At 44.6% G+C, this 144179-nt stretch overlaps 1 protein-coding gene and 3 long non-coding RNA genes across 6 annotated transcripts; 3 read left to right on the forward strand and 1 right to left on the reverse strand.

The window, feature by feature from the left end:
* Positions 1-24984: 24984 nt before the first annotated feature.
* On the reverse strand, positions 24985-87697 carry LOC146351093 (uncharacterized). The gene is made up of 7 exons (XR_014789512.1): positions 87522-87697; positions 86801-86962; positions 85246-85454; positions 79209-79238; positions 76756-76811; positions 27021-27099; positions 24985-25974 (listed from the first exon to the last, which is right to left on the reverse strand). It is a non-coding gene; the product is annotated as an uncharacterized LOC146351093 (long non-coding RNA).
* LOC146351094 (uncharacterized) lies at positions 44997-46688 on the forward strand. Its single transcript, XR_014789513.1, has 3 exons — positions 44997-45115; positions 45399-46129; positions 46182-46688. It is a non-coding gene; the product is annotated as an uncharacterized LOC146351094 (long non-coding RNA).
* Positions 47443-117691, forward strand: TLX1 (T cell leukemia homeobox 1). 3 transcript variants are annotated; one of them, XM_084846494.1, is made up of 3 exons: positions 47443-47880; positions 101234-101471; positions 116239-117668. In XM_084846494.1, the coding sequence occupies exons 1-3, from the start codon at positions 47543-47545 to the stop codon at positions 116455-116457; spliced, it is 795 nt and encodes a 264-aa protein (XP_084702620.1). In that variant the 5' UTR covers positions 47443-47542; the 3' UTR covers positions 116458-117668. The 3 variants fall into 3 exon arrangements, with proteins under 3 accessions (XP_084702620.1, XP_084702618.1, XP_084702619.1); XM_084846492.1 differs by lacking the exon at positions 47443-47880 and adding an exon at positions 94705-95481 and having other exon boundaries at positions 116239-117691; XM_084846493.1 differs by lacking the exon at positions 47443-47880 and adding an exon at positions 94705-95481 and having other exon boundaries at positions 101270-101471; positions 116239-117685.
* LOC146351096 (uncharacterized) lies at positions 86217-88577 on the forward strand. Its single transcript, XR_014789511.1, has 6 exons — positions 86217-86263; positions 86710-86806; positions 87228-87267; positions 87442-87657; positions 88135-88205; positions 88346-88577. It is a non-coding gene; the product is annotated as an uncharacterized LOC146351096 (long non-coding RNA).
* Positions 117692-144179: the final 26488 nt, after the last annotated feature.

A 144179-nucleotide genomic window follows, 5' to 3' on the forward strand; every position in this document is an offset into this window, starting at 1 on the left:
GAAATGATTTCTCATCTCTTGATTCTCAGTCCAGGTCATATTATCATAACAATATGCTAATGATGCCATAGAGATATATTTCAGCCAAACAACACAGGAGAAATTCACTACTTTTTCCCATCCATCAATTAAGTTCAATCTCTGATTAATAGCTGAACTTTTCTTCTTAAGTACTCTGCAACTCATCAAACACCTGTTTTTCCACTCTTGCACTAGTATGCTAACTCCTCCATCCTCCAAAGCCAAGGGCTGCTGTGGAATGTTGAGGCCAGGCATGCTCCATCTCAAAGTGCCAAATGCGGACTGTTTGGACATGCTCCAGTGTATTTTGGAGCAGATTGTTGCCAACACATTTGCTGATTAATTTCTGCTCTCCTCTCAATCTTGGGTAGGCTTCATCTATCTTAGAAATGTTCAATTGGTTATCTGCAGCAGAAGTAACGTCATTTTTCTTGTATCCTCTTTCCCCCACCCCCACCCCTTACAGTACCAGGGGGTATTTCTTTATTGTGGTGGATAAGTTTATTAGAGAGGAAGATGCTACCTAAGCCAATAATAAAGTGAATAGAAGAAGCTCACATGGGCTCCGTCATTAAAGGACGGAGATGCAGTAAAGGATGGAGATGCCAGGAAATCTTACAACTTCCAGACTACTTCATGCATCTGACAAAGGAGGCTCTTGCCTATGAAAGCGTATTATGTAATATATTTGTTAGTCTTTAAAGTGTTTTTTTGGTGAAAACGAATCAAAGTTCAGATATGTATGGTTGAAATGGGATTATCAACTTTATTCTCATATTCGAAGGCATTAACTCACTCAAGCATCATCTGTCAATGATAAAAAAAAAAGAGTTACCACTATTTACCAGCAAAATAGCTTTGGGGTACAATCCTATCAATTGCACCCTTGGTGACTGGAAGCCCTTGGTGATTGGAGGTGTCCGATCATCCAGTGCAGAGCGAGAGGGGTGGTCGAGGCGATCTTCACCTCTGTCCTTCTGCCCTGCAGATTTCACTAGGTGGGCTTTTTAGCCTGTCAAGCAAAGGTGCTTCAGAGGGGGAGGGAAGGAGGCTGGAAGAAGCTCAGGATAAGTCGTGTGCTAGCTTCTCCAGTCTCCTTCTCTCCCCGCCTACTGGAATGCCCCTTTCACCCCTCTCGGAGGTTCAGTTTCCAACCTTGGAGAGACAGCCAGCTTGGTTCTATCCACACCAGCTGTAAAGGGGCAAGGGCGGGGCTTGGATCTCTGACTTCCCCTTGTGAAGTAGGAGTGCTGTCTCCAGGGCCAGCCCTACCATGAGGCAGAGTGAGGCAATCACTTCAGGCAGCAGGTTTGGGGTGTCCTAAACGGGAAGCAAATTGTTATTTACTTAGTTATTATTGTATTTCTCCTGCCAGGGATGGGGAGAGGTGTTTATGGGATTTTCCGCCTCTTGTTCCAAAATAACTTGACTGGCTTTCGATACTATGCATCTTGATTTGGGATGGGGGAGGGCACAATTTGCTGCTCTGCTTCAGGCTGCAAAATGTATTGGAACAGCCCTGGCTGTCTCCAACCTCAGAAGGATATAACGAGCAATCCTATGGTCCCTGGGATGCTTTCTGAGGGGCCATAGGATTGCTCTCTTACGGTATCTTGCTACTGTTATTATTGCAGTACCTTCAGATCATTAATCTCATCATTTGCATGTACAAGCTGTAGTTTGTTGTCTTGGTTGTTTGTACCTCCCTGGGGACTGAACATATAGCTCAGTGGTAGAGCACATGCTTTGAATGCAGAAGATCCCAGTTTCAATCCCTGGCATCTCCAGTTAAAGAAAGGGTCAGGTAGCAGATGACACGAAAGTCCCTTGCCTGAGAGCCCAGATTGCTGCTGCTAGTCTATGTAAACAATACTGGGCTAGATGGACTGATAGCCTGTCCTGGTGTAAGGCAGCATTCTATATTCATTTATTTCACAAATTGCGAAGTTTCCAATGGAGCACTTAAAGCAAAAACACTCAAGAAGGAGACACAATAAAACCAACTCTTGTTTGAAGATTTGTTGTGGAATGTGTGATATCTGTTTTGCATTTTGCTGATCTGAACAGAATGTGGGAGCTCATGTTAAAAACTTAGAAGGCCCATCTTAAAATGTTTTTTCTGTATCTGCACTCATTGAGATCACTTCATTTTTCTCCTGTGGGCAGTCCTTGTAATGTAGAATAATGCCTGGCATGGGATACTTTGATCTGTCATGGCAACAATCTACACATACTCCTTACTGTGCATTTGTATCTCATGGCCATGGCGTGTTTTCCATCATCTTCTTGGGTCCTCCCCAGTTTTAAAAAAAGAAATATTGCTCATGAGGATTGTACAACTGCATGTCATAATCATGTGTGCATTATAGTGTAGCTAAATTCCTACCCATAGTGAAGATAGTATAGGTAAGATGTGCATTTCTTGTATCTTCAGTTGACACTCACAAAAACTTAGTATAAACCTGGTAAACGTACGTGACATGAGATTCACCCAAATGATAGTATTCGAATGGGTGTTAGCTTAAATTTTATGATCATTTCTGTTTAGCTGTTCATTTTACAGCCCATGAAAAGATCAAAGTTTTTACAGCATACAAAATCAGAGGGCACCGTTTCACCTGTTGATTTTCTGCCTTACCCAAATTTCAGTCTTGTCCATCACGAAATATGAACTTTACTGTGAAGATTCTTTTAGCTTTAAACACCTTTTCAGGAGGTCCTGACAGCCCCTGCGTATGTCAGCTTGGCTGCAGGACAAATGGACCCAAGGTGTATGACTCAAGGTAATCTCACTAAAAAAGGTAAAGGTGTCCCCAACCAGTCGTGTCCAACTCTAGGGTGCGGTGCTCATCCCCGTTTCTAAGCCGAAGAGCCAGCGCTGTCCGAAGACGCTTCCGTGGTCATGTGGCCGGCATGACTGAACACCGAGGTGCACAGAACACTGTTACCTTTCCCGCAGAGGCGGTACCTATTTATCTACTTGCAATTTCTTGCTTTCGAACTGCTAGGTTGGCAGAAACTGGGACTGAAGACGGGAGCTCACTCCGTCACGCAGCACTCGGGTCTCGAACTGCTGACCTGCCGACCTTCCAGTCTGCAGTTCAGCATCTTAACCACTAAGCCACCGCAGCCCCCCAATCTCACTAAGGAGGGGGGAAATGCTTGGTAAACAGAACTATGGGAAGAAGGGGGAGAAAAGGCTACATTCTGAGGTCAGGGGTTAATGCTGATAGAGCTACTAGTACAAGCAGCAAAGAAAACAAGGATTTCACCTGCTGATAAACGAAGCCACCAGGGAGCTGATCACAGCAAGGCAGGGGAAAGGGAGTCCCAGGAAGAGAGAGTGGCTAAGCAAACACACTGATCTGTCCAGCCTGGACCATTCCTCTGATGTCTGAATGAAGGCTGTGTTGGGTAGGTTTACAAAGATGGGAGGGGGCAGTGTATCACTAAAGCCAGCTCCGGTTGCTTGCCATTGGTTCTTGACAGAGGCTCTGGGCCTTTAAAATGGCTTCATAGCAAAGCAGGAACTCAACAGATGCAGCTATAACTACATCACCCTACTTGGCATATCTGCACCTGCTGAATTTCTGCCTGTCATGCAGCTGTTACAGTTCTAGAGCCTCTGTGGGGTGAAGGTGAGGAAAGTAGCAACCCTAATGCTGTTGAGGTACAAAAGTGAAAGCAAAGATGTTTGGGGTTTTAAGCTGTTTGCTGAAGTAGGTTTTAACTGGTGGTGGTTGTTTATTTCTTCTTTTTTATTGATGTCCTTTTAAATTATTTTCTTTTATGTTTTAATTATATTTTTGATTTATTTTATATTTTAATGTTATTAGCCACCTTTAGTGGAAGGGCAGAATATATGAACTTAATACATTTATAAATAAAACTAACAGCTATGGTTTATCTGAGTCTTGCTACTCTTTGTTTCAAAGTAGAAACTGAATGTGCAAGCAATGGAAGCTGGATTCTGAAGAGCTGACAGTCTGAAGAAGTGACAAGAGACTTTCCTTGTGTGACATTGCATAACTGAGAGAAGAACTCACACACCTCCATCATTCCCCTGCTTCTGTTAATTCTTCCAATATATGCCTCTAATAGAAGTTCAGATGTGCCATTGTTGTGCTGGTCCCACAGCATATATAAATTCTTATCGTTTCATGTTCCTGACTTCTATGGGCAGTCAGAAGTTGCAAGAGCAATGCTGCCTGCATTTAGGTTCCTTTAGATGAGAGAAAACTGGAAATACGTGGAGTTTTTATAATATCTGCTTTATTTACAGGTATACAAGTAGAGCATAGAGTAGAGGGAAACACTGTTGGGTATCTCTTTCAAATACAGAGATTTTGAATTTATCTCCTGACCATCATGTCCTATTGAGGAAATATTAATACCATTATTGACTATTAACCAATGATTTGCCTAACAAAGGAAATGGCTGGTCAGGTGCCATAATTTTTTATAAGTCTGAACTCTGTCAACATCAAGCCAAACAGGCTTTGTGCAATGAAACAGAGGTGATAATTCCAGTAGCCTTTTTGATATGGCAACAGATAGCAGCTGAAAACATCCTCGCATCTCTGTTTGCTGCGTAGGTGGAACAAGATCTTGGTACAACCTTGCACTTATTTTAGAATCTGCAACCACTTGCACACACACATTTGTTGCTTAGTATCACTAAGTAACCATTCACTATGAATCAGAACATGCCTCCCTTGTTAGAAGAATGTGGCTGCAACATAATATAGGAAAAGTCAGAGCATGTCAGCACCAAGCAGGTAGGAAATGGGCAAACAATGGAAGAGATCCAAGTTTCCCAACTGCCATGGATGCTAACATTAAAGTCTTCTGCCTAGAAAGGGCTGAGCGGAAGCCTCAAAATGTAACAACCTGCCAATTGTAAACCTGGTGAAGCATGGGGACAGGGTGCAATCTTGAAAGGACCTTAAAGGCTTTGCAATGGAATTAAAAGTGATTTCTGAGTACAGGAGTCAGAGATTCGACAGGCACCACTTAATACATTCCAAGGCATTAACTAACCAAACCAGTACCAGTCCCCCCCCCCACCCATCATCTGCATCTAGTTTGTATTAGCATGCCCCACTGCTGCTGGAGCAGCTCACCCCAAACTAACTACAGGTGTGTACTCTACAAGGACAGGAGAAGGGGTTAACTTGTTTTGCTATTCACAGGAGTGGCAGGGTCCCTTAATGGGCTTGGAAGGAGATGAGCTGGATAAACAAAGCAAACAGGGAATTAAGGGGATGAGTAACTGCCCTGCTGTCTACAGCTCCTAATCCCTCCTGGGTTGGCCATGGGAGCCTGAGGTTACAGGATTAGTAACATTTAGAGTCAGAAAAGAAATCCACAGACTCTGGGCCTGAGTTCTATAGAGGGTGCCACCACCTCTTACTGTGGCAAGCTCTGTTCCGCATTCTCTGGGGTCACAGGATCATAGAATCATAGGGTTGGAAGGGGCCTACAAGACCATCGAGTCCAACCCCCATCTCAGTGCAGGAGGCCTGATTCCCAGGCAGTCTCCTTGTGTTCTGAAATGTTGCTTTGTGTCCTTGTTCTCATGCACATAGGAACATGATGTGTACACATGTGTAATGGTCAAAGTGGGACTAAGGGGACCTTTGCCAGAGGTGAGGTGCACACACAGTAGATTTATGCACTATGTTCTCTCATCGAAGTGGGGAAGAGCTGCTTCTAAAAAGGAGACGTTAGCTCACGTACTCATTAAAGTGAAAAACATAATATGTATACAAGACAATGATACAATGGTACATGATAACACCAAGATAAAGACCAGCAGCAAAGGATAGAACAAAGCAATCCTTACTAAAATCAAAGTTAAATCAACAGCGAAGGTAAAAGAGTGTAACGATCTAAAAATCCCTTCCAGTAGGTACAAGGGTCAGGAATGCTGGCAGCTGTAGTCTAAAACATCTGGAAGGCATCATGTTGGGGAAGGCTGTTTTATAGCAATGGAACCTGATAGACCAATTGGACTGCAAGGGAGACTAAAGAAGAGAGAGAGAGAGAGCATTTGTTGACTTCTCTGTCTGCAAAGGATAGGTATCGGTGAGCTGGTTTACTTAACTACCAAAACACGTGAAAAGCACAAAAAGAGCTAGGAAGTTACCTCTGGGACATGCTATGAAACAAGGTGATATATTTGAAAAGTTATTTTTGGTCACAGTCTTCAGTACTGTAAATCTGGCCACTAGCCTAACCTGCACTATGTTTGCTCAGACTCTGTAGTTTACTGGTGTTTCTCCTGCCCCCATAATTTTCTTTCATGCTTCTATAAAAAAAAGGTGTTTTCATTCCTTGCTCAGTCAGCTTTGCCATTAATGTCCCTTCTAAACATTCCAAGTGATTTTTCTCTCTCATCCAAATAGAGACGGTTTATTTAATTTAATCATCATCATGAGGAGGAGGAGGCAGAGGCAGAAACATAGCTTAGTGGTAGAGCTAGTGGAGGCTGGTGTCTCCGATGTCAGTGGGGCAGTAAATTCACTCTGGGTATCAGTCAAACCAGTCAGAACTCTAAAGGAGCTATCCAAGGTACTTTGCACCATGACTGGTTCTGACTGAAGCCTGGAGCAGATGCACTGCCCCACTGGCATTGGAACCACCAGCCTCCACTGGGTAGATCACACACTTTGCATGCAGGAGATCTCAAGTTCGATCCATTTCCAGTTAAAGGGGGTCAGGTAGAAGGTGACGTGAAAGTCTTCTCTACCCGAGACCCTGAAGAGCTGCTGCCTGTGATAAATGGCTAGATGGACAAATAGTCTGACTTGAGATAAGGTACCTTCTGTTCCCGAAAATTCATTGTTATTATTTTCATTCTGAATCAGTTACATAAAACATTCCTAATCTGCTTTTCCTGTGCTCCAAATAATGTCTGTTACAATCAAAGTAATGATATCAATAAAATAAACCATATTAAATCAATGCAATCAGATAATTCAATAGCCACCAAACACTTTTCAAAGTAGGTCGGTTTTACACAGTGAACCTCACCAGAGAGGTCATTTCACAGCATTGGGAGAGTCACAATAAAACCCATGCTTTTTGCAGCTGATTTTTAAAATGTTTTGCAGCAAAGACACTTTCAGTAGTAGTTTGTGGGTGCTAGGCACAAATGTAAATAGCATGAAGATTCATATAGGAAGAGGCAGATTCTAATGATGCATAGGTCTCAGACAGTGAAAAGCTTTAAGGCAGGCAAGGTGAGTGGATATGACCGGTGGGGCAGATACAGCCTGCGGGAGTTCCCCATCAAGCCTGCCAACTTCTTTCCCAGGCCCCTCTCCCCAGGCAGAGAAAAGGTCTTATCTCCGCATATCTATCTATCTATCTATCTATCTATCTATCTATTCATTTCATTTCATTTCATTTCATTTCTATACCACCCAATAGCCAAAGCTCTCTGGGCAGTTCACAAAAATTAAAACCAAACAGCACACAATAAAACAATATAAAACATATAGAACATTAAAACCACAGTATAACAATGCAACCAGAATAAAACCTAGCAGCAGTGCAGGGATTTAAAATACAGATTTAAAACAGCAAAGCTAAGTCTAGAAAGCTAAAATGCTAAAATGCCTGGGAAAATAAAAAGGTCTTCACCTGGCGCTGGAAAGAATAGTGTAGGTGCCAGGCGAACCTCACTGGGAGCTCATTCCACAGCTGGGGTGCCACAGCAGAAAAAGCCATCCTTCCAGTAGCCACCTGCCTCACTTCCTTTGGCAGGGGCTCATGGAGAAGGGCCACTGAGAATGATCTTAAGGTCTGGGCAGGCACATACGGGAGGAGGGAATCCTTCAGATAACCTGGCCCCAAGCTGTTAAGGGCTTTGAATGTTAATACCAGCACTTTGAATTGGGCCCGGAAATGGACTGGCAAGCCAGTGCAGCTGAAAAAGTACTGGCATAATATGAGCTCGCTGGCCAGTCCCTGTTAATAATCTTGCTGCCCTATTTTGGACCAGCTGAAGTTTCCGGACCGTTTTCAAAGGCAGCCCCACATATAATGCATTGCACTAATCCAGATGAGAAGTTATCAGAGCATGGATAACTGTAGCTAGGCTATCTCTGTCCAGATAAGGGCGTAGTTGGTATACCAGCCTAAGCTGATAAAAAGTGGTCCGTGCCACTGAGTTCACCTGTGCCTCAAGTGACAGTTCTGGATCCAAGAGCACCCCCAAACTATGAACGTGATCCTATAGGGGGAGTGCAACCCCCTCCAGAACAGGTTGAATATCACCTAGCTGGGCAGACGAACCACCCACTAACAGTACCTCCGTCTTGTCTGGATTGAGTTTCAGATTATTGGCCCTCATCCAGTCCATTACCATGGCCAGGCACTAATTCAGAACAGCCACTGCCTCACCTGGGTTGGATGAGAAAGAGAGGTAGAGCTGGGTGTCATCCGCATATTGATGGCACCTCAGCCCACACCTCCAGATAACCTCTCCCAGAGGTTTCACGTAGATGTGAAACAGCATGGGGGATAAAATAGAGCCCTGTGGAACCCCATGGCACAATTGCCATGGCACAGAGCAATAATCCCCCAGCACCACTTTCTAGAATTGGCCATCCAAGTAGGAGCGGAACCACTGCAGTGCAGTGCCTCCAACTCCCAACACAGACAACCTATCCAGAAGGATACCATGGTCGATGGTATCGAAAGCCGCTGAGAGGTCCAGGAGAATCAACAGGGTCACACTCCCCCTGTCCCTCTCCCAGCAGAGATCATCCCACAGGGCGACCAAGGCAGTTTCCATTAGAAAACCATGCCTGAAGCCCGATTGAAATGGATTTAGATAATCCGTTTCATTCAACAGTGCCTGGAGCTGTCCTACAACCACCCACTCAAGCACCTTGCCCAGGAAGGGGATGTTGGCCATTGGCCTATAATTGTTAACATCCTCCAGGTCCAGGTTAGGCTTTTTCAGGAGTCGTCTGATTACCGCCTCTTTTAAAGTGGCAGGCACCACTCCCTCTCTCAAGGAGGAATTTACAACCTCCTGGACCCAGCCAGACATCCCCTCCTTGTTTGATTTAATAAGCCATGAAGGGCAAGGGTCAAGCACACAAGTGGTCGATCGGACTTGGCCAAGCACCTTGTCCGCATCCTCAGGCCTCAGTAACTGAAACTCATCCAATAAAACTGGACCGGATGGTGCTCTGAATGCCTCTACCAATGGAACTGCATTAATCGTGGTGTCCAATTCAAGATGAATCTGAGAGACTTTATCTCCAAAGTGCCTGGCAACCTCATCAGAGTGTGCCACTGAGGGTTCCACTGTCTCTCTCCCTGGCCGAGAATGTAACAGGCCATGAACCACTTGGAAAATCTCCACTGGACGACACTGAGAAGATGCAATGCTGGTGGAAAAGAACTGTCTCTTTGCCACCTGCACTGCCACAGAGTAGGCTCGATAGTGAGCTCTTACCTGTGTTCGGTCAGACTCAGCACGAGTTTTCCTCCACCTGCATTCTAGCCGTCTCCCCTCTTGCTTCATTGCCCTCAGCTCAGGTGTATACCAAGGATGTTGACTGGGGATAAAGATCAGGACCCCCATGTTTCTTAACTGATTCACACCCGTCAGTTGAGGAGCAGAGTGGACCTGATTTTCATCCCCATCCTGGTGCTTTGAGCAGGGAGGTTTAATGCCCCCTTCCTCATCTGATCTGCATGGAAGTGGGGGGACTGGGAAGAATGTGTGTGTACATATGTGTATGGCAGGGGTGAAGAACCTAAGGCCCAGGGGCTAAATCCAGCCCTCCAGGGGTCACAATCCAACCCCTTCCCCTGGTCCCATCTGCTTTCCCCCAACCATTGAATGTTTGGTGGTTTCCCAGGGTTTTTTTTTCCCATTCTAAAAGGTTGAAACTATTGCTGTGCACAAATAGTCTTTCAAAATTCTCCACCCTCTTTGAGAGCAGAGAAACTGGGGTGACAATTTCACATAATTTCTCCAGGGGGAGGAGAAATTCTCCAACAGTTTTTCTTACAGGTAGGGCTGCCATTTGTAGCACAAGGTTGTAGCACAACTTCTTTCTGTTTTCCTAAGGGTTTCCTTTCTCTTTCTGCACTGCCACTACAAGTGGCAACAGCATCTATTGGGTCAGTTCACATGATCAAACAACCCTCCATGGCTTATTTAAGCCACAGTGGACTGTGACCTGTGTGGGTTGCCATTTTTAATATTCAAGCCATGGCTTGTCACGTTGTCTGAACCTGGAGGGGGTGGGTTGTGCGAGGGTTAAACAACTCTTGCATAACCCTAAAGCAGCCCATGGGTTATGTGAGGGTTGTTTAACCCTCGCACAACCCACCCCTGCAGAGTTTGGACAACACGATAAGCCACGGCCACAACGTGAATATTCAAGTCACGTAGCATGTGTCAGCATGCACTGCAACCCACTGTGGCTTATTTCAGCAATGGTGATCATCTGAACCAGGTCACTGTGTTGGCAGTCTGTCCTGCATTTTCCATCTTTCATAGTACCCCATATCTAGCCTCATTCCAGGTCTTGGTGGTGGTGGTGGTGGTTGGGGTGGGAGTGGGGGTAAAGACAAGGCAGCCACCACTCAAAAATGGTGAAGAAAATTTGGAGAAAATGCTACAAAGTGGCCTTTTATTTCTGGGGGCAGGGGTGAAAAAATAATAACCTCAGAACTTTACCTAGAAAAATGTCTTCTGAATTTTTTTTGGCTCAGCTCTACTTGTCTTTCTTCAGGGTTCAGTACCTTCCTGAAGATCTTTTAAATAATACATTTCTGAGAGGTGATTGTGAATATATGTGTTCCCCCTTTCCTTGCTCACCTGTGTGGGGTGCTCTATCTGTGCATCCCCAGTTCTTGGAGTGGAGTTTGGTGCTGGGTACTCCACAGAGTTTGTGTCTGGAGTCCCAAGGCGAGGTACCTCTTAGGGTTCTAGGCTGAGAAGTGTTGGCGATGTGCTCAAGTTCTCATGTGCGTTGTGAAGCCTGGCTGTTTTCTGCAATGTTGTCCCTGTGTGTAAAGTGCCCTTATCCATACATTTACATTACCTAAGCTCCTGCCTCTGAGTTCTAAATTGGTACAATATGAGGCCAGAGAGATATGGTCCCATGTTTCACACCCTATCATACGACTTGTGGTCTTCCTATGTGGCAGTGTGATGTGACTGGTCACTGAGTTAAACCAGATCCTGTGCTCTGTCCTGGCAATATGGGTGGGACAGTTGTTGATGTATAGGTGGCTGTTTTTGATCCCTACCTGTTTTTGAAGTTCATGAGAGGGAAATTACGCGTTTTAAGTTTCATGTCAATGGGGCATGGCTATGGATTTGAGGGGTCTAAGATTTGGTGTAAGTGTGTTCCTCCTCTATGTCACCCAAATCTTGCCCGCATCTCTGTTCCATTTTGGGTGCTCCAATGGAGTATCTTTGCTGGTGGGATTGCTCTGCCAGCAGACTGTTCTGCTGGCACATTAGGGGAGGTGGTGGTTCTGCTGGCATAGCTGTCATGCAAGCAGGCAGCTTATTTGGTATTGTGCTTGTGTAGTGAATCTTCCACTAAATCCTAAAGCTCCTTAGCCGGCAAACTCTGGTATAGGATTGCACCTTTAATCACATGCGTGTTAGATCAAAATCTTGGGATTCCCCCCCTCCCCATTTTAACGTTTATGAAGGCCAAATGAGAACAAATGTTCTCATTAAAGATTCACCCCAAAGGTCTAAACAACTCCATAGAGATGAAAGAGTAATAAAATGAATTAACAGCAGCTGCTACTGATCAAATACAACATCTCAAAGCAGAGGATCATAAACTAAAACATTTATCAAGGAACATACATTTGTATGTTTCATTTATTTCCTATTGTGAATAAAATAACAACAATATTAACAACAAGAACAATAAAATTGTAAAAGTGATTGCTGGAGTCCGAGAGAATCTCTTTAACCTGGAAACTTAACTGCTGTTCTTCTATTACAGGAGCCACAACATGCTCCAGCTGTTCCTTGCATACACAATGTGGAGCTTGCAAACAGTTCAGTGGCCCTTCAAATCCTAGGAAGCCATGGCTTTTAGATGGCTCTGTATGGAGATTGATTTCTATTTGCTGCTTCCCTTTGACTCCAGAAATGCAGGATCTCAATGCTCTGGGAACTCAGGCACTTTGCTGACACTGGGGTGCCTCTGAGGAATGGAGAGGGCTTGGGATATGACTTGGTTTCACTTGGTATATGGCCATGTCTCCCTCTCCCACTCACATACAGCCTCTTTTTCTAATAGGGAGGGAGTTGGTATTTAATTCCTTCCCCCCTCTTCTTGTTTCCTGTTGTTCAAATAAACTCTTCTTTTCACCCTAGTGAATGAGATGTCTCTACTTTCCAAGTTATTTCTCATGGCAACAAGTCTCCTCTGGCCCTTATTCCATGGAACAGCTTTCCCTGGTGAATCCCTTGCTGTTCTTTCCTGTGGCATCAAGGCCATAGACAACCCCATCATGATTTACCTTGAACAACCTCATAGGCCAAAGGCCAAACGTTCAGCTGCTGCCAAACATAATTTCAATTCTACACCAGTTACATATTGAAGATATATTTTAGTGAGCAGCACTGTTAGGAGATAAATGATTACTGTCTCCATTTTACCAACAGGGAACTGAAGCAGTCATCTGCCCTAGGTTGTCCAGTAGTATGTTCCTGTTGGAACTTTGGTAATGAACTGAGAACTCCAGTACTCAAGGCCTCCCACCCCCACCCCCCATTAATCCTTTATTAAACATTTTCATTATAAACAAACTTAGTGGAAATCCCAGCCCTCCACCTGTCTGTGAAAAACAAAACAAACAAACAGTAACAGGCGGAGAAGAGAGGAAAAGCACCTGACCCCAAAACCAATGATACTTCTTCATTAGTCTGAAAAGAGGCCAAGAAAGAGCCAGTGGGGTGTAGTGGATAGAGAATGGCATTTGAATTGGGGAGATCTAGGCTCAAACCTCTGTCACTCATGATGTTCACAGGGTGGCATTGTTGAGTCACTGGGCTGGTTTGCATGATCAAACAGCCCACTGTGGCTTATTTAAGCCATGGTGGGTTGTGATGCATGCCAGTGGCCATTTTGAATATTCAAGCTGCAACTGCGGCTTGTGATGTCAAATGAACCCAGGGTCTGTGGGTTATGGAAGGGTTAAACAACTCTCACATAACCCTAAAACAGGCCATGGGTTCTGCGAGGGTTGTTTAACCCTTGCATAACCCATGGTCCCTGGGTTCAGATGACATGACAAGCCACAGGCAGGACTTGAATATTCAGGATGGTTCCATGGGCACCACAGCTTGTCATGGCTTAGATAAGCTATGACAAGCTGTAGTTACTATCTTTCAGCCTAACCTAATTCACATAGTTGTGAAGATAAAATGGGATAACCCAACCAGCCTGAACTCCTTAGACAGCAATTGGGATTCATTGGTGATTAGATAAAACAAAAATGCTTAGTCAGGTTTCTTTAGTGCCTCTTATCATCTGTAGATGACCTGCTCTTCCATCAGTTCTCCTGTACTTGCCCTTACACTTCGACTATATGCAGAGAACCACATTGCTTTCCATACTTACAGATTCAACAACTTTCATTATTAGAAGTGATTGCCAGGGTATGTATCATTTAGGTCACCAGCATGTTGAATGGCCTGATGAATACTAAACACAGGACCTGTAGAGGTTACCTTTCAGCAATTGCTTCTATTAAAGGCATGAGAGGATTAAATTCTATCTGCAAGGGAGTGACGAAGATGGATGGGTCCATGAGATGAGCACCTGTATATAGAATGTTACAAGAGCTGTTCACACACACAAACATATACACTCACACACATGGGTGGCCATGTGTCCTCTTTTACAGAGGACAGTCATCTATTTGAAAGGCTGCCAGAGGATTGTCTTCTGTTTTGAAGGGCTGTCTAGCCCACGTCCAGTATAAAGATAAAGGACCATCAGAAAGAAGTGCTTATCAATGGTTAGCACCCAGACAGCAGACTGAGCAGGTAGGCACATAGGTCATCTGGCCACAGTCTTCTGCACTATGAAGTACTGAATTTCTATTTAAATAAGAATGATTACTACTATATTTGCATCTATAAATATAAGTTAACACATGCACATTTTATGCAAATCAGTGTCCTCTTTTGTCCTCTTTTTTGGTGATGCATTTCCTCTTTTTTGGCAATTCACAAGTGGCCAACCTAACACACACACACACACACACACACACACTCCATCTCCTGCCTGCAAGCCCTGAGGGTCAAACTAGATGTGCAGTGCCATTGCATGCCTGTTAAACATTTATTTGCCCCATTGAGGGACAACTCCCCCACCCAGGGTTTCCTCTTTACAAAAAATTGAGCATCTGGGAAGGGGGAGTAGGACACACCTCCCTCCCCTGCCTTACCTCCCCGCACTCCATCCCTGTTAAGCAGTTTATCTCCAGCCTGGCTCTGATACTGGAAGTGGTCTGGAAAGGGAGAAAATGGCTTATAAAGCTCCAGAGTGTAGCCAGATAAGCTCAGGGTGGAGTGGGTTTTACTTCTCTCCCCCACTGCATTTTGCATAGAGTAAGCCCCTCACCCCACTTTATATGTGAATGGTGCAAACAGCTCCAGATATCTGATTTGACCATGACATGCATATGGTTTTCTTGGGGGTAACATGCAGATCTTGAATGCTGATTTAAACTTTAGGCATTCAGCTATTAGGTTAATAAGCTTGGCCATAAGAATCAGAATGTAATAGGTTCATTTGTTTAATTTTTGGGAATGTATTTAACAAATTTATATCCACCTTTCCTAGCAGCTCAAAACAGCTAATTTAATACCCTCTCTCTGCTGAATCACTTGGCCTATCACCTTTTGGATTCAGTGAGGTAATAAGGGCTCAGCAGTTCACCTGCAATCTGTGAATGTGATGGCGGAAAGAGTCCAGAATCTATCTTTCCAGTCTTTGCTTTCAACTCTTTCTGAGCAAGACCAGATCAGAGCAGTGGAGGCTGGTGGCCCCAATATCAGTGGGGCTGTGAATCCTCTCCGGGTTTCAGTCAGAACCAGTCAGAACTCTAAAGGAGCTATCCAAGGTGCACCTTGGATAGCTCCTTTAGAGTTCTGACTGATTCTGACTGAAACCTGGAGCAGATTCTCCACTCCACTTATTTCAGAGGCGCCAGCCTCTGCTGGATCAGAGCTTATAATTGTACAGCAAGCTTCTCTGTGCAGGGGGAGCAGAGTTGTGTGCATCAGCTGCAGCCTTGTGGCAATAAGTCTTCCTTGCTTGTAAAATAGCTCATGTTAATCACAGCCTCCAATTTATTGTCTCCTTTGTCTTGTACATAAATAATTCATGGCATTAGGGAGAATAAGTCTGAGCAAAATGAACAAATGAGAAGTTCCATTCCGCCTACACTATTCTACTCTGCGTGCAGGTTCCGGGGCTTCCCTTCTCAAGATATTTTCTACAGTAGTAGTGAGGGGCTGTTAACACAACACACTAACTCACACTCAGTGCTTGAGTGTGGGTTGTTGTTGAACCATGGGTTGTTTATTGAACCATGGGTTGTTTATTGAACTGTGGATTGGCATGTTGTCTGAACCCAGGACGTTTTCCACAGTGTGGCTTGTTAACTATGCAGGGTGGCTTATTTTTCTTGAACAAGCCATAGTTTGTTGTTGGGTTGTTCAGGGTGGTTAACAAGCCACACTGCATAGTTAATAAGCCACCCTGAGGAAAATGTCCTGAGTTCAGACAACATGCTAACCCACGGTTCAACAAACAATCGATAGTTCAGCAACAACCTACACTCAACCACTGAGTCTGGGTTAGTGTGTTGTGTGAACAGTCCCTTTGGAAGCCTGGTCAGAGAGGCAGTGCTTTCTTTAAAGTGCAACCAGACATAAAATGTGCAGTTCTAGAAAAAAAAGTGAAAAATGTAAGTCAAGCAAAAGCTGTATTATGTTAGCTGATGTGAAGACTGACTGATAACAATATGAAAAACAAGTAATCCAAGTTCCTCTAGAACCCCAAACCCAAATCAAGCATGCCCATTTCTCCAGCTCCTGCCAAAGATATTTCCTGCAGACTCCATTATTACTTTCCACAGGTATTCACCAATGTTTCAGAGATAAAGGACATCACTCCTAAAACATGGGGATGCCTTTTCTGGCAAGTCACATGAAGTTGTCAATGTTATGAGAAGGGTTTTGATGCCAGAAAATATCCAGCATAGCATTCTTAACAGGAACCTTATTGAGACAAAGTTATATAGTCTCCAATTTAAAAAGCCTTCCTGAAGAAGTTGAACATTTCTGCCAAATACAAATACAATGGTTAGGAACAAAATTAATGAGCTTTGAGAAGAGATAAATCTTTTATCTAGATTTATCATTCTAATGAAAAGTCAGCCACATATACTGATCTTGGCACTTGGGAATATGAGTTCTCAGCGCTTCCAACATCCCCCTTCACTCTGGAGGAAAACATGGTCTCCATCTCCTTATATATGACAAGTCAAAATTCAACCATGTGCTACCCCCCCACACACACACACACACTGCTTTTTTCCTTCCCGCTGACACAGCTCTCCAATCATCAGTGCATCTCCCTCAGGCAATATCGGTAGATATCCCCAAAGCTCCCAGAAAAGTATTGTAGAAGATTTTCTATGTCTTTTAAGACAAGTGAAAGGGGTCATTGACTTCAGGATGAAATGTTTTTAGCTGTTTGCTCCAATTGCCTGACTTCTCCAGTTTAGTTGCTTGTAGCCTATTAGAAGCAGAAAGAGAAAAGTTAAATCAGCAGTGTGCAAAGCGTTCCACATGTGTATTGTGCTACTACTTCCTTCTCATTGTGGTGCATGTGAAAGAAGGATTATGCTTTCTTTAAGAGTTGGCTTTGGTTGTTCAAGGATCTGATGCAGTTTGTATAGTATTAAGTAGGGTGTGAGCTGAGGCCTGCTTTACTGTGTTGTGCATCTGTTTTCCCCCTCTCACTTCAAATAAAGTTCTGTTCGAGTTCATTAAGCCTCTTGTGTAAAGGTTGAATCTAACACACTTTTGCATTAGTGCTGTCAAATTCCTAGTTATTCTGGGGATTTTATTCCACTTTACATAAGCTTCAAAGATAGCAGTCCTATGGAACCCTAGACAGTGTCTTTATTCCTTAAAAACATAATTCCGGATGTCTCTGTGACATAGGGTGGCCAGATGGATAAGAAACAGGGCTCCCGTAGTGTTGTTGGCTGTATAGAAGAGAGAATATCAGCACGTATAGACTGGCCTGGATCTTCAGTGCCACTGGCTCAAGCAGACAGATTGCACAGTGAACAGAAACAAATGCCCTGTCCTCTTCCTGGGGTGTGAGTCATTGAAAGTATCTAATATCAAAATGAAGACTTCATCTTAGCTGATCCTTCTCATGTACCGGCTGCTTAATTTTCAGAGACACCCCCAGAAAAAGGATGGCCATTTGTTCATATCCAGTGGCGTTCTGTGCCTGTGGTGAGTACTTTTTTGAATGCTGTTTATTATACAGTTCAAGTCTGCTCAGCACTTGATAGGCTGAATATGTCAGTTGACTTGATTGAAAAGCATTGTGCTTTTCAGTCAGTGAAATCAATGGAACTAAAATGTGACTAATTTAGTTTGGATCCAACCCAATGTGTCTAAGATAAAATGAAAAATCCATCTATGGGTGTGTGGTTTTTTAAAGAAAGCATTGGATGACTCATTCACACATGCAAGCCAATGCTTGAGGATGCAGTCAAAAGTAACAGTGTGCATGCACAACTTGCCCCATCACAGAAACAGATGCCAGATAGGAGAGGAATCAGCAGTTCAAGATGGGTGATTTATGTATAACTTCAAAACAGGTCAGTAGCAGGTAGAATAGCCAGGTGCCTCTTATTTTTTTAAGAGTTTTCCTTTATTCCAGTGCATCCCAGCCTTGTTCAGCCCTTATTTCAGAACAGCTAGTTCATTGTTAATATTGTTGCATATAGTTTCTCTTTCACACTCTACCTCTTCTATTAATTCTCTTCAGTCTTGGGCTAGCTTAGCCTTCCCCAACCTGGTGCCCTCCAGATGTGTTGGACTACAATTCCCAGCATCCCTGGGATGCTGGAAGTTGTAGTACAACATATCTGGAGGGCACCAGGTTGGGGAAGGCTGTGCCAGTTGATTGAGCATAAATGTTGCTGAAGTGGGGGAGGGGGGCAGGGGCTCGGCTGTGGTGGGCTCCAGTGTCAGAAGGGTGATTAGAAAGAGACTGCATGAGGATGTTGCCAAGCTCTGGGCTCTTAGCCCCATCTGCCCAGTTTACCTGTGCAGCTGCGCACTTCTGGACAGGCTCTGTCTGCATGTTGTCTTCAGGAACGTGTCCATCATGGCAGTGCTTCCCCCACCCTCCCACACAAGAGTTGTTTCCCTTTGAGCCCCAATTAAGCCGAGACTCACACCAAAACAAACATGTTCCAGGCCTCTGAGGTGCATGTCAGGCTCAGACTGCTTGGTGCCTTGGCCAGTCTGGCCTCAGGGGGTGATAAAAGAGTTTAAGAAGCTCCTGACAAAGGAAGTCGGGGCTGCAAGCATGTCACAAAGTTGCTTTTGATGATTGATCACAAGGGAACAAGAAACATAAACTCACTGAGAAAGCTGGGACTTTTTCCAGGCCCATTTTCCTTTTGGTGAAAGTAAGGGTGAATGAAAATGGCCTTCCATAATTCTCCATCCTATCCATGGTTGCTTTTCTAAGAAATTTTGGCCCAGCTCTATCAAAACCCAGCTTTGCCATGACATGCCCGGGAACATGGCTGACACAAAAACCTAATGTATTTTCTGCAAACTGAGGATAATGCAAAGGCTGAATGTCTGAGGATCACAAAGGACTTCCTCTTCACTCTGATATATCAAAAGCAGATTATTAACCATGAACAATGGAACACAGAATAAATATGTATGAGACCATCCTGTTGTGGACAAACTTTGGTGGGTGGAGAACTTCTTCTTCTGGCACTTGTAGCCCTTCCTTGTTGATATGCTACCTCAGGAATGGGAAAACCCAGGCCCCCAAAATCTAGCTCTCTGGGGCTTCACACCCTTCCTTTGCCCCCCTTTCCCCCCATCAGTCGTTTGGTGGTTTTCTGGCTTTTGTGCAGTTTTCCCCCATGCTATAAGGTTGAAATGCCTTTCCTAAGGCTTAGTTGCTGGCAGTAAGAGCTTTTAAGCTAAAATATCCTAGTATTTTTGTTTTATAGCCCCATCCCTTTTGCCTTTGGTCCTGTCCCTATGCCTTTATCCCTGCCAACCACTGGAAAGCGCCCACCACCCAAGCTTGCTTACTTCTGCAGCAACAGACTTCCATCCAATAAACATTGCCATCTATAGACAGTAGTTCCTCTTTAGGACTGTAGCCTTTGCAGTTCTCTCAAGTAATAACTAAATTGGGCTTCGCATATCCCACATCTATAATTTGACTAGGTACCCATAGTCCTTCTGCCAAAAGGCAAGGACATTTTTATTCAGGCTGCTGATCTTTGGCATATAAACTCTGGTCTGTTGGTGAAGGAGATTTTTGTTTGGTTGGGTGCTATTCATTTCTTTTATTGTTGTGTTTTTAATTATGTTTTTAATGTATTTATTTTTATGTTATGTTTTAATTAAGATTTTGTTTTTAAACGGTATTTTATTGTTAGCCACCTTGAGTGCCATTTTTTGGCAGAAATGCAGGATAATTAATTAATTAAATCTATTAGCTAGAAAACATATTTGATTTAATAGTTTGTTTCCACTTTCTATCCTGCATTGAGAATGTTCGCACATGTGCATACATTTTCATTATAGGATTGCCAATTGGGTTTTTTTGTTTATATTTTAAATCGTTTTAATGTCTCATTTCTTAATGCAGGAGGAAAACAATACTTCAAAACATTGTTGTGCACAAAAATCCCTTGGCAAGTTCACCCTGTTGCTTGCTCCCTCTCCTGGACTTTTGAAGAATGTGCTATACACAGGGCAACTGCTATCACCTTGGGCAACGTAGTGGGAAGAATAGGGCTTAGCCGTCCAGAGGGAGCACGTGAGCAAAAGGTGCTCCTCCAAGAAGCAGCCACCATCTTTGCCTCCTCGCTCACCCTCCATCACAGGGTGATGTGGCGGACTGGACTATTTGGACCCAGTTCCCACTGCCACGCTATTGAGGGAGAGCGACGCAGGTAAGTGAGTGAGGGGATGAGGTGGCTGTGCCTTTGGTGGCCAACTCTCTATGCTGCCCTGTCCAGAGAGAGGAGACAAACAAGCAGGCAGAAGTGTCTGCTCAGCACCTCTGGACAATAGCATGGGCCCAGTCCTCTCTGCCAAGGTGCCCAGAGAGGGTGAGCAAGGGAAGGCAGTAGGAACGTGATGGACTTCTTTGGCTCGAAAATCCCTACTCACTCCACAAAGAGGCAGAACTCAGGGGGAGGTTCCAAGGGGGTTCCTGGCTGGGGTGGGGGCTCACCCCACCTTGCCCTTTTCCAGCATATGTTGCAGCTCAGGGCAGAATGGAGGAGAGATTGCTGTTAACTGTTTGATCATCTATTCTCACCAATGGGCTATTTTTCATCCAGATCAAACTGAGAGTATTAAGTACTCCTTTTTAAATACTTGTTTAACCTCAAGTGTAGTTAGGCCCTCAAGTAAAGATGATTAGGAATAGGCTGCTCTGAATCTTCCTTCTTAGGGACATGCTTCTGCTCATTGTGCTATTACTTTATAGCTCACCTTCAGCTCGTCTCTAAAAATGGTCTGTCATTTAAGCCCAAAACATCCAGAAGACATCAAGTTGGGAAAGGCTGATGTCTAGCAGGCATTTTGACCTATAGATATTTTGGCCTACAATTCCTCTCACTCCTCACCACTGTCCGTGTTGGCTAGCACTGATGGGAGTTGTAAAGCAAATCATCTGGAGGTCCGCAAGTTGCCCACCCCTGATGTATAGAACTGTATGGTAACTATGATTTGAAGTTCTGCAGCACAGCAACTTGATTTTGCTTAGTTGTGATGAGACACCTGTAGCAAAATGAACAGCAAACTACATAATTGAGACACACATAGCCAAAAGCATCTGAAGTAATTCAGTTCCAGATTAAATAGTGCATGACACAAAAACTTGGTTCCTTCTTTATTTATTTCCATGGATAAAAGCTCATCTGCAGTATAATTTAATCTAACAATCCTCTAGTCTACTTACTGGTTTTGAGTCTAATGCTATCCATAATGTGAGAAATTCTGTTTGCAGTATATGTGTTTTGGGAGAGGGGGGGAAATTTCAACTTTCCCTTGAGATAGAAATAGCTGACCATTTATTGACAAGATCTCAGTTTCATCCCAATGAGCAAATGTTGTGACTCAAATACCAAATTCTCAAAACCCAAGATGTTAATGGTTTGAAAATGTGACAGAATTTGTGAAATTTTTGTTTCCATGTGTAAAAATTTTCTGTCCTGCAGAACAGGATGTTCAATGCATGTGTGCTGCTGTCTCATTTCAGAAAGCATTATTTTACTTGTTTGTTGGTGGCGGCTGTTTGGAGATCTGTCCTGCAGATGAGCATATTCTTTGTGTGTTTCCTGATTTTTGACACTGACAGTATGGCTGGAGGAGATATCACCAAAATGACACTTCTTTCTCTTTTTCCTACTGCCTCCTCTCTTCTGTTCCCCAGAGGTCAATGCCTGCAAATCAGCCCATTCCAGTTCTGTCATCCCAGGACTTAAAGTAACTCATATTGGTCTAACATCTGCTGCTCCTTTTATATATATTCCTGGATCTGTTTGAGCAGCTTCTCCCACTTGGCTTGGCTTTCAGGTCATAGTTCTATCAAAGGGCCCTATGATGTACTCAGAGAGCCCTGGGGATGTGAAGTAGACACCTGGTACATCAGTTGCTACCGAGGACCTGGGGCAAGAGGAGCGGATGAGACCGTCCTTTGCTGTGTGTGCACGTTCTTTGTCCATGGATGAGTGGACAGACATAGGACTCCTTGGCAATTAGTAGATTAGTATCATGTCCCAATCTGCCCCAGTACACACACACACACACACACACACACACTGACACACTATATCAAATAGGTTATTGACTAGGATCCTAAAATAATGGATCTTTTATCATTTCCTTCAATTTATGATTTGACAGGGAAGCTATGGTGCTAGGCTCTTGTCTGCAGGGAAAATGTAAGGTATAGCTAGCTTGTCCAGTATGGGAAGATGGCCAACATTCATTTTTTGCCTCTGTAGTCATCTGCTTGTGGATTACTTAGCCTGGTGAGATGGAGCCCAAGCTGCTCTTTTCAGAATGTAGGCAATTTCTTTTCCATCCTGCATTCCAGCTGTTACACTTAGTACAGGATTTAATCCTTAGCTCCCTTCCCATTGCATCCCTTTGTCCTGTCTTCCTAGCCTTCTTGCCAACTGCCATGAAAATGGCCTGGATCCAAGGTAAAGGATTTGTTGGAAAGGCTCAAAAGCCCAAATTCTGCCTTATATCAATGCATCTTCATCTGTAAAATGGAGCTATTGACATTGACTTAACATGTTATGAATTCTGTTCCATCATACTGATAACTGCTATACATCACCAAAGGCAAGGGTAGGTAACCTGGTGCCTTCCAGATGTTTTAGACTAGAATACCCATCAGCCCCAACCAGCATGGCCAATGGTCAGGGATTATGGGAGCTGTAGTCTGAAACATCTGGAGGGCAGTAGTTTGCCAACCCCGATCTGGGATATTGTTAGTATCTTGTAGCATCAAGGTTCAAAATCTGATAGTGACAAACACTGCATCTTTTCCCACCCGAGTCCAAAATTGATTCTCTTTCACATTTGCAGTCTCCTCCCTCCTCCTCCTTGCATACTTTGCTTGTCTGAGCTGTTTCTCTTCATGAACCAGGGAATGGATAATCAGCGTCCTTTGCTGACTCAAAACTTCCTAATGAATCTTAATCTTCGCCTAGTTTAAATGAGCTCCCATTTATCCCCTTAATATCACATAACACTGCACAGATACTTCTCGCTTTAAACCAGAGAGATGGGTGAGAATTTTGTTGGGTTCATTTATTTAAAATAAGAACTTAACAAAATTCACAAACAGAAATTTTGCTTGTGAAGCCAAAACAAACAGGCCCGGGGCTTTGAGTGTGTAGCTCTTAAAAGTATGGGTTTGAATCCCTGTGTATTCAACCATGGTAGTAGCACTGAATTAGGGTGGCCACCTCTTTTTGTCTGCCAGGTTCTTCAGATAGGTGAGAATTTTGTTTGGTTGTTTTTTTTTATAAGGACTTGCAAATATTCACACATTTCTTCATAAATGGGATGGAATAAACTTGAGATTTTACAAGTTTGAATGTGGGAGAAAGTGAAAGTGATAGATTTTGTCCATTTTTTACTTTAAACTGGCCTAGTCCCCAAAGGATTATGTGTATGTGTGTTTGATCCCAAGGTTTTAAGGACATAAGAAGAGCCATGCTGCATCAGACCAAAGTCCTATCTAGTCCAGCATTCTGTTCACACACTGACCAACGAGCTGCCTATGGGGTAGGGATGTACGAAAGTCACTTACCTTTTGAGAAATTTGATTCGTGGTGGGGGGGAGGCACCCCGTCCCTCCCCCCCCAAATTCTGGCCGGGGGGGGGAGGCGCCCCATCCCTCCCACCACAAATCCTGGCCGGCTGGGACTGCAAATGGCGGTGGCCGTAGCTGCCGCCATTTGCGTCCCTGCAGTCAGCCGTGATAGGCGTAAATGTTTACGTAGCCTATCACGGCTGAGTGAAAAAACTAAACAAAACCGTGCTTACGCAAATGGCGGTGCCCATGGGCGCTGCCATTTGCGTTCCTTATTTTGGCACGTCTAGTCTACGTAAACATTTACGTAGACTACGGCGAAAATAAGGGGAACGCAAATAGCGTGGGTTTTTTGGTACGCGCGGTTTTTTTGTGTTTTTTTAACTCAGCCGTGATAGGCTACGTAAACATTTACGTAGCCTATCACAGTGTTTTTTTAAAATCTAGCCGTGATAGGCTACATAAATCTTTACGTAGCCTATCACGTTTTTGTTTTTGTTTTTGTTTTTTTAACCCTGGAAATGGTGGCGGCAGCAGCCGGTCGGAAGACCGGCTGCCGCAGCCACCGCTGCCGAACTGCCGCCGAACCGCTGCCGGAGCCGCCGCCGCCAGGGAGATTCGCCCAAGGTAAGTCCCATCCTGGGGGGAGGGCAGATCATTTTGCCACCGATTTCGGGGGGCCGAATGTGCTGGTATTCGGCCTCCCCGAGATTTGTGGCGAAATTCTCTGACATCCCTACTATGGGGAGCCCACAAGTAGGACATGAGTGCAACAGCACCCCCCCCCACTCGTGTTCCCCAGCAACTCTGATACTGGAAGTAGCCTATAGCCATCATGACTAGTAGCCATTGATAGCCTTATCCTCCATGAATTTGTTTAATCTCCTTTTAAAACTATCCAAGTTGGTGGTCGTAACTACATCTTGTGGTAGTGAATTCCATAGTTTAATTATGTGGTGCATAAAGAAGTCCTTCCTTTTATCTCTCCTGAATCTCCCACCAGTGAGCTTCACGCGATGACCCTGGGTTCTCATATTTTGGGAGGGGGTAAAAAACTTCTCCCTGATCACTTTCTCCATATCAAGCATAATTTTGTACACATGTATCATATCTCCCCATGCTTGGCTTTTTACTAAGCTAAACAGTCCCAGACATTGCAACCTTTCCTCATAGGCCAGTTGCTCCAGCTCCTTGATCATTTTGGTTGAATATGGGTAGCCAGACTGGCATATATATACATTTCTGTCCTATCCTGGACTCCTAAGAGTCTGTAAGTTTAAGAGAGAAAAAAATCCTGAGCACACACAACCCTGCAAAGATTTTTAATGTATATGGGTCACAGCGTAAGACATGTTAATCAACTGCAACAAAAAGGTGGGATTAAGTGAGAAAACAGAAGTCCATCCTGCACCCAATAAAAGGAGGAATGAAAAATTAAATAGAGCACAATTTTATATGAATAATGTATTGATATACACAACCTAATATCAACATTATATTTGGTCATTGTATCACAGCTATTCATTCCTCAGGGCTTCATTGAAAGAAACGCATCTCAATAGAGAAGTATTTCATTTACTTCAGCAGTTTTCAGACATTCTTTTACTTGCACAACTTGAAAATTGCTGGGGGTCTCAGCTGACCATTTAATAAATGTTTGAAATTCTACAAATCAAAGTACATACAGAACTATATTTTTCTTCAGCCCCAGCAGCATAGTCCAAACCAGCACAATATTATAAACATCATGGGCCCTAGGCCAGGGCCTTGTTAGGTTATTGGATAATCTGGTCAAAATGACCTATGTATTCGTCACCAGAAAAACTACATCAAGTGCATGGCCAACAGCAGTATTCTCAACTGTCCCACACCCTTTCTGTAGACCTCCAGAATGGAGCTCAGACACCACAAATGGACTATGTACCACAGTCTGAGGACCCATGATTTATTGTTAATGGATTGTCTCGCTGTGTACACAGAAATGTTTAGTGTTAGTCTGCATGGGCTCCACATTGGTCTTTTGCCCTTGATTTCTCTTTTGTCGTCATCATGTTTTTATTTATTTAAAGTATTTCTATCCTTTGTCTTAAATCATATGACCATAGCTAAGGAATCAGTGAAAAATTGTAATGATATGGGGCCACCTGAGTATCTCTCCAAAAGATCAGATCTAGCAGGACTTCCAACTCATGAGCCTGATCCTACAAGGGAAGTGCCCAGGGTGAATCTCAGTTCCATCATCAATCAACAGTACCTCAGCCTTATCTGGACTGAACTTCAGTTAATTGGCCCTTACCTGGAATAGATGGAAAAGAGAAAAAGGGTGCTTTCAGACAGAACGCTCCTAGTGCTACTAGTTAGAAGGCATTGTGCAGCAATTCCATTTTTTTCCTCTGTAACAGATTTTACATGTTAAGAAAAATGTCATACGAAGCAGTGGGAAAACATGTGAGAGCTATGAGTGGAAGATGTCATCACCTGGATCCCCTGTAAAATTCCATGTGGGACTCAGTAGTATAAAAGCCAAGGAGCTCAACAGTAGTCTTCTAATATCACCTTCAGAAACTGGGCAGCCAAACAGGAACTGAACCACTGGAGCATAGTACCTTTCAACCAGCCAGCCGAGAAGGATGCCATGGTTAATGGTACTGAAAGCTGCTGAGAGGTCCAGGAGAACCAACAATGGGACATCCCCCTATTGTTGTCTAGAAAAGGCCATCCATGAGAACAATCAAGGCTGTATCTGTCCCAAACCTAGGCTGGAAACCAGAGTGAAATGGGTTTAGATAGTCAGGGTCACTGAGGAATGCCTGAAGCTGTCTGAGCATCACCCACTTGCACACCTTGCCCTCAAAGGGAATAATGGCCACTGGTAAATCATTAAGATCCTCTTGGTCAAGTGAGAGTTTCTCCAGGAGTGGTCTCACAACTGCCTCCTTCAAGGCCACCCCATTAATTGCATCCACAACTCTGGTGGTCATTCTTTCCCAGCAAGATATCATCTATCATGATATGCAGGAGTTGAGCATGAAAGCTACTTCATACCAGACTCTTCTATGTACCCTATCCATGTCCTCAGCCTGAAACATATTTATGTATTACATGTTTAATGTGGGTGGTGAATTTTATAAAGATAAATCATTGTCATAAATGATCTAAATTATTTGTAAATACATATTGCTTGTATGATTTCCATAATGCTTTTTAAAAAAAATTCCCCACCTACCCACTTTCAAAGGGTTAGGATTACTTTTTTTTTAACTTTATACATTTAGACAAAATAGTGCCACGATAAATGCTTGCAGTCTAGAAGAAAAGATGCCATGATTCTACAACACTCACCTTGAAGCTTAGACATTTGCAGCTTCTCACATTTGGACTGTCTCTGCATTGTTCACTTATGCAGATCCAATGGGACAAGCTGTGTGAAAAAAAAATGGTTGTAGTATACTCTTCAGTTGGAAATAGGGTGCAATGAAAAGGAGGCAATCATCAAGAGGAAAAGACTCAGTATTCACATATATATATATACTGTGGCCGCATGGTGAAATCATGACACAGAGAAGTAGCTCCCACACCATTGCATGTATGTGTGAATGGAGCTTTTTTCACGCTAGAACGTGATGGTGGAATGTGGACGAATGCTGGGAGGAGGCTTTTATGATATATCTCTTTACGAAGGCAGCAGTTTTGGTACATCAGAGGGCAATACAAAAACAGCCCCTTAGACAAGGTGCAGCCTAAACCTGTGGGAGGGACTCGGGCCATGAGTCACAGAGGGAGCAATCCTATGGCCACTAGACAGAGACTAGATGCCCATAGGATATGGTGTTTTCTGGGAACTGACCTCCAAGGTCGGTTCCTCCCGCGCTCCAAGGTCAGTTCCCGGAGAACCAACCTTTCCCAACTTCTGCGCTGCCTCCGAGGCAGCGCAGAACAGCCCCATCCTCCATGCTCACAAGAGGAGCATGGAGCGGTCAGAAAGGGATGTGGCTGGGGGTGTTCCAGGCCAGGGAGGGCGGAAATGCCTGTACGACACATCCAATGTGTCATACAGCAGCCTCCTTCCCTGCTCAGCCCTCCCGCCTCTAGATAGCCGCAATTGGATGTTTAGCCAAAAAAGCAGGGCAGGAGAAGCACGGAGGGAATGAGTACTTCTCCTGCCCTGCTTTGGATAGGCAGTTGCCTCCGAGTTCAGAGGCAGCCACCTATCTAGTTAGGATTGCGCCCTTAACCTGAACTTGAAGGGTTAACATGTACCTCAGTCAGGTGGGAGGGAATCTCTGGGAGACTGTATTGCCTTTTCCTTGTCTCCTCCCCCTACTCTCCTATTCTTCTTCCTACTTCCTCCTGCAAGGGTGCTGACCATGAGCTGACCTCAGCCAACTTACCTTGAGATGTAAGTTTGTTATATCTCAAGTAAAGTCTGTTCTTAACCCACCACTCACTTGTGTTTTGTTTACATCTGTGGCTACTGACGGCAGACTTCAAAACTCACAATAGTCAATGTCTGATACCCCTGACTTTTGTTTCTTAAGTTTTTTTTTTTTAATTACATGTTCTTTTTCATTGTCATACGAAGCAGTGGGAAAACATGGGAGGGCTATGAGTGGAAGATGTCATCACCTGTGGGACATCCAGAATACTCAGTTAAATACTAAGTATTTAACTAAGTATTTAAAATTCCATGTGGGACTCAGTAGTATAAAAGCCAAGGAGCTCAATAGTAGTCTTCTAACATCACCTTCAGAAACCGGCCAGCCAAAAAGCATTTTGGGAGGCTAGCATGCTGCAAATCCAAGTACCACCCTCCAGTGCCATCTTTATTTGGATTCAAAAGGGTGGGTTTGTGTTTTGGAACTCAGACAGCCCACCTCTGCCTTGTACTTAGGTTCTTGGGCTGGTTACTTTTCTTTTAGTCTCCCCAGTTTGCCTTCTGGGAAATGAGTGTTTTGTGATCAGCCATGCCCACCATGACTATGGACGGAGGTCCGTAACATTGTTCAGGAGGCAGCAACTCAATCCATCCCAAAGAAAAAGAAAGGCAAGAAAGCCAAGTGGCTGTCTGATGAGGCTTTACAAGTAGCTGAAGAAAGAAGGGAAGCAAAGAGCAAGGGAGAAAGGGGAAGATATATCCAACTGAATGCAGAGTTCCAGAGAATAGCAAGGAGAGACAAGAACGCCTTCTTAAATGAACAATGCAAAGAAATTGAGGAAAACAACAGAATGGGAAAGACTAGAGATCTCTTCAAGAAAATTGGAGATCTCAAGGGAACGTTTTGTGCAAAGACGGGCATGATAAAGGACAAAGAAGGCAGGGACCTAACAGAAGCAGATGAGATTAAGAAGAAGTGGAAAGAATACACAGAAGAACTATACAGGAAAGATCTTAATGTCCCTGATAGCCATGATAGTGCGGTCACGGAACTTGAGCCGGACATCCTAGAGAGTGAAGTCAAGTGGGCCTTAGGAAGCATTAGTAACAACAAAGCTTGTGGAGACGACAGCATTCCAGCTGAGCTATTTAAAATCCTAAAAGATGATGCTGTTAAAGTGCTGCACTCAATATGCCAACAAATCTGGAACACTCAACAGTGGCCACAAGACTGGAAAAGGTCAGTTTACATTCCAATTCCAAAGAAGGGCAACGCCAAAGAGTGTTCAAGCTACCGCACAATTGCGCTCATTTCACATGCCAGCAAGGTGATGCTCCAAATCCTACAAGCTAGGCTTCAGCAGTATGCGAACCGAGAACTACTGGAAGTACAAGCCGGGTTTCGAAGAGGCAGAGGAATTAGAGATCAAATCGCCAACATTCGCTGGATCATGGAGAAAGCAAGAGAATTCCAGAAAAACATCTATTTCTGCTTCATTGACTACGCTAAAGCCTTTGATTGTGTGGATCACAACAAACTGTGGCAAATTCTTAAAGAGATGGGAGTACCAGACCACCTTACCTGTCTCCTGAGAAACCTGTACGAGGGTCAAGAAGCAACAGTAAGAACCAGACATGGAACAACCGAGTGGTTCAAAATTGGGAAAGGAGTATGACAAGGTTGCATATTGTCACCCTGCTTATTTAACTTATATGCAGAGTACATCATGAGAAACGCCGGGTTGGATGAATCACAGGTCAGAATTAAGATTGCCGGGAGAATTATCAACAACCTCAGATATGCAGATGATACCACCCTAATGGCAGAAAGTGAAGAGGATCTCAAGAGCCTCTTGTTGAGGGTGAAAGAGGAGAGTGCAAAAGCTGGTTTGAAACTCAACATTCAAAAAACAAAGATCATGGCATCTGGCCCCATCACTTCCTGGCATATAGAAGGAGAAGAAATGGAAGCTGTGACAGATTTTATTTTCTTGGGCTCCAAGATCACCGCAGACGGTGACTGTAGCCATGAAATTAAAAGACGCTTGCTTTGCTCCTTGGGAGGAAAGCTATGGCAAACCTAGACAGCATAGTAAGAAGCAGAGACATCACCTTGCCGACAAAGGTCCATCTAATCAAAGCTATGGTTTTCCCAGTAGTAATGTATGGCTGTGAGAGCTGGACTATAAGGAAGGCTGAGCGCCGAAGAATTGATGCTTTTGAACTGTGGTGCTGGAGAAGACTCTTACGAGTTCCCTGGACTGCAAGGAGGTCACATCAGTCCATCCTAAAGGAAATCAAGCCTGAGTGCTCATTGGAAGGACAGATACTGAAGCTGAAGCTCCAATATTTTGGCCACCTAATGCGAAGAGAAAACTCTCTGGAAAAGACCCTGATGCTGGGAAAGACTGAAGGCAAAAGGAGAAGGGGACAACAGAGGATGAGATGGCTAGATAGCATCACTGATGCAATGAATATGAACTTGAGCACACTCCGGGAGAGAGCGCAGGACAGGAAGGCCTGGCGTGCTATGGTCCATGGGGTCACGAAGAGTCGGACACGACTGAACAACAACAACAACAATGCTCATCATGGCAGTCGTTTTATGAATGGGCAAACCACACCCTATGGTAGGCATTTTGTGAGAGTGTCCATGACACTCTGACAATATACCACATGTGCCCACCAACTCAGAAAGATTGGAGACCCCTGGTCTGATCACTGCCCTGTTGTGACAGACTTGAGCAGTGCTGTGGTTCATCATAATAAACCAGGTGCAGATATTAGCATAGCAATCAGTATTCAACAGCATTCCTTGTTGGACTCAAGGCAGTAGCTACAGCATGATATTTTATTGGTCAACCATCTGTGAGAGAGCTAAGACCAGTGGTGTAGTGGTAGGGATGTACGAATCCCTTACCTTGCCATCCACGGTGGGTCCGCTGGGGGGGGGAGGCTATCCATTCCTCCCCCCGGAATCCTTGCTGGCCGGCTCCGCTCCGCAGCAATTCCGCAGAGCCGCCGGCCGGCTCCGAAGCCCCAGCGATACGGCCACCATGGCCGTATCGCTGGCTGGACTGATGAACTGCAGGCGCAAATGGCAACCAGTGTAGTGGATGCCATTTGCGTCCCTGCTCTTTGTTGTGATAGGCTACGTAAATCTTTATGTAGCCTATTGCATGAAGGAACACTGACGCAAATACGCCATTTGCGTCCCTGTTCCTTCACGTGATAGGCTACAAGAAGGGATCTGTCCATGAGGGCTGAGTTGAGAGGGTGAAGCTTCCATAGAGTATCATATTTTGAAAACTTAAAAAGTTTGTGTGTGAGTGAGTGAGTCAGTGGGTGAAAAAGATTTTAACACCCCTGCATTTTTTTCTCAGACATCCACTTGAAATACCACTGCCTTACTCTCAGCTGCACTGTTTTTGGATCCCAGTTGAAGGCTGTATATCTTACAAGGTTGTATAATCTTAGAAGCAGGCGTGGCTGTGAGTTGCTGTGGCTGTGACTGTGACTGTCACGAAGGGACCCCGCACTTCTGAATTTGTCACTACACTGCTGGCTAAGACCTTTACATTTACTAGAGTTTTTGTGAGGCTCAAGTCTTTGTTCTGTTTGTCTCTATGAACTTTGGGTAGAAAATAGTTTACTCAGTTCCATTCAACAGGGTAAACTCTAAGAAATGGCACCTTTTTTTCTCCAAAGGGAAATGGAAAGGGTGGAGGGTGTTATGGTGACACAGGTTGTCAACATGCATCATCAACAATTGTCTCCAACAATAACACTGGCCAACCAGTCTGTCATTCAACCATCCAGGGAATAACTCCTTCACTAGAACTTCATACTCTTTTGTGCAAGGGCCATCTAAAGTTAGAGAAGACACATATTTCCGGGTTAGCTATATTGTTCTCTGGGAAAGTTCTTAGCTCCTGGATGTCTGAACAAACAATGAGTGCAGTGTGTGTGTTTTCTGAGCCCAGCCTACAACTTTCTTACTTTAATATTAATGTGCTGTTTCAAGCAAAATTGGGTTATTAACCTTCCTTCTCCTCTACAAAATGTAAACTTGTCTTTTCCTCTTTTAAATTTGAAATCTAAGGGAAAAGAAACATTTGTAGAAATTTTCATCGCTGAATGAGAATTCTGCATTAACTGTCTGCAAAAACTGTCCTGGTGTATGCCAAAAAATATGTTACACTGATTATAAATTGAGGTAAAGTTATTGTGGAAAGCATGGAATTATCTTACCTCAGACAATTATTAACATATTTTAAACTTGGTTTTAAAAATTGAACTATAAACATGAAAAAAACAAGATAGATGTTCAAATTTGTGACCTGTAGAGAGCAATCCTATGCATGTTTAGACAGAAAAAAAGTCCTACAATTCCCAGCATGCCCCAGCCAGCCACACTACCGGGGGCATGCCAGGAATTGTAGGACTTTTTTCTGTCTAAACATGCATAGGATTGCGCCCTTAGTGTGCTGTATGGGTTATCCAAAGGTGGCCTTCCACCAGAGGAACCCATACTGCTGGTGAACTGAATTTGCAGCCCCCTGCACACCCCAAATATGCAGGGGACCCTCCAGAGTAGATTTGGGAGTCATGGAAGGGCTGCACGGGAGAGGAAGTTGAGGGAAACCCCCATTGTGTGTCTGCTCACATAATGCTGGATTTAGTCTTACAGATATTTTATAATATATTGCCAGGGCTGGCTGAAGACATTTTGCTGCTTGAGGTGAAGGGCAAGATGGTCCCATCTCCCATTTCATGTACAGAAGCTGACCAGACTGACAGCTGAACCTTACATCAGCACTGACAATGGGCCAGTATCTTCCACTGCACCTGAGTACAGCAGGCTAGCTTAGGGGGAGCAGGGCAGAGGAAGCCATGTGGCACCCACAGCTCTGTCCTCCCAGCATCTTACTGCTGCTCTCTGTCCTCCAGCATCTGCCACCTGAGGTGGCTGCCTCACTTTGCCTAATGATAGGGCTGGCCCTGTATTTTGTGTTCACAAATATATAAAAAAATTCCTTGACTCACTCCATTATGAAGATACAAAAATGGTTAAGGTGTTACTGAAAGAGACAGAAAGCTGAAATGTGGTGCATTCAAATGTAGTCCAGGACACCCAAAATACAGGAAAAGACACTGAAAACAGAATGCTGTTTACTTTTAATGGTTAATGCATGTGATGTGGCTATTCCCTCATAATAATGGCCAACTGTCCAACAGAGGGCAAGGTAAACCACAGATGTGATAGAACAGAGGGTTATGGGAGTTTCTCCTTCACACAATTTAGCAGTCTTCACATTGAGGTGAGGGGATTTCCAGTGCAGCTGGGAAGGCAGATATAGCAGACTACAAGCTATATTTAACCTTTAATCATCTTACTTGCTTTGATGCATAATTCCAAACTTACACTGGGTTGGATCCAGACTTAGTCATGCTTAGAATAGACGCACTGGAATCAACGAGACAAGTTAGTGATGACTAGCTTAAGTCCCATTGTTTTCAACACGGACTCCTTTAAGAATGACTAAGTCTGGATCCAACCCAATATTTATCAAGGGAAGTAAGGGATCAATCCTATGACCTCCTAGACAGAGTCTAGGAGGCCATAGGATATTTTGGATTCCTGGATCCAAGCTCCCCTCCCCCTCCCAGCTGGCATGGAGAGAATCACACTGGCTGCCTCTCTGAGCTTGCAAAAACAACCTTGGAGAGGAGGGAAAGGGGGTGTGCTGGTGGGCAGGGAGGGGAGGGAACTGGGGAGGCTGATGTATCCTGAGGCCTCCCCAGCCTCCTGCCCTCCCATGCCAACATGCCCAAACTAGATGGGCGAAAAAGCCCGTATAGCCAAAATACAGAGCAGGAGGAGCGCAGAGGCGATCTTTTCAGTAACACCTTAACCATTTTTATATCTTCATAATGGAGGGAGTCAAGGAGAATTTTTATGCTCCTCCTGCTCTGCATTAGATGGCCGTAAGCCTCCCAGTTCAGAGGCTTACAGCCATCCCAATAGGACTGTGCCCTTAGATGACTAAAGGCGCAATCCTATGCAGATAGGTGGCTGCCTCCGAACTCAGAAGAAACTGCCTATCCAATGCAGGGAAGGAGAAGCACGGAGGGGATCATTCTCTCTGCGCGTCTCCTGCTCTGCATTTTTGGCTAGACAGCCGATTGCAGCTGTCTAGCTGTGGGAGGGCTGAGCAGGGGAGAAGGCGGCCATATGATACATTGCATGTGTCATACAGGCATTTCCAACCTCCCCGCCCCAGAAGGCCCTCCAGGAGCACCCCATTTTGGCCACTCCGCACTCCTCTTGTGAGCGCAGAGCACGGGGCTTTTCTGAGCTACCTGTGAGGCAGCACAGAAGTGGGGGAAGGTCGGTTCTCCGGGAAATGACCTTGGAGTGTGGGCTCCGAGGTCCGTTTCCGGAAAGCCAGATATCCTATGTCCATCTAGCTGCTGACTAGTGGCCATAGGATTACTCCCTCAATATATTTTGCATTCTGCAAGGATAGATACACAGACACATAATATGTAAAATTATAACCAAAGTACCATTTGAGGAACAGCACAGACTAATTTAGGGGTGAATTGTGATATGCCTTGAAGCCATGGACAGAAGACTCATCTCTTTACCAGTGTAGGTATTTTCCAGGGATGGGCAACTTGTGGCCTTCCAGATGTTTTAGGACTGCATCTCCCATCATCCCTCACCACTGACTATGATGGCTAAGGTTGATGGGAGTTGCAATCCAACAAATCTGGAGGGCCACAAGTTGCCAGGCCCTGCTTTCAGGTGTATGAAATGTTAAGAAGATATACAGTATCTAGGGTGATTTTAGAGAACTGTTAGCCTGTTAATAAGATACACTTTTGACATGTTAAAGAAAATAAAGATACATGGCTCTGAGTGCAATTTTGTGTTTGATATTTCCAAGTCTTGTCAACAAGCATTTGAGTTTCTCATCAGCAGGAACACATGTATATATGCAAGACACCAAATGTAGCCTGAATATTAATTTCATATTACAATTGGGAAGACTGAAGTATAGAGTAAGGAAATGAAATTTGTTACATTTTCACACATGGTGAGTACTACAGCTAAGACCTGAACTCAGACCCCAGCGATACTGCAGACCCACTGCCTTAACCCTAACTCCCCCTTTCCTCTGAGACTTACAGAGGTTTTCAACTCAAATTGTTTTCAGATCAATAGAGTCATTAGGCTGCTCAACGGTCCCATCTTCTGTGTGAAGTAACTACGAGTCTTCTGCTTCAGATCTTTGCCAAATCAAATCACACCAATATGGGATCATTTAACATGTGTCAAACTTGCAGCAGAAACTCATCCAAAGAGGCTTATTGGACCTTTCTAGCACTGCTCTAAGAGCATAGGGCTGTTTTTAGAGGCAGCTGCTGCTTAACAGAGGATCAGGTGTCGGCTGGTTGCCCTGAATGTGAAGTGATTTAGGCAGAGAAGAAAATTGTTTCCATTATAGCAAAATGTTGAAATGGACATGGATGAGCAGGAGACCCTGGGACCAAAGTAAATCAACAGATGACCTTCCACCTTTGAGGTCAAAGATCAAATACAAACTATGGCTGACATGAGTTCAGAAGACCCCAAATGACATCACTATATACTTGCTGGAATGTATTTTCTGTGTCCCTGCATGTGTAATCTATTTGGATGCAATGTGGCTCTCTGGGCCCAGAAAACAGAGACTGTCATTTGCATAACTGGCAGATGCAATGTTGTTCAAGCCATCTGCAAAAACCAGCAGTCTTTATATTCTGTGGTACTGAATACCACTCTCCAAAAGGATCAGCTAAAACGCTAAGGCTGCGATCCTTATTAGGGAGTCACACTGAACGTTGTGGCACTTACTTCTGAGTAGATGTGCATAGGATTGCATTGTAGGACTGCAGTCCTGTGCACCTATCTGGGAGTAAGTCACACTGAACCCAGTGGGACTTAATTCTGAGTAAATATGGATATGATCAGACTGCAGGTCTTCAATAAACTTCATTGAACATCCTCTAGTAATGGGGAAAATGGGAAAAACATAGATCCAGTACAAATGCTTAACAGAGGGGTAGGGCCATCATTTATATCTTTATACATAAATAACAAAGTACCCTAAAGTAAGCTAGGTGCTGTACAATTACTCCTACCCACAAGCATACAATTTTCCTTGCACAGTTTTTTGCTTCTGCCCTGAAAGGCGGCCAATAACTTAAAAAAATAAAAAATAAATGTTGGACCTTGAGCTTAATAGTCCCATGCAGGGGGCAGGGCTTAGATGGCCATATTTATATTACTTCAGTTGTAAAGCACATGTTTACTTGGGAATAAACACCATTTTGTCGTAGAAAAGGATATTATATTTTAAAAGTAAAAATAATGAAATGAATACCTATAAACATGTGTGTACCTGGTCAGCAACCCTCTGACTAGAAAATGTTTTTAAAAATAATAAGTAAGGATGCTGCAGTGAGCAGCGTCATCCCCAGCATGCCCAGCCTGGTGCAGAAGTTTGGCTGTTCACCACTTCCCCCATCACCCATCACTCTCTGGATGGTCTTGGAAGGTTGGGCTGGGCTATGGGGCCCTTGACATCACCCCTGAGGTCCAACTCCAGCTGCATCACTGGTCACATATATAAGAAAGGAGCAACATCCCCAGATTTTCTGTCTGTAAGCTGATTGTTGGCATTCATCCTCTGTTTGCAAACAGAAGCATAATCATGTTCCTAGTCTAAGAATGTGTGTGCCTGCACAGGCCCGCACCAGCATCTAGTACAGTTAGGTACACTGAAATCAATGGGCTTCAGCACCACTAACTGTGCTAGATTGTGGACATACCCTTCGATACAGTAAGATGAGGTTCAGTGGTTGCTCACTTCAGTGTTTCTCCTTGTTTCTTCAAGTGATATGATTTGTTGTGCTATCCTCAGCTCCTTGCAGTGAAGGTTTATACAAGGACGCTGGACTGCAAAGGACTGGTTTTCTTGCTCTTTCCTGATGGGTCATCCATTGCACTAGCCTAGCCCTCCATGTGTCTCACTCAAGACCTGCAGGCTATCCACATGGCTGGGGCTTGGACATTGCTGATCTGGACTCTGAGCAGATCTAAAGCCTTATCTGGGTAACAGGTTCTCAACTGTGCTTTGTTCACATGTTCTATGATTACCTTTTGCAACCTACCTATTTGGGCCTTCTCCTTCTCCCTTGTGTCTTTGAGCCTTGCTGCTTCCCTCTAGCATCTGCACTCTCTTTGGGACATACTTCCTGACTGCATTCTGTTTGCAAAGGTGTGGTGAAGATAATCTGGTTTGTCCTTGCCTAGGATTCCTGCTTCTTTCCCCGCTGAAGCTGTGCTACTGTAACCCTGGGCCAACAATCCCACAAAGGTTCTGCTCATTTAGGCCTGATCAGGGAAGAAGTTAATCTCTGTGCGATTCTAATCTGACAAGGCTGATACAGAACCTGTGGATTTCTAGACCGGGAGGATGTGCTGCTTTTCAGTCTGGGCTCCTTTTGGGATACATCAGTGATGTGTCGCTGTGTGCTTGAAAGCCTTAGAAATAAGAGGCATCAAGATGTGTTGCTTAGCCAAATATGCTGGCGACCTTAATGTCTCAGGTCACTTGCGTGCATACAGCAACACACACTCTCATCTGGACACTGGATCCTCCTGCACTGAGTCCAACAACTGTTTCTCAGATAGTAACAACAGCACGTACAAAAGCCATATTTGCCAGGTTCGCTCTTCTTAACACCGCAATCCACCTTTCCCCCAAACAGTTTCTTTACCCATCACCCAAATTTAAAATGACTGCCTTTCTGGGGACCATCTGGGATGGCTGATTTCTGTAGGAGAAGGGACCCCAAAAAGCCAGTCTCCGCTTTGTATGTTTTGATGGTGAACTGGTATCTCTTTTGGCAAGTGTGGTGCCAGTGGGTGAAGAGGCCTTAACTGCATGCAGCTGAACTATGTACCAGAAGTGTATTCTTCTTACAGAATTGCCGTGATATGAAGTTCTTCTCACAGAATCAGTGGAGGCTGGTGGCTCTGGTATCAGTGGGGCGGCTAATCCACTCCAGGTTTCAGTCAGCACCCTACAGGAGCTTTGCCCCTTGCACAGTTCCTTTAGAGTTCTGACTGATTTTGACTGAAACTCGGAGCAGATTCCCCATCCCACTGACACCAGAGCCACCAGCATCCTCTGCATAGAATCCATGCTGAAGATGGAACATTCTGGACAATGACACTTCCCTCTCAGTAGCCTTGGGTGGTTGGCCTGGACTTGCTTACAGACATGCCCCATCCCAACCTAAAACAGATACTCATTAGCAACAACAGCCCACATAACAAGGATACAAACATGGGGACCAGACTCTGCAACAAACCCAGATGCCAGCTCTGTCCTCACATCTACTCTGGCAACGCCATCACAGCACCTAATAATGTCATTCACAACGTCAGGGGTTCATTCACGTGCTCATTTTCCAATGCGGTATATGCCATCCTCTGTCAGAAATGCCTCTCTGCATTCTACATAGGGCAAACAGGCCAGTCCCTAAGGGAAAGAGTAAATGGGCACAAATCTGACATCAGAAATGGCGATATTCGGAAACCAGTGAAGGAACACTTCAGCCTCCCAGGACCGACTCTGCCACTGACTGTAAAGTGGCCATGATGGAGCAAAGAAACTTCTCAGGAAGATTAGAGTGAGAGAGGGCTGAGTTAGTATTCATCAACAGGCTCAATTCTATCACCAGAGGCTTGAATCAGGCTAAATTAGCACACTATATGTGTTAACTAGCTTACCTAGTGTTGGGATGTTTGTGTTAGCAGCAGCAACTGTACCAAGAATGGCCACTGTTAATAATATGATTGTCACTCTTAGTACTTTCTGCTTAGTATTTAACTTAGTATTTAATTTCCTTCTGACCTCATTAATTTTACCCCTCCCCCCAAACTGTAAGCATCCATCCATCCATCCATCCATCCATCCATCTATCTATCTATCATCATCACTCTCAATAACATTTCATGCATTGGATGAAGTGGACTATGGTCCATGAAAGCTTACGCCATAATAAATGTGTTAGTCTTTAAGGTGCTACACGACTCTTTGCCATTTTTATGATTCATTGCCATGGTATTGCAGATGGTCAGAAGAAGTGGGTACATAGAGCCATGATCCCCACTTTTGAGGTCAACATACATGATCAGTATATAAAAGAAATTATTTTTCTTCCCACTTAACCTGCTCTGTTGTTTTTCAAAGCTGAAGACTACAGTGCCTCCTGTACCTCTTCTTAGCTTGGGCGATTTTGAAGCCATAGAAATCTGCGGATGTTTTAATGGGCAGCTCCCTTTCCCTCTCTAGGTATTTAACAGGCACCATGAAATCTCCAGCCTATCTCATCCTGCAAAACCTCAGCATCTCATTGAGCTGTTATTAATAGGGAGTTTGTCTGGTGTCAGAACACAGACATAAAGCACATTAACATTATCACATAATCTTATTTAGTAAACACTTGGTGCTGCTTCGCCTTTGGTAATTGCATTTGGTAGATGCAATATTTATGAAAGGGGAAACGGAAATGTCACCACTCATCTCCATGGAGCAGTAAAAGTCCAGGAATAAAATTGCATTAAATAGGGATTTATACAAGCCTAGGATATGATGACACCACGGCTGCAGCAGCTACGGCTTGGTGGTTGCATTCCAGCAGAGCATGTCTTGGAATGACTTCTTGAACACAAGCACCAATTTCCTGAAGTTTAGAGAATCCACAATATGAAGCCCCAGCTACTACAGCAAAGCACTTTAATCCTCCATGTTGTTGTTTTTTAAAAAATCTACCCATTTTTCTCTGGTGTCTACATTCATTTAATGTATTATTATTACTTGCATATGCCCTGCCCCCTGGGTTCAGGAAGGGGCACAGACCTAGGAGGAGAGCCTGGATACTATTATATTTAATAATAATGGTGGTGCTCCTTTCCAAGACTTATTCATGGAAAGTGCATTCAGAAGTAAATGCAAATGTTTATCCACCCACCAGTTGGATTCTCAATAAGAGTTTGAATTGAATCTGTCGGATCTGATGTAGGATACATCCATTCACTGAGGTAGGACACATCCATTCAAGCATTGAAAGGAAGACTTGCAAGTATTCTTGAGGTGACTGACTGCGACACCCAATTAATAAAATCCTACATATGAACTGAAGGAGTTCTTAGCAACTCTTGTAAAAGGGCTCAGAGAAAGCGCTGTTCAAAATCTTACAAATGGTCATTGGCAATACTAGAATCTACTCCTGTACTACAAGTCCTCATCCAGTTGTCATAGCTCACCCATGTTCTGCTGACATATGAGACTTTTGCTGACTAATGGTTGCCAATGACTGCACAGAAGGGTTTGAGATCTGTCTATGCATGTGTTTAGATGCTCTTCCCATTACCTCTGGTCTCCAGAAGTTTAATCTTGGATTTAAGTTCACCCCTTCAGTGTGCTCTCATTGTTTTGTATGCTAATTAACCTCCATAAAAATTAAAAGATTCACCAGTGAGAGTTTATCATCCAGCTGTAAGCTTGCAATAATTAAAACGATAGGCTTTGATTTCTTTGGTAATTAGGAAAATGCTACCTTGACAGTAGAAGAAGTAACACCAACCTCTCCCCATCTGTGGCTTCTCCACCCCCCCCCCCCCCGCCCCGCAATACATTTACTCAGCCTTGCCTTTGATCTCCTTGGTTGCTGTTGGGAGCAAAGTTCCGTTGGCAAAACAAGGGTTTGCCTGATTTGGGAAACAAACAGAGGGGGTCGTCTGTCTCCTCCGCGGATCCCCAGGGGCTGGTGTTAAAACAAATAATACAAAAGAAGGCAGCTACAAAGTCAAGAGAAAGACCTGCTAGAGGACGGGGAGCAGGAGCGATCTCCTGAAATCCAGGGCCCTGAAAGGTGTTCAATTTCAGTTCAGCCCAAGTCCTGTAGAGAGAGCTTTAAACAAAGCCGTAGGGGCCAGCAGTCTAAGTAGAGTTGCAACTATGCCAGTGCCTTGGCTTTCGCGGAAGGCAGATATACAGGGAATCCGCTCTTCATACAGTGAAGTCACACACAGTATCGCTTCTAATCGTTTGTGGAATTCTGTCTCCACCGAAATACGGATGGTCCCATCAATTCAGGCCTTGAGTTGGTCTAAAGACACCCCCCCCCCCGCCCCAACCTATACTTCTTTGTCTACTCAGAAGTCCCATTGCTTCTGATGGAGCACACGTCTGGGTTAGTGTGTACAACATTGCACCCTAAGGCTGCAATCCTACACACACTTACTTGGGAAAAAGCGCCATTAAAAAGAAGGAGACTTACATCTGAGAAGATCTGTATAGAGTTGCACTGTGCCACTTTATAGCAAGATAAACAGAGGGGTTCTGCTGTTTTAAATTGGTGTTACATTAGCTGGATATAGTTTTAACTACTTTTAAGGTTATTATGCTAATTTTTAAAATTAATTTTATTGTTGCCAGGCTCTCGAGTTTTCTATGGTGTCTTATGGTATTTTGATTTGATTTTTAGCTATGTTCATGATGTATTGTGTTGGCTATTGTGGAAACCGCCTTGTGAGGGCCGGGCCCTAAAAGGCGGCCTAGAAATCAATTCAGTGACCATGAATAATTGCTGCAGCCCAAACTGCTTGATAAAAGGGCACCTTTCCTTTATATTAGCACGAAGTGAAAAGGTGTCAATACACTGCTGATTGTAGTGCTTACTTTCTGCTAGTGGGGTAGTTGTTTAAAAATCCTAACAAAGATAAGCCTACCGTTCCAATCATATTTTCAGTTTGCAACTATTACAATGGGGATTTCTCCCTCTTGCGGAGCTTCTTTTGCATGGAATCCCAGCTCATTCTTCCTCTGCTTAATGTGGCATTTTTCTCAGATTTTGTCTGTTGGGGGTGGGAGAGAAATAACAGACAGCTGAAACTTGTTCGATAACAGAATTCAGCATTGTAGAGCAAACAGTTATGAGTGTCCAGATAATGGGTTAGATCCAGACTTAGACGTATTGAAATCAATGGGACTTGGGTATATCTAACTTAAGTCTCACTGAATTCAATGGGCGCACTCTAAGTATGATTTAGGGTAATATCCAATGTTCGTCCTACATGGAGTAGACCCACTTAAATGAATGGGACAAGTTAGTCGTGACTAATAAAGTTCCCATTCATTTCAGTGGTTTACTGTACGTTGGACTAGCATTGGATATCACCCTTAAGTCTGGATCCAACCCAAGGCAGCCTCGGGAGGTTGGCAGTTTGAGCGGAGGAAGGGGCGAAGAAGGGATCATTAATCCTTGCCCGTCCTCGTCAAAACCGCCGCCCTCCGTTATTAGATGCAGCCCGATCCTATACATGTTCACCTGGGCTTCATTGGGCCTGGCTCCTCTGTCAGTGTGCGCATCTAAGCTTCAACCTCGGTTTTGTCTTGCCAAAATTCCGTCAGTCTGGATTCTTGACTTTTGAGGCGCGGTGAATTCCCGAATATCTCGTTGCTAATGCGGGACATAAATCGGAAGAGAGCGACTTTAAAAGAGAATGAATGGGTGTGTCGCTTATAAACGTATTCCATTCCAGTTTTTATAAAGGTGTTCCATTCCAGTCACCCACACCGGAAAGTCAAAAAACCCATCCAGGAGTCACCGTTGCAGAACGCCTCAAGGCGCATACTGGCTGTAATGCGCTGGGAAGAAGAGAGGAGGCATATACGTTTTCTCTTGCATAAAATGAAATGGATGAGAGATTTTTTTCCTTCTTTCTCTCCCACCCTCTAAATCTTTGTTTTGCTGTACTCTTCAAATACAGGATTGGTATATGTGCGAGGGCCAGTAAACGAAACTTTACGTTTCAAGTAGTAAAAGGTGTCCCAAGTGAAAGCATTTGGCAGGCAGTCTCCCCTTCCCCCAAGGACGCCGCGGTGGGTTAATCAGGGGGTCTTGTCCTGGTTTTGCAAGGGAGGGTTTTAATAAAAGGGGTCGAAGATTGGCTGGAATGTACGCGAAGGAAGGAAGCCGTTTCCCTTCTGCTTTCGATCTCCCATTAACAACATTCAGCCTCTCCACACATTCCTCGAGGGTCTTCATATTTCCTCCCTTCACAAAGGAGGGCGGGTTTTTCTCTCTCGAGAGGGCCCGAGGCCCCTTCCACCTCCGAGGGCAGGAGTGGCCGCGACTCCCTCCTCTTGCGTCGTCCTGAGATTACGTACCAGTATGGTAATAATAACGCTTTACGCATTGTGTTCTTTTTAGGTCTGTCCTTGCTTGATTTTTTTTTCTTTTTTAGTTAAAAAATATGAAGTATAAATTCGCCAAAGAGCTATTTGAAAACACGTGGATGATTTCTGACTGCAGTTTCTTTTTCAGGGGAAACGTCGGTGTCCGTGTTTTCCCGGGGAATTGAAATTGGCGTGTGTATGTGCGGGTGACTTTTCAGGGTGAGGGCTGAGAGGGGAACCCTTCAGTACTTAGGACAACTCTGTTACTGGACTTCTTGGAAACTGGTTTTGCACCGTCCTCAGTTCTCCTGCGTCCAGTTGTTCTAATGGAGGCGAGGATGATTCCCTTCCAGAAATGTCACTAGGGCGGGTACAATTCAAATAAAAACGATAATGCCGAAAATATAAAAGGAATAAAACCACATTAAAACCACTATTCATAATTTAAAAGGCCAAATTAAAGAGATGTGACTTAAGTCCTTTCCGAAAAGCCAAGAGAGTGGTAGACTTATTAGCTGAGTCACGTGATCAAGGAAAAGGCGACGTCTGGTTCAGACACCCCTTGGTCCTCCTCTGGGACAAAAAAGTTGGTTGGTTTATTACATCTATATCCCTCCTTTCTATTACAACAGTGTTAAAGGCGGCCAGCGGCAATAAAACACAAGATAACGTACAGAATTATAATCAAAGCATAAATGCAAATCCTTTAAAAAGCATCAGTGTAATTAAGAATTAAAAAGTTCTCCTCGGGCATCCGGCAGGCGGCCGCATGCGCAGGATTACCTGTAGGTTATCTGAGGATCTAATATTTACAGGCCGAGTACTTCCTCGAAGATGAAGCTCTAGTTTGCACATCGTTGGGTGACATAATCATCACCATTTTCTCTCAAAAATCCCTGCAAAATTACATAATAGTTGTGTGTGTGTAGTAATATGTCAGTTTCCTTTCACTTTTCCCACCAATAACTACACTAATGATGGAGAGGTGCCGTTCTTCTCCAGAAAATTCAGGGTGTATAGACCACCCCCACCCAAGGGTGTTTTGGGAATGTCCTGCTCACTGGCAAATCCGGGTCTGAATTGCTGCCATGTGAAAAGCTCTTCCTAGTGAGGCCCTGCAAAAACTGTTTAGTATCTCCCCGCTTATACTGGGCCTGAATAGGAAGAGAAGGGGAGGTCTGGGCATGTCGTGAAGAAAGACTCAAGCAGGTCTGGAATTTTGAACGCTTTAGGGTGCAATCCTATGCATGTTTAAATTAGAAAGAAGTCCTACAAGAATGCTGGGGTTTGTAGGACGTATTTCTGTCTAGACATGCATAGGATTGCGCCCTTCGCTGCTTCCCTCTCCCATCCCCAATTTAGCTGAGGCGTCCAACCTGGAAGTTTTCCGACGTCTCGATGAGCACTTCACGGGCCCTTCCCGACATTCCAGTTTCCTTTTAGCTGCAAATTCCTGCGGGGATGTGCTAATCTAGGAAAGGAGACACTCTGCTGCCTTTCCCTTCAAATTTAGCCTAAACATCGCAACTGTTGTTGGGGGATGCGCATCTCCGGGGCGGAGGTGTGTATGGATCCTCCTTCTCTCCCCCCCCCCACCGCCTTTCTGTAATAGGTTAGTTAGAAATTCGCTAAAAGTACATGGCAGAAGATCCTGCCAGGATCGAGTCCGCCGTAAAGGTCTCTGCCTCTGACAGAACAACCTTAGGCATGTCCATTCAGAAGTAAGGCCCTTTGAGGTCAACGGGACTTACTCCCCGGTAAGTGTGCCTAGAAGAGCAGTCGGGGGGGTGGGGGCGGTTAAGAGAAAGAAGTGTCCCTTATTCAGTTGGCGATGGAAAACGAGAGACTGGTTTTCAATAAAAGCACCCGGGCAGTTCTATATTCTGAGAGGGAGGAGAGAAATTAGACTTCCACATTTCAGATACGGTCTCCTAACACTTTGCTCTTGCTCCCACTGGTCCCGAGAAGAAAACGTGGTTTCTCTGTTTTGGGAGGTGGCAGCGATTCTTTGTATTTCATCTGGTTTCCATTCGGCTCCAGCTGCGGCCTCTTTGCGGGAAAGCGGTTGGCTGACGACAGCGATCGACTTCTCGGAGCCGCTTTTGGGGCTGCAGTAATAGACACGCTGACTCTGAAGTAAACCGCATCCAATTCAGCCTGGGCTTGGCTTCTGCTCTGGTCTGGGCGAACATCCTTCGGATCGCCTGAGTGGCCTGTTGTCATCGCCGTCGAGTCGGGCTGACCAGCTGGATCTCGCCTGCTGCTGCTGCTTCAAACCCAGTGGGCGCGGAGGATCCCCTTTCCGAGAGCGCCGGAAGAAAGAAATCGCCAAGCGAGCGTGTTACTCCTCTAAACTGACCGAAGGCTCTTCGCCCTCTCGCTAAAACGAGGGGTGGAAAGTTGTGTGTGTGTTAATGTAGCAATGGGAAGTCTTGAAATAGTTAATTATTCTGACATGACTTTCTGTCTAAAACAAAGCATCCAAAAGGGAGGAAGGGGAGACCTGGCTCATTTTTCTGTTCCTTTGTATAGCCCGCAAAAACCAAATCGTGCTTTGAAACAGTGGCGTTGATTCTGGTGCTCGGGTTCTTGAACCAATCTTCTCGGGTTAAAGTTTTTTTGTGGGGGATAAACACGCAGCTTTTATTTTCCACTGTTGTATTTGGAAGTTGAGAAACAAAAAGTCTCAAAACCTATTGTAGCAAAAACAAAGAGCCTGTAGCGACTTAAATACTAATAGTGCAATTCTGTGCATGTCGACTCAGAAGCGAGTAGTCCCGGGGAAATGTGTATAGGATTACAGCCTAACTGATTATGGCTAAGGCTGTAATCCTATACTCAGTTACCGGGGAGAAAGCGCCCTTGAGCTCAGTGGGGCTTACTCCTGAGTAGACATGTAGAGGATTGCACTGTGAAAGTTCTCAAAATGCCACGCAGCCTAGAATCTCCCAAACCTATCTGAAATGAAACATTCGCTTCCCTCCTATGGCCGACCTGTTCATATCACATGCCCAAGAGGCCTAATTCTTTTACTTGGAGTTAGTTGAGAAAAAAACAGCTACACTGTTGTTCTGTAATCATCATTAAACTTGAAATCCTATGGAGCCTTACATAGAAGTAAGCCTCCATGAAGTCACCAGGATTTGCTTCTGAATAAACATTCATAGGATTGGGTTGTGCATGAAATTAGGATGTCCTCTTGTCCATTAGCATGCACAGAAAGATGCAAGAACAAGATAGTAACTCTTTGCACCTGCGATCATATGCACACTTTCTTGGGAGTAAGTCTTATTGAACTCAATAAAATCTGAACATAGGCTTAATATCTCCACCAGTGGTTTTTTGTTGTTGTTTTTAAGTACATGATCTATACAAAGGCTTGCTATACAAAGGCTAGCTTGGAAATAATTTCCAAGTAACAAGGCTGAGATCCTAAACACACCCACAAGAGAAAAGTCGCATTGACCTCAGTGGGGCTTACTTACAAGCGAGCGAACATGGGAGTTAACGTGGGCTGCAGGTGTGATCACGAGGCCATCTTTTTTGACCTTTGACTTCGATGACACGAACGCCGTGATCAACTGAACGCACTTAGGCTGCAATGCAATCCCTAGTCAGTTACCTGGGAGTAACTCAATGGGCTTACTTCTGAGGAGACAGGTATCGGATCACACTGTTACGTGGAGGTAGGCCCTGTTGATTTCCAGGGAACTTCCAAACAGGATTTGCAGCCTCAGATTGGTTTCACTCCTGGTATCGCGCGATGACTTGCGGGCCCAGCTGCGGATTAGATTGTCCCCATGAAACAGAGCTCTGTCATCAGTTACACGCGCAAGTGTCTTAGCAAGACGAATTTCCTGCGGGCCTGGTCCCATCCATCTCCCTGGTTCTTAATGATGATAATAATAATGAGGATACTGTACCCATTCCTCATAGCAATATTTAAAAGAGGACATCTCCGCGGGAATATTAATATTCTGATTTTCCTTTAAAATGTTCCTGCGAACCAGCAAGTCAAAGAGCGTAAGGAGGGGGGCGGGGAGAGAGAGAGAGAGAGAGAAGTCGGCGACTGTCTCTGCTCAGCTTCTCAGCAGCAGCAGCGATGACGAATGGACGGGCCGCGTCTTCAATCAGCGAGGGCCGTCGGTCCTTGTTCAAATAGGAAACGGCCGAGATGGTGATAAATGAGTTCATATTTCCCTTCCTCCACCGTGCCCGCAACGCGAAAGGGCGGCGGGAGCCGAGCCCGGCTGCCGGGGCTTTCATCTCGTCTCCGGCTCGTTTTGGGACAGCGAGCCGCGCTTTTACGCTGCGACAGCGACCGCTCGGCTGCAGTCCATCTCGGTCAGCGTTCCACAAGACGATCGGATAAAACCTGGTCTGGCGGCGGCCGTTTCTCTGCAATATGTTGGTCCCGGAGCGTCCAAGGGCGGCGGCCCTTCCTTAGCCATGTTTACTCGGCAGGAAGTCCCACCGATTTCCATAGAATTTACTCCCAAACTAATTGCAGAGTAAACTTCGGGTAGGTGGCTATTTCTCACCGCCGAGGCAGGGGCGGACACTTTATTTATTGCGTTTCTATCCCACCTTTTTTCCTCTTGCAAGGAACCCAAGGCTGCTCACGTGGTCCTCGTTCTCTCCATTTTATCCTCACAACAACCCTGTGAGGTAGGTTAGGCTGAGAGCCAGTGACTGGCCCAAAGTTACCCAGTGAATGTCATGGCCAAGAGGGGACCAGAACCCAGATCTCCTAAGTCCCCACCCAGCACTCTAACCACTACACCACACTGGGATCTTGCAGTGCCCATCTACAGGACACCTACTGCCAGTTAAGTGTGCATAGAGGATTGAGCGAGATCAGTCCAGTTCCCCTTCCCCCCTGCCTTGCTGAGTTTAGAGCAATGGGACACAAACAGCAGGGGGCTGCATCATGGGACCCTCAGCTGTAGGTTACGCAACCGCATCCACTTTTAAACGATAGGTCGGTCTCCACCTGAGTTAAGGTTAGAACCAAGGTTAGCGAACCTGCTTTGTCATACTCTACGATAAAAAGAAGTGTGGGTACACATCCATTCTCTCTCTTACACATCTGCCTTTAGAGAGCTGGGCAGACTTCAGGCTTAAGGGGTCTCTTTTGTTTTTTGTTATTTATTTAAAATATTTATGTACTGCTCCACATCAAAAGATTTCAGAGCAGTGAACAACGAAGATAAAAGAATAAAAGGTCATGTTAAAACAATTACAACATTTTAAAGGAAACAAATTCTGAATTTCATAAACCACGGCTGGTCACTCAAGGAAGGCCTCTCGAAATAACAATGTATTCAGGAAGCACAGAAAGCAACGCTGTTGTGTTGGTGCCTGCCTGACCTTGGAAGGCAGAGAATTCCACAGGAAGGGGGCCACCACACTGAAGGCTTTTTTCCTGGTGGACTCCAGCCAGGCCATGGGTCCATGTGGAACCACCAGGGACATGCCTTCTGATGACCTCAGTGACCGGGCAGGTTGGTAAAGAAGAAGGCACTCTCTCAGACTTATTAGAACCTGGAAGTTTACTATCTGGAACCAGAGGGAAAATGGTGGATCTGGGGGCAGATCTAATTATCTAGTCAGCCATAGCCTGGGATGACCTACTACCAGTACAAATTAAACTTTGTATTAGAGAATGTTTGAAGTTAAAACAGTTAAGATATAAGCCAGCCTTCCCCAACCTGGCTGTGGATTCTGGGGGTTGTAGTCCAACACTCCTGGAAGGCACCAGGTTGGGGAAGGCTGACATAAGCAGTCAAGCACCCTTCATCCTTCCTGGGAAATGTGGTGGCATGCATAAGCAGTTTTGGTAGGCAACAATAACATCTAGCAGAGCGTATACTAGCTGATTTACTGCAAATCACCCAGAGATCTACGAGGAGATCCCATCTAGCTTCTGCCCAGGGTAGGTTTAAAACGAGGAGTCTAATCAGCACGAATTATAGCAATTATTAGCCTCAAACCAAGGAGTGGGGTTTATTCCAGGCATTCATACAGAGTACAAGGATGTGATCTTCAGTAAGAAATGCAAAACAACTACAGTCATATTTGTTCCTGGGGCAACTTTTGTTGGAGCTAGAAACATGCCAGCTTTTTATTTTCATAAAACTAAAGGGCTTCTTCCTATTGGAAAAAGTCTCTAACTCTAATTTTTTTGTTCTATAGTCTCTTTTAGACTAATGTATGTGTGCTGAAGTGAAAAGCAAAACCCCACAAGTTTTTCAGAACAGACCACTTTACAGCTGAAGTCACTGGGAAAAGAACACCTTCATTAGGCGAAGAATTAGCAGCTGTTCATGTGGCCTGACAATAAGGTCTGTGTACCTATTGATGTCAGTGTAAACTATGTCCATGTTCATGTTCATAGGATCATAGCAAGAAAATGTACAAGAAGCAAGATGAATCCCCCATCCTCTATTCCCACCCTTTAGCAAAGCAAATGTTAGCAGCAACCTGAGCATTAAAGTGGTGATCATCTCTGCAAAACTTCCCTGGACATCTTAGGCTGGTTTCACACATTGTGGAGCAATAAACCCAGCTTTGCTATTAACAGTGCTATCCTGTTCAACAGGGAACTCCAGTCAATCCCATCTCTCTGAGAACTTTTCTACACGAGGCTGTTAATCCACTGTATCTACTTCCAGTTTTGTCATGGAATTGAGATCAGAGCAATACACAAAGGGAATTTCCTTTCCTGCTTTTCCACTATATAAGTTCTGGGTGGCACTGTGGTATAGTGGGAAAGTGCAATTGCACAAGTGGAAAATTGTTCCCTTTTGCTTTCACAAATACCTCATTTCCCCTGCCTCAAAAAACTCACTGAAAGTGCTATGTAAAAACAGAAGTGAAACTGGAGAAGATGATATTGTCTAAAGAACCTGTAAATAACCATAAGTAGGGAATTACAAGCACACAATAAATAGCTCATGCAGAAAAGCTCTGAGAAATGTATCTGCATGATGTGCATGGTTTCAAATACCTGTTCATCATATTCACAGTTTAGATTTTTAGGAATGTGGAACAGAGACACTATTGACCTGCAGTAGTCTGGTTGTTCTTATATGTAAGAAAAAGTAATTAACTGTACAAAGCCATCTTTATTCTAAAGAAAATTAGGTAAGTAGTGCAAAATATTGAAATCAAAGAAAAGCAGCTGTTCCTGTTAGTTGCCTCCTACATAGTTGATATGTCTAAAACATCTGCATCTCCTGCTTGTCAAAGAAGCAGAACTTTATTGGAAATGCAGCCCTCAGCACCACAATGGGAACTGCTAGGTACCTGTTGCTGCAGCACTGGGCTCTTATTTTGATTCTGGAGGGGCGTTGCATCTAGTACTGGGCTCCTGAAATCCTGAAAGCATGTCTTGTTTTAGGTACCCTGTACAATAGGCCAAATCCTGATTTTAGCATGGCTGGAACTGGTCTGACTTGATCCATGCAGTTGCCTGAGTTCAGATCTCAAAATCAATTCACATGTCTTTGGGTGGCCATATGTGGAGTAGTTGGGGTTTCTTTGAAAGGGTATTGAAGTGTGATGGCTTTGCGGTGCTCCAAAATGAGGTCATAAAGCTGACTTGTAAGGAGGTCTGGTTTGTTCCCTACACTTCCACTATCCAGAACATGAAGCAGGAACAAGGAGTGGTCGGTGGGAGATTGTGTGTCAGGTGGGGATTGGCATTTGGGAAGTAAAAATGAGGTTAGGATGTGCTGAGATTAGCATCAGAGACCCTTCAGAGCACAGAAGTGAGAACAGCGACAGGGTAAGCCAACAAAAATTCCAGTCCAGAGGCAGAATGCTGATAGAGAGGGAGAAGGTGCAGGAGTGTGAAGAGCAACAGTGGCTGGATGCAGGCATAAGACTCCGAGAGGCATTCAGACAAAGCATAAGCAGGATTCAAGAACTAGGCAAAGAAATCTGTTGCTCAGGTGAGGGGCTGCATGTTATCGTGGAAGTACTTCCCATCTGGAGTCCACAACGGGCAATTGCTCATCTTGAAGTGTCATGGCTTCACTGTATGTCCAGAGGAGGAAAAACCCAAATTATATTCCCTTTTAAAAAGGTTGTCTGGAGGAGCCTTGTAAATCAACCCACAGCTTTCCTACTAAAAAGATTGTGTAAATTAGCGCTCTTTCTCTGGCAAAGCTGTGCAATTGTAAGCAGAGTTTGGGCCTGAATTGTAGGGCCATCGTCATCATCTTCCTTTGTCACACACTAGGAGGGGGAGAGAAGAGATGCAGAGCAGCTCCAATCTACCCTAGATTTGGGGGAACAAATAGCAAAGTCCGTGTTGACACAGGACCAAGGGGGAAGGCATGGTGTAATTTAATCAGGAACTTAATATCAGGAGTCAAAGTCATCAATCTCTGTTTCTCTGAAACAGCGTGAATGAGGCAAATAAAAGTTCAGCACCTGATGCAGGCCGGCAGCTGAAAGCTGGTTGAACCCCCCCACATACACCCTCTTTCTTCTCTTTCTGTGTCATTCTCCTCGGTGCCTCCATTCATCACACTGTCACTGTCCGTTTGGGCTTCCCCTTGTGCCTAAGTTGTCTTGGAGCTGATGGCACAAATTTAATTTGTTACAGGCAAAGGAGGGGCCAGCCCAGGCTTGCCTGGGGCACCATTGCTGGAAGCAGTGTCAAGCAGACATATTGTTCCTTAATGGGGACTGGCTGGTGCCGGGGAGAGGTGGCACAGGAACCAAGCTGATTAAATTAAATGGAGTGGCTCTTTTTTTTTTTCCACACTGGAAGTAGGTGGCTTAGGCCAAAAGACAATAACTTTGGCAGCAGGTGCTCTTTGGAAGTGGAGAAGCTATTAATATTTATTAGAAGGTTCCACAGCTAGAGCTTTGACGTCACACTAGCGCTGCGATTGCGAGCAGCCGCCCTGCTCTTTGGGTACAAGTGGAGCTCTGCAAACATCGCTAACAGTGCAATCCTATGCATGCCTACTCAGAAGTAAGCCCCACTGTATCCCATAGGACTTATACTCAGTGAACAGGAGTATGTAAGACTGCAGCCTTCAGTGTTTCCCTTGCAGTTTTAGCTCATGGCTCTGTGTCCTTGTTGGCCTTGAACATTCCCCTTGTTACTAGATATTATGCAATACACTAGTCATCTGACCACTGGCAATTTGACCTTTGCTTCCATCGAAAGTAGCTACTTGGCAAAAGGAATGCTTTTTTAAAGGGCTTGATGGTGCCTGAATAAAATACACAGGGACAGCAAACATCAGTGAAATGGAAACTGGCACCAACCTATAAAAATGGATCAAGCAAGGGTAGGGAGCAGATTCACCCACTTACTGTTTTCTCCCATAGAAGTGAATGGCTGTTGCTCATGTCTATGGAGGGAGTAGTAAAATGCTGCATTTAGAAACACTGTTGTGGTGCGGGCAAAATCCGCCATCTATCTTTCACACAGAGTGGATCTGCAGCTTTTACTGACAATGATGCCACAGGTGGGTGCAAAGTGTCTCTGTGTACACACACTCCATCTGTCATGATACTGGACATTTCGTTAAGTTAATTTGTACAAACCCTATACCTTCATTTTTAAAACCACCAACTGGAACCATGCAAGAGTTGGTCAGGTTCATGACAGCAGGATGTCAATGAGGCCCCTTTGGAAATAGGCCTTCAGAAAACTGAAGGCAGATTCTCGAAGGCTCCCAAATATTCCCCAATCCAGACATTGACCAGGGTAGGGTATGTCTAGCTTTAACTTTAGTTGCATAATTGGGGGGGGGTGTCCCACAAAATCTGCAATGATTACACTGACTTCAGTGGGGCATCCTCTGTAGAATAGTTTGAGGATTACAACACAAGGCATCTTAACTCTTTCTACCTCTCTGGGCCTCCCCCGCTTCATTCATGCTGTGTATTTAAAAAAACTACAGTAACGTATTTCCCCCAATTTTTTCACATACAGAGTATAATTCTAAAGAAAAAGGTCATCTGTATAAAGATAGGAAGAAGAGGAATGTTTCAAAAATACATGACCAAGATATTATGAAGCAATTATATCTTTCCAGAATGGAAATTGATGCTAGTCAGAGGGCTCAATTTTTCCTAGCACATGAAATGTGGAAACCATATCTTTATGAAGTGATCTGAGCATGATATGAAATGTGCATTTGTTGCATGAGCTTGCCTATAAGTGCAAGTCTCCATAGTTTTTGATACCACTTAAAGGTGGTTGGTAATTTTGGGCTTTGCCATTTTCTGGAGATGTCCATTCTAGCAGTCAGAAGAGCATAAATATAAAAGCCATGCAAAGAACTCTTGTTATTGCCCTAGATTCTTAGTTGCACACATTTTGGTTTGGAAATAATGTGAGAATGGTGGCCAGTTTGGATAGAATGTTATTCCAGTACTTTCTTATTTGAGTGCGCATATGTTGCCGGAACACAGGCTTTCTCTCCTCTCTAGTGTGGTCATACATGGTACACACTTGCAAGACTGAGAGATGGCTAAATTTTCTCTTTAAAAACAAGCAAACACACACAATTCGTAGCCCTCATGAGTGCAGATTTTTGTTTAATGAACGTTGAGAGAATGCAACCCCTGTGTCAGTTGACAATGGGAACTCTGTGTCAGTTCAATGCAGTCAGCTAGAGCTGGGTAAACCCTTGAAAAAAAACAGCATTTCTCTGCCTTGAAATATATAAGGGTGAAGAACATAGCACTGTGATCCACACTGAAATGAATTTGTAGGCCAAATTAACTATGAGGTGAAGAGCACTATAGATAGGGATGTCAGAGAATTCCGCCACAGATCTCGATGAGGCTGAATGCCAGTGCATTCGGCCCCGCGAAATCTGTGATGGAATGAAGCCCCCCCCATCCGCACCCCAAGAAATGGGCCCGGAACGGAGCACCTACCTGGTGCCATCCACACTGACTTGTGAATGGTGGCCACGTCTGCGGCCGCCATTCGCTTCCTCCATATAGCCGTGATAGGCTACGTAAATACTTACATAGCCTATCACGGCTTAACTAAGGGAAAGCAAATGGTGGTGGCTATGGCAGCCACCATTTGTGTTCCCTTTTTTTTTGGCCGTTTTAGCCTACGTAAATATTTACATAACCTATCATGGCAAAAAAAAATGGAACGCAAATGGCGGCCACCGTAGCCGCCGCCATTTGCGTCCGCTGTTTTTTTATCTTTTTTTGCCGTAATAGGCTACGTTAATATTTACGTAGTCTATCATGGCAAAATACAGGGACGCAAATGGCGGCAGCTCCGGCAGCCACCATTTGCGTCTCTACAGGTTGTCCAGAGGCCGGATGTCTGGCTGCGGGTGGCCCTGGCCGATGGCTCTGCGGAATCTCCGCAGAGCAGAGCCGGCAGGAAAGAATTTCGGTGGGATGGACGAAGCGCCTCCCCCCCACTGTGGATGTCACCCTTTGAAAAGGTAAGAGACTTTCGTATATCCCTAGGCATGAATAGGGATGTTGGAGAATTCTGCCACGGACTCCAGTGAGGCCGGATTCTTTAGAATCCAGCCCCCTGGAATCTGTGGGGGAATGGCCTCCCCCCTGCCACCCCCTGCAATCCCCCCCCCCGGAATGGACCTACCTGGTGGTGGATGTGGCGGTGGTGGCGGTGGTGGCGGTGGCGGCTCCAGCTCGTCTTCTGGCTGCTGCTGGGATGCTGCAGCTGCAAATGGTGGCCGTCATAGCGGCCGCCATTTGCGTGCCTGCATTAGGCTGTGATAGGCTACATAAATACTTATGTAGCCTATCACGGCAAAGAGCAGGGGTGCAAATGGTGGCTGCTACGCCATTTGCACCCCTGCTCTTTGCCATAATAGGCTACATAAGTATTTACATAGCCTATCACAGCAAAAGGCAGGGACACAAATGGTGTAGCGGCTGCCATTTGCGTCCCTGCCTTTTGCCGTGATAGGCTACGTAAATACTTACATAGCCTATCACGGCTTAATGTAAGGCTGCAAATGGCAGCCACTATGATGGCCGCCATTTGCAGCCGCAGCAGCCTAGCTGCGGCTGGAAGTCCGGCTGTGGCCAGCACTGGCTGGCGGCTCCGCGGCCTTGCTGCGGAGCAGAGCCAGCTGGGGAGGATTCCGGAGGGAGGGACAGATCGCCTCCCCCCCACTGCCGAAGCCCCGGACTGGAACCAGGTAAGGGATTCGTACATCCCTAACTATAGAACCAACCTCAAGGAAAAGTGGGTCCCACACCAAGGTAAAACATTACCTAGGAGCTCTCCGATATATAGATTGTGCTAATGCTGCTCAACTTGCTGGATTTGTTTAAAGTTCTCTTCTTTTCAGAATACAGAATGTTGGCCAATAGGATCTTAGCTGAGGGAGATAAAAAATGCTGAGACTTGCATTTGTAGCAGTCCTATTAAGGAGGTTTGCAACACTTTGCAGGCTGTGGGATGGATGGAAAAAGCCAGTAGAGGCTGGTGGCTCCAATGTCAGTGGGGCAGAGGATCCCCTCTGGGTTTCAGTCATCTTGGATTGATCCTTCTGACTGGTTCTTACTGCAACCCAGAGTACATTTCTATTTAAACTATAATTTTTATTTCTAAATTTGCATCTCCTAGCATATGCAGATTTTATGCAGATGGGCATCCTCTTTTTTAGCGATGCATGTCCTGTTTTTGGTGATTGACAGCCCTAGCAGGGATGGCGAACCTCCAGCCTAAGACTGCATATAGCCTGCAGCAGGGGAAGGAGGGGGTGGTGCATGTGGTCCACCAGTTTCTCCGCAGCCCCCAGCTTCTATCATCCCTTGACATGAAAATCTCTCGGCAGCAGCTGCTTAGAGATAACCAATGGAGGCTGGTGGCCCCAATGTCAGTGTGGCTGTGACTCTACTTTGGGTTTCAGTCAGAACCAGTCAGAACTCTAAAGGAGCTGTCTGAGGTGCTGAACCTACTTTGGGGATTGGGTTCAGTACCTTGGATAGCTCCTTTGGAGTTCTTACTGGTTCTGACTGAAACCCAGAGCAGATTCACCTCCTCACTTGCTCAAGGCCTGTGAAGCTTGGCCTCCTCTCTCTGTGTGTGCATCTGCAGAGGACAGGAGAAAACAGGTCTATGGAGATGTATAGCTAGCTCCAAATTGGATGAGAAGACCCGGATTATTTTAGTTCTGTTCCAATGAGGTCAAGGCAGCATACATGGTTCTGCTTCCCCTTTCTCCTCACAACAAACCTTCAGGTAGGTCAGGCTGAGAATGACTAGCCCTAAGGCCACCCAGGGAGTGTCCTGGCTGAACAGGGATGATTAAAACCTGTGTCTCTCCATGCCTTAGCAAACACTCTAACCCAGCCATCTCCAATGTGGTGCCTCTCCTTAATGACCATGGTGACTGGGGATGATGAGATTTGCTGTCCAACAGATTTGGAGGGCACCAGGTTGGGGAAGGATGCTCTAACCACCAGATCATGCTGGCTTGCTATTCCCTATTCATCTTACCTGGTGAACCCAGCCTTCAGAATTGTCATCAAGAATCCACCACAGTGAATTCTGTGTTTTTGATATGTGGAACTAATTTTTCAGTTTGAGACTTATATAGCAATTGGATGGCAGAGAAACATATTTCAACTTTAGAATGATATCTGACTAGACCAAATCCAGGTGACTTTGCTCACAATTCTCAGTAAAGTTTTATTTTTTAGTTTAAAATCTGTCAATCTATCTTCAGATTACTGCCACCTTGTCAAGTTTTGTTTCAATTCTGAAATCAAAGATTGACTCTAGGGATCTCACAAGCATCCAGCTGGGGGCTCGAGTTTGATGGGTTCCCACCAGCTCATCCCCTTGGACTGGAGTCCGCAGACCCCCCACTTGCCCAACTTGGTGCACACACCAAGTTGGTCAAGTGCTGCGGTCCCCACTGCTCTGCCGAGCCACCACGTTGCACAGAATGGTGGCTCGGTCTTTTCTGTAAATCACCATTTCATGTAAATGGGAGCTGTAAAGAGGTGCATTTACACAAAACTAGACCATTTACACCTGCAATTTGTGTAAATGAACCTATTTATGGCCACCATTTCTGTAAAATGGCAGTTTACAGAAAAGACCAAGCCACCATTCTGGGTAGAACGGTGGCTCAGGGTAGCAGTGGGTTGCCACACCTGTGGACCACCAGGCAGCTTGCTGCTCATGGCAAACAGGGTTAGCAAGCTGGTTGGGGTCTGGCACTTGGCATGCGGTGCAGGCAAGGGTGAATTAGTCCATCCCTAGTTGATCCCCATCCATGGCTCTAAGCAATCCCAAAGGAGACAAGATTTCATCCTTATTAAAATGTAAACTTGTGGGTGGCTCCTCCTTTTTGGGGGTGCCTTCCTCAAGAAAAAATGGGGATAAAGCAGCATCTTTGCAAGAATGAGGGGAATGTGTCAGCTGGAGAACAGGGCCCACCCCACCCCTCAGCTATGCATTTCCCCAGCCCATCTCTTGGTCAAAGAGGAATGGTACCAAGAGTCACCTGGACTATTATTTTTTATGACAACTAGTCCTATGAAAAATTATTTCAGATAAGGATTGCATCAGACCAAGCTTAACACAACAATCAGACTCCTTCCCTGCAAAGTCCTGATCATTTAGCAGTCTGCATAACTGCTTAACAATTTGTAACTATAACAAGGGAAAAAATGGGGTTTTGTCAAATTCTTAAAATCTTGCAGTTTTCTCCCCTCCCTTGTGCATGGGGCTCTTTATACTCATTAAAGGTACAAGAGTGCTAAGTCATTATTGTAATAAGGATATATGCTGAATAAAAAGAGCCATGCCTCAGGCCCCATAAATTACAACTGTCAGGGAGAGCATTCAAGGGATCCACAGAGCTGGGAATAATTATTTACAGCATGCTTTGCAGAGCAATTAAAAATTCCCCAATTGGTGTTAATTGCTTTTAATGTGCAGAAAGTGCTGTCTGGATTTCAAGTGAGTGTTTAGCAGAAATGTTTCTCTTTAAAGATTTCCTTAACTTTTTTTTCTAAGAAAATGTTTACTTTATTCCCCCCTTCCTACAATTTCTGCCCCTGTTCTGTAAGTCAGGATTGTGTTAAACATGATGTCACTGGTGAAACCAAGTCCTATGAGGAATGGTTGAAAGAGATGGGTATGTTTAGCCTGGAGAAGAGAAGATTAAGAGGAAACATGATAACAGTGTTCAAATATCTGCCATGCAGAACATTGAGTCAAGTTGATCTCTGTTGCTTCAAGAGACAAGACTAGAACCAATGGCCGGGAAGATTTAGGCTAAACATTAGGAGAAACGTTCTAACAGTGAGGGCTGTTCATGTTCAGTAGTGGAGCAGGCTGTCTCAGGAGATGACAGGTTCTCCTTCACTGGCCATCTGTCAGGGTGATTGTATCTAGATAGCAAAGCCTGCATTGAGAGGGGGTTGGACTAGATGATCTCTGAGATCACTTCAATGTCTATAGTTCAATAATTCTAAAATAATACTGCTGCTCTGAGTGCACATTCAAATGGAATATCTAGATCTATCTTACAAATATACAAGATATGCAAAGCATATAACTTTAATATACATAATTCCTAAAAAACTTCACATTCATATGGAAATCACGACAATATTCACAACAAAGAAAAAATACAAAAGGTTGAATGGCATCCTGAAAGTTATTATTCAAATGGATTTTCACATTCAAATGTGTGCTTTGCTATTAAAAGTAAGACAATCTACAAACTCAATTGGTGTTACAAAGAATAGGAATATAGAACAGTAGTGCTGGAAGAGAGACCCTGTTGCTCTATGGAGATGGAGGCTCCATTTCACACAGCTTGTGGAAGATAAGTGTTAATTTGATACCTCCTCCCCTGCCACTTCACAACCTAGAGTGGAAGTGTATTTCACATAAATTTGAAATTTGGCAGTGTATTACCATTTGAAAGCAAAAGTTGTGATCAGATCAGCTTTCAACAAGGGAAGAAAAAAGGTCCCGCCCTGTCCAAAATTTGAAATAAGCAAAATGGCAAACTGTTGCTGCTTTTGAAGAACTCAGTAAGGCAATGGAAGACCTTGCAGCAAAAATAAGTGGCTTCTATTTTTCAGAGTCTTCTTTATGTTTTCCAGATAATACTTACTGATGAGCAATCTCCCTTTGTTTTGATTTGGAATCGGATCAGTATTTACAAAGTTTCTTATTCAGAAAGTCATCTTTCTATAAGTTCTCTCCCAGCTCATAATGTTGGCATGTGTATATGTGTGTTGATAGTGCTGTGTGCATGCACACTATTGTATTGCCCTCTGGGAATTATAGTTTGATTTTACCTGCGCCTTCACACCAGCCATGGCAGACAACTGCTTGGAAAGTCAGTCCCACTTCCCCAGACAAACACACCCAGGAACAAGAGAGGGTATTAGATCTTGATGGGGTGCAACAATGATGTCTAACATTTCCAAGAAACCATCAAGAAACTGACCCAAGTGAAGACGATATCCACCAAAGGCTGATAAACTGGATGGTGTGGTCATGTAGTTCACAGCAATCAATGAGAGTTTCATCAAGAGTAAGGAGTTAATATTAGAGAACTTCTGTACATGCAGCTGGCTGTGTACATCATGCCACTTTATAGCAATTAGCAAGTGTTGCATCGAGAGTTAAGAAGTGACATTAAATATCTTCTGTGTATGTGCCTACAAAAGCAGCTGACTTTGAGTGGCTGGCTTCCTGACTGTGCATGTGCAGCATCTCATTTAATATTCTGAGTTAGATAAGAACTTTTATAGGAAATGGCACTCAATTTGTAATATAGCCAAGCATTAGAATCTGTGCAGATTCATATATTAAACCAGGTAATAGTGAACTTTGGGAATGTCACTAGGAACAGCAGCCTTCTCCAAACTGGTACCTTCCTGATGTGTTGGACTACAACTCTTATCTGCCCCAGCTAGCATGGTCAATGGCCAGGAATGGTAGGAGCTGTAATCCAAAACATCTGGAAGGCACTAGTTTAGGGAAGGCTGCAGGGGAGAGTGATGATACAGGAGGAGGAGCCTGAAGGAGAATCCATGTGTTTTCTTGAGCTGCTGTGCCAGAATTCAGGAAGTACTTGGTACCCTTTGGCTTGATGATGGTGAGGGAAATGGATTTGGCTGCTACAGTGGATGAGGGTGAGGGTTTGTATCTGAAAGGGAATGGCAAAGATAATGGCAATGCCACAGATGGCAACATAGGGGAGGTTGATGGTCTGGGTCAGAGTGGTAGAGGCTCAGCAATTGAGCTTGGTAAGGGTTCCACAGTGGCAACAAGTCCTCCATCACCTCTCATGAGACGGGCAAGCTTCTCACTCATTTCCTGTGAAAGATCATCAGTTCTCTCAACTACCTCCTCTGGGCCCAAGAGAATATTTTTTCTGGGTACTGCTCTGTATAGCTGATTACGTTTCCTTCTGCTGCATGTCATGACCCCCAGCCCTCAGACCTTCCAGTGTGCAGCAGAAGGTTCTGATGAGGTTGAGGCACAGGCTGCTTTCTTGGGGGTAAGTGCTTTGGGGGTAAGTACCTTATTCAGGGCCCTCCCAGCCAGAGGACTCAGCCCTGCCGTCATCCACAGAGGATGAGTCCCTGGCAGAACCTCCATCTCCTCAGCCTTGCAGAAGTCTCAGGCTACAAAATCAGGTGAGGGCATGTTAACAGTACAGCCAGTTCTTCCAGGAGGGGCAGAGCTGACTACACTATAGGTCTCCCGAGCCGAGCCTACATAAGGCTTTGGCTGGTTTTAGCTCCCTCCTGGGACAACATCCTCTTATTGTTCCTATTAGGAGAGGGTACCAGCCAGCAGGACCTGGAGCTATCCAAGGTCCTATTTTCTTCTGCCTTGACCTTTTGTCTATTGTGCCTTCATCTGTGTACTTTGACTGGACTGTATCAGCTTAAGCTGACCTTGCCTACTGGCCCTTTTTACTAGGGCTGTACATGGATCCCCCCTCTTCATGTCAGATGCCAATTTGGACCTTCCAAAGTAGACCTACTTCTCTTCAGACCGCTTCAGACCCCATCTGCTTTGCTTCGGATCTGAAGGGAGATTCGGATAGCCAAATCATTCTGATATGACATTTTCCCATTGACTTGCATTGGAAAATAGAAACAGCCATAACTTTCTGAATTTTTGTGATAAATATATAGAATTTGGGGAACTCTTGGCCCCCATGGAGGGGATCCCATCTGCCAAATTTCAGACAGTTTTGCCCAATAGGTTTTGTGCTAAGCACAGGTGACATTTGATTTTTTCAACAAAAACTCACAAAGCAAAGAGCTATAACTTTTCACTGTTTCCACAGAAGTGCATGAAATCTGGGCATCTAGCAGCCCCCATGGAGTTGACTGAACCTGCCAAACATCAGGTGGTTTGGCCTAGTTGTTTTTGTGCTAGGCTCAGATAAAATGCGCTGTTCTCAGAAACTCAAATCAAAGGGCATAAAGGGACAATCAGAGAAGTTAGGTGTTTAAGCGGTGATTAGGAGGAGGTCACTGTCCCTAATCTCTGCTGTAGGCTTTTCTGAAGTGCAAACCCCTCTTCCCTAGTCCTACTTTCCTATTCAGCTTCCATTGACTTGAAGAAAGAACAATGGATAGTTGGTTAGATAGCCTGTGACAGGTGTTTCCCAAGTCTGCTACTCCAGGTGCTTTCTTGCCCCTGAATCTGGTCCTGCCCATGTTATCAAGGAAGAACGAGGAAAAAAATACAGCTACAAAACCAAATTAAGAACTTAAATTAAAGAGAGATTAACTTAAAGCATTTTTTTAAAAAAATTAAAGTTTAAAAGCTTTAAAGAAATTAACTTTCATGTCAGGAAATCAAATTGAAATATGGAAAGAGAAATATACACAATTAAAAATAAAACTGAAAAAATGAATATGAAATGGTTCATTTGAAACATACAAATTGAAACTTACATTAATCATTGCTCAAGAGATTGTATTTAATAAAGGCAAGGTGTGGAAGATTGTGTCTTGATGGAAAGATCAAACAATGGCTACATCCAACCCCTCCCCAGCGCTCCTCCCCCCAATACAACAGTTAGATAAGCAAGGAAATTTTTTCAGAGAACCAAACTGGAAAAAAAAAATTAAAAAAGAAAAATGTCCCCCTGCCCCACTACTCTCAAATAAAGGTTGCACCAGATCCTCACATTTGCCCCCCCCACACACACACACACATCACATACATGCATTAAAAATGTTTTAAAAGTACAGATAAATGGGGAAGGGTATTTGTCCCAAATCAGCAAAAGATGCAAAGAACGCAAATTATTTCCCCTACACCCAGAGGAGACCATGGCACCTTCTGCACGAAAAGAAAAGAAAAGAAAAAGCAGGGGGGAGAATAAAAAAAAATAAACCACAGAGAAATGTGGTGCAGGTCTAGAAATCAAAGCCTGGTTCAGATGTTCTAAAGGTCTCCATGCAGAGCATCCCTGATAGGAGATATCAATGGCTAATAGGTGCTACTTCTTAGCAGCCATTTGCAGGAGCAGCCAGCCTGTTGTGTTTCCTCTCATGCTCAGTGTTTCACCAGGTAGCAATTCTGTCAATGTGGTTGTGGCTGGCCACCAGCCATTGCTTCCTCCATGCAGTTGCCTCCATATGGATTCCATGTGGAGGATAATAAAATAATAAAATAATATATGGAGGATAATAAAATATCTGAATCAGCCCCAAATATTAGTAATGTAAGTGATGAGGAAAAAAATAAATCAAATTATATTCATGCATGTGTGAACCAGCACAATCATTTGCTGAACTGCTTCAGCTGAAAAGTTGGTGCTTGTAGTTTAAGATCTGTGTGATGGCTGTCACACACAAATAAGTCAATATTCATTACTTCAATTGTTGTAAAATGTATGTGTGAATTCGCCCTAATTCAGCCCAAGGCACACTTCCTCATTTCTTTCTAAAGAAAGAGTTCTCCTCAGTGGTTTTCACATTACCCTTTGTTCTTTGGAATCTCATTGTCACCGTTTGTTTCTCCTGTCAATATTTGCATGCTGTATGGGATGATGGGAAGAAATTGTACATATTCAGACCTCCAAACTAAATCCACATGTACTTCTTCCCCAAAACACAATTCTCCTCCAAACTTCTTTATCAGATTAGGAACAATTCAGTATTGGTATTAACAGAAATCCCTACACTCTGTTGTGCCCAAACCTGAGGATTACTTCCTTATAAATAGGAATTTAGAGGGGAAAACTTCCCATCTGCTAGGAAATCTATGAAGCACCACCTTAGGCTGATATGCCAGCTCTTGTGCTTCCTGGACAGAGATAGGCTGGCCATAGTTGTCCTTCCCTTGAGAAAGACCAGATTGGATTGCTGCAATGTGTTGTACATGGGGCTAGTCTTTGAAGTCTATTCAGAAGCATTAGTTGATACCAATATGGAAGCAAGATTACTGACTGTAACTAGCCATATGTAACATATCTTACCACTGTTAAAAACACACACAACTCCACTGGCATCCTTTGTGTTTCCAAGCACAGTTCAAAGATACCTGATACCTCCTACTAAGGAGAGCCAGTATGGTGTAGCAGTTAGAGTGCTGGACTGGGACTCGGGAGATCTGAGTTCTGGACTGCACTCAGCCATGAAGCTCACTGGGTGACTTTGGGCCAGTCACTGACTCTCAGCCTAACCTACCTCACAGGGTTGTTGTGAGGATAAAATGGAGAGGAGGAGGACCATGTGACCCTCCTTAGGTTCCTTGCAAGAGGGAAAAAGGTGGGGGATATCTATGTATCTATCTATCTATCTATCTATCTATCTATCTATCTATCTATCTATCTAAACAAATAATAATGTGAAGGGAGGAAGGGGGTTGCCCTAACTCCCAGCAGTGTAGGCAGGGACAAAAAGTTGCTCAGGCTGAATACCAAACCAGCAAGGTAGGTTGCCACCGCCCCTTACATTCAACACAGCCTGAACCAGGGGACTCTCAGACCTTACAGGACACCCCTAAGGCTTAGGAAATAGGGGGCTAGAAAAAGTGCAGAAAAGGCAACTAAAATGATCAAGAGGCTGGAGCATCTCCCCTATGGGAGAAGGTTACAACAGCTGGGATTGTTTAGCTTGGAAAAAAGGAGGGTAAGGGGAGACACCCCTTCATGGATCACTGCCTTGCTGTGGCGAAGGGGCTTGCGTAACTCAGTGAAATCATAAGCTATGCCATGCAGGGCCACCCAAGACGGACAGGTCATGGCGGAGAGTTCTGACAAAATGTGGTCCACTGGAGAAGGAAATGGCAACCCACTCCAGTATTCTTCCCAAGAAAACCCCATGGAACGTATCACAAGGCTAAAAGATATGACGCCAGAAGATGAGCCCCTCAGGTCGGAAGGTGTCCGATATACTACTGGGGAAGAGCAGAGGGTATTTCCAAGTAGCACCAGAAAGAGTGAAGCGGCTGGGCCAAAGCCGAAAGGACACTCAGCTGTGGATGTGTCTGGTGGTGAAAAGAAAGTCCGAAGCTGTAAAGAACAATATTGTTTAGGAACCTGGAATGTAAGATCAATGAATCAAGGTAAGCTGGAGGTGGTCAAACATGAGATGGCAAGATTGAACATCGACATCTTGGGAATCAGCGAACTAAAATGGACAAGCATGGGCGAATTTAATTCAGGTGACCATCATATCTACTACTGTGGGCAAGAATCCCTTAGAAGAAATGGAGTAGCACTCATAGTCAACAAAAGGGTGGGAAAAGCAGTACTGGGGTACAATCTCAAACACGATAGAATGATCTCAGTATGAATCCAAGGCAAACCATTCCACATCACAGTAATTCAAGTCTATGCCCCAACCACTGAGGCCGAAGAAGCTGAGGTTGATCGATTCTATGAAGACCTACAACACCTTCTAGAACTAACAACTAACACCAAAAAAAGATGTCCTCTTCATCATAGGGGATTGGAATGCTAAAGTAGGAAGTCAAGAAATCACCGGGATAACAAGCAAGCATGGCCTTGGTGTACAAAATGAAGCAGGACAAAGGCTAATAGAGTTTTTGCCAAAAGCACATGCTGATCATAGCAAACACTCTTTTCCAACAGCACAAGAGGCGACTCTACACATGGACATCACCAGATGGTCAATATCGAAATCAGATTGATGATGTCCTTTGCAGCCAAAGATGGAGAAGCTCTATACAGTCAGTCAAAACAAGACCTGGAGCAGACTGTGGCTCAGATCATGAGCTGCTTCTTGCAAAATTTCAGCTTAAATTGAAGAACGTAGGGAAGACCACTAAACCATTCAGGTATGACCTAAATCATATCCCTTATGAATATACAGTGGAGGTGAGGAATAGATTTCAGGGATTAGACCTGATAGACAGAGTGCCTGAGGAACTATGGATGGAGGTCCGTAATATTGTTCAGGAGGCAGCAACTCAATCCATCCCAAAGAAAAAGAAATGCAAGAAAGCAAAGTGGCTGTCTGATGAGGCTTTACAAGTAGCTGAGGAAAGAAGGGAAGCAAAAAGCAAGGGAGAAAGGGGAAGATATACCCAACTGAAAGCAGAGTTCCAGAGAATAGCAAGGAGAGACAAGAAGGCCTTCTTAAATGAACAATGCAAAGAAATTGAGGAAAACAACAGAATGGGAAAGACTAGAGATCTCTTCAAGAAAATTGGAGATCTCAAGGGAACGTTTTGTGCAAAGACAGGCATGATAAAGGACAAAGAAGGCAGGGACCTAACAGAAGCAGATGAGATTAAGAAGAAGCGGAAAGAATACACAGAAGAACTATACAGGAAAACTCTGAATGTCCCTGATAGCCATGATAGTGCGGTCACTGAACTTGAGCCGGACATCCTCGAGAGTGAAGTCAAGTTGGCCTTAGGAAGCATTACTAACAACAAAGCTAGTGGAGATGACAGTATTCCAGCTGAGCTATTTAAGATCCTAAAAGATGATACTGTTAAAGTGCTGCACTCAATATGCCAACACATTTGGAACACTCAACAATGGCCACAAGACTGGAAAAGGTCAGTTTACATTCCAATTCCAAACAAGGGCAACGCCAAAGAGTGTTCAAACTACCGTACAATTGCACTCATTTCACATGCCAGCAAGGTGATGCTCCAAATCCTACAAGCTAGGCTTCAGCAGTATGTGAACCGAGAACTACTGGAAGTACAAGCTGGGATTCAAAGAGGCAGAGGAACTAGAGATCAAATTGCCAACGTTTGCTGGATCATGGAGAAAGCAAGAGAATTCCAGAAAAATGTCTATTTCTGCTTCATTGACTATGCTAAAGCCTTTGATTGTGTGGATCACAACAAACTGTGACAAATTCTTAAAGCGATGGGAGTACCAGACCACCTTACCTGTCTCCTGAGAAACCTGTACGAGGGTCAAGAAGCAACAGTAAGAACTGGACATGGAACAACTGATTGGTTCCAAATTGGGAAAGGAGTATGACAAGGTTGCATATTGTCACCCTGCTTATTTAACTTATATGCAGAGTACATCATGAGAAATGCTGAGTTGGATGAATCACAGGTCAGAATTAAGATGCCTGGGAGAATTATCAACAACCTCAGATATGCAGACAATACCACCCTAATGGCAGAAAGCGAAGAGGATCTAAGAGCCTCTTGTTGAAGGTGAAAGTGGAGAGTGCAAAAACTGGTTTGAAACTCAACATTAACAAAACTAAGATCATGGCATCTGGCCCCATCACTTTCGGGCATATAGAAGGGGAAGAAATGGAAGCAGTGACAGATTTTATTTTCTTGGGCTCCAAGATCACCGCAGATGGTGACTGTAGCCATGAAATTAAAAGATGCTTGCTCCTTGGGAGGAAAGCTATGGCAAACCTAGACAGCATAGAAAAAAGCAGAGATATCACTTTGCCAAAAAAATTTGTCTAATCAAAGCTATGGTTTTCCCAGTAGCAACGTATGGCTGTGAGAGCTGGTCTATAAGGAAGGCTGAGCACCGAAGAATCAATGCTTTCGAACTGTGGTGCTGGAGAAGACTCTTACAAGTCCCCTGGACTGCAAGGAGGTCACATCAGTCCATCCTAATGGAAATCAACCCTGAGTGCTCATTGGAAGGACAAATACTGAAGCTGAAGCTCAAATATTTTGGCCACCTAATGCGAAGAGAAAACTCCCCGGAAAAGACCCTGATGCTGGGAAAGATTGAAGGCAAAAGGAGAAGGGGATGGCAGAGGATGAGATGGCCAGATAGCATCACCGATGCAATGAATATGGACTTGAGCACACTCCGGGAGAGAGTGCAGGATAGGAAGGCCTGGCGTGCTATGGTCCATGGGGTCACAAAGAGTCGGACACGACTGAACGACTGAACAACAAGGGGAGACAGGATAGAGGTGTACGAAATTATGCATGGTGTGGAGAATGTGGAGAGAGAGACATTTTTCTCCCTATGTCAAAATACTAGAACCCAGTCATCCTATGAAACTGATTGGTGGGAGATTCAGGACAGATAAAAGGAAGTACGTCTTCACACAGCACATAGTGAAATTTGCTGTCATGAGACGTAGTGATGGCCACCAATTTGGATGGCTTTAAAAGGGGGGTTAGACAAATTCCTGGAGGAGTAGGCTATAAATGGCTACAAGTCCTGATGGTTATGTGCTACCTCCAGTATCAGAGGTAGTAAGCCTCTGCACCAGTTGCTGGGGAACGTGGGTGGCAGGATGCTGTTGCAGTCATGTCTTGCCTGTGGATTTCCCATGGGCAGCTGGTTGGCCACTGTGTCAACAGAATGCTGGACTAGATGTATCCTTGGTCTGATCCAGCATGGATCTTCTTATGTTCTTATGTTCTTTAGAATTTTGGCTGGTTCTGACCAAAACCCAGAATGGATTTACAGTCCCACCAAAATTGGAGCCACCAGCCTCCACTGCTGAAATGACTTGGTAAAAAGGTGTCTTCTGTTGGAGAAAAGAGTATGGAAGCTTTTTTTGTTAACTCACAATACTGTAAGGCAGAGCAGAAATGTTATTGATAACATAACCTGGTCAGAACCCCTGCTGATTTTAATTTTAATGTTTAGGCATTTTAGGGGAACAGAAAAAGAAAGCATTATAGGACAATGTTAAACATTAGAACTGAAGAAAATGCAGCAGAAATTACAAATTTGGCATAATTTCAAAAAGCAACTTTGAATTTGTATATTTTAAAAAATGTATTTGAAATTCATCTTTGGGGCAAACTTCTATGAAAGTAGAACTTCAGAGTCTGATTTTTAAGAAATAATAATACACTAGCTTGCCAAATGTGATACTTTAATACCGTATTGTTTTTAAACTGCCAAAACCCAATGAAGAAAAATGTGCTTGCATTTTAGAAAGACACCTCTCGTTTAGTGCTAATACAATGAGTCAAGAATGTAAAGCTCCCTGCCATAGCTGGGTACGTTTACATAAATTTGCATGTGGTGATGAAATCCGGAGTCATGGTTTAATGTTGTTAATCCAATAACATTGCTAGTGTGATATGGTGGTTACAGAGCTAGACCAGGGAGACCAAAATCTCTGTCTTTCTAGGCAGCTGGCTTGTCAATCCTGAGCCAATCACTCTCTTTCAGGCTAACCTACCTCACGGGGTTGTTGTGAGGAAAAATGGAAGGAAGCTTCATGCTCTTCTGAGCTCCTTGGACAGGATTAGATATAAATGTCATAAATATTTACAGCAGGGATTTGGGTGGTCCTATGTCCTCTTTTAAAAAGGACAGTCCTATATTTGAAGGGCTCTGTTTGGAGAGATCTCCTGTCCAAGACTAGTATAAAGTCAAAGAACCATCAGAAAGAAGAGCTGGGCCCATCAACAGCAGACTGAGCAAGGCGCACAGGTCATGTCTTCCATGCTGTGGTGAGATTTGCTGCATTTCTATTCAAACTAGAGTTATTGTTTCTGAATATGCATCTATACCTATATATTAGCATATGCAAATTCTATGCAGATATGTATCCTCTTTTTTTTTAGTGATGAATGTCCTATTTTGGGGTATTCACAGGTGGCCACCCTAGCAGGGATGAAGAAACCTCCAGCCTGTCTGCATATGGTCTGCAGCAGGGGAGGGGGGAGCATATGGCCCAACAATTTCTCCTCAGACCCCGCCTTCTATCAACCCCACACATGAAAACCCCTCATCAGCAGCTGATTAGACATAACCCTCCCCAATGACACAACCCCCCCTCATAAAATCACCCCTCCCCACTCCAATCAGGGTTTTTAAAAGCCTCCACTGATGCCAGTGGAGGCTTTTAAGAAGCCTAATGACAACAGGAGGCATTTTGGGGAGGGAGAATTTGGTGTGTGTGTGTGTGTGTGCGCGCATGAATGCGTGAGAGAGAGAGAGAGGAAGGAAGGAAGGAAGGAAGGAAGGAAGGAAGGAAGGAAGGAAGGAAAGAAAGAAAGAAGGAAAGAAGGAAGGGTTCTAGGCAATCATACTGTAGCCACTCTTGTGTGGAACTGGGGTGACCCTGCCCATTGCTGGCATGTTCCCCCCACCCCTACACCACCACAAAAAGCTTGCCAATGTGGCTCTCAGGCTGAAAAAGGTTCCCCACCTCATTTATAATTAGGGTGGTGGTGGTGGGGAAAACCCAATTAGAGGAATAAATTCAAATAACTGAAATTGTTAATACTGTGTGAATCTTAACACTCAACCTGTACATATGTGTAAATGAATATGGTTTATTTATTTACATATGTATCCCTCAAAAGGCCAAAAGCTTCCAGTACCTCATTCTTAGGAAATCGAAACCCAGGTAGATTCTTTCACCCCTGCCGTTTTCACTGCTTGGAAGACTGGGGTGTGAGTGTGTGTGACACTATGTTGTTGCTGTTGTTTTTAAAAGACTTATGTGGCAGCAACCACTAAACAATCACAAGCTGCTTTTGAATTTGGCTCCACTGCACTTTTTAAAAATATATCCCCCCTCCCCCATCACACATCTTATATATAGAAAGTATGTACATGCACGTGTGGTACTAGCAGTAGTTCAAGGAGACTTGTTTGCCCGTGGCTTCATTGGCATTTTGGAGAAATAAATTGGCCCTACTTTGCAACATTCTTCATCTGCAGTGGAAAATTCATGGGAAACCCTTTCAGGGCTGCCTTAATCAAACTGACAGATTCCTCTCCAGTGACTTTATTAATCCAGATTGAAGGAGGGACTCTAAACACCCCCTCAGGAGCTCAAGGTTGGGGGGTGGGAGGGAAGAACTAGGATCTTATCTGTTGATGGACTTCCGAGAGCTCAGTAGGAACTAATAAATAAACAGGAGCATTGAAAAAAGGTCGCTAGCTCTCTGCAGCAGGCACGCTCTCAACGAAGAAGGCAATATGCTGACGTGAGGCTCCGCCAACCCATCCTGATGCCTTCTCATTTAATAAAAACAACAAGGTGCAGTAATTACTAGAGTTTCAAATACCTGCCACACTCCGATTGCCTTATTGCCCTCTGGCTCTCTTACACTCAAATCCCCAATTATATGTAAGATTGCTTGCAGATCTCTCCTTGCTCATCATTTAATGGAAATGGATTATTGGTTGGTGGTTTGTAATCTAATGCTGAATGGAACTGACCTGTCTGCCAGTGGGGTAGATGTAAATTACATTTCCCAGTGGCAGATTGCTTCTTTTCACTAATGTTGTCCATCTATTTGATTGTCCCAGCAGCCCTTACAAGGGCTCGGGGCGGGGGGGGGGGATGCATGATGGCTTAATACTTGTTACAAGGTTTTATTTTTAAAAGCAATTTTTTCTCTGCTAAACACATTCAAATCTTACTGCAGGGGAGCAAAAAGGTACCTACTTCCAGTGTGGAGCCGGCCTGGAAGAAAGTAATGTTTGGCCTGGTTCTGACCATGCAACTAGTGCTGATCAGCTAACTGCTCTGCTGTAGATACTGGCTATCAGACCTCATCACCTCCCTTGGCTTTATTTTGCCAGGCCTGGCCAGGTAAACTTGAAGATGCTAGGTAGGTAATTATGGTTAAAAAGCATACTCAAGTCAACCTGAAGAGGGAGGAAAGGAGGTGAGGCAGCTCGGATGTTTCATTCTCGGGCAAATGGTGGTGTAACCAGAGTGTGATTTCCCAGCTTTTTCTGTTAGTGTACACATCTAGAGATCTTTGATTAGCACTCCTGATCAAATGGTTGCAGTGAATCCATTCTTATTCATGGTTCCAGAATTACATCTGCTGGCTTTGGTGCCCACTTTGAATTCCTAGATGATTAGCTGTCTTGGAGATTATATGGTGTCATTCCAATCTTGAAATGACTGTATCTATAATATTGTTTGTTTGTTTGTACCACTTATATACTGCTTGATATCCTAAGTTCTCTAAGTGGTTTGCATACAAAAAATACAATATAAAAACAAATGTTTAAAAAAACACAATATAAAGTAATAAATACATTAAAATGACATAACATTTTAGAACAGAGTAGTGGGATTACAAATCAGGGAATACCTGAGAAAACAGATACATCTTTAAAAGGTGCCCAAAGCTAGTCACCGTTTCTGCCTCTCAGACCACACATTCTAGAGGCTGGGTGCCACTACCGAGAAGGCCCACTTACGTGCCATTACCTGACAACACATCATTGGTCATGGGACAACCAATAAGGTCTCCTTGGCAGATCTTAAGGGTTGATTTGATGTATATAGGGGAAGACAGTTGGCTACATATCCTGGTCTTGAGTTGTTTAGGGCTTTGAAAGGGCCATAAAACCTAATATGATCTTGACATTACTAGATCAATCTGACAATGTGCCTATATGACTGGACCTAGATCCAGGGATGTGAAAAAGCAGTAATTAAAATATGAAAGTCAAAGTCAGCTGTACAGTGTTGTACCAAACCTGGCTCTAAAATCTCTATAAACAAGAATTAGCTAGCCAGGAAGGCCAACTTTCCCTGCCTTGAACATTGTTTTTTACTGCTTACATTATGGGTTTATAACTTAACACATGTTTAGTGCCAGCAGTGGCCTCAACGTGATACAGAACAAGAAGTGATGTAGTCCCTCCCCACTGCACAAAGATCTTACATTGTACCCTAGAAGAACAAGAAAATTTCTAATAGTGAGAGCTGTTCAGCAGTAGAAAAGACTGCTTTGGGAGCTGATGAGCTCCTTCACTGGAGGAATTGAAGCAGAGGCTGGATGGCCATCTGTCAGGTGTGCTGTAGCTGCATCCTGCATTGCAGAGACTGCACTGAGGGCACGCGCGCGTGTGTGTAGACTAGATGACCTCTAAGGTACCTTCCAACTCTATGATTCTTTGATTCTAAAGCTTCATGTTAGAAGGGATGGGAGGTGGATATTGGAGGAGATAAACAAAGAGGGCTGTCAGTGGGAACCTGACAGAGGGAGCAAAATAGGAAGTGATTAAGGTGAAGAGAAGGGTGGAGAGGGAGCTTTAAAAGCAGTGACTAGAAGCTTGCAGAGCATGATAGAGAACCACTGCAAGAACTTAAGAAGAGGAGTGATGTGAACTGAGTGATGGAAGAAGGAAATGAGGTTAACAAAGACATTTTGAATTTACTTGGTAGGGAATATATGATAGAATGGAAGGCCAGCAAGAAGTAGTAATCTAGATGACGTGTAATTAATATTAAGCCCCTTGTGTAGACATATTCATATTGTACTGTTAAATCTCTTTGAAGTTAATGGGGACTCTTCTCACTGGTTGGATCAGTCCCAGGTTAAACAAGTTTAACAAGACTTAATTTAACATTTTTTTAAAAAAATGTTGAATGGAGCAAAAACAACACTGTGATTAATCTGATGGAAAGTTGTAATGGCAAATAACAAAGGTAATGTAATCTATGTCAAGGGGAAAGATGGTGAAAATATTGTGTGAATGCAAAGGCTATTAGAGCACATCCACACTACTAGCTTAAACCAGTTTAAGTACCTTTTCCTCTTCCTTTTCCCTCCACTCCCCTTCCCCTTTTGTGTCTTGTCATTTTAGTTAGTAAGCCTGATGGCAGCCTCCCCCCACCCCACTCTCTTTTGTTGATGTGAACTGCTTTGGGAGTCAATTATCTGAAAAGTGGGATTAAAGTTTAGTAAATAGATAAAATAAGTAATCATTTCTTCATCCCAGGAAGCCCTGGGAATTACAGATCTGTGTAGGGCTCTGTTTTTCATTGTCAGTGGAATCAAGGAAGCCCACTCCCTTTTACCATTTTTAATGGTTGTTTCAAAAGTGACCACCTATTCAGGAAGTCTTATCCACAGAGTAAAGTAACTTTGTTTGCCTTCAGTGATCATGTAGCCAAATCTGACTGGATATTCATTCATTCATTATATTTCTATACCACCCCATAGCTGATGCTCTCTGGGCGGTTCACAAAAATTTAAACCCACTTTGGGAGTGGCTTCAAAGTTGTAGCACCTGTTTGGCAACCTTTTCCCCCATCTTCTCCTTTGGCCCCAGGGAAGGGATTTGCAGAAAGGAAATCTGTGTATGTAACGTATGTAATGTAATGTCATATGTGACATATGACATATGTGTATGTCATATGTAATGTAATGACACCATGCTGTTCACTATGTAATCCCTTTTGGTTGGGATCACTGTGTTATTGCCCTAGAAAGCATCACTCTCACTCGGAATTGATTTCTTGGCTCTCAGTGATGTCACATAGCCAAGTCAGATTACACAGCATTATGAAGCCATCCCAGTTACTGTATGATCTCTGGCTGGGATTGCCCATGTGACTAATCTAGGCAAATGAAGATGCAAACATGAGACACAAATGGTGCTGACGTAGCACTAAGTAGTGGAAACATGGGTAGCAGATTAACAAAACGGAATCTTCTCAAAGTTAAGGAACTGTGGAGAAAACATTTCTGCCCTTCTGAAGGAACCACTTTCTGCCTATGCATTGAAATGGAAGAACCGTCCAGAGAATTCTCAGCACCTTATCAAACTACAATTCCCTGGATTCTCTGTAGCTAGGAAGGAATTCAGTGTGTGATGTTTTAAAGCTAATATAGCTTGTAGTGAAGACAGGGTGTTGGTTTTTTGCAGCTTCCAGGTTAACCTGGCCAGGAGCCATTGCAGCACCAGTTGCATGGCCTTAGGGCCACACAATGTCCAGGCTCCACCCTGACATGCTGAAGCTGAGGGAGTCAGAGGTCTGTTTGCAGAACCGTGTACAATCCTCCACAAAAAGCCTGTGGGTTGTGGCACATTTGGTAAGGGAAACTAGGCCCATTTCACATCAGTGGAGGCTGGTGGCTCTGATGTCAGTGGGGCATCTATCCAAGATGCTTCCGCACCTTGGATAGCTCCTTAGGCATTCTGACTGGTTCTGACTGAAACCTGGAGTGGATTCACTGCCCCACTGACATCGGAGCCGCCAGCCTCCACTCTTCCACATACTGCTTGTCATATAACAATGCAAATCACTTTTATTCTAAGATACCAAGATTCCTCCATTAACTCTGTCATTGCCACTTTCCATGGTTAACAAAATAAAAGAAGCCAAGAGCTTCATACGTTTCAGATTTCTTCCAAACAAAGCAACACCAGAAAAAGAACTGCAGAGAAACTGAGATGTGGAAACAGAGTCTCCATCCCCAAGAGATGTCTACATGTGTCTGAATGAGGAGCCAAAATGTTGAGTCTACCTCAACTCCCACCCCACCCCCAATGCAGCATGGGACTGCAAGTATTTCTTTAAAAGCTTAGAAAGGTGGATGTTGTTCAAGAACTGAAAGAAAACTCTGTCCTGATTTAGCTCTGCTAAGACTTTGCATAGTTTTATATACGTATATATACTTTTAAAGATCCACAATCCCACCCCCCACACACACACTTTAAAACATGATTACACTTTGAGCACTTCCTGCTTGGCAGTCTGGGAGGAATTATCTCTATTATGAGATAAGGAAGTTAGTCTTTGGCTGTTCTGACCAGGCTGTCAGCTCACTGTCTACTCCAGCCTTCCCCAACGTGGTGCCCTTCAGATGTGTTGGACTTCAACTCCCATCAGCCCCAGCCATCATGGCCAGTAGTCAGGAATGCTGGGAGTTGTAGTGCAAAACATCTAGAGGGCACCAGATTGGAGAAGGCTGGTCTAGTCCCATTGAATTAACATCAACTTGGACATGCTTTTTTATAAGCATATCTCTGCACTGAAAGGGTTAACTAATGCCCCCTGTCTCCCCCCCCTTTGAATGATCACAAGGCACTCATAAGCGTCACAACTCCCAGCCTCAGTCATAACAAATCTCAAGCTGTGCCAGGTTTGTATCCAGACCAGCAATCTGCCAACTAGAATCTTTACCTGCCATTTCCCAACCTACTTCCAGAGAAATCCATTTATCCATCACAGCTATTTTTATGGAGCAGGGGTGGGGGGTGGCTTTGACAATCACTCATTGCTCTTATCAACAGTTGTATAGGTTTATTAAACAGACCTCAGATACAACCAGGTTTAGCAGGGTGAGAATGGATGAGGCTTTGGAGTTGAACTTAGTGCAAGAATTAATTGCACAGACTGAGTCATAGCTGGACTTTGAATGGCCTCTTACACCCTCTCTTACACCCTTTGAATGGCCTCTCTTATCTGCTAAAAATAAAGGAGTTGGCCATGAAGTGCCAATGGAACTGTTGAAATTAATACTTATTTTGCAATCTTAAGCATTCATATTTGGGAGAAGTTCCCATTGAATTCAGTGGGGCTTACTTCTGACCCAAGGACCCATAGGTAGGATCATGCAGTTAGTCCTTTTTAATTTTTTTCATCAGTGAATTACTCTTGTGCAGCATAATAAACAAAGCCTCATAAGGTAGATAAAAGAGCTATAAACTATAATAGACATTTGAAGTCATTTTTACCTGGGTCTGCTAAGACTGTCCTTAAAGACAGATAGAAGCAGCAGCAGAAAATGTATTCCCTACTTTTTGTTATCGAAAGCTCTGTTGTAAAAGACCGAGCAGCAGAGGATTGACTGGTTTCTTAGGATAGGAATAGGCAGGAAAATAATTCGAAAGCATTCCATATTTCTGGAGTTTAAATGGCTAGAAGGGAAGTCCCATTTTAACTTAAGATGGCTAATTATTTTTCTGTCAGAGCGCGTGTGCTTTCAATTATTGCAGGAGGAGAATAGCAGAGAAGCTTTCTCCATCACTTAATTTTCATGCCTGGAAAAAAATTCACTTGCTTAATTTCTGACTGTCTTGTTGTTGTTAAAGCAGGGGTGGGGAACTTAATCTGGCTCCCCTGGGGTCCCAATCCAGCCCTCTGGAGTTCCTCAGATGGCCACACCACCGCCTCCTGGCCCAACCTCCCACCCCACATTAAAGGCACAGGAGCTCTGAAAGGGGGGGAAAAAAAGTATTGCCAACCTTACCTTAACTTCTTCCCTCCGCCACAGAAGGAGAGAACAGTGCCGTTTGGAGGATGACTCTGCATTGGTGAGAAGAACACAGTAATAACAATAATCTGTGGGAATCTGGGTTTTAGATCTGGGTTTTACACAGCAATTGCAGCAATATAGATTAATGCTCCAACCCTATACAGTTACAAGAGAGGAAACCCTTTGAACAAAGTGGAACTTCTGAGTAAACATGCATAGGATTGCATTCTTTGGAGGATAATGTATTGTAAAGAAGTGTCATTAAAAAGACACTACTTCCACCTGTCAGTTGATGACTATCTTATTACAGTTTCAGAAACTAACTAGAACCCAGGTCTTGGGTTTCTTGTGAACAGCTGCAACAGGAGCAGCTGTAGCTCAGTGGCAGAGCTCCTGGTTTGCATACAGATGGTCCCAGGTTCAATCCCTGGCATCACCACCTAAGAATCCGACCTGAAACCTTGGAGAGCTGTTGCCAATACTGTTGCCAAATGTTGGCGGTACTGGGCTTGCTAGACCAATGGTCTGACTCAGTGTAAGGCTGCTTCCTGTGTTCCCAAAGCCTGGACTCCACCAAATGTCTATATGTTAGTTCTCTGTCCTCAAGAGATAAACATCTACGGTTAGGAGTACTTGGACTTTAAACTTGTTTTGATCTTGAAATGTGTTCTTGGATTATTATATGTTCAGTTTAGGATAAAGGTAATCTGAACTCCATACATATTTTGTCCATAACTGGGATACATATTCTAAAGAGTTGTACATAAATCCTCTAAGGGTGCAGTCTTGTCAGGATAGGCAGCCGCCTCCGAATTCAGAGGTGACTGCCTATCCAATGCAGGGCAGGAGAAGCACGGAGGGGATCATCCCCTCTGCACTTCACCTGCCCTGCATTTACAGCTAGACAGCCAATTTTTCTGGTTGTTGGGAAAGGGTTAAGCATGCATGCACACATACACACACACACAAACTCACACAGGCATTTCACTGCTGAAATTTCAGGCCCCAGAGGATGCTTTCCTTTAGATAGGAAGGAAGGAAGGAAGGAAGGAAGGAAGGAAGGGTTGCAAGAAAACTGATTAATGTCACCCTTTCTCCTAGGATAGCCTTCCCCAGCAAGGTGACCTCTAGATGTGTTGGGTTACAACTTCCATCACCCCCAGCCAGCATTGCCTCTGGGAGTTGTAGTCCAACACATCTTGGGGGCACGAGGTTGGGGAACACTGTCCTAGGAGCTACAAATAACAATATATCTTCCTCCACCCCACCCCCTATTTGCAGTCAGCTGCATGTTACATGACATCTGACCCTCAGCTGTAGGGAACATGGCTTTTGGTCCCTCTGCCTCCAGCACTTTTGCTAAGATCATGTCAAGATGCACCCACTGCCCTGGTGATTGGGACAATAGCATTGACACAATATGGAAATATTTCATAAAACAGTAGGAAGAATCTTTCAAAATAAGCAGAAACAATTTTTTTTAAAAAAAAAAGCCATGAGCAAGATACTAGCCAACAAAAGTTCTGAACCCAGACAATAGGCCTTGGAGAAGCATAAAAAACACAATTCTGCTTTTGAACAATAAGGGGAAATGTTCCCCTAAGCTGCTTTTTGCCCCATGGAGGAAGGGGCCCTGTTGCTTTTTCCTGGTGTGATGCACAGCAACTTTGAGGTGTGATTCTGAGTTACCCCTCCCCCCACAAGGGTTCCCCAAATGTTCTCCATGTTCCCCTGCCTCCCACCACCATCACTCTTCCACTGAAACTTGCAACCTCCAGAGGCTGCTTTTGGTTTTAAAAAAGAAAATGTCAAAGAAAGGATGTTGTCCCTGCTGTAACATATATATGGGCCCTAAGAAACCATTTCGACAAGATTCTGTTTTAAACTTTCCTGTGCCCCGAATCCTAATACAAAGATACACTATAAATAATGATAAGGAAATGTTCTGCTGGAGGCACAGCCATTATAAACCAATCAGTATGCAGTTTGGTTTTGAGCCAATCTAAAGAGCTCTGCAGTCAAAAGAGACAATTGTGTTATTAGAGCAGGTCAATCACATTGGCATAAAGTTGTCAACAATCATGTTAGTTTTCCTTCCGTGATAGGAGAGACTGAATCCCAAACCTTTATTCCAAAAGCACATTCAATGGGTTTCATAGTTCCACAACCAACCGGCCTGGCCTCTTGTCATACAGACCTGGCCTAGAGAATTAGATTAAAGTAACAGTACAAAAAAAGATAGAGGAACTCTGTTTAAAAACTTTTATGCACATATGACCTCACAGCAGCCTTAACAAGTTTATCATTTACAATAATGTCAAGTCTATCCAAATCTCACGTATGAATGATCAGAACTAGAGCCAAATCAGAAAGTGGAGTCAGGAAGCCAATAAGCCAAGCAGATGTGCTGACAGGATGCAAGATAATAGGCTGGATTTTTATCCTACCTTTCTCTCCTATTTGGAGATCACAGGTGGCTAATACAAACGAAAGGATAGTGTGAATACTGAGCATTGACATAGTGCTGTGCAGAGCAATCCTGCGCATGTTTACTTAGAAGTTAGTCCCATCATGTTCAATGGGTCTTACTCCCTGGTGAGCATGCATAGGGTTGCAGATGGTTTACTTTGAAGCACTTTAGGCATCTTATAACTATAATAGTACTAGCACCTTCAGGCATTCAATGTGTTTCACATGCATTATCTGGTTGTAATCCCTACAACAACCCTGTAAGATGTCAATGTTATTATCCCGCCAATTGCAGTTGGCAGGCCTGAGACTAAGAGAGCGGCTTGTCTAAGCCCAATTAGCAAATTGACAGCAGAAGTGAGATTTGAATTGGGGACTTCCTGATTTATAGTTCAGTCTCTTAGCCAATATGCTACACCAGCTTTCAGGAGAAACAATAAAGTCTGGGACAACCCTTCAGTATGGTGGCCCCTTCCTGTGGAACTCCCTGACTTTGGAGGTCAGGCAGGTGCCAAGACTGCATTCCTTCCAGCAGCTCCTGAAGACATTATTTTGAGAGGCCTCCCTTGAGTGACCAGCCACGGTTTATTAAATTTGGCCTTATTGGAACTTATCTTTTTAAAAAATGTTTTAACTGTTTAAACATTGTGTTTTATTCTTTTTTCTTTGCTGTTCACAGCTCCAAAATCTTTTGATGTGGAGCAGTATATAAATATTGTAAAAAAAAAAAAAAATAGCAATGCAAGGACCAGGGCTGAGGCCTGAACTGTGTGGATGTGTATATTTATATATTCATAAATCACTATAGTAACTTAGGGGGGAAAGTTTAAAAGAGAGAGACAGAGAAAGAGATTTGGTTCCTTCAACTTTTTCTGTGTTTCACTTCTACCCTATGATGCCCCAAATGTACTGAGGATTATTTAAAAGAAGATGGAAGACAGACGTTGAGAAATACCACCAAGACCCCGGGATTTTCAAGTGAAATTATGAAGTACTAAGCCCAAAGGCAGACTGTGCATTTCATGATCTGGTAAAGCTTAGTGGCTAACAATGTAACTTATGCATATCTACTCAGGAATAAGTCACCCCACATTCAATGGGTCTTACTCTCAGGTCAGTGCACCCTAAGAGTGCAATCCTATAGATGTTTAGACAGAAAAAAAAGTTGTAGGACATTTTTCTGTCTGAATGTGCATAGGATTTTGCCCTTAATAGCTCTTTATATAAAGTCCAGGTATCATAGAAAGGCCAAAATGGCCATCTCAAGGGGATGGATGTCAGAGAAAAGAGGGAAGGCATCTCCATTTCTTTAGTGCCCCTCACCCTCCATTCAAGTCATACATCATTGACTAGTTGAGAAAGAATGTCGATCATGGAATATAGATGTAGTCCCCTCTCCCTGCATTGTTTTCAACAGGATTCTTATTTAGATGTGCATCTGGCACCCACCCACCCCTCATTTTGCCCCAGCTAATCGTGTGCAATGACTGCAGGTGACTAGAGCTGGAAACAGGCAAAAATGCTGCCCTGCAGTCCTTGGCCACCAACTAACCAACAGCGCAGCATGGCTAGACAGAGTAAGCCCTGCCCCACAAGCATGGCCTGGCCAATGGGGCTGCATTCGCCCTTTTCCCCATTCAAAGTGAGGGCATTGGAGGGTTTGCCCAGCGGATCAGCACTGTGAACAGCAGTGTGTTTGTGTGTGTGGGGGTATGTGTGTGTGTGCAAAAGACCATTAAAGTGTGGGTGTCTTCAACTGGATTGTTGTTGTTGTTTGCACCCTTCGAAAGCCCTTTTATCTTTTTCTTTTCTTCTTCTTTCGCATAAAAAATCAAACCTTACAACAATTTCTCAAAGCAGTTTCTGCAGATGATCCTGGGGGGTCACTCTCAAGTAGTGCTGTAGTGGACCCAGAGCTCACAGAGATGCAGCCCCAGCAGGGTTTTTTTTTAATTAGCAACGGTGCTGACATCATCTGCCTACCCCCTCCAAATTCCTGTTCCTCTGAGCTTAGCTGCAATTCTCACAGTACCTGGGGGAAAGGAATTTTCCCATCATCAATATATTGTTCCCTGTTGAAATGCTTGGTTCTGAAAACCCAGTTACAGTACAGTAACTTTACAATAGACCTACCCCTGGTGGAGATAAACCTCGAGAAACAGTTTGTTGATATAGATCAACACAGCTGTCTACATTTTTGGACTCTCCTTGGGGATGTAGGTATAGAGAATGTCCTGATGAGCACCTGCACTTCAGAATTTACCACTACCCCATTGCTTCCAATATCAAACAGGAAAGGAGGAGGTGACTGGGGTGAACCAATCTCCTATCAAAGAGGAGCCAAATTTTGGCCCAAGCTGTCCCATGGACCAAGGAGCCATCAAAGACATTTTGCTGCCTGGGGCAAAATAGCACATGGAGCCCCCTCCCTAAGGAAAGCTGTATAATACCCATGAGTGGCCAAGTTATACTGGCATCTGAGATAGAAAATCTCACAAACCTCTCTCCCTGGGAGTAAAAATATATGGATTGGATCCAGATTTAGTCATACTAAGTCAAGTCCCGCTGGTTTCAATGGCTCTGCGCTAAGTATGCAATCCTGTCTGGGAGTGAACCTCATTGCACTGTGTAGGATTTATGTCTGAGTAGACACATCATTGGACCACACACAGGGCTAAGGGAGCTGTAGTCCCAGGCCCAACATCTCAGGGGGTCCATTAGCTAACCCAGGTTCCCAGCTTTCAAATTAAAAAAAGCAAGTCTCTAGACCTTGTCGAACCTGACACATGAGGCAAAATGTTCAGGCATGCTCCAATCCTTTTGTGAAATGGACAATCATTTTGTTCATTCATTTGTTTTGTGAGGAATAAGCCTTCTATCACCTTTCAATGTGTTTAGCCAATGAGTATAGTCACAGCTATGACCAACATTTGGCCACAGAGATAAGTATAGACTAAAGACTTGTTTGCAGAATGGATTTCCTGGTTTATTTTGAACCCCACCCCCTGTTTTTCCCCTGGAATAGTGATTACTGCCCATAGAAAACACCTGGGAAATCCAGAATTTTAGTGTAGCTGTGATTGGGCAGTTGCATATCTAGCCCCAGACAATGGGTAGCAAGAATGACTGGAGTTCATGTTCTCTCTAGCTCATGTTCAGGGGTGTATGTGTGATTTTTTTATCTGCTTCTAACTATTTTAAAAAACTTACCAATGTAAATAAAGTCTGCCATTATACCCTTAGTGGGTGTGCTTGGTGCAGGGGCACTGTGGCTGATGATGGATTGCGTCAGCACTCCAAAGTAGCCTATGGTTGTTATACCCATATTGCTGGGCGGGAGAGTAGTACATGACATTACTGCAGTATAATTCAGAGTTGTTAGCTAGTCTGTTAGTGGGTTGGCTTTTTTTTGTTTTAAGGGAGATGGGGGGGCTGTGAAGTATTTAATGAAAAGAAGGATATTATTTATTACATTTATATCCCACCTTTCTTCCATCATGGAACACAAGGTGGCTACATGTCATTCCCAGGTGGTTTCCCCTCCAAACACTGACCAGACCCAAACCTGCTTCAGCAAGGTGGCTGTCTCATGTGCCTTCAGACCATGGCCTGGATACTTTGCTTCATTTTCATCATTAAATACTTTATACATTTAATTTCCTTCTGGCCACACTGTGTACAGTCCTGGCCCCGCCCCCCTGCAACCATATGTACTGCATATAAACCTGAAAATCCCCATAATACTCCATGCATCTGATGGGCTACAGTCCACAAAAACTTATGCCAGAATAAATGTCTTAGTCTTTCAGGTCCCACAAGTTCTTTTTGCTGTTAACAAACTTTCTTTGAGTTGATGGTCATGCAGAAGGTGGAGGTATATGGATGGGGCATATGAGAAGCAAGAGGAAGTTTTTCACATTTTGAATGTTTGAGTTGTAAGAGTTGGTGTCAGTCTTCAGACCCCCTCCCCAGGAGGTCTCTAAGATAAATTTCCAGCTGAAGTACTGATGCATCTTGTCTCTATTGCACATGCATGTAAATGACTGCACAGAGTAATGCAATGCACAGATGGCCACTTCACATGCTAGGGAGGCATATTATGATCATATTAAATGACAATTATATTTTTCTGATATAGAATTATTTACTTTATTTATGTTTTACCTTTCCTCCAGGAATTAAAGATCTCCCCATTTTTACCCTCACAACAATCCTGTGAGGTAGCTTAGGCTAAGGGATAGTGACTGGCCCAGATCATCTAGTGTGAAATGGGAGGCTTTGCTGGCCCTCCTCAGGCAGCAACATGTCCTGGGCCAGGACTGGCTGTGTCTATGTGTGTCCTCTTTGGCTGTTGTGTCTGAATGAGGTAGTGAGTCAGAATATGTATCTTTCTTGAGTGTGCGTGTGCGTGTGCATGTGTGAGTGTGAGTGAGTGTGAAAGAGAGCACTTCTATGTGTGCTTATGCTTTCTGTGTCCCTGTGCTGTAAAAGGGGAAGCTTGTGTTTGAGTTATCTACCATGGAAGAGATATTGGTCTTTTGCTTCAAGGGAAGCATGGAAGCTGATTTACACTAAAATATGTAGTGAAAAATGTTTTTTGCATTGTTATTGTACATTGTTGATTGTGTGTATTCACAAATGTCATGTGTGAGTTTGGTGCTGGGGGCAGCAGAGTAGGGGGCTCACTACAGAGATGGCTAGCCCCAGGCCCATCATTGCCTTGATCCGGCCCTGAGTAGAGATGTATAGGATTGCACTGTTATTGGGTTTGATCCTGACTTAGACATACTTGGGGAAACGTCCCATTGAAATCAGCGGGGCTTAGTTCTGAGTAGACATAGCATTGTCTTATAACTAAATAACAACTGAAAAGCAGCTGCTTTAGGCAGTCAGCTCACTTTGTCTAATGGCAGGGCCAGCCCTGCTTAGATGCCTTTTTTGCCTTGGCGTTGCATTTTTCTGGGGGACATGGAGTGCATAGTTATCCAACTTTGGGGGGATCAAAAGCATCCCATTACATACCACACACAGAGAGAACACCAAATCTCCCAACAGCAGTCCCTAGGAGTGCAATTAAACCCTTGGCGGAGGGGAGTCTCTCTCTCTCTCTCTCTCTCTCTCTCTAGTCATCGGCTCCGTCCTCTCTATCCTAATGCTTCTGCTGCTGTCCCAAACCACAAGGACTTTGGATGATGGAGCTGGCGCCGCAGGTTCCCTAAAGAGTTCAGAAGTCAAGAACTTTAGGCAGGTAGGGCGGGGGCAGCGGGGGAAACCCGATCGCCTGCAGACAAGGCGCTGCAGGAAGGAAGGGAAGAGGAAGATCCTGGTAGACAAGGGATGGAATCAGGGCCCTTTCACTTGTGAGTGGGTCGTGCATAAACAACAGGATACTCCTGCTGCCAGAGCCGGGGGTGGGGGGGGGAGGCGGCTGCCGCTTAAGCCACTCTGGCTAGGTTTAAACAAAGCCCCTGACTCTTGATCGAGTTTTTTCCAAGGTGTTTCTTTCTCCTAACAGAGTGCCACCTTTTCCCTCCGGTGCTGCATACCAGGCGGAAATTCAGCAGGGTCAGCATTTCCCCGGCATGGAAACGCAATGGCGTGAAAAGTTTACCCTGTTGAACTTCTGCTGTCAATTAGCTGTGGAGAGCAGCAGGGGGGAAGAAGGCGAACTGACTAACGGAGCAACCTCCCCGAGAGTTTGCTCCTAGTATAGAAGCATTCAGAATAAAAGTTTTTCGATCTTCAAGAATTAGAAATCAGCCTTCCCCAACCTGGCGCCTTCAAGGTCTTTTGGACTTCAACACCCATCGGCCCCAGCCAGCATGGTTAATGGTCAGAAATCCTGAGAGCTGTAGTCTAAAACATCTGCAGGACACCAGGTTTGGGGAAACTGAATTGGAGAGTCCTCAAAGGTCACACACACGTGTTTGAGGGCACTTGGGGCAGACAAGGCTTAAGGCCCGCGTGTGCATGACTGATGAGCCCGTAAGACTGGGGAAATGTGCCTGGGCGTACCTGAATGAAGTGCAGGTTTCTCTGTGCAAGACGTGACAGACGTTCCAGTTATACGAAAAGTACATTAAGCCTTCGCTTGATCCAGGCTCCCCCGTCGACGTCCCGCAACTGGTTTTTCACCGCGCAGGAGCAGCAGCCATATTCAGACATGTGCAGAATGTGTATCCTCCCCGCTGAGGCCCAAACAGCCTGTTCGTCGGCTTCTGTGTCTATATTTATTCAGCATTCATGTAAACACCATATAGAAAGGAACTCCGAAAGGAACGTATACTTAGCAATATTTAAGGGGTTAAGGGTGCACAGTTACCTGGGAGTCAGCATCATTCGAAGTAGTGGGACTTTCTTCCAAGTAAATGCCCACAGGATTGAGCTGCTATAGGTAATATATAAATCCCCTCATAGACAGAGAAACTTTTGCTTGGTGAAGAGCTCTGCGGAACTGGAAAGCGCGTCTAATTTACATCATAGTGAAACTATCTCACAAATTAAATATCTTCTGTTTACTAATACTGTAAAAAATACCCGCCTTTCAGTATTCACATAGCTTCTGGAGCCTGAAACTGCAAGACTGGATGATCTTCCATTTGAGGTGTGTGAGCGCTCCCACGTGTGTAAACTTTTGTGTATGTAAAGAGGCTGTTCTCTCCCCCGCCCGCGCCCCCCGCCCCCCTTTGACAAACTCAGCGGCCCAAAATGGGAAAAAGTTTAAAATTGACAAAGTAAAGAAGAGGGATAGAAGGCAGGAGAAAATAAAAGGTAACATCAGCGATCAACTTTTTCTTTCCCACGTTTTCCCTATTCTTTGCTATTGGTGAAAAAAAATGAATGGCTGTGGGGACGTTTCTTATAAATTGGAACTGACACGGAACAAAACATCCATGCAAATATTTATTTGGCACTTAAGAGAAGTCCTAGCTGGGGGCGGAGGGGAGGGGAGGGGAGGGGAGGGGACACGATACTTGAGAATGCTCAGAAGAGAGCTTTGGATTCGGATGAGAGACGACGCTGCGTTCCCCCAGTGAGTGGCGGGGGAGGGTGTACTTCTGAACAGATGCTCTTTCCCCAATAATATCATCTCTCTCTATCACTTAGCATCGGCGAAAGGAAAGACCATCTGGTGAAGGCCTGTTATTCTATAGCCTGAGGTGGGGGCAAAATTTGGAGGTCCCATGAGCAACTGGAAATCGAGGCAGTTACAAATAGAATGTATTTGGGCTTTAAAAAGGAGGGGGGGAATTATTGCATAACTTGGAGGGTACATAATTGGACTTTTCAGTATTTTCAAATTCTTCCCAAATGGATTATAAGCACCTACATGATCACAAAATAATGGATCATGGATCTCTTTTTAACATAGTCATATTCTGCTTTACTTAACAACAAGAACAAGATCAAACTTTCTGTCTGGATGGTTTCAAAGTAATGATCCCTTTTACAATTAATTCCTGTTTTTCTCTGCTTCAGCTATATCCAGTTGTCGCTGTCAGCCGATTTAAAATGGTTTATTAGTCTATAAAGTCTTCTCCTTTAAAACTGCAATGCTGTGAACCCTTACCTGAAAGTAAGTCCTAATGAACTCAATGGCACTTATTTCTGAGTAGATATGTAAAAGATTGCACTATAAATCCATTAAAAAGACTTTGCCCATGAAGAGATGTGCAGAGTGTTGTCTTAAATGCCTTCAGTGCTCAGTAGGTTTTTCACAGGGGGATGATTCCTAAATATTAAAATCAGATTTACAGTCCACGTTCAACATGATCAATGAGTTAATCGATTACCGGTTCATCGAATAATCTTATCAGCCTTATTTACAACTCTGCAGGTAACAATTTGTGGGTGGGGGGAATATTCTGCAACACTTCAAATATTTATAGCAATGTAACATAATCTAGCCAACAAAGAGAACTAATCGACCTATTTATTTATCCTTTTAAACACATTTGATTTCTCTGAATGAATTTCTATGGACCTAACTTCCAAAGATGCTATATGACAATCGGAGCCTAAGCCTACGTTACACAGGTATCACTCTTTAACATGAGCTATTTCTGATACTTAACTGCTAAATATATCCATAATTATAAATCTATCATATATATCCCAGCCACACCTTTCTTTCTTTCTTTCTTTCTTTCTTTCTTTCTTTCTTTCTTTTAAAAATCTTCTCTTCCCCCACATCTGCCGAATTCATCTCAGGATCTTCCAAAAGCAAACAACCCTGAAGACTGACAGCGCAAAATCAACGTGACCCTTCAAATTAAGTGTTGGTTCGCTACCTGCTGTCACGCTGGAGGTGGGAAGAAGAAGACCCATGGCTTGGCATGGTCTGGCTCTCTGCACACACTTGGAATTAATTCCTGGTCCGCCGATTCCCCTCACAGACCTGTCTCCAAGCCATTGCTGTTCCCGCAGGTGCGTGCATACGCGCGCGCCTGTTTCTGCGTGCGTCTATATCTTCCCCCAAAGAGTTGTATTTTTATGCCTGCGTGATAATGGCTCCCGGCTCTATATAATCCCCCTGACCTGGTAGGCTAGCATTTCTTTTTAATTATTTACCTGTTAGTGAAAGTGCTACTTCCCCCCTCCCTACCTCACCCTTCTCCTCCCTTTTCGTGCTAATGGTCCCTGCTCCTCTGGGCTGACAAGCCTTCTAAATCTGGCCAGCCGATCATTTCATTAAAGTTTAATGTCCGTCAATTGCCCGACATTAAAAAAAAAATAGACTCGGATCCCATCTAAAATATTAATACTTTAATGCTTGCTGTTAAATAAGCCAGGCCCCCGAGCGCCCCAAATCAATTCGCCATAATGCACTCCTCGTTTGGCCACCAGCTCGGAGACATTTTTCTTACACTGTTATTAACTTATGTCAATTGCTCACCCAATTAGTGCTCGCAAGAGGAGGAAAAGGCTTTGGAAAGAGAGAGAGAGAGAGAGGGAACAAACTCTCGTTTCGTTTGGTAAGTAATGCTGTGAACACTGGGCCGGTGGATTGTAACAGGGAAAAAGTTACTGGCATCAATCGCCGGGTGGATGGATGAGCCAGAAAGAGATCGTGAATGGAACTGCGGGCACATTTCTGACTTTTGTTTTATTCCAGGATAATGTCTTCATTAAAACGCACGAAGTCCTGATCTATACTTGCAACAGAATGAGGTGGCAGATCCTAAAGCGGTGGCACGGCGTGGACTGTCGTATCTCATATTACTGCCATTTTTAAAACCTCTCCTTACATGAGAAATTAGTAGGCCAGCCCTCTCACTACTGTGTAAGTTTTCTGCCTTCAGAGGTTTGTTTGTTTGTATTTTTGTTTAAACGTAGAGACTTTTTCCAAAAAGAAAAAAGAAAGGAAAAAAGTGACACCCCCCCCCCCAACTTGTAGACTAAAGTGGTACACTCCGTTCTAGCACCTCAGGACTCTACCACGTTCTCACCTCGTTCGGCTGCCTGGGAGAAAGCAAAAAGAAGCAGTGTCAACTCAGTGAATAGGGAGATGCTTGATCGGAAGTTAACCCCACTGAGTTCAGCGGAGCTCTTTCCAAAACCTTTTCCTCCTTTCGGGACCAGTAATTGGGTGAGCAATTGACATTAAATATGTCTAGAATTACAGCCTTGAGCTTCAATTTGGTCTTCCCACCACTGTCACGTGGACTCATTTGCGAGGCCTTTGGCAGGTCTCTGCCTTTGTTGGGTTGTCTTAATAAAGTAAGGACTTCGCTAATTCAAAGAGTGTTGCAAATGATACATTGCAGTACTAGAAAATGAATAAGCAAATACACATTCCTTTAATATTATTTACCATTTCAAAAAATCCTCAGTCACAGAGGATTGATGCTGGCCTGCCCTTATAGACCGGCTTGGGAACATTCCGAAAGATTAACAGGTCACTTTTCAAGAAGCGAGAAGATGATCGTCACAAACCATCGTCTATAGAAATCTGAACCAAAAAGTGAGCGGGCGGGAAAGCGGGGCTCCATTTGGCCAGAAAACTTTTTCAGCTCCGACGTCTTAACTGAAGGGGACGTAGAAATCTCTCACTTTCCATTGTGAGAGATTGGGCCCCCCGCCCCAATGAAATGTTTTGAAAACACTAATGAATTGGAGGCGCAGTCGTGGAGCGACACGTGACTTTCGGGGAGAAAAATTCCCTTTGGATGGCAATCGATTTTACTTCGGGTTGCTGAGATCTCCGTCTGCCGCTTTTTCTCTCTCCAACTTGAGGACATGCCTCTGCCTTTCTCTGTCTCTCTGTCTCTTTCACACACACAACACACACAAACACACCATTTCATAGTGGAGAAAATATTGAGATATTTTACCTCACTAACAGTAACCGGATACATTCCGATTGTGCCAGTTTGGTATTCTGAAGTCAAACCTTTTCTTTATAGTTGTTTGTTTTATCTTCTCAGTCATACGCTTGTTGACGTGCTAATTTAGCAGACGAAATGGGCCGTTTCATTCAATCACTTCAATCTTTGAAATACTTTAGCTCCTTGAAACTGCCACCGGGTCTGGTCAATTTCAAACAGCTAAATGTTCTCAGGGAAAGAAAGAAAAGAAGGGGGTGGGGGGAGGCAAGCAGAACATACGCCATGCGTTGATTTGCTGAAGTGAAATTTTGTCCGATGTGTTTCCCCCTCTATTAGTAACACTGAACACATGATATTTTAAATCTAGGTTTCTCTAAAAAGTGAGCAAATGGACAATGGGCTCGAGTTTATTAATTTCAGAGGACTACTTTTTAAGCCTATGAAATCAGTATTATATATTATTCATCACCTTAAAGATGTATATAGAATTACTCCAGTCTCTAAGTTTATTTAAGGGAAGAGCTGGTAGCCTGCTATACTAAAGTTTAATTGTACTAAAAAGAATAATAATGAGGCTTATTACATGACTTATTACATGGTCTGAAAACATTCTCAAGAAAAGTTTGGGTTTTTATCTCCAGGAGGCATTCAGCCTCAGTGAATAATAAATATTTGGATTTAAATTGATGCTGACTCGTGCAATTGACTTCCAAAAGATTTAAGTTCACTTACATTCAATAATTTAATTTAAATTCGGGGTGATTGAATTAGTGGCTTTTAAAAATTGGTTGGATTTAAATAGACACTTAGGCTGCAATCCTAGGTATGCTTCCCTGGGAGTAAGCCCCATTCCCAGTAAACGTGGGTAAGAGGACCAGCCTGTATGAACACCTTTTGGTCACAAATTACTTTCAGTTGAAAAATAACTGAATCAAATTGGGTAGCAACGGAATCCCTGGGGCTCAGATCTGTTCTCTCGGTCTGCTCTCAATGGAGCAGTACTAAAGAAGAGAGGTGGCTAGGTTCCAGCTACTAAAGTTGACACTAACTTAACAGTAGGACGAAGAATGGGTTCCTTTGGAAATTTTGTCAAACGGGTTAAGCCGCTTTGTGTACTTTCCTAAACAAACAAACAAACAAACACCCAACCTCCTCCTCCTTATGAGGAGGAGGAGGAACCTAAAGAGCCTTTCAATTTGAGTGGCACAGAATCACTTCCCCTCACGGTTTAAAAATAATTGCTTTCTTTCCTGACACACAGCCCGTGAAGTTCTGGTTCAAGTTAGGCCAGCCAACCTTGCCCAGCGTGCCCTCCAGATGTGTTGGACTACAATGCCTAGCATCCCCAAACAGACTGGGCATGAGGTCCGTCTAATCAAAGCTATGGTTTTCCCAGTAGTAATGTATGGCTGTGAGAGCTGGACTATAAGGAAGGCTGAGCGCCGAAGAATTGATGCTTTCGAACTGTGGTGCTGGAGAAGACTCTTACGAGTCCCCTGGACTGCAAGGAGGTCAAATCAGTCCATCCTCAAGGAAATCAACCCTGAGTGCTCATTGGAAGGACAGATACTGAAGCTGAAGCTGAAATATTTTGGCCACCTAATGCGAAGAGAAAACTCTCTGGAAAAGACCCTGATGCTGGGAAAGACTGAAGGCAAAAGGAGAAGGGGACGGCAGAGGATGAGATGGCTAGATAGCATCACGGATGCAATGAATATGAACTTGAGCACGCTCCGGGAGAGAGCGCAGGACAGGAAGGCCTGGCGTGCTATGGTCCATGGGGTCACGAAGAGTCGGACACGACTGAACGACTGAACAACAAAGGAAGTCCTGCCCACCATTTACCCTCCACACCCTGCACCAATTAATGTCGAAAACCTACTGGCTTATAAATTTCAAAAATATGTCCTCAGGAAAGCGTAACTGTGTACTGATGTGAAAGGGAAGCTGCGATCAGGCAATAAGAGGGCAAAGTGGACGAGACAGGATGAAATACTCTCAGGAATGGAATTCTGATCGCAGAAGTTTTCACTTCCCTTCGAATGGACCCAGCAATTCACAGAAATAAGGGAGGCGATAATCGGAGTTACCCAAACTCTTAACAATATTTCTCCCCTCCCAGGAAAATGCGATTATTTCAGCTAGTATACCCTGCTAAAATCGAGCAAATCCGGGCTGATTTTGAAAATATCTAGGAAACTGAATATTGATTGTCTCCCCTCCCTTCTAAATACAACTTTCATGGACATAATTCTACGGAACTATAACGTCTATAGGTTGGATAGGCATATTTAGAGTAGACCCATTGAAATCAATCGGACTTAAACTAACAAGTACCATAGATTTTAATGGGACTTCTCGAAGTATGACTAAATCTGGATTCAACGTTTTTGACTACAATCCTGTGTGTACACTTACTTGGGGGCAAGTGCAGCTGAACTAGGCATGCCAACTCAGAAGTGTCATTATGTTCAGTGGGACTTACTCCTAGGTAATTGTGTATAGGATTGCAGCCTAAAAGTCATTTTATGGAGGAAAAGTGTGTTGAAGTGTGAACGTTCAAAAGTGAAATTCTCAGTTCTTCAATAAAGACAATATTCGGTAGGAGGAACAGCACTTGCCGAACAGCAGTCCGTCTCCACCAGCCCTGGATGAAAGAGAGCCTGAACTTCAGCAAGACTCTCTCCTTGCCGGGAGGAGGGGGGGAGATGCTTTTTTTTTTAACTCACTTTTACCGTACAATCCTATACACTAGCCTGGCGCCGCCGAGAGTTCTCAGACTACAACTCCCATCTTCTCCATACAGCTGGGGATGCTGGAAGTTGCCCCCCGACACCTCTGGATGGAGCCAGGTTGGAGAGCCTGCTATGCACGTTTACTCAGAAGAAAGCCCTGCAACGGCGTTGCAGAAGGATCTTGGGCTTTTTAGAGGAAAGGCGGGATACAAATGTAACAAACAAACAAATAACTAAACTTTCAGAAGATCAATGCCAGAAACACACCGTGATACATTATGGTACGAAGGCAAAAGGAGAAGGGGACGGCAGAGGATGAGATGGCTAGATGGAATCACCGATGCAATGAATATGGACTTGAGCACGCTCCGGGAGACAGCGCAGGACAGGAAGGCCTGGCGTGCTATGGTCCATGGGGTCACGAAGAGTCGGACACGACTGAACGTCTGAACAACAACAACAGGAAGTCTTATAAAATAGGGTTTGGGTTGGTTTTAGATCTATATTCTCCCCCCACCCCCATGCACACGTAATTACGATATATTCAAGGGGTTTTCACCTTGACACGTGGAGGGACTACGAAAGCTGGCACCAGGCTATAGCGTCCTCCCCCACTCCGCCCCATCTCCACCCCCGTGAACAGATTAGGCTCCCTTCTTCTGACCGCCTCCTGGTCCGGCCAAGACCTTCTGATCCAATGCACAGGAAGTGACGCTGCCTCCCCACGCCATCAGCCCATGCCAAAACTCAAGGGATCCCGACTCACTCTTAAGCCTATCTGTCGGGGCTGCTGTCGTATTAATTGACAGGGAGACAGCTGATGAGCAAACGCGTCCCTTTGGGCCCGGAGGAGAGCAAACGTCGAGGAGCGATGTCGTTTGGGGAAAGAGGGCAGAGTGGACGGTTGGAGGTGAAGGGGTATCCCTGAGTCTGTGCATCCCAGCGAGGCTGGGAGAGGCGGCAGAGGCCTTGCCTCTAGCGTAGCGCGCAATGTTGCGGGCGCGAATCCGGGGCACAAATGGCTCTGGAGAGCGACTCGTTCGCTCTCTTGCACCTGCCTGTGGGACACAAATGAAACGCAGACAAACCGAACGCGCCGTGTTCAGAACTCTGAGCCTGAAGCTGACTGGAGGTCAGAGGTCTCAGGGCTGCTGGGTTGCCCGTGTATGTGTATTTAAAGGCATGGAGGTTCACCTGTCTAGATCAGATTATACTGCTGAGATGATGTAACTTTAAGAATTGGTTTCTCAATTTGCTTGCTTTCCTCTTCCCTCCGAATTCCCTTTTCCTCTTTCATCGTGTCTATTAGATTGTGAACTTGCAGGCAGGGAGTTTCTTGTCTTTCCGTCACTGTACAGCGCTTAGAAAATGGCAGAAGACTTATAAGTGGATGATGGTATGATAAAGGTTCTGAATCGGGTTGCCCATTACATTTCCCTAGTGAAAAGCCATTTCGGATTTTTACTTTTTGCTATCAACCCTTAAAAGTGTGAAGATTCCATGTCCTCCAAAAACTGGATTTTTCTCCTGAACATTTTTTTTTTAATTAGTGTCTGGAGTCAATTTTGTCGTTTTTAAGCTGTATTAAATTGAATTAAAATATAGAGCTCATTTCATTTAATATGCGTGTGACATTTTTAAAAAAATGCAATTTTGTATCCAAAGGCTGGAGAAGAGACTTTCAGGAGGTGAGAGTCAGCCCAGGAAGCTATAAACGTCGGAGAACTTTCAAGCCCTTGGATTCTACATCCCTTATTAGACGTGCGACAAGTCCTAAAACTTATTAGAAAGACTCTATCAACTAAAAAACAGTGGCCGCTTCCGCCCTCCACTTTGCCCAATATCTAGGCGCGTTTGGTGTTAAGTCCATGATCAGTATTGGGGGGAGTCCATATTATGTGCCCTAGTCAAGTCCATGGACGGTATGAATCAGAAGGGACCGTTGGAGTTTTGTCCTCAGGCGTTCAGCCTGTTTATTGTGTGCCAGCATTTTACGAGGACAGAAAAAAAAAAGTGAGGGCTCTTTATTTCCCCGATGGGTCTCTGGAACGTATCCAGCGCCTAAAGACAACAAAATACAGAATCGCGATGGTGTGGACAGTTTCCACAGGGAGTGAAAAACAGACCAGAGGTTTAGAGGATCTAGTCAGTTTCACCACCACCACCACCAGCCCAAGCGGCTGGGCTCTTTGCCTCCATCGTGTAGTAGATGACTTGACTTTATAAGGTCCACTGGTGCGTGCCTCCCTGCTTGCCTGCCTGCCGGGCTCCCCGCTTGGATTTGGCTGGAGAGAAACTCCTCTCTCGCTCGCTCGCTCTCTCCTCGACTGTCATTCATCCAGCTTCTCCGGGTTGCAGCCAATGGAGGAGCAGGGCCTAGTAGCGCCAGGCTTTTGGCTAACGTGATTGATGCCCTTGCAGCGAGGCGAGAGAGGGAGCCCACGGGCGCGTACCTTCCCCCCACCCCACCCTCCCCCTCCCCTCCCCTCCCCTCCAGTTTTTCCTCCCTCCGCTTCCATCCTCCTTTTTTACCTCTTTGGGAGCAAGTGAAGCGAGACCAGGAAAGCTGCTCGTATTTTTAAAAAATCTCTAGCTTGGCATAGGGAGGAGGTGGTGGTAGTGGTGGTGGAGGTGGTGGAGGGGGGGAAGTCGCCCTCTTTGGGGTGGCTCTCGGCCCGGGATGGATCACTTAGGGGCGCACCACCTCCACCAGAGCCACGCCGAGCCCATCAGCTTCGGAATCGACCAGATCCTCAACAACCCGGACCAAGGCAGCTGCATGATCTCGAACGCGCGGCTGCAGGAGGCGGCGGACTACGGCCTGGGAGGATGCGTGGTGAGCAGCGCGTACAACCCCATGGCCGGCCACTATGGCTCGGCCGGCGGCGGCGGCGGCGGCGGAGGAGGAGGGTCCGCCTCGGCCGGGGCTTACAACAACGGCGGGGCTTGCAGCATGGCTTCGCTGGCGGGCTCTTACAACATGAACCTCGGGGTCGGGGCCATGAACGGGAATAACCTCAACTCGGCCGGGGGCGTGATCCGGGTGCCGGCGCACAGACCCCTGGCCGGAGGAGTCCACCAGCCGCTCTCCACGGCCATGCCCACCGTCCCGTCCGTGAACAACCTCACAGGGCTGACGTTTCCCTGGATGGAGAGCAACAGGCGGTACACCAAAGACAGGTTCACAGGTGAGTGAGTGGGTCGCTTTCTCTCCTGCTTCACGCCTCGCAAGTCGCCGACTCCCTCCCGCTCTTCTCCATCCTCTGTATCCAAAAACGAGCTTACTGGCTCCGCATGGAGCGCCCCTTTCCGCCGGCTCCGAAGCAACAGACTCCCCGGCGGGCCTCGGGCTCGATTTGTAACTGGTTGACTAGCATCGATTGGCTTGATTTATAAACGGCGCTGATGGATGGATCTTAGATTTATGGCCCGCTAGAGCGGTTATGCTCGGGATGAAAAAGCTCTCCACGGTAGTGGCTTAATCACGTTGATGATCATGATTAAATTGACGATATTTTGTGGTATTTTTACCGCGAGGTTCTAAATTTATTGAAACTTCCAGGAAAGAGTTAGGATTTCACCCCCTCGAGCTCTTAAAATGTCTCCCACAAAGTGAGCTGGCAGACAAATAATCTGTTTATCCAGTCATTCACAGGAACTCAAATTCTGGTCTCATCGATCTTGGGTAAAAATAAATATGTATTATTTTTAAATTAATGGGATGATCCAGCCTGGCCACCCAGATAGTAGGATTCCTTCACAAATCATAATGATTCATTCATAATGTAGCTGGATTTTCCCTACCTTCATAAGAAATAGATACACACACACACATGCACACGTGTGTGTGTGTGTGTGTAGAGAGAGGGGGGCTGTGACACACTGTTTTTTGTTGAAAGACTGTAATACTCATCATTATAACAATAGATAATGTAGCCAAGATATTTTAATACGGGTAGGTAATCTATTTTTGTAGTATATGTGGCAGTTTAGCAAAATAACTAGGTTTCTCAAATTTAATCATAGATCAAATATTGTGGAAACAATACAGTGTATTCTAATGTTCTATTACTATTGATTTTTAAAAAAACCTGCAGATCACTACTATTTTTATAAATTATGGAGTGCGTAGGCCCATACACACGCACGCACGCGCACACACGCTCACGCATATGTGAAATTGATATATATGAAATGGATATATACAAAACTTTCCTCCAGCCAGAAGGTATTATGTGATACTGATCTATAACATAAATAATGAAAAGGCAGAATGGAGATGCTGCTGGAAGAGATGGGAGAGGCTGATCAATAGTTCGGTCCTGGGAAGGAAATGCTTCTGCTGTGTTAGATTCTGCCTTTCCTGGGGTCTCCAGTCTGTAGATGGGGGTCTGCACTGTTAGACGTGTATTAAACGGAAAATGTGAATCGCTGTAAATGGCCGTTTACAGTTTAGTGGCAGGTCCATTGAAAGAAACACCCCAAGAATCCAGTGCCTTTTCAGAGCAGCCTCCGGATTCCCCGCTCCCTTTCATTCGAACAATGACGGCAATAGTATTTCAATTTTCATTTAAACAGTGAAATCGGAGCTTCATCAATAGAGTTCTCATTATCTTATGTTTGGAGAAGGATACGATATCCTCCGAGTTCGCATCTTACCTATCTCTTGGGGGGCCGCAAAGTTCAAACTAATGACTGTTTGGAGAATCGCAAACAAGATAGATGGGCAGATAAACATCGGGACAATTTACAGAGCAATCCTATACATAGTACTCTACTCCGAAACAAGCCCCATTGAGTACAATGGGAATTGCTTCTAGGCTACGATCCCAATACACCGCTAAGTGGGAAGAAGTCCCACCGAAATCAGTGGCGTTTTCTTGTGCTAGCAGTTAGAATCGTTTCCCAACAGAACGCGCCCAGGATCCCGCGTGTAGAGGCCTGAAATCCTGTTTGCGTTCAACGCTGAACTCCCCGCCCCGATTTCAATGGGACTTTGATGTTGTTGCTCGTCAACAGCGGAGAAAAACAGTCAATAGGAACGGAAACTGGAGACAAACGGGAATCAGGATATTTCGCTGGAGCAGTGGAGAATGGCAGGAGAAGCAATGCCCGTAAGGATTAGGATTCATTGCTGATGATCCAACCAACCGTATTGTCTTTATCTATATATTTTATGTATAAATTGCATTTCCCTGCAATCTCTCTTTTCCGCTCTCCCGTAGTCCAGACGCGGCTAGAATAATTTACTTACAGCCAGGCTCTTGTGATCCTCTGAACGCATCAGTTCCCTCCAGACGTGGTCTGTGCCTAAATCACCCCCCTCCCCATCTGATTTTAAAAAATATATTATTTTGGACGAGAGTATTTTCAGAATCTCAGTTTGTTGTTCAGAGATCGTCCCTGCAACAGAGGCCTACCTCTGCCTTTCTCCCTCACCCCTCCGCTGAAGGTCTATGCTGGGAGGGACCCCCCCCCCCGAAAATTACTGGCGTGAAGGTTAAGACCTGGTGTGTAGATGAGTTAACGATAACAGTGATAAAAAATCCCTAACATTTGGATTGTCTGATAAGATTCCCAGTTTCTCTACCGGAATGCTTCTTTACTCAGAAGTAAACTCCACTACGTTCAATGGCATTTATTCCCAGGAAAGAGTGGATAGGATTGCGCCTAAATAACAGTTAAAGGCATCATAAATAAAGGTATTTTGAAGAACGTCTGTGTTCTTAAAATGGATCTGCTGCCGCTAAACTATTACTGAACATTCAGATATCCTAGGACAACGGGGTGGGGGTGGGGGTGCGGGAATACGATTACCCAAATCAAATTCGCTCAGGGATCCCCCTTCCCCCCCATTGCCCCAATTAAAGCTTTCTGGTAGAACTTATATATTTGGCTACAGTTAACAGCCATACTGCCACTGTAAACACTGGGGCTTTGGGGAAAACAAAAGGAGATAAGGTACCTTAGTGTCCCATTAAACAGAATGTTGCCCGAAGGTCGAACCAGAGGCAAAACTCAAGCTGTGTGTATTTTCTCCCCATAAGCTACTCTTAAATCGTCCTTTTCATTTTCCTTGTAGATAATTCTAGTGTAAAATCTTCTTTGGTTACAAAGATTTAGGAAAATAACTTCCTTATGAGCAACGATTGCGAATAGGAGTAAGCCAGACTAGCGCCTTTTTTCTTTCTTACCAAAAGGTACCCATATAATATTAGCCATAAGAAAAAAACAATCCAGAATCTCTATTAGGCCAATACCTTTGTTAAGCCAGCCAACATAACACTAAATAGGGTGCAAGTTCTGGAGAACTTTGGGTTGTCCTAATAAAGATATTGCCCTAATAGTTTGGAATTGCTTCTTAGAGTCACAGCTCTGTTTTCTATTTTCTTTTTTTACCTTTCTTCCTGCTAGGAAATCCCCGATTCAGAAGCACTCTGTTTTGCTATTCCATGACGTTGTTGAGCGTTCAAAAAGACTAATAGCGATTTCCAGCCACTAAGGCCTGCAAAGGAAGGGTTTGAAAATAGGCCAGATTGCATCAATTTAAAATTAAATCAGTCTGTAAATGGGAGTTCGAAAGACTGTCGAACAAGCCGGGAAAACTGGGCCCTGGTTTTTGGTCCCTCTTCAGTCGAACACCGCCACACACTGCCTCTTTTACTTAGTGATCGCCTGCTTGTACTGCTAATGCTTGTTATCAGCTTTTTCATTTAAACACGATCCTGACATCTCGTGTGTCGTGGTGGTGGTGGTGGTGTGTGTGACGCACGCACACACACACACACACACACACACGCACACACTTTCAAAATTTTGTTATGGCCAAGCAAGTGTGTTCTGTATTTCAGGAAGCATAAATTGTTGCAAACTGCATCCACTTCTATTAAGAAATACAACTATCCATGAAGAACGTAGAAGTTTGGAGAGGGAGAGGGAGAGATGCACCCTAATTCTATGGATATTTATTCAGAAAAGTCCCACTATGGCTGCAATCCGAGCCCACTGACTCGGGAGTAAGTTCCATTGATTTCAGTGGTCTTACTTCTGAGTAGACACAGATAGCCTCGGGCTCCACGGGTGTTTTAGGTTTAATTACAGCCTGACAGCGCAATCCTGTGCATGTTTATTCAGAAGTAAGTCCCAACATGTTAAATGGAGCTGACTTCCCCTAGTAAGCGTGTTTAGGTTTACAGCCTTAATAATGCACACCTTATCTCCTGCACCCCTTTCCTTTGAAGATATCGAGGAAAGCTTTACCACGCAGTCCTTCAAATCGTGTTTACTTCGAAATAGGTCCTGTTGGTTTCAGCGGGATCTACTTCCGGGTACGCGTGGTTAGACCGCTTGTTTTACTCTGGGTGATGCATTTCAGCGAAAAGAAACACAAATTGAACAGAAAATTACTTTGTCTGAAAGTCAGACTTGCATGAGTCTTCGCAGAATCAAAGCCTGCGACGGCACCAGAAATGGTAAAAGACTCATAACCTTGCAATTTTATATCCATAAATTGCTGCAATTGATTTGCGTTTTGTGACTTTCATTGCCCGTCCCCTAGGGGTGCTGCTTTATGTTAGCCTTTGGGCCAGTAAGACAACCCACCCGCTTAGTGTGTTGGAATCGTAACCGGTCTGCACAGTTAAGCAGGCATTTTATTAGTAAACAGCAACGCTATCCCCGCCCCCTGATCATCATTTTACCAGTCGCCTTGCCTTCAAAACAAGAAAGCAAACCTAAGTCGGTTCCCCCAGTTTTTTCTCCTTAGGAGGGCTTGCGGGTGGCGGTGAGAGAACCCTGAACCCTGAGCAAAGCGAATGGGCATTTACCAAATCAGCGTGTGGCCCCAGCGAAAGTCAGTCAGTCAACCGGAGGTTCTTTGTGGGAATATCTTTCTCATCCGTGGTTCCCCCATCTGGTAAAAGGGATCGAGATACTGGGTGACATGCTCCAGAGATTGCAAAGACCTCTGTAAAACTGCCCTACAAGCCATTCCTAAAAGTTTTTGATACTGAAAAACCAATTCCCGGGCAAGCATCGGCTCAGGGACACCCTCGTTTACTAGGGACTTGCTCCTAGATACACATACATGCTTAGGATTGTGCTACAAGCCTATGCCTTGCCCGTCGCCGACACTATTTTTGATAGATGGATTTGCGGATTTGAGCGAAAAACAAAGTAGACCGCACAAGCTTGAAGTCTGTCCCGCTCCCCAATATGCCCGCCCCCTCTTGCTCCTTCCCCATCCCCCTAGGAGTTCACGGGTTAGGGCTGAAGCCATGTCAGTGTCCATGGGGGGCTTCGGTCTCGTTGAGAGTTTACTTGATCCATTTTGTTTTGCAAATGTGTCCTTATTTACCCAGAGACTCTGGGAGTGGGCAAGCTGGTGAATAGTAGGATGCAAATAAACAAACAAACAAACAAACAAATAAATGGCGCAATCGTATCCACGTTTAGACGGAAAAATGTTCCACAACTCCCAGCATTCCCTAGCCAGCCATGGTTGCTGGGGAATGGTGGGAGCTGTAGGACTTTTTTCTTTCTAAACGTGCATACGATTGCGCCCTTAACTTAAAACAAACAAACAAACAAACAAACAAAAAACCACGAGAGACTGTACAAATCAGGATTCCGCTCTTCAGACCTAGAACAGCGTGGAGGTGTTACCCCTTTCCCCGGTTTATTTCCCGAAGAGAGGGGTTGGGGATGGTGGCTTGATGGCCGGCCTTGAGCCTTGGAGGGGAGATTGCGCCTGTGACTGAGACCCCCGTCCTCTCCTCTCCTCTCCTCTCCTCCCCCCACCCCGCCCAGCCTCGTTCTCTCGACTGTCCGTGTGTCTGTCTGTCTGTCTGTCCTCTGCCGACGCTTGTGGCGCCCCCGCCTGATCATGTCGCCGCTTGCTTCTTTACCCCCCACTCCCCGCTCGCCCTGTCTCCCCTCCAGTGGCCCTCTCACCGTTCACTGTAACACGCCGTATAGGTCACCCCTACCAGAACCGGACGCCCCCCAAGAAGAAGAAACCCCGGACCTCCTTCACCCGCCTGCAGATCTGCGAGCTGGAGAAGCGCTTCCACCGGCAGAAGTACCTGGCCTCGGCCGAGCGGGCGGCGCTGGCCAAGGCCCTGAAAATGACCGACGCCCAAGTCAAGACCTGGTTCCAGAACAGGAGGACAAAGTGGAGGTGAGCGCCGGCAAGGCCGCGTGTGTGTGCACGGAGCAGGGCGCAATCCTACGCGTGTTTAGACGGATAAAACTCCTACAGCTCCCAGCACACCACAGCCAGGGGAATGTTGGGAGTTGTAGGACTTTTGTCTGTTGAAACATACATAGGATTGCGCCCTTAATTGATTCATGGGTACGATCAATCTTTTCAAGACGGACCAAAGTCAAATTTCCTCCTCTCTAAGCGGTGTGACGTTAGTCGTTGCGGCATCGGTGTAAGCAGTTGGCTCTGCTACGTGTCCTGATTCAAGCCAGGGGTTTAATATTTTCTCTCGGTTATAAAGGGTGTGCGTGTTACTTAGAGAATTGTTGATATTGTTAATAATGGTAGTAATAACGTTAATATCAAAATATAGTGTTGTGTATCCTGCACTACACGTTATAAAGTTTGACGGGGGGAGGGTCAGCCCCCCCCAAAGTTCAACAATTAAGGACACAATCGTATGGTGTTTAGACAGAAAAAAATCCTGCAACTCCCAGCATCCCCCAGCCAGCTAGACCAAAATCCTGCAACTCCTAGCATTCTCTACCTAGCTGTGCTGACTGAGGAATGCTGGGAGTTGCAGGACTTTTTCCTAAACATCCATAGGGTTGTGTCCGTCTGCTCCTTTCTAGAAGAAATCGTGTATGCCATCTGCTGCCCGCTTACCAGAATCTCAGTCCCCTTGAACTCAGTGGGGTTCGCTTCCCGGCCAGCTTCGAAATGAGGCTCGGGAGAGGCCACGGTGGTTCGTCTTCTTCTCGCCGTACCTTTTGTGTGTACTTTCGTCTGTGCTATCGGGGTGGGTGGGGGGGGGTCGCTTTGGCGGTTGTTTGAACCTGTCCCGTTTCCCAGGAAAGGTTGCCGGTCGGGACTAGAAGGCCTGCTGGGCTTGTGTCAAGTCATTCTTGGCGCCTGTGCGCGCTCGCGACAGTGGCGCCATCGTATTGATCCTCCCCTGTCTTTCCTACGCGATGAATGGGAGGGCTTTTGTCCCCGTTTAATGCACCTCTGTACACTAGCGTACGCCCATGCGGTTTGTTGAGTAGATGAGGATCCCGAGGCTCGAGTCACTCATCTGCTTATCTGTGCCTGAATAGTTTTTAATCCATCAAACAATCCGTGACCTATATCAATCTATATGTATATCATCGAGCATGTCTGTAACACCTATTTGTTAATGTGTTCTCTATCTATAGCAGGGCATTGTTTAAGTTATCTATTATCTCCACTTGCCTGCCTTCCCACCCGCTTCTCCACTAAATACGTTTTGTTCAATATAAACTTGTGCGGTTCCTCCTCTTTCTGGGCGTGGGAGTCTCCTCGCCTCCAGTTTGGAGATCCTCTTTTCTGGGTAGTTTCAGCCTCATCTTTACCTGTTTAAAAGCCTCTGTGACCTAAAGTATTACACATTTAAGGAGGGGGAAAAAATAAATGCTGCCTGCGGGTCATCCTATCTATGGATCATCCACGTGGGCGTTTATGACGACGCGGATACTGGGATGCGTTGGCCCCTGCGTGCCTTGTCAATCGTCACGTGCGTCACTCCTCCTTAGCTGCTGTCTACAATCGCCTTGCATTGCAAGCAGTGGAGGCTGGTGGCTCCGATTTCGGTGGGGCTGTGAATCCATTCTGGATTTCAGTCAGAACCAGCCAGAACGCTAAAGGAGCATTCAAGGTGCTGAACCTATTTTGGGGCTAGGGTTCAGCACCTTAGACAGCTCCTTTAGACTTCTGGCTGGTTCTGACTGAAACCCAGAGCGCATCTATAGCCCCACCGAAATCGGAGCCACCAGCCTCCACTGCCTGCAATGCATTCGAGGCCAGAAATGCCGGTGGCCTATTTTAAGCTTGCAAGGAGGAGGATCGAGGGGGGGGGGGATGGTGAAGGGAGTGCCCCTCCCCTCCCCCCCGCCCAAGTCCCCGGTCCGCTGCGCCCGATGGAGTAGGCGGCGGTCTTTCGCCTTGCTTTCAGAAAGCACGCGAGCGTTTGGGGTCGTGGCGGAAGGAAGGGTCAGGTTGGTCGCCATAGCGGCGGCAGAAACAAACCCAGAAGAACCTTTGTATTGAGTGGGCCCCAAGGTGGACGGGACATCCGGCCTTAGGAAGTGAGCGAAGGTTTTCGGAGGCCTCGCGAACTCTCCTGGGGAGCTTCTTCGCCAATCTTTGTCGGCCAGAACAGAACACAGCCAAGGCGGCACAGCCGATCCAGGGATGTTCTGCAGCTTGGGTCTTCTTCGCCTGTAATGTCGGTGCAGAAAGAGAACTGTCTGGTTTTTCTCACGGATGTGGGAAATTCTCTCTGACGGAGCGTTAGGTTTCCTTTAACCCGGCGGCGCCCTGCAGATGTTTTGGACTACAAGCCCCACCACCCCCAGACAGTATTGGCCGGGATGACTGGGGGATGATGGGCTTGTAATCCGACGCTCCCGGAGGCTACCGGACTGGGGAAGGCTCGCATTCAATCCTGTCCCACGCAAGGAAAGGAAAGACATCGCCGCTGGGTATGTGGGAGGGGGAGAGGAACTCATCAGCCACGAGCCACAGACTTCAGTCCTATGGATAGCGCCCTGTCTACGCTTTACCTGAGAGTCAGTCTTATTGACTGGAGTGCGCCTTTCTTCCGACTCCGAGTCGACATGCTAGGGTGTTGCACTGTTGCACATGCTAGGGTGTTGCACTGTTAAGCGCCTAGACGTCAGGGGCAAGAGAACATTGTTAGGACTAATCCGGAGTAAGTGGTTTGCCGACAAGGAAGCGTTACATGGCTCTCAGAGGCCCCCTGAGAAACGAGAACTGAATTCTAGTCTCTTAAAATAATAATCCAGTTTCTAGTTCTGATATAAGAAGCTGTTATTATAAAGAGTTTCTCAAAGAGAAGTTACAAACACGTTCCACGTGGTCACGTGTTAATACCCTTCTTGAAACTGACTAAACTTTAGGGACGCAAACAAGTTTAAACACGTGTTCCTAGGATGCCCACTTGAAACCTTACTAATACTATATACGCGTTTAAAACTCAAAAAAGGTGCTTTGTGAGGTTTCCTGGTCTTAAGACAGTAGAATAGACAGTAAACTTTGCTTTTATTGCTAATATAAAAAGAGAAGAATCATCATTCCCCAAGCAGAATTATAGACCAGTATTACAGATCTCCCTGTGGTATTCCATTCTTTTTGAGGTGCTGAGTTCTCAAAGCAGAAAGGAAATTTCGGTCCTCAGACCCATTCACGAAAGATACCTTCGAATGCTTGGAATCGGGGTTGAAGATCCCCAAATCAATCACCGTGATGGGGGAGGAGAATGATAAACAGTTTAAACTTTAATATCCTTGTTCCTAAGGCTTTTCTTACATCAAAGTAGATTTGAAGTGTTTTCTCGAAATGAAGGGAGGTGGGGGGACGGGGACTTTTGGAATTTTGCAGTTCCAGCAAGGAAGCGGAAATCTTACATCCACAAAGTGAGCCATTATGATTAGCCCTGAAATGGGGTTAAACCAATCATGGTGAAAAAGGGAACTAAGTCATGACTTGGATTTATATTCATGTCCCCACTTAAATGGAAACCGATTCTTAAAATAAACACCCTTGTTAGACACGTACACACACGCACAGATTATTTTAAAACGATTCGGTTTCTTGCAATTGAAACTGTTTTAGGGAGAACAAATCCATCTCCGTTTAGACTCCTTGTGAGCATGCTGTGTGTTTTCATGCAACTTGATTCACCTACCGGCCTATCCACTTTCTAGTAAACGCAAGCATAGATAGATGTTCCTAGCTGCTGCAGTGCCCCCCCCCCACACACACACACGCAAATCACAGTCTGATTGAGAAGACTGTCCAACTTTTTACAGCCCAATGCAGCGCCATGTGGCCTTGCACTGTTGCGGAATGCCAGCCCCTGCGATACGGTAAAATTGAGAAGGGATCCTTCCTCCTTGTATTTGTGCCAGTTCTACCCCCTCCTTCCACGCCTAATTTTAAAAGGCTAGAGAGGCCATGATTTGGCTAAAATTAGTCAGGGGTGGGGTTTATGAATTCCATTAAGCCTCCCTAAGTCCCCCCTCCCAATTGAGTAGTGGTTAAATCAATGTTCCAGGATTTGATTGTTAGATTTAAAAGTAAAAATAAGCATTTTAGACTTTCCTAGTAATCATTGGGTTGGATCGGGTAGCCTCCAGGTGTGTTAGGCATGTTTAGAGTAGACTCATTTAAATCAATGAGACTTAAGATAGTTATGGCTATCTTAAGTCCAATTGATTTCAGTGGGTCTACCCTAAGCATAGCTAGGTCCGAGTCCAGCCAAGTCAGTATGTGCCAGACTATGTGTGTACCAAATTTTAGCTTTCTCTGTGTCTTGGAAGTAGGTTAACTACATGGGGGCATGGTTCTTTCCCCCTGTTTCTAGGGGAAGATTTACTCATAATCAGAGTGTCCTGGCCTATGTGTGTGTGTGAGAGAAAGAGACTATATATCCTTTTCTTCACTTAGAACAAGAAAAATGCTCACTGCAGTGTAACTTCCTTTTCATTGGCATCAATAGGATGAAAAATACAAGTTTTCTGTTCGTTTGATTGCCTTATTGGTGGTGGTGGTGTTTTTTTTTTAAAAAAAAAAAAACAATTGTAAGCTGCCTTAAGAACTGATGTAGTTCCAATGTGCCCCAGAAATCCAATTAAGGCTGCAATGATATGCCCACTTACCTAGGAGTAAGCCTCGCTGAACTCAATGGGACTTATTTCTGAGTAATCACATAGCATTGTGCGCTGTAAGTAATTCATATTGGGTATAATTAGTGATACAGGACAGAGCAGGTATTGACATCTAGTTTTTCTTTTAAAAGTTCAGTGGGATTTATTCTGAATTTTAGAGTTAGTTTCACATGAAAATATATGCTCTTCAGGCATGCATTTTGAACAGTAATCCACTTTAGGGTGGATATGATAGTCTATATGTGATATGCTATAGTTAATTCAAATCACAGGGCCCAAATTTATTAAGGGTGCAAACCTATGCATGTTTAGACAGAAAGAAAGTTTTCCAACTACCAGCATTCCCCAGACAGCATAGCTTATTAGAATATTAGGAATTATAGGACTTTTTTTCTGTCTAAACATGCATAGGATGTGCCTTAAGTTATTTTTATTTATACCCCACTTTTCTCAGAAATATACATCAAAATGACTTAGAACAAAACAAGAACTTCCCAAATTAATCCAAGACCAATAGCATAAATCAAATTGCAATTCACATTACAAATTGCAAATTTGGAAAGGGGGACTAAAACCAACCAAGAAAACCCAGCAATAGAATCAAACCAGCCAATAAGAAAACACCAAATAGGTTCAACAGACCTCAGAAAGAGCCAGGTTTTAACTTGGTGCCTGAAGGGCCAACATGTTGGAGCCTGATGTGCCTTTCTGGGGAGGGCATTTCATTAGGTTGGTGTCACAACCAAAAAGGCCCTACTCCTACTAGCCTAAGTTCAGGCAGCCAGTGGAAGTCATGAAGGAGTACATACAGGAGGAAGCAGTGCTTAAGGTGCTCAGCTCACAAGCCGCTGTCTGGAGATAACTGGAGTTGTAGTCTAACACATCTGAAAGGGAGGGGTTGGAGAAAGGCTTCTATGCATGTTTACTCCAACGTAATTCCCAGTGTGTCCAAATGGGTCTCACTCCCTAGTAATTGTGTGTGCAGATTGCAACCAAAGAAAAGTAAAGGTAATGCAGGAGGAACTAACAACATTACTTCTGGAATTAACATTCCATTATCTTATACTGTATATAAAGTAGCTTTGGCTATTGGGAGGTATAGAAACGTAATTAATTAATTATAATTCCAGTTTTCAAAGCCAGGAAACGGCAACCTACTTCACAGAACCAGCTTTTTTGCTTCAACTGAAAAAAAGATCCAGGGGTGGCAAATTATTCCTCGGGTAAAGTTTCGGATGCACCCATTTAACTCTCTCCTCTGGAGGCACCCAAGTATAGAAAGCGAAAACACATCCAATAAAAAAGGACGGCAACATCCAACAAAGATAATAGCGTAATTTAAAGTGGAATACATTCCTCAAATAATACTTTCGGCTAAAGAAAGTGTGTGTGTGTGTGGAGGGTATATAAGAGAATTTTTATCAGCCTGAGGATATCCGTACCTGGGGGGGGGGGTGTTGGGGGGGGCGGCGGGATAAATTGTGTTCATCTCTTGATTGCAGGCGGCGCATTTGCCATTTCCCCCCCGGAGCAGTAAATGCGTTGTCTGTGGTATTTAGCGGGGAGGTGGAGAAACCGCTCAACAGTCCTCCCTTTGGATTGTATCCAGTGTTAGTCCTACTTAAAGTAGACCCTTTGAAATGAATGGGACTGGAGTTGGACTGACATTGGGTGCAAGCAACCCTTGAAGTTCGTTCGGTAGCAGCTCCAAAATGCCACCTGTGTCGATAAGATCTGCCATACAATTTTACTGGGCCAGGCAGATTGATTGAGTTATTAGAAGTTGGACAGTCGAGGATGAGATGAATGAAGGGACTCCAGTCAAAGGTCCAGCGCGATTCTGTGCCCGCTTACTCGGAAGCCCACCCGGGGCCCACTCCCAGTTGTGCACAGAACTGTAGCCTTGCGGCGAGATCCTGTCCATGCTTACTCTGAAGAAAGCCTCAGTGGAATTTACGCCCAGCCAAAGAATGGGGCTTGTAAAATCTCACTTATTTCACTGGGAGTGAGGCCGCAATCTTATACACCCTTACCTGGGAGTAAACCCCATTGAACGCAATAGTACTCCTGAGCAGACTAACTTTTGCTGGATTGTGCTTCAGCCGGGGCAAGGATCGCTTTTTCTTAATGACCACATTTTCGCTAGTCCCAGTGCGGCCTGGATGGGACTCCTCCCGTGAGACATTTCATATTGGTACTAGGAAGGACTGCAAGAATTTGCATATTTGCAATTAAGGCGCAGGCGGTTCTGTAAAAAAGCTGTAACTAAGCTGTTGGCGTTCCAGTTCCGTTGCGATCTTGAAACAAATTGGACTAGGACACGTGGCCGGGTTGCTTCTTCCTTCCTTGGGCCTGGGCTGTGTGCTTCTCGCTTTCTTTGACGAATTACTCCTTTTGCCCGCCAAGTGGTGTTGCTAACTGAGAAAAATGCCCCGGACCGAAATTAATAATCTATTTTCACTAATTATAAACAACGACCTAAAAGGGGGGGCGGGCGGGTAGGTTGCCTTTGTATACTAATTCAAAACAATATTAAATATGTATCAGGAGGAAATTTGTGGTGGAAGGAAAACTAGTGCATTATTCATGCAATTCTTTCTTTTAGTCGGAGAATGATTGGAAGACCCCTTTAGAATCCTCCCCCACCCCCAACACACACACACACACACACACACACGTTTGTAGGTACACATGCACAAAACACAATCTAGCCAAAGTTCAGCACTTTTAGATTATAGTCCTATACACACCTTCCAGTAAGTATCAGTGAACATGATGGGGCTTAAGAACACAATCCTATATGTGTCTCATCCGAAATAAATCCCATTGAGTTCAGTGGGTCTTACTCCCAGGTAAGTGGTCATAGGATTGCCACTTAAGGCACATTGATTTCTATAGGTGAATGAAGGAGTGCCTAAATGTATCCCACTGAAATCAGTGGGATTGCCAAGGGCCTGCTGTGGAGTTAGCAGGGAGCATTCCTTTGCCTCCCTCTTCCTTGTGTGGGGCTGATTTCCATTAAACAATTCCTGGACTTTATTATTTTCTTTATTAATTATTTTAACGGGTGTCTTCAAGCCAACTCAGAGCTCCTTCACTATGTTACCTCCACCAGATGGAACACAACAGAAGCAGAGCTAAATGATGCAGGCAATAATATAATTAAATGCAGCTCAGTAATTACAGGACCAGCATCAGAGGTGTGTGTGTTTTAAATGGATAGCTCTTGGGCAAAGTAGGAAGTGAGCCTCTGAATGTATTATTAAAGAGTAGCTTTGGATGATGCATAAAAAACTGCTCCTCCTTGCACATCCATTACTTCAATGGCAATAATATGTTTTACAGAAGCCTTCCCTCCAGATGTTTTGGACTACAACTCCAATCATCCCTAGCCATGGTGACTGGGGCTGATGAGAAATGTTGTCTAAAACATCTGGAGGGCACTTCATTGGGGAAGGCTGTTTTAATAGATGATGTCAGTCAGTCCTCACTTATAGGGCAATTAGACTGTAGTAAATAGATAATACTTATATTTGGGGCAGAATCTAGCCAAAGTTAAGCAGTTCTAAGGGCCTACTGATTTCACTGACAAGAGTAATGCCTGTGCTTACTTGGGAATAAGGTCCTCTACTCAGCAGGATTGGGCTGCATAGCTTTCCATTAACATTAGTGGGATTTAAACATGCTCGTAGCTGTGCCTGTATCATGAACATTTGAATTTAAATATAATGCCCCATCTTAAAGAACATCCATAGGAAGCACCTTTGAACTCAGCACGACTTACTTTTTCTGAGTAAAATGTGTTTTCAGATTGGGTGTAATTTAAAATGCAATATAAGTGCTAGTCATAAATCATGGCAACTGCTAGCTCCTCAGTATAATGAGAGTAAAATAATCCTCCAAAATGAGGCCATGATATACTACATCGCTCTTTCCCCCATCCCAAATCTTCCTGAAGACCTTCAGGTTTCCAGAGCAGAGCTAGTAATTTTCTTGTGAAGAAGCTAAAATGTGCACCTTTCACTTCCACACTTGTAGACAGAAGTAACCACAAATCTTGTAGGGCTGGTGGGATCACTGAAGCTAAACCAACAGCGCAGTCAGTAACTGTTTTATATCATTACTGAAACTCTAATGGTTTATGAGCTGCAGCACTGTTTTTGAGGAGATCAATACCAATACAGATAATAAAAAGGGATCTTCCACAGTTTTATTACAAACTGATTTCCCCAACAATTTATTACCAAGTGAGAGAGAAGAGGAGGGAGTTGACAGATTGATAGACAATAAATCAGCTAGCCTCCTAATCCCAATCAGAGTGGGTTGATAAAAAGATGGAGGAGAGAGTCTGAGATGTGTGTGTATGTGTGTGTCTAGATTTTGACTGAAGATGAATGAGCAGTGGGTGTGGATCTGGTATGGCTTTTCAATCTACCATCCTACTTCTGACCTCAAATCTAAACCAATGGAGCCTAACATGGTGAGTACTGGATCCTGGAGAGTTTAGGCTTAGCTCTGCATTACATTGGGAAAGGTAGGCAAATTGGTTCATTGTTTGGTACCTTATTTTCCCCTCCCAACTTCTGCAAGCCTACTTTCATAGCTAAGATGCCTGTGAAAAACTGTTCATTTTGTGTTGGTAATAAAGGAGATTGGATCAAGGATCGGCCTTCCATGGATGGAAGGGCTTCACTCACAGAAGATTCTTCTGCCTGATTTGGGGGGAATCTCCCTTACACCACAGCTCACCCCAATGAGCAGGGTCCCCTGATCCTCCGTGTAGCATATGTAAGAGGCTGGAAGAGCTGCCATGGGGAGGAGGGGTCAGAGAAGTCCGCTCCCACCAGCCCAATTCCACACACCTGAATCTGGATCCAACCCAGCCTATAAAAGAGGCAACCCATACAGTTTACAGTGTAAACATTTTAACTGAACCAGCTTCTGTTGAAAAAGGACAAGTAAGAATCTTGTAGCACTTATGGCAAGTATTATGGCATATGATTTTGTGAACCACAGTCCATTTCATCAGATGCATGTCCTAATTGTGCACATATAGACTCAGGGCCAGGATCAATGGTAGGCATGGAGGGGGCCTTGCCCAAGGGCTCTCAAAAACCTGGAGATGGCACTGTATCGACTGCCAACTTAAGATAACACTGCATATGATGAAGTGGACTGGAGGCCATGGAACCTATGCTATAATTAAAGTTTAGACAGTTTTGTTGTGACATGAACTTTCATGAAATCTCATGTAACTGATCAATCGGCTTATGACACTCCCAGCCACTCACTCACCCACTCTTCTGGTGCCCTCCAGATGTAGTGGGCTACAAACCCCACCATCCCTGAGCCAACATGACTGATGCTGGATGGGGATTGCAGGTCTTCTGGAGGGCACCAGTATGGGGGAGGCTGGATTATGAAATAGTGGTTGTGAAAGTTCGTGCCACAATCAATTGGTTTGGCTGGGTTCACACTAGAGGCTTTTCACTCAGTGCTAATAGTCAAGTCTGAGTTTATTCATGCACAACAGTAATGTAAAATTCCTTGAAGGCTTTTTTTAAAAAAACACTTTGCAAATCCCTTTAAATGTCACCCAGAACATCCCTGTGACCCCAGCTCATCTACATTTTTTCCATTCACAAGTGATCATCCTCTAAGGATTCCCCATGCTGCTTCAGCTGGTGTATGGCAGATGACATCTGCCCCTCCCTGCCCTCCCCACCACCACCACCACCCCCCATTTGCCTAGTCATGAAGCTAGATTCTAGTAATGTTGGAGCAGCAATAATTTACTCCTGGACCAACAAATCTGTTTACTGAAGATGCCACGTTCCAGCACCACCTGCTGCTATAATTGAAAATCCACCTTCCTGCACCACTTTCATCTTAGATGACACCTACAGTCTATGATTTTAGTATTAGTATTTATTCACTGCACTGTGGGATAACCATGACACACTTTAGAAAATTTACATTTTGTTGCTACTTTGCATTATGGGGTTGGATCCACACTTAGTCAAGCTTGGAGTAGACATACTGGCTGAAGCCCCAGTGATTTCAGTGGGTCTACTCTAAGTAACTAGGTCTGGATCTAATATTGTCAAATCTCTCTCTCTCTCTCCCTCTGTGTGTGTGTATCACTGACAACACTTGAGTCTGAACAATGTTGTGTTCTTAAAAATCCACACACCCAATTTCTGAAGACTTTAATGATTATGAAAGTGGACACTTCTGGTCAAAATCTCCACCAGTCTGAAGTCCCCCCCATCCCCCACCCTTGAGTAACAAAATAATATCCCTGAATTCAAGTGTGGTGGAAACATCCTTATTAGTCAACTGTTGTGATATTGGGTTGGACCAGGATCTGCCTTCTGTGGATAGAAGGAATCCCTTCCTGGAAGGTGTGTCTGCCTGATTTGGGAGGATCCCCCTCCCCTCCACATCATGGCTCATCATATTCAGCAGAGTCCCTCGACTATGTAGCCTTTTCAGGGGGCTGGAGGGGCTGCTGTGGGGAGGAAGGGGTGGGAAGTCTGCTCCCACCAGCCTGGTTGCACACACCTAAATTGGGGTCCAGCTCATTGTCAAAGGATTAAAAGAATACCTGAAAAATAAAATTAATAAGGGAATTACTGGAATACCATTGGACCAATCTGTATCAGGGCCTCGTAAATGTATCATTTGTAGATACTCTACAAGTCTAAAGGTAAATAAATTATGAGCTCTACTACTTGCATCCATGACACATGTATTTCATGTTTGCCTAGGGCTGTAATCCTATGCACACTTAACTTAGAAGTCCCATTCAACTATGTGGCTCTTACTTCTGAGTAAACTTGCCTAGCTTCAGTTTGCAAGGTTGCAGTTCTAAGTATGCTTACTGAATGTAAATCCCATTGAAATCTATGTTTGGGATCAGAGTATTAATTTGGATTTAACTTTTCACTTAAATTATCGTACCTAAATGGCAATAGCCAATATGCACTGGATGTAGATATTTTATATTATGTCACAGATGCAGCTGGTTATGAGACCTTTCTACAGTCATGCTCTTGTTCAGATGCTCTCCATGTGGAACATCCCCACCGAAAACAATATGTCTTATTGGGTATGACCAAGTTGTCAAGAGTATCCTCCCCGGATAATGATTGTCATGAGCATGGCAGATAAAAAAAGGATTATTGTGGTCACACATATTGCCACTAGGAAGCAGCACCTGTCAGAGTGGTTGCACAAGGCCTGACATTATTGACATTATTTCATCCGTATGGTTACATCCATGGAAAAGCTCTCCATGGAACATTTTAGAGGATTTGAACTGGGCCTATCTGCAATACCTTTTCTGCACTATGGCTACTTAGGAATGACCACGTTTTGTACTATTATTATTATTATTATTCCAAGAAGGCCCTGCCTCATGTACAAGATTGGGTCCTAGTGTAGAAATCAGAAACAGTGGTTCCATGTGGCTTCCTTTCTGGGCACCTAACATCACATCCAATCACATCACACTGGAAACAACCTGTTCCGTACTTTGGTAGCATGAATTCTCATTCAAATAGCAAGTTTCTTATTAAGGTTCTCTACCCTGCTGAGTCCTTGCCTTCAGTATACTTAGGGTGCAATCCTATGCAAGTTTAGACAGAAAAAAGGCCTACAACCCCCAACATTCCCCAGCCAGCGTGACTGGCTGGGGAATGCTGGGAGTTGTAGGCCTTTTTTTCTGTCTAAACCTGCATAGCATTGTGCTCTTAGTGTCTTTTAAAAGAGAGAGAGAGATGTCAAAACAGGAAGCTTTCCAGTAGTCTGCTGTGTGCAGGGACAGGATGTGGTTTCTCAGTGGTGAGAGGAAAGGCACTCTACACATGCTCAGAGGCACTTTGATTTATTGTTACTTCACATTTTCTAACCCTGCTATTGAAAACACAGTTTGGTGGTTTGAGCTTTGTAACAATGCATCCGTACTTGCTTTTAGAGGGTTATCAGCGCCCAGATTCTGAAGTAAGGGATATTACAGGGTGTCTGTGCTGTGGAATTCTAAGGAGTGGTAGGATTCTGAAATAAGGTGGGCCGTATTATATTTTACTTGCAAGGTGTTCATCATATGGGGGTAATATCTGACATCTGTAGCATGGCTCAGCATGCCATCCATATTTTCCAGCCATTGCAAATAGCCTTCTCCAACCTGGTGCCCTCCAGATCTTTTGGACTACAACACCCATAGTCCCTAGCCATTGGCCATGCTGGCTGGGGCAGATGGGAGCTGAAGTCTGAAACATCTGAAGGACACCACCAGGAAGGCTGGTATAAACGGAGTGGGTAAAGGATTTTCTTTTCCCCTTCCCTTATAATCTTAGAACTCAGTGTCACCCAAAGAAATCAACTGGCAGTTGATGCAAGAAGGACAAGAGGAAGTACTTCATACAGTGCATAACTGACATATGGAATTTTCTGCCACTGCAGTGGCCATGGCCTTAGTTGCCTTTAGAAGGGGAATAGGCCTATCAATGGGTATTACCTATGATAGATAAATGGAACCTCCACGTTCAGAGGCAATATGTCTCTAGATAATGGATACTGAGAGCAGACAGTGGGAAAGGGCTGCTGACTTCAGGCTCTGTGTATGGGCTTCCTGGAGACATCTGGCTGACCACTGCTGGAAACAGGAGGCAAGATCATGTGGTATGATGAAGCAAGAATTTGCAGATTGGGAAAAGAGCTGTAGGACTTCTTGTGGCTAGGGGAATGGTGCTTGTCAAGCCCACCAGACTCCCCCAGCCAGAATCAGTCGTGTTATTCCTGTTTACCTCATCTTAACTTGGAGCATGAGTGAATGGCTAGGCCAGGGGTCCCCAAACATTTTGGGTCAGTGCAAACATTGGAAATTTGAGAGAGCATTGTGGGCACTCTCACAAAATGGCTGCCATGGTGGGCATGACTGGTCACAAAACACTCATTTCCCAGAAGGCCAACTGATGAAACTAAATGGAAAGTAACTTCCTCCAGAACCTAACTACAAAGCAGAGGAGGGCTCTGAGCTCTAAAACACAAAACCATTCTTTTGAAACCAAATAAAAATGGTGCTGGAGGGTGACACTTTGCTTTGCAGCATGCCAGCCTCCCAGCTGAAAACAAAACAAAACACACAAATAAAATTAAAATCAGGAGAGCCAGGGAGCCTGGTGGGCATCAAGAGAGGTGCCCCTGGATGCTATGTTGGAGACCCCCAGGCTGGGCAGAAGTGGGTAAGACCAGATCCTGTAGCTAGGCAAAGAAATTGAATCCACCCCAGATCTCAGTTGGAAGGGCAGATTTATTTAAATCAGTATAAAACAATGAATGAAATACAAAGCTGCAGTGGATTCTTATTTATATAAAAACCCACTAACAGAACGATATAATATCTGCTAAGGCAGACTTACTAATTCACAAAGTATCTTTAGGTGACATGCAACCCAGCATGGGTCGCTACAGGCAGTTTGTAGACACATTCAAGGGAGATATTTTGAGCAAACTCACTCTAGTTTTTATATCTGGAAGTTCCGGAGAGGGAATAGGGAAGCGTGGGGGGGGGGAACCAGCCAGTCAAGAGGAGAGTAACTTTGGGACAACGGAGCAGCATTATATAAACAGGAGATTCTGCCATTAGCACCTGCCAGTGATCCAGTGAGATGGGCTGAGAGCTATGAGTGGGGGTAACTTCCTCTGGGTTTCTTGCCATTCTAGATACACACACACACACAGTTCGAGTTCGAGTTCATTCCTTTGTAATCATTGGTAAGGGGGTTGCTGGAGATGTGACTGCTGGCTTTTGCTATTATGGAAGAAGACGTCCTTGGAATTTTTAAAGAGACAGGAAGCATTGCCTTCTGTCACACTCACAGAGATCTAGAACTTTATTATATGAGATGAGCTTGTGATGTGCTGGAACAAGGAGCCACTTTTCTAAAGAAGGGCTGTCTACGAATTCTACTTTCATTTGTTATCTTTTGTGCTGCTGAAATATGATCTGATCTGCATATTTCTCCCAGGCGGCAAACTGCAGAGGAGAGGGAAGCAGAGAGGCAGCAAGCCAATCGCATCCTCATGCAGCTCCAGCAAGAGGCCTTTCAGAAGACCATCAATCAGCCCATCCAAGCAGACCCCATCTGTGTTCACAACTCCTCCCTCTTTGCCCTCCAGAACCTCCAGCCATGGTCAGACGACTCTTCCAAGATTACCAGCGTTACTTCTGTAGCCTCTGCGTGTGAGTGAAGCCATGACTCTTTGCCCATGCATGGACAGTTGTTTTGCAAAACCACCGGCCTTCTTCAACACCATAGGTAGAAGAAGACATATTGCCCATAGAGGGAATGAACCAGCAACCAGACAATGCCCTATGCAAGCTAATACTCTGTTACTGGGTAAAATGCCTGCATGGTGATCCATCAGAGTACTTTAAGAAAGGGCATCACTGTCATTCCCTTCTCTTTGAGCTTGTAAGGCCAGATAATGAGCAACCATGTAGAGTCCTTGTAAGACTCTTCTAGGGATAAAACAACCTGATGTTCTGTTCAGGCATTTCCAAGATACACATCATTCTATTTGCTGGCAACATAAGATTTGTTCTCTCATATAAATGTTTTAGATGGATCATTTTTAAGCGAAATTACTATTCCAGTTTGAATGGAGAGTTGGAAATGTCTTCTAACAACCCCTGGGGCCCTTTGCCTCGAAAGACATTTAGATTCTACAAACAAACAAGAACTTGCCACTTTTTTAAAAAAAATTCAAAGATGAATTCTTTGAGCCTCTCTTCTTTTACTTATTCTCTCCCCGCTGAAGGAAAGAAACCGGAATTATTGTTGAATGTAAACATCATATTGCAAACCATTGTGTGAAGGCTGTGATCAGTTTCCCTGGCTACCACAGACTCTGCATTGATCAACTTATATTTTAATAACTCTGAGGCGTCTGTGCCATTTTTCCAGGGGTAATGCAGTTTCACTTGATGGATTATTTTGGTATCATTTATGATATTGTTCAATATTTTATTTACCTTTGCTCAAGAAGTCAGCTTTGCATGGGGTGGGGGGAGAGCACCCTTCTCTTTCCCTTTCCTGACCAGCAATTCCACACTTTTCTTTTCATTGTATTGAGGAAAAGCTTGTGATTAATTTAAGCACTTCTTATAGCAAACTTCAAGAATATATAAAGGTATCTACAGTATATAGTTTTCAGTTACTTTTAACCTAAGCATCACTGCCATTTAAAATCAGATGGTACACAGAGCCAATCAGACAATTTATCAGAAAAGAATATTTTCAGTGAGTTTTTGAAATGCATTCATTGGTTTGTTTTTAAGTTATGCACTTATACGATGGTTTCCTTTTTGTGTACTCATTTTCTAAAGTGTTTGTGTAATTTATGTGGAAAAAATGAATAAAAGGGGAAAACATCAGTCTGGGTTACTGGAAAGATTAAAAAAAACACACCTTCTTGTGGTTTTTGCTTTGATTTTTCTAGAGGAACCTGACCTCAGAGATTATGCAGCAACTACAAGATCTGTTTTGATGTATAAATGGAGAGAGGAATAGTACACGTTCACCAGCATGTAGAAATATGCATTCATCTTAAACTCTGCTTTTCCAGCTTCAGTGCAGTCAGTTATGTGCCTTGGCAGCCATGCACTTAAGCATGTGCTTAATTTCAAGCATGTGTAAACCATGAATTCAAGCAAATGTGTAGACTGTCAGTCAACATTTAAATGAGATACAAATATAATGAATGTGGTGAATATACTCAGGGGGTTTTTCACTTCTGAGTTTTAAAATAGGTCTTGAGACAATCCTGTTTTGTAATGCAAATGTAAAACCCATATTGACCAGAATGCATTTCCTATTACAAATGTCTCTCCTTCACTTTCCCTTCAATATAAACAATGAGCAGATGGTAGCTTAAATAACTTGAGAAGCAGGAAAAGGGACTCAAGTGTGAAAACATTATTTCATGCATTTGATGCTGATGCTACATATCTAGGGAATCTTGGTTGGCATGGGAGTGGTTTCTTGGTTACATGTGCATTATAGCTGCCTTGAAAATCTAGCTATCATATTTGCATCATCATTTCCAGCAGATGAAAGGAAGGACCATAATGTCTCCCTGTGAGTGACAATTGCTGTAGAGAAATGAAGTGTCAGGAGCACCCTAGCTGCCTCTTGCAGTCCCCTCCAGTAGCCAACTCAGGACACAGACAACAAGGATTCTTTCCGAGACTTTATTCCTTTATGACTCTTTCAGATACTAATCACTAGTGACAAAGCAAGGAACAGCCCTGGGGAAAGATAGCAGAGTAGCCTAAGCTCCAGGTAAGGCAGTTGGTCCCCGTTTGAAGGAGAACCACGGGAAGACTCTGAACTTATGGGCTAGGGAGAGATCCTCCCTCTTTCCCTTGGGTCCTTGGGACGTGACCGTTGTTTGAGCGCCAAACAAGCAGAGCGCCTCCTTTCGGCGCCCTCCATCTATCGCCACTCCCTGCATCTGCGCCGAGCATCCAGCAAGCCCCCCTCCAGCTCTCTCTCACTGCCAGTGTCACTATCTCTCCCAGGAATGCTGGCAGGAGGAATCTCTGCCAGCTGCTGTGCTTGTAAGAGATGAGTGAGCTCCTCTCCCATGGATTGCTGTTCTTCCTCAGAATCAGAACTGCTCTGGGGCTCTATGGGCTCAGTCTCCACCCTGACATTAAGTACCAGAGCAAAGGGGAGGATTGGTTGAGTGGGTACCAATTGCAGAATCCATCATCTACTGATAACCTTCAAATTTTATTTATTTCAAATAGCACAGGATCCTAAAATGGTAAGGTTCATGTACAATTCCATGAGATTCCAAAATACGGGGTGTGTGTGTGTGTGTGTGTGTAATTTGCCTTTTGAATAGTGCTGTGCTAAAAATTTCTTCCACATTTTTTTGACCATTCTCATTCAATTTGATAGAAAAGAAATTGCTTCTGAAGAGAAATTCAAAGGAGAAAAAATTCAGAGAAATCCTCATGAGTTGTGTTCAGGTTTCTTGTGGTTACCTTCTTAGGAGGTGGCTGATGAGTGTGAGCAAGTGTCCTGTCTTTCATTGTACAATCATCTTTCCAGCAGCTTGTTGCCTCCTCAGCTTTCCTCACATTAGTTAGACCTCAGGGGAAGACATCATGAGGTAATTCCCCCTATGGGGCTTTTTCAGCTCAGGAACCGCAGGCAGCCTGGGAGGCTGCAGAGCAACACAAAGATGTGTAGTATGAAGGCAAAACATACACAGCGCCCTTGTCCACTTTGCAGTGATTGTTGTTGTTCAGTCATGTCTGACTCTTCGTGACCCCATGGACCATAGCACGCCAGGCCTTCCTGTCCTGCGCTCTCTCCCGGAGTGTGCTCAAGTTCATATTCATTGCATCGGTGATGCTATCTAGCCATCTCATCCTCTGCCGTCCCCTTCTCCTTTTGCCTTCAGTCTTTCCCAGCATCAGGGTCTTTTCCAGAGAGTTTTCTCTTTGCATTAGGTGGCCAACATATTTGAGCTTCAGTTTCAGTCTCTGTCCTTCCAATGAGCACTCAGGGTTGATTTCCTTGAGGATGGACTGATTTGACCTCCTTGCAGTCCAGGGGACTCGTAAGAGTCTTCTCCAGCACCACAGTTCGAAAGCATCAATTCTTCGGCGCTCAGCCTTCCTTATAGTCCAGCTCTCACAGCCATACATTACTACTGGGAAAACCATAGCTTTGATTAGACGGACCTTTGTCGGCAAGGTGATGTCTCTGCTTCTTACTAGGTGTGCCATAGCTTTCCTCCCAAGGAGCAAGCGTCTTTTAATTTCATGGCTACAGTCACCATCTGCGGTGATCTTGGAACACAAGAAAGTAAAATCTGTCACTGCTTCCATTTCTTCCCCTTCTATATGCCAGGAAGTGACGGGGCCAGATGCCATGATCTTAGTTTTTTTAATGTTGAGTTTCAAACCAGCTTTTGCACTCTCCTCTTTCACCCTCAACAAGAGGCTCTTTAGATCCTCTTCGCTTTCTGCCATTAGTTGCAGTGATTAGGTAGGCTCAAAAACAGCACCAAAATAAATTATAAAATGCCTGGAGGAGAATGAAGAACAATGGAAGCTTCTTTCATGGGGAAAGAAAAGTTTCAGGAAATCAGAGAACAGATTTTCATACAGCATTAGCTCTGCCTCTTCCTTGAAGCTGGACACACCACTGCCCCCCTCACACTTGCATTGTGGAGGATGCAGAATGGGGGCCAGGTGGCAAACATGGCTGCTGGTGTTGCCACTTGCAGTGGCAGCACACCCCCCCCCCCAAAAAAAAAATTCCCTTTGGGGAAAAAGGAAGAAGCTGTGCTACACAGCCCCTGCTAATGGTGAGCCCTAACTATGAGAAATTGTTGGAGAATTTCTCCTCCCACTGGAGAAACTTGGTAAAATTGTCCCCCCGGATTCTCTGCCTACAAATAGGGTGGAGAATTTGCTCACAGCTCTACTTTTGAGCACATTTTCAAGTTTCTTCTTCTTCTTCTTCTTCTTGGAGGCTAACATTAGAATGAGGAAATAGCTTGGTTGTTTTTTAATGGTCACTGTCATATTCATAACTGTATTTTTTAAAAGTACAGGCTGGGGCCACAAGAAAGACATCAGGTGGCTGAAGTGTCATCTTGCGTGCCTCCAGGAATTAAAGGATATCTGGTAGGGCTGGAAATAGTCCTGCCTGAAACCCTGGAGAGCCGCTGCCAGTCAGTGTCGACAATACTGGGCTAGATGGACCAACAGTCTGACTCGGTATGAGGCAGCTTCTGCCTATGCTCCTCAGGCTCTCTTTGTAATCTCACCTGGACATAAGCAAGCCATCTTGTGCCTTCAGAGTGGCAAGGCATTCAAGAAGGGATCGGCTTACAAAGCACTCAATGCAGCCCTGCTATGTCTGGATATTCCTGGCACTGGAGACAGAAATGGTTGGGGATATTTTACCTGGTTTAAAACAGCTGCACTGTTCAACAACATACAGTTTAAAGCAAATATATATATATATATATATATATATATATATATATATATATATTTACATTGTAGAAGTTTTAAATTAATAGTTCTCACACACCCAAATCCATCTTGTATTTACATTGGATTGGATCCAGATTTAGTCATACTTTGAGTAGACCCATTGAAATCAAATTAGGCATGACTAACTTCAGCCCCATTGCTTTCAATGGGTCTACTCTAAATATGACTAAATCTGGATCTAACCCATTGGGATGTAATTTTGATTCAATGCCAGGTAATGGAAGGTTGAACTTTGATTTCAGTGCAGTCATTTTGTGTAGAATGCTGGAACTTGAGTGCTGGCAAAATGAAATACTTGAAACACCATCAGTGATTTCAATTGGTTCTGAATCAGAGCTTTGCTTTATTTTGTTAGAAAAGAAGTTTATAACTTTCAGCTTTGCAGAGCAAATCCTAGTGTGTGAATACTTTCATGGTGCATAAGACAAAAGGTGTAAGGAAAGAAAGCACTGAGTATTGTTTTTGTAAAAAACAAAACAAACAAAAAAACCTTCTGTTTGCAGCCAATGTACTCATTTTTATAAAACTGAGTACAAGGCAGAGGGGGAATCTGAGCCCCAAATACGAAACCACATATTTCCCCCCACAAAGCATAGCAAAATACCTATTTCTCAGAAGGCAAACTGGTGGTGCTAAAGATACACACTACATGCAAACAACAAGCAAAATATACACTATGCCCAAAACAAAGCAAGTGAACCTGCACACCAGGCAAAATGCACACATAGCACAAGCAAAGCAGCTCCTGGTCCCCCACCTCCCTCTGCCCCCACCTCTGATGCTACCTGCCACTCCCACCCCACCCCCACCCCCACCCCCTGTGCAAATCCAAATGCCAAGGGGCGTGATCTTCTGGGAAACCTCAAAGGGCCAAAGTGGGACCTCAGGAAGGCCAGATTTAGCCCCTGGACCTGAGGTTCCCCACCCCTGCTTTATGGGAAAATGGATTTTGAGAGGAGAGAATGCAGGTTCTGGAAAGTGAATGATGCTCTGCCAGTTAGCTCCTTGCAGAATACAGCAGCGCAGTTAACACTGTGGTAGTGTGAGTGAGGTAGGGTGGAGAGAGGTGTCCCAAGAAGAAAGATGGTGGCTGTCACTTTAGCTATAGTTTTATAATGTATGGTCAAAACACAGTGCCACTGCACTACAATGAGGAGAACACAGCACACACACCACAGCGGCAGAGTGCTGTTAAGCCCTGAGACTCTGTTCCAAAGATGCCCCAAGAATTCTGAGCTGGTAGACGGCTTGTCCTCCTTAACTCCCTCTGCTGGCTTTTCTTTTTTCTTTTTACAGTTTCCAAAGGTATCTGTTTCTTCTTTGCTTTTTTGTCTAATTCCTGGCTGCTTAATTTTTTGCAATGATTATCCTCTCCCCTTCAGAGGATGTGGCTGAATGTAAGCCTCTTCACATGTCTTTTTGAGAAACGATCAGAAGGTGACAACGGAGCGGCTGCATCTTGCAGCCTTCGCATCCCTTCAGGTTTGTGCCAGCAACGGCTCCAGCTTGAGAGGACTTGCTCTAACTGGCCTTCCCAAGAATGTGTCAATCCCTTGTCACTAGAGCATGGTTGCTGTTCTCTGGGCCTGTCTCACAGAGGCTGCTCCAGATGGGAAATGATAGCATCAAGAGATTTCATAGGATGGAACTGGGGGTGTGGGGAGGGAGGGAAGAGGAGAGAAATCAAGATATAAAAACATAGGCTGGCATGACAGTGTCAAGGAGAGACATTCATCAAGATATGGAGAAGGCTGAAATAAAGATAAACAATTTTTGAGAGCTTTTTTTTTTTAAGGATTTCCTTTACAAATGTCATACTCACTAGTAGTTTTTTCATATATACCTTTAGATATAGCTCCTTTTTTGTATATTAGATCAGCCTTCCCAGTGGGACTTCAACTCCCATCAACCCCACCCAGCATGGCCAGTGGTCCGGAATGCTGGGAGTTTGGGTCCAAAGTATCTGGAGGGCACCACGTTGGGGATAGCTGGGCTAGAGGGACAGAACTTTGAAAAGTTCCAAAATCCATATTAGTGTAATACCTTTATTAGGCCAACTGAAAGATCAGAAAACACGTGCACGCTTTCAACGGAGTTTGGAATTGTTCTTAGGGTCAACACGGCCATCTTTGGGTGTGGGTTTTTTTGGTAAGCTCAATTTTATTATCTATCTATCTATCTATCTATCTATCTATCGATCTATCTATATCTATCTATCTATCTATCTATCTATCTATCTATCTATCTATCTAAAACATTTGTATCCCGCCCTGTAGCATTAACATCTCAGAGAGGCGTTGATAAAGGCTTTCAGGAAGCAGATGATGCTTGTCACAGATTATGATTATGCCTAATGGTCCGATAGAGCTTGGTATCAATAAGTCCAGTTCTTCAAAGTGCTGTGCTCAGCTTTGATCCAGAAAAATACTGACACATTCACACAGTTCCATTAAGGTCATCTGCACTTCAAGTTGAATGGGTATCTAGCCACTGGCCAAATGTAGAGGCCCCCTTGCCCCCCTTCCCAAAACTGCCCCTGCTCCAATGCCTTTGACAGCAGCCTGGAATGCAGAAATGTAGCAGGTGAAAGTTTTCCCACTAGTTTTCTCCACAGCGGTGCCATTGAGGCAGAACTTTGGGGCAGATGCCCAGGGCCCCACGCAGCAGAATGAGCAGGAGGCAGTGGATGCTGTAGCTCCGGTGTCAGTGGGGTGGTGAGTCCTCTCCGGGTTTCAGCCAGAACCAGTCAGAACTCTAAAGGAGCTGTCCAGGGTGCTCCACATTCTGAGTGCAGATTCACTGCCCCACTGACATCGGAGCCACCAGCATCCACTGGCAGGAGGACATAGCTGTAGACATAGAATCATAGGGTTGGGCCTACAAGACCATCGAACCCAAGCCCCTGCTCAGGGCAGGAAGCCTGATTCCCAGGCGGTCTCCCATCCAAGTACTAACCAGGGCTGACCCTGCTTAGCTTACGAGATCAGATGAGTTCATGCGCATCCAGCCCTTTGCTCCACGGTACAAGGGGGCTGGCTTACCACATCTTGAAGCAAGTGAAGAAATATACACATCGCCAGCTAAAGCAGGGGAGAGTCTGTAAGACCAGGAAGGCCAGAATTTAACATTACCTACCTACACCACTGTTTCTCCACACCAGGAAAAGCTTCATGGGATACATTAATCTATTTTCAGCCATTGTTAAAGCAGTGGGTGGGGGCAAGACTCGATGGTCTTGTAGGCCCCTTCCAACCCTACTATTCTATGACTCTATGGGTGTTTCTTGGAAAAAGCCATCTGTTTTGCAGGATGAAACTCACTAGAAGTGGTTATTCTCCATCCCTCAAAAGTCCAAAGCCTCATCAGAGCAGCCTAGCCAAAGTCTCCTGTGTCTTATTCAGTGCTTTGCTGACTAATGGAGAAAATCATAGCCAGGGAGACATTGTGGACAGCAGCAGCATATTGGGCTCTTCCCTTGAGTCTGAATCTTGCTTGGCCTGGAGGCGGAATTCCAATTTGAGGAGGCTCAGGGGTGGGGGGAGGGTGCATTCCAGCAGTGGGCGGGGCCAAGGGCAGAGAAAGTGAAGTGGGCAGGGCCAGTTATAATTCTTACAAATTTGGACATTTTCTCACCATATGCAAAACAGAGCCCGATTCTATGCAAGTCTACTCAGGAATAAGCCCTGGTGCAACCACTGTCATGCCTGGAAAGCACAGTTCCATTCTTTGCAGGATATTTAAAGGTCAGTTGCCTTTAAATACCCTCTTATCTCCACCACTTATTGGAGATAATATCAAAAGTAGCTTGAGGACCACAGGGCCATATGTGCCTATGGGATGGAGGTTCCCCACCCCTACTTTAGAAGTTTAAAGATCCTCTACAACCACTGTGTAATGTAGGGATGGGCAAATCGGTCAGTTTCACTTTCCCCCTCATTCACATTTTTAGTATTTCAAGTTCTTTCCAGCCTGTTTATGAAGAAATGTGTGAACTTTGGCAAGTTCTTATCAAAAACAGAACCAAACAAAAGTCTCGCCAATCTGCACCAGCTCAGTTCAACAGGTACATCTATTCCCAGCAGCATGGAGAGGACCAAATGGTTTCTTCCTGACATGTAGTTGTTAGAAGATGAAGAACCAGTCAGAAGAAAAGAGGTGGCAACCCTAATTCAGCACCACAAACATGGTTTGTTTGTTTATATTAAATTTATTAATCACCCATCTGGCTGGTCACCCAGCCACTCTGGGTGATGTACAACATTAAAAACAGTTCAAAACAATAAAATTCAACATTAAAAACATCACATTTCTAAAATTACCCTAACCAACCCCAAATGCCTGCCTGAACAACCACATTTTTAGTACGAGGCAGAAGCTCATTAAAGAGGGGGCATGGCAGAGTTCCCTAGGAAGGGAGTTCCACAGAGTGGGGGCCACCACAGAGAAGGCCCTCTCCCTCGTCCTCACCAGCCTAGCTGTCCTGGCTGATGGGGCAGAGAGCAGGCCATCCAAGGCTGATCTTGTTGAGTGGCCTATCTGGTGTTGCTGGAGGCGCTCCTTAAGATAGGCTGGGCCGGAACCGTATAGGGTTTTAAAGGTCAAAACCAACACCTTGAATTTGGCCTGGAAAACAACTGGTAACCAGTGCAGCTCCTTCAGCACTGATGTGATCTCGCTGGCGGCTGCCTCTAATCAGGCAAGCCGCTGCGTTCTGTACCAGCTGCAGCTTCCGAACCATCTTCAAGGGTAACCCCATGTAGAGCGCATTACAGTAGTCTAAATGAGAGGATTCCAGGGCATGTACTACTGATGGGAGCAGATGGTCGGGAAGGTAGGGACACAGCTGCCATATCAGATGGAGTTGGTACAGCACTGTCTGGCTCACAGCTGACACCTGAGCCTCCATGGACAGCTGGGAGTCTAAGATGACCCCCAACCTGTCTTTCAAGGGTAGCCATACCCCATTCAACACCAGGTCAACATCCCCCAACCTCCTCTTATCTCCCACCAAAAGTACCTCTGTCTTGTCAGGGTTCAGCTTCAGCTTATTCCTCCCCATCCAGCCACTCACCATCTCCAGACATTTGGACAGGGATTATATGGCCAACCTTGGTGAAGATTTGAATGAGAGGTAGAGCTGCATGTCATCCGCATACTGATGACACTGCACCCCAAACCACCTGATGATAGCCCCCAGCAGCTTCACATAGATGTTAAATAACATCGGGGAGAGGATGGAACCCTGTGGCACCCCACAAGTGAGTGGCCACGGGTCTGAAACCTTCTCTCCCAGTGCTACCCTCTGGTACCTGCTGGAGAGGAAGGATCTGAACCACTGTAATAAGATGTCTCCAATGCCCAACCCCCCCAGGCGGTTGAGGAGGATACCATGGTCAACGGTATCAAAAGCCGCTGAGAGGTCGAGGAGAACAAGGAAGGCGCATTCGCCCCTATCCAGAGCCCAAGTTGATACACAGGGATTCAAATTCAACCTTTGAAAAGCTAAGCTCTCAAAGCCGTCTTCCTGGATGGACAAATCTATCCATTTCTCTTTCTCCCACATTTGATTTTTTTTTTTTTAATCTTATGTTCTTTCCAACCTGCTTGTGAAAAAATCTGAACATTTTGGTAAATTTGCATCAAAAACAAATGGAGCAAAATTGTCCCATACCCTATAATAATGTCATCATTTAAGGCCCTAGGTAACAACATAGTTTTGTGGATGACAGCAGTTTTGTAGATGTGATGCTATTTACATCAGAAATGTCAAGCAAAGGTTGGCTTTTGTTCTGAAAGATAAGTGTGGTTTGGGAAGGGGAGTCATTTCTGGGGAGAACCGAAAGGCGAATTTGCAAAAGACACAGAACGCATGCGATCCAGAGAAGGGAGGCACCAATGCACATGGAATGGCATCATGGAGGGGCACCTTGAAATGGCTTGTCATAGGGCAGCTGACTCCAGCCCAGCAAACCCTTCATAGGCAGGGCTTCCAATCCAGAGCCAATTCTTAGGACCACCTCCACCTGAGGCAGCTGCTGATTCTAATCAGCCCATGCTGACGTCTAGCTGCATCAGCCTTTGGTGACGTGCACATGAGAATCCAGTGCGATCAACTGAATTTAGCCCAGATTCAACTTTCAGCACACCATCACTGTGATGGGGTGTTTAATTACCCTTTTCTGGAAGTAGAGGAGTAAACAAATTCTTCTTGATATAGCTCTGATATCTTATGGTGTGTATATAGTGGTTGAATAGCCTTTTAAAGATCTGGCTTATTTTTCGGGGAATTAAGCTAAAGAAACAGCGGGCCAGTTGTGCCTCCTCCCCTCACAGGGGTCAGGAAGGAGCAGCCCACAGGCCCTGAGGAGGAAATATGATGGAGAATGTAATTGTTATATTGCTCTTCTAGCTATAGGTGGCACTGTGTCCAAACTGAGGCAGTCAGCTAGGCTACTGTTCTAGATTATTCTTTACAATGATGTTGTTGTTCTGTTAGGCATCCATATTGGCCTGACTTCCCCTCTTAAATAACTAGACAGCCCATATTGAAAAGCAGTTAAGGACTGAGGATCAGATGGAAATTTCAACGTCTGATGAGTATGCAGCATAACAGGAGCAAAGGGGAGATGATGCTTCTAAGAAAGCCACAGCATTGTCTAGAGAAAGTGAGAGGCAAAGCCAGGTGGGGGAGTGGGAAAGGACCATGTTAAAAGGACAAAGTGGTGGCCAGACAGATGGAATCCCACTGTGGAGAGAGTGGCTGTGGTAATAAGTGGAGGGGTCAGTCTGGAGCTGGAGGCTGAAGGAGGAAGTTAGAAAGAGAAGGTGGGGGGCAGCAGGGCCAGAAACGTTATCTGCAACAACAAAGTCCCTTTAGTTCACAGTGAAAAGGTGGCCCACAAACACACAATTCCATATATACCACAGCCATGACATGTATTAAAATGGCTCACAACACCATCACCAGCAGCTGGACCCTCAAGACCCTCATGGTCCCTACACTCAGACATCTGTAAAAGTTTGCCAGGCTGAAAAACCTTTCAGCCTTGTTCTTGAAGACTGGAAGCAATGGGATTTTCTTGGAAGGACATTCCACATGATGGGGCCACACTAGAAAAAGGTCCTGTTCAGAGCCTTATCAGGTCTAATGGGCACATATGGGCAAAGTCTTTTCCAGCCACTGCTTGGACACCTCCTGATTTTAGCCACATCATTTGTGCCCCCATAACCTTCTAAAACAGCACCTACAAGGGGCATTACGAAAGGTAGGGGAGCTCCCTTTGACTCCCTCATAATTCAAGCACTGGTCCATCAAAAACAGCGGCAGCTTGAACATGTCCGAAGCTAATAAGCTAGTGAACATTTTTCAACGCATAAAGAGGCTGTCTGCACATACTGAAACTTCCCAATACTCTGCCCCCACCCCACACTCCAAAGAGCATCCAGTGCATAATCTGTTAAAGCAATCAGCAGACTATGTTAAAACAATAATATGTTAAAGCCCTAAGTGGGGACTTGTTTTATATTTTATTAGCTGCTCTGGAGCAACAATGCTGAACGGCAGGGCAGAAATTCTTCAGCTAAATAACAGCACATCCTAAGCATGTTTAGACAGAAAAAAGTCCCACAACTCCCAGCGTGCCCCAGCCAGCCATGCTAGCTGAGTCATGCTGGGAGTTGTGGGACTTTTTTCAGTCTAAAAATGCATAGGATTGTGCCCTAAGATACAAAAGGAGCATTCTGGTTTGATTAGTTGATCACGAAACATATATAGATATTAAAAAGGGAAGTATTATCCCAAATCAACGTCCTGGGACCATCCACTTAAGTGCATCTACCTGCGCAAGCTCATCAGTATGCACTGGGGTCCAGCATTTTGAGTAACTGGCTGCTAAGCCTCCCCAATCTTCATCACCACCACCACCACCACCATCTACCTGCAAGGAAATGCCACAGTGTGGCTTTTCAAGTGAAAAGCTATGAATCACCTCTATCCACAAATGCATCTTCTTTTGGGTGACACCCAGCTTGACATTTCAAATTGCAGACCAAGGCACCTACCTCAGGAGTAGATCTATTCATGCATAAGTGTTCTGGCCTGCCCTTGTTTCTTGTTTTAACTCTTGTTTTTTTAAAACATTCTTGTATTGTTGTTTCAGTGTAACTACTGCCATTGTTTGTTAGAGTGAACCTGAGAAAAAATTGAGATAAATAATATATACAAGGTATGTCTGAAAAGCAATTCACAATTTTGGCCATTTCCCAGAGCCTGATGGAAAACAAGAGTTACAATGGGTTGTTTATTGAAGCAGTTGTGGTTCTTGAAATGAATGCTGAAAATGACTGATTCATCTTGAGGCTTGCTTTTGACATGCCACCCAGGCCATGCTAAATGTTCTCTTTTACCAGCAAATGATGGGAGAAAACCATCATTTACTAAAGGCACTTGGTTAGCCTTGAAATTTACCAAGTCAATATCAGAATTTCCCATTAGTCTCATAGGGTAGAATCCAACTAAATTCCTACTTAGAGTAGACCTATTGAAATGAATTTCAATAGGTCTACTCTAAGTAGGTCTTTAGTTGGATTCTACCCATAGAAACCTTTGGAATTGCAATAATCACCAGCATTTTCTAAATTCCTACATTTATTATGATGTTCATAGGCATGCTTGCCAGACCTGGGGCAAGTTTTCTTGATCAAGTTTTTAACTGCCCTTGCAGAGACTCACATCATTCCTTTCTTCACTGGGAAACATGCTTGGACAACATTTGACGAAATGGGTTTAAAATAATTAACAGTGCATTCCTATCTGTGTCTACTCCGAGGTAAGTCCACTAGGCTGCAATCTTATACTCACTTTACTGGGAGTAAGCCTCATTGAATTAAATGAGACTTACATCTGAGTAGACATGTACAGGATTGCACTGTTAAAGTGTATGTGGTTCTGTGAAGATATTAGTAGATTAAACATACAGCCAACAAAGGCAGCTCTCTCTTTAATGTCCCCCATTCTTCATCTATGGTTTGTTTACATGAGGTTGAAGGGACCCATTCATTTTTATGTCCCTTACCTCCAAGCCATTGACAAGTGCAGCAGAGGGTGTGTGATTTCCAGCAGCGCAGCAACGGCGTCAATAAAACAAGTAGTGTTATGGCTCCCTCTAGTGGTCATTGACGAAGACGTATTTAGAACAGTGCTAACTATCTAAGAAGGGGGGTGTTCTGTATTTTGTTAACTGCCCTGGAACAACAGTGCTGAAGGGCAGCTAACAAATTCTTCAAATAAATAAAACTTGTCAGGACTGATAGGAACATCATCAGGCAGTTACAACCAATTCCAACGTAAGATAGTCTGCTAGAACAGTAGCAGTGGGGGCTGGTGGCTCCGATGTCAGTGGGGCGGTGAATCCGTCTGGGTTTCAGTCAGAACTAGTCAGAACTCCAAAGGAGCTATCCAAAGTGCTCGACCCATTTTGGGGATAGGGTTCAGCACTTTGGATAGTTGCTTTAGAGTTCTAACTGGTTCTGACTGTAACCCAGAGTGGATTCACTGCCCCACTGAAATAGGAGCCACCAGTCTCCACTGAACGGCAGTCACAAAGAGTTGGACCCAGATTTAGCTGCGTGCAACAGGCTGGGCGGAAGTGGACTTCCCCACCCCCACCTCTCCATGGAAGCCCTTCCGGCCCCCTGAAAATGCTACACAGAGGTCAGAGGACACTGCTGAATGGGGTGATTGAGAGGGGGAAGGTCCCCTGAAAATCGCTACCTTCCAGGAACACAGGCCTTCCATCAGCAGAATGGATACAACCCATAATGTGCTGACTGACATCCCCCACTTAGAAGTCATGATGGCAATAGTACCCCCCCCCCTTACTGCCCACCAATGGGTATTAAGTAGCTTCTGGACTTGAAGGTCCCATTTAGCTGTCATGATTTATTTATTTTAAATTACATGTATTATTACATTTATATCCAGCCTGTTTCCTCTTGCAAGGATCCCAGGGTGGCAGTTCCTCCTCCTCTCCATTTTATTCTCACAGCTACCCTGTGAGATAGTTAGGCAGAGAGTCAGGGACTGGCTCAAAGTCACCCAGTGAGCTTCATGGCCAAGTGGGGACTAGAACCTGGATCTCCTAAGTCCCAGTCCAACACTCTGACCATTACATCACCCTGGCACAGACACTGGCACTACACCACCCGGGTAAAAACAATACAGGCCTCCCGTATTTTGATAGTTAAAAAAATCAAGATTATACAATATTTCCAAAACAGTCAACCATGCCATCAGGATCTGTGTGTGTGTGTGTGTGTGCGTGTGTGTGTGCGTGTGTACCACACAAATACTTTTTGTTTATAGAAGCCAAGGTAGAAGGTAAAATGATAAATTGGACGTAGAGCAGGAAGGAGACTGAAAGAGAATGCAACTTTAACTCCGCCATTACTTGGAAATTCATGGAGGACAGATCATGACCGTGGAAGAGCCAGATATTCAAGACGAGGCTGGACAGCCACTTGTCAGGGATGCTCTGACCTGGATTCCTGCATTGAGCATGGGGTTGGACTTGATGGCCTTGTAGGCCCCTTCCAACCCTACTATTCTATGATTCTATATGCAGTATGCCCCTGAATACGATTACAGAATACAGGCGCTTCCAGGAAGAAGGCTCCAACTGCTACCAACGGAAAGACATTGTGGAGCTTTTCTGTCTTTCCTCCTTTAACTGACTTTTTGTGGAAGCAGAAAAGATGGAAGAGAGAGAGGGAAGACACAGAAGGTATACAACTTGGAGATGACATCATCTGGACTCAGTGGAGACTGGTGGCCCGGATGTCAGAGGGGTGGTGAATCTGCCCCAGGTTTCAGTCAGAACTCTAAAGGAGCTATCCAAGGTGCAAAGCTCCTTTAGAGTGCTGACTGGCTCTGGCAGAAACCTGGATGCTGTCCCTCCACTCTCTGGACCCCAGTAAAATTGCTCGAATGAGGCAGGACAGTTGCACAATTCGAGCCTCATCTGGAAGCACCCCAGTTGCTGAGAGAGGGCTGTTGCCTCTGTGCCATTTGTGGCCTTTCCAGAAGAATCTGGCTACTGACTGTTGGGAACTGGATCCTGGGCTAAACGGACCCTTGACCTGATCCAATGGGGCTCTTCTTATGCTCTTCTACATGTTCAAAGGTAAATAAGGGTTGGATCCAGATTTAGACAAATGCAGCTGGTGGAAGCAGATTTTCTTGCCCTCTCCTCCTTATGGCAGCCCCTCCAGCCCCCTGAAAATGATACACAGAGGGTCAAGGGACCCCTACTGCATGGGATGAACTGTGGTGTGGTGGGAAGGTGGGAGCCCCAAAATTAGGTGGAGGAATCTTCTGTGAGTAGAGCCCTTCTAGCCACAGAAGGCAGATCCTGGGTTGTATCTAATGTTAACTTAACTAAATCCCCATTCATTTCAATGGGTCTACTCTACATATTGGATTCAACCCTGCAGATTCAGCCCTAATTGTGTAATTATGTAATACATTTGTAATGTAATTGATCAATGCAGGGCCAGCCCTACCATTAGGCAAAGTGAGGCAGTTGTATTGGTATATTGTGACTTTAATGCTTTTATATTTTATATTGTTTTACTGTGTGCTTTTTGGTTTTAACTTTTGTGAACCTCCCAGAGAGCTTCGGTTACTGGGCAGTATAGAAATGAAAAATAAATAAATAAATAAATAAATAAAATTGTCTCAGGCAGCAGATGCTGGGATGTGGCAGCAAGGTGTTGGAGGAGACAGGTATGTCCCCTAAGTAAGCCTGCTGCCTTCTGGTGCTATGGACGATGCTGTCCCATCACCTACATCTGCAACAGGGGATGTAGGGACAAAGCATCTCACACAGATGGGCAAGGGAAGGCCACACTGTGAGGAGACAGTGCAGCTGAAACTACAAGTTCCAAATAACTGAGAAGCAGCCAACTCTCCTTCCTCCAGTAAGGGATCCCAGAAGAGAGATGGGCATTTAGAGCTCTGGAAAACCAATGGCTAGAAAGTATTCAGCCCATGAAGATCCAGAGGACACACAAGTAAGGGCTAAGAACTATCCCGAACTAGGGATGGACAGATATGTCAGTTTCACTCTCTCTCACTTTCTAATTTTCCCAATTTTAAATTCACTTAGTCCCGAACCTTGAGGGGTTTTTTAAAAAAAGTTCTCATGAAAATCCATACCCATTTTTGTGGATATTGCTCCTAACACAGGCAGTCTTGTACACAATGTTGTTTAATATACGGATTTTTGCAAGTAATGTTCCTAACATAATGCATTTTGAATGCTACTTTCACTGACATATGCATTTGTTGTGTGTACTTTCCCCTAAGATGCGTATTTTTGTACGCACTGTTTTGATTGGAGAAGTCCACTGCAAAATTCAGAGAATTGCAAGTTTTGATGAATAACCAAGTTTCAGTCCGTGAAACTGGTTTGAAAGTGCAGAATCAGGTAAATTTGCATTAAAATGCAAACCAAACTAATTCCACCCCCAATCCCCAGCTCCCCTGGTAGTAGCAGCAGCTTCCACAAAGATGCTGCATGCTAAGTATGCACTCAGCACATCATGAACATCCTTGTCACAGGACACTGATGCCAGCCTGCCCTTCAGTCAGGACGATGGGGTCCCTGGGCTCAAATCCAGTTATGCCATGGGCACTGAAGACAAGTCCCTGCCTGATGTCGAATTCCAATGAACTCACTTCTTTTGCTCAGCTTGGATCTGATGCTTTTTGGTGCAACGTCCTTGCTATCCACTTCTATGGAAATCTGTTCTCCAGAGAGGGGAATGGACAATTCCTTCTGAACAGCATCTTGGGTCCAGCCCTACATCCTCATGTAAAGTCCTGGAGACTGACCAACTTTTCCTTGCTCCCTTTGAGCTCCAACAACTGCCCGCCTCCAGGGAGTGAGCCATTGACTTCTTAGTACTGCCTGAGTGGACTTGTCTCCTTTGCTGCTGTTTTCCCATTTAGCTGGTCGGACCAGGACCCATTTGGGAGCCCATGTGAGTAAAAATCCCTAAGCCCCAGGTAAGCTCCCACCACCCACTGGAGTAGACAAGTGTGACCAAACTCCTTTTATTTGCTCTTTTGTCCCTTGCAGGAGAACTGCCAGGGAGCAAGCAGCAAATCACAGAGTGACAGGAGATGGGTGTCAAGGAAACAGTCTCCCTTGTAGAAGGTGAGTAAATGAATGACTCCAGGCACAGACCCAGAAAACATACATTCAGGGAGCGGACTGCCGCCGCCACCACTGCTGATGTTGTATGCAGGCTTCCATAGAGAAATGCTCAAGCTGAGGCTAGAACAAGACCAAACCCACAAGGAAGAATGGTCAGAAGATGCAGCTTTGTTCTTCTTTTCTAAAGAGTGAGAATGACCACTCTGCCACAAAGAGCCTACCCGTATACTGAGATCAACATCTGAGGCCCTCCTCGGAATGCCTCCTCCAAGGGAGGTTCAGAAGATGGCAACAAAGGAGAGGACATTTTAAGTGGCGGCCCCAATTGTGAAATTCTATCCTTGGTGAGGTCTGCCTGGCAGCAACATTGTCATCTTTTTGGCACCAGGTAAAATCTTTCCTCTCCCAGGCATTTGAAGGCATATGATGGGCTTTGTATGCATCATTTGTTTTGGTTATGGTCTGTACTGATGTTTTAGTTGGTTTATGATGTTTGGGTATTTTTAATGGAAATTGGTTTTAGCTGTTTTATATTTTGTATGTTTTAATTAGTGCTGCTGCTGAATATTCTAATTAGTTGGCTCATTGGTTGAAACTTGTCCGTTTGTAAGGCTCATCTTTGTAGCATGCCTCGATCAATATATTATGAATTTGCTATTAAGTTTGGGACTGATTGTGAGCTTTGGAGTATGTGCAGTAAAGTAGTACGCAGCTTTCCCTGCTCCTAAATTTTCAGTCATCCTACCACCTAGACTCCCCCCCCCATTTTTTTAAACTTAAAGCAGTCTCATTAGCTGCTTCCCTTATTGTCATTGTCGCCACAGCTCTGGCTCCGAGGAGGAGGAGGAGGACACGGCAGGTTCACCTTCATGTGGGAGATTGGCAATGGCAAGTAAACATCACGTGACGTCAGCATGCAGGCAGGCCATGTGGGAACAACCAATCAGAAAGGGGTCACCTAACACGGTGGCTCGTGACATCATGCTGCACTACGTGATGCCATACTACAGCTCCTGAGATGCACCTTGATATTGCACATGCACAAAATTTCATGTACAGGGAGCAGGATTTTGTATTAAAGGAGAACTCTTGTCTGAGCTCACACAGACAAATTTGTTACTTTCTGAATAAATAATGAATTCACTTGAGGTAAGTGTGCCCATCACTAGTTTTAATTAGAATACTAGAGTACACAATCAGAATGTTTAAATTTAGCCCAGGTCAGGGCGTCCCCTGCAAAATTATGAGGCTGAAACTTTGGAGGGTCTCCAAGAGAAGAGTCCTACAGCCGTGAAGCAGCCTCTAGAAAGGTGCAGTATTGCTCAGTGCTTAGTTCAGCCGTTCCCAACCTGGTGCCCTCCTGATGTGTTGGACCACAACTCCCATCATTCCCCAGCCAGTGGGGCATGGCTGGGGTGATAGGATTTGTGGTCCAACACATCAGGAAGGCACCATGTTGGGAAAGGCTGAACTAGTTCATCATTAGTGTTAAACAGAAAATATTAAGAGTGTGATAGCAGTTGCTGAGGGATACAGGAAGGGAGCAGTGATCAAAGTGCAGTGGGATACCATCTACCTCTTTTTAGGGGGACCTAAAACCATTCTATTTCTTTTCAGGGGACGGAACTGAGCCTCGCCTAATGTAAAATGAATCCATCCCACTTAGAGCCCAAGGAAGTAGAAGATTTTGAGAGCAGGATGTGGATCTGAGTATGCTAGACATTTTGAGTGGTGTGCTTGCGGGATGCATACTGAAGTGGGCGAGGGCACGAGCCATAAGTGATGGAGCTCTGAGGGAGGTTGCCCTGTGGTCACCAGGGGAAGAGGCAATGGCTTGTTTCTCTCCAAGACTACAACCAAAATCCCCTCACCGAGTGAGCTTGCCACCAGCCTCAGATATGGCCTACCTGCTATTGTGCTCTTGGATTACTCTTCTGTTTTATCTCCTTCTTGTACTCAGCAGCACAATACAGCTCAAAGTAAAGTTATTTGCAGACAAGTGCAGAGCCAGGAGATATATCACCAAGAGAGGTGTAGAGTTGTCATCATATATAACAGGCTGGGATCTGTATTTATAGAGCTACACAGGGCACAAATCATAGCTGCAAATCCTTCCTGAAGCAGAGAACTAGGTATAAACTCTAGAACTATTGCAAGCAATCTTTTAGCAGGAGTTGCCCAGCAGCTCCTCTGGTGATAAATTACTCTGTAATGCCATCAGCATCTGGACATGGTGCTGGAGTAGTTCCAATGTTAGCAGTAAGCTCCTATTTCATTACTTCTGGCCTGTGATTCAAGGCTATTGGGGCCCATTCAGAGCCAGGTTTGATTGACTTCCCACGCTAGAAAACATCTTATTATTCATCCTCCAAGCTCCACCACTTGATATAACCGGGTTCAAAAGGATCCAACAAATTCATTATCACTTATATCCTGCAATTTCTTGAGACGATTTCTCATGATCAAGGAGGTAGTCACAGAAGCTGTTGGCATGCTGGTATCAAATTTTGCTTTTTACAGTACAGTTCTGTAGAATCCTGCCAATTGCCCCCAAATGTCAAACCTGAAGTTCTATGCAATGAGCAGAAATCACGACCAAACAATATCCAAAAAGAACAAAGGATCACCATTAAAAATACGCTAATATGCATATAATTCAGTGCACATCATACGCAATTGAAAATATGCCTTTAAAAACAGTATCTTTGAATGATGCACCATATGTCACATCTGCAGGTAATCATGTATACAACTGACTCATCATCAACAATATACAACAACAAGTTTTACAAAATGTCCAACATGCATGAATTCATTCACTTACAAAAGCAGCTGAAGTATGATCAGGCTAATCATGCATTATGATAAAAAAAGGGGGGATGGAATTAACAGGCAGTGTTCCGTGATGTGCCATGATACATACAACCTCATGTATAATCCCTCAACTCACTGATGCTGACCATTACCAACCAATGCATATATTATTCACATAACTTTCTTTGGCTCAGACTCCTTCCCTCTCTTCAGCAGAATGCCAGGCTCAATAGTCAGCTGATAGTGTATTACAGCTTTGCATTCTCCATACCCCCCCCCCCAATCTCTGTGATCTTATGGAAAAGCCATTCGGGCCACACCATTCAGACCTGGCTTCCTCCTGGCTTCCTCCTACCGCTTGAGATGATATCTCAGCTCCTGTTTCCATGTGCCCTCCTGCTGTTACAACCCTGCTTCCACATGGCCCTTGGGATAAAAATAAATAAATCCTAAGTTTGTCATGTTAAGGCAGGTGGGGAACCACAGGCCCATGGGCCAATATTGGGGTCCCAATCCATCCCTCCAGGGTTACCTAGATATCTATGCCCTGCTCCACCCCCTTTCCCCCAACCATTGATCATTTGGTATTTTCCTGGTTTTTGTGCTGTTTTTTTCCCCATTCTAAAAGGTTGAAATGCCTCCCAAAAGGGTTAGTTAATGGCAATTAGCCAGCAATTAGGAATTGTTGGAGAAATCTGCAACAAAACCAAATGAGTTCAGATTTTGATGAATCTGACTGGCAGATTCTGCAGTGGACTTGCTTTTCCCCTGCTGGGCAGATTCCGCCAACTTGTGGACCATTTTTCTAACTTTCCTGATTTTGCACAAATATTGTTGTTGAAAAATACACATTTTTTAATGGCCAAAATATGCATTTCCCCATAGGCTAAAGTGTAAAAAGACACATTTGGGGGGATTTGAGTATTTGTGAGGATTTGCACATTGTTGCACATGCAAATTTGCACAAATGTGCTTTGCGCAAATTTGGGAACAAAAAAAATCTGATTCTGATGCTGGTCGGACTGCGGAACGAAAGGCACCTGGCAATCCATGAAACATGGATGGAACAGAGTTTACACAATCCGTTCATCCCTACTGGCAATAAGAACTTGATGCTTCAATATGCTGGTATCATTTGTATTTTTAGCCCCACCCCCTTTTGCCCTTGGCCCCATCTCTTTTGCTTTAGACCCCACTCTCAGCCAAGAAATTTCTCTGAAATTGAATTCAACCCTTGCGCTGGAAGAGGTTCCCAGCCCCTGTGTTAAGGCAAATGATTAAGTGTGCATCATGTATATATCATTCAGGTTTCCATGTTTCTAAGTTAATTTTTTTCTTTGGGAATCACATGACTCTGTACCTTTAGGACTACTAGAAGTTAAGGTGAATAAAAAGGTAGAGGTACACAGGGTGCTGGATGGATGGATAGATATAGATAGATAGATAGATAGATAGCTGCAACAAATTGTTGCAGTGTGGAGTGCTCTCATTCAGGATACTCCAATCCATTTTTCCTACCCAGTTTTCCACCCCCACCCCCCCCACCAACAGTCAGTCAGCTTTTGGTGGCACCCAACACAGTCCATCATTATCAGGCTGTCTTTTGTGTGTCCCCTGCCCCGCCAGGGCCTTTTTCTAAAGATTTATTTGCACTCCTGCAAACCCCAGAGTTCCCCATACCTGCTCATACCCCCCTCTTGTGTGTGGATAGTGCCATCATGGCTACATAAAACAGCACTCACAGCCTACACATTGGAAATAAAGAGAATGATGTGAAAACAGCTTGATTTCCATGGGATCAATCTAAATTTATACTTGAGATTTGACTTGTCCTGAGTTAACCCTGCTTCTTTTCTGATTTTGATAGCTCTCCCCCCCCCCCAACTCCATACCAGACTCCAATCAAGCAAAATGTGTTACACTGAGGGACTATTTTCCATACTTTAAAGAACAGGAGTACTCAAGTTTCAGTCTTTGCTAGGATGATCTTTGATACCATTCATAACTACTCCTCAATTTGACAATTATGCAACAGGAAGTATTCTAGTATACAGAAAAAAAGTACTACTACTCCCAGCATTCCCCAGCCAGCCATGCTGGCTGGGGAATGCTGGAAGTTGTAGGACATTTTTCTGTCTAAATGTGCACAGCATTGTACCCTTAATAGCTCTTTATATAAAGTCCAGGTATTATAGAAAGGCCAAAATGGGTGGAAGGATATGGAAGAAGTCATGGAAAATTCATTATAAGTGAAGAATAGGTATGCTGGAGAAATCTGCAATGGAACCAAGCAAATTCAGATTGTCATGAATCTGACCTGTGGATTCCACAGAAGACCAGCTCCCCCCACCCTCTGTTGAGTGGATTATGCGGACTTGTTTTCTAACTTTCCTGAATTTTGCACAAATATCACTGTAGAAAAATGGGCAAAGAGCAGCCAAAAATGTGCATTTCCCCCATAGGCTAGGGGGTGGGGGCTTTTCCGCATTTTCATGCATGCGAATTCGTGCAAATTCAGAAACAAAAAAAAGAGACCACAGTGTTTTCCCTGCACATAATACCGTAACTAAGAACCCTGGCTGAACAACACAGACACATCCCATGAGAATGGTTTGAGTCCTGCTGTGTGGGTGGGTAGGTGGAGTCGTGGGAACATTGTTTCCATGCAAAGGAATTCATAACAATAAATGCATAACACCACATACAACTCACTTGCATTGCTATCTATAAGTGGGACCAACGTTTTGCATGGAAGACGGCTGAGCTGAGAGCCAGTCAGCCACAAGCACAAGAAAGAACACAGGCCAGAACAGGAAGCTCAGGTCAGGTATCACCTTTAGCTCAGTGGGAAAGAACAAGAAAGACAAGATGTGGGATCAAGTCCCACCCTGGGGTAATATTCATGCATCAAAGCATATCTTGTATATGTGTGCGTGGGGGGGGGGGTCCTGACAGCAACATGAATTTCACATGGAGGGGGAAAGTGACCTGGTCTGATAAGAATGGCAATCTGAATGTGAAGCTCCAGATGCTGCCAAGCTATACTTACTACATAAGTGCGCACACACCATCACATGGATGATAATGTGCTCCTTGCTCTCTCAGTGAGACCCCACACTCTTCCCCATAGCTGTCTGGCTGCCTGCTGAGGAGGATGAGCAAACATTGCCAGTTTAAAATTCAAGCTATAGATGCCCAAGTCTTTCAAGATTTACCAGCTGAAAACAATTGCAAAGAGATGGTCTTTAGTCCGTATCAGACAGCCCATGCAAGGCAAATCTGTGTTACAAATGGTGATTCCCAGTCAAAATCCTCCTGATGTACAAAAAAGCATGTCAACATTATCAACTCAGTGGAGGATAAATATAAAATCCTCTAGATCGGGGTGCTGAATCTCTTTCGGCCCAAGAGCCGAATTCCATTTTGGAGACGCACTTGGGGTCAAAAGCAAATGGGGCAGGGCCAAAGGCAAAGGGATGGGCCAAAATTCCCCAAACATCACCATGTTTTAGCTTAAAGCTCTGACTGCCAGTAACCAAGCCTTGAGAGAGGCATTTCAGCCTTTTTTGGGGGGGATACTGTGCAAAAGCCAGGAAACGACCAAATGGTTGGCAGTTGAGGGAAAGGGTGTAGGGGCAGGGGCAGGGTGTGTGGATATTTGGGGACCCCCAGCAGTCTTTACTGGAGCTGGAGGTGGGCCAGGTTTGCCCTGTGGTCCTAAGGTTCTTCACCTCTGCTCTGGATGCTTGGCATTCGTGGAATCAAGCAATCACACACACCCCAGCATCCTGCAAAGGAGCGTTTGTTTATTCACTACTGTATGTCTATATCTTCCCCATAACAGACGTTCTCTGGATGGCTCACAAACAAACACAACAGTAAAACACAGTGTAAAACAATGTTTAAAAACTATTTCAAGCTAAAAACACAACTACAAAGACAAAAATGTTTTAAAAGACTAAGGGCACAATCCTATTAATTGTGCCTTCGATGTTTGGAAGCCCCCAAACTCGGAAGCTTGTGATCATCAAATGGAGGGCAGGAGGAGTGCCAGAGGTGATCTTCACTTCCCCAACCTACCGCCCTGCATTTTTTGTTTGATGGGGTTTTTTGCTCGTCCAGCTGGGACGCTTCAAAGGAGGAGGGAAGGAGGCTGCAAAGGCCTCAAGACAGCTTGCATCCTGGCCTCTCCAGACTCCTCCCCTCCCCACCCACCAAAATGCCCCCCCCTTTCCCTGCTCTCTGAGGTTGAGCTTTCAGCCAGTTCTTTCCAAGCCAGCTGCAAGGCGGCGGGGTCTGGAGTTGCATCGCCAACCCCATCTTCCAAGATCAGAGCTCCCACTGGCCAAGCAGGAACAAGAATTAGGATAAGCAGGATGCATTACTCCTAAAACAAGTGGAACACACCAAGAGGACCAATCAGGAACAAGGCGGGGGATATTTTTCCGGAGAAGGGCCTTTGATCCACAGGGCAGTCATTCAGCACAGGGTACAGCCAGTGATGGGTGGAGCCAGAGGCAAAAGTGGGAGCAGTTTGCATCATTGCAGGATTGCATAGCTCTTTCTCTCTCTGTGCCACCCCATTCCTTCTCTACCACCCCCCACCCTCTGTCTCATGCACACACACGAAGCAGAAGAAGAAGCAATTCTCAGAAGAGCAGATGAGAGAGCAAGAGTGGGCCAGCAGCATCCGTCTGGAGAGATGGATGATGCTGGTGGCCACAGGTTCCCCACCCCAGAGTTAGAAGAAGAAAACTCTGGTCCTGAGTGAACTTGTTGTGCCAGATGAGGATGATGGAGCCTGAATTCTTCTACCATGCAAATGTGCAAGGCTAGACTTTGCTTCCAAACCATCTTTCAGAGTCCAAAGATCTTGTAATTTAACTAAAGTTTTAGTCTGATCTGGGGGTGAAACACAGCAGTGTTACCTAATGGCTAGGAGTTTTCATTCTATGAATTACTATTGGGTGGGGGCTTGGGATTTCTAAGCAATCTGCCCCCCCTTGATTTCTTTCCATGGAGTTGATAACACAGGGGATCTCTACACCTCAAATTTATTGTGCATTCATGGTTGCTCACTCACTGAATTGTGCGGGTCCATTACATGACGTTGTCGTTGTCCAGTCATTATTCCACTATTTCCTTCCACCTGTCTGGTGTTCTCCTCAAACAGAAAAAATGGGGTATTTTTCCAGATATGTGCAAATGGAGCGCCATGTCCTCCCCGTGTATTTCTCCCCTAGCATGAATGGAGCGCTGAGTGTGGTTGCTGGGGGCGTGGTGATGATGCCGAAGGTGGTGCCGAAGGTCTGATGGGCGTTCAGCCTTCCCACTCCTGCAGCATTTTGACTCCTTGCCATTTTCAGCCTGCCTGTTCAAAACACAGCGGCAGAGCAGCAATGGCGGGGGGGGGGGGGTGGCAGCAGAGCAGTAGAGGGGCTGAGGGGCAGGGACTGGTCAAAAGCATGGAGTAGGGAGGCTGGGCCCGGGAAGATCGGGGGGGGGGGCTGTCAGTCCCCATCCACCAGTAATGTCCAAGGGGAGGGAAAGGGGCAGGAACCCAGGAGCAAGTATCGCTGGACCTGGATCGTGTGTACTGCCTCTTCACGGAAACATAACGCTATGGGAATGGCCATCGACAGAGAAGGAAGCACGTGTAAAGGGAATCAGTTGTGATCCCGCATTTAAAATGGAAGCAGAAAGCCCCATTTTAAATGCAGGATTTTTGGTTTTTCTGGCTGTTGTTCAGCATTATGACCAGTAGATGGCGCTATTATCTTGCATGTTTTATTTACAAGTGGTCTTGGTCATTATGTTTAGTTGCCAACTGCACTACCACCACCATCTGCCTGTTGTGCCAGACATAAACTGGAAGAAGGCTTCATTTCAGCCTCGGAAAAGGCAAAGGAAGTCTCCATTCCAGAGATCCCAGGATGACGCACAGCAGCTTGGCACTGAGGACATTAGCCTTCCCCGACATGGTGCCTTCAAGCTATTTTGGACTGCAGCTCCCATCAGGCGTAGCTAGCATGGCCAATGGTCAGGAATGCTTGGAGCTGTGGACCAAAACATCTGGAGCGCACACGGTTGGGAAAGGCTGTTGTGCATGAACATGTTTGTATTACTGCTGGTTAAAGGAGGGACGGTAGCTCTGTGTTTGAGCCCCTGCTTTGCATGCAGAAGGTCCCAGATTTGACCCTCCACATCCCCAGGTAAGACTAGGAAAGGATCCTGCCTGAAACCCCAGAGAGCTGCTGCCAGTCAGTGTCACTAATACTGAACTAGCAGCTTCCTCTGTTCCTCTGTCCTTTTGTTTGAACCCACCAAGGAAGTGTTTGACCATGACTGTTTTCAGCTGTGTGTTAATTGGAGCTCCCCCACCCATTGAAACTGAACTGGAAAAATCATGGAGTTGGTTTTACCTCTGATGGACACACTTTTTAAACTTTTTAACATTCTAATCACAGGCCTAATGAGAAACTGGGAGAGAGGACATCCCCACTGTTTTTTATTTGAATCGTGGAAGCTCAGAACTAGAGATGAAAGGTGGGGATGGAAGCTATTAGAGTATAGGAAACTTTTACTCCCAAAGAAACCTCATGGCATGCTGCTAGAGAAATCTTGTGCTTCTAGACAGAGGGGCTCTGGTGCTAACAAGCAGAAGGCATCATGCAGCTATCCCATCTTTTCTTCCTTAATGGATTTTCTGTGGTAAGACAACACAGGAGGATTACAAGTGGGTGACAACATCACCTGGATCTCCGGTAAAATTCTGTGAATGCAACAGGGTGAGTGCACATTAAAAGCCTCATCTGGAAGCACACCAGACCACACCCTCCCTTTCCTTTTCATT

This window comes from Heloderma suspectum, chromosome 3 (assembly GCF_057233095.1).
Source record: "Heloderma suspectum isolate Gila_16-S chromosome 3, 16-S_ref, whole genome shotgun sequence".
NCBI lineage: Eukaryota > Metazoa > Chordata > Lepidosauria > Squamata > Helodermatidae > Heloderma > Heloderma suspectum.

Excerpts from the sequence above, each read along its gene's own strand:
- TLX1 (XM_084846492.1), top strand. The coding sequence starts at position 94,974 with ATGGATCACTTAGGGGCGCACCACCTCCACCAGAGCCACGCCGAGCCC. Across the intron at positions 95,482-101,233 it reads CACCAAAGACAGGTTCACAG|TGGCCCTCTCACCGTTCACT; the intron begins GTGAGTGAGTGG and ends TCTCCCCTCCAG. Across the intron at positions 101,472-116,238 it reads AACAGGAGGACAAAGTGGAG|GCGGCAAACTGCAGAGGAGA; the intron begins GTGAGCGCCGGC and ends TATTTCTCCCAG.